The sequence below is a fragment of the Chanos chanos genome, chromosome 6, assembly GCF_902362185.1.
Source record: "Chanos chanos chromosome 6, fChaCha1.1, whole genome shotgun sequence".
NCBI lineage: Eukaryota > Metazoa > Chordata > Actinopteri > Gonorynchiformes > Chanidae > Chanos > Chanos chanos.
The window spans coordinates 43,220,446-43,364,624 of NC_044500.1; the positions used below are offsets into that span (position 1 = coordinate 43,220,446).

General features: G+C 41.7%; 2 protein-coding genes across 2 annotated transcripts; one reads left to right on the forward strand and one right to left on the reverse strand.

Annotated features, from left to right (window-relative positions):
* Positions 1-13,101: 13,101 nt before the first annotated feature.
* On the forward strand, positions 13,102-18,708 carry camkvb (CaM kinase-like vesicle-associated b). Its single transcript, XM_030777339.1, has 10 exons — positions 13,102-13,196; positions 13,610-13,741; positions 14,846-14,920; positions 15,415-15,553; positions 15,932-16,052; positions 17,226-17,301; positions 17,438-17,574; positions 17,825-17,903; positions 18,078-18,165; positions 18,334-18,708. Exons 1-10 carry the CDS (start codon positions 13,102-13,104, stop codon positions 18,706-18,708), a joined length of 1,317 nt encoding a protein of 438 aa, XP_030633199.1.
* A 9,008-nt stretch (positions 18,709-27,716) lies between these two features.
* Positions 27,717-87,080, reverse strand: sema3fb (sema domain, immunoglobulin domain (Ig), short basic domain, secreted, (semaphorin) 3Fb). The gene is made up of 19 exons (XM_030778745.1): positions 86,761-87,080; positions 84,028-84,181; positions 49,646-49,806; positions 49,186-49,248; positions 48,323-48,442; positions 46,327-46,416; positions 44,520-44,613; positions 42,500-42,619; positions 42,074-42,213; positions 40,305-40,419; positions 34,411-34,480; positions 33,001-33,145; positions 32,471-32,693; positions 31,253-31,341; positions 31,098-31,139; positions 30,312-30,469; positions 29,911-29,978; positions 29,457-29,590; positions 27,717-28,365 (listed from the first exon to the last, which is right to left on the reverse strand). The coding sequence occupies exons 2-19, from the start codon at positions 84,137-84,139 to the stop codon at positions 27,937-27,939; spliced, it is 2,373 nt and encodes a 790-aa protein (XP_030634605.1). The 5' UTR covers positions 84,140-84,181; positions 86,761-87,080; the 3' UTR covers positions 27,717-27,936.
* Positions 87,081-144,179: the final 57,099 nt, after the last annotated feature.

Here is a 144,179-nt window from a genome sequence, read left to right on the forward strand (position 1 = left end):
AGTTGAGCAACAGTTATGCTTTCCTGTTCTATATTCCTGACAGAAATGTACGTTCAGTACCGTGATAGAAACAAGGTCAGTTGTTTTTCACTATATTTCGTGAAGCCAGTTTTCATCAGTGTAGTACTCTCAACAGAAATCTGCTAATGCTGGTTCCTCTCAGTCTCTGACCAATGCAAAGCAAGAGGAGAGACAGCAGCACCCCAGTAAGTACTGCTGTCCTGCCGTGTCCATCCACTGCCTCATAAAAGAGAGAAAGAAAAAAAAAAGAACAGGAAAAAAAAAAAAAGAACCACAGCCCCTTAATGAACCTCTACTCACTGCCCAGGCCTCTAGCTAGCATACAGGGAGAGAGCAGTGATCTCCACAATTGAAAGAGAAATTCAAATGAAAGCTACAAGGCAAGTCTTTCAAGATTAAACTGTGGAAATGGACCAGATGGCCCTTTGATTTCTTTTGAGGGAGAAAGGCTAACAAACCCTTAATTACATTCATATCCTGTGATGAAAAGAACCCTACAAGACAGCACTTAAAAATGAGCCAAGCCAACAGGGGGCGCTATGGGTAACCGCCTGATGCCCCCCCCCCCCCCCCCCCCCCCATATCTGTAGCCACAGCAAGAAACAACCTGAAATACCATGTGGTTTGTATTTCTATTTTGTTTGTTCGTTCAGAGACATTACAAATGCGGCAATCATCCTCCCTTTGCTTTCAAAGATATGACAATTATGACAATTTTAAAAAAAATCCAAGCTGAGAGAATGCAGCTGATCCCTCAGGTGTAGCTGTGTTGTCTCTGTTTAAGCAAATGGCAGCAGCTGTGCCATGGTTGTGGGTGTTTAAGCTCTGTGTAATGTGCTTGCAGTACAAAGTGTCACTTGAGCAGGTGAAGCCAACGCATTTGCCGTTATCATACATGCTGTTTTCCGTAGACATTTTTTTTTTTAATGGTTTAAATTCTTGCCATGAAGGCTATGTGACAAACATTGCTCTACCACACAGAGTTCATGGTTGATTTAAACATCAGTCGTGGGTATTAAGTCTCTCTCTCTCTTTCTCTCTCTCTCTCTCTCTCTCTCTCTCTCTCTCTCTCTCTCTCTTTCAGAAGTGTGTGTCATTAAATAACAGATTCAACTTTCCAGCTTGAGCTCAATAGAGGGATAATATGAAAGGCTTGTTCTATCTCTCTAGAGGGTGCAGAGCTGCTTCTAACAGCCGAGCTTTATGCTACACAGGAAAATGGAGGTTGAGGACAGCCTTCACTCATCAAGGCAATGCATGCTGTGTAGTTAGGAAGATTGTTTGAAAGCCGAAGAGTTTTATGTAGCCTGCTCCCTCAGTAAGCACGTAAATAAAATCCACCAAGTTTGGTACAGACTCTTCGTTCTCCGATAATTAGCTGATATCCAAACCATTCAGCAAGCAAAGCTGATACAGTTCTGTTATCTGGCCTATTTAACATTCTACTCCATGTTCCTCATTACACAAATGCCTCTTCATGTCGCATTTTTTATAATGAAAATGATATTATACTAATGATATGATTTCAAGCTGCCTGACTAGTTCTGCTCAATCAACTAGAATGTATTATAAGAGCGCAATGAGTCGGGGAACTGGAGGAACAATTAGGCCTGAGTAATTTTTGAACAGTCATTGATTCATTATTTCATAGATTTTTGTTCCATTAACCCACTTTGTTCCTCTCCTTTGCAAAATCTCTGTACAAAGTAAAGAGAGAAAATGCCATCTGAACTGGGAATGAATTTGGACTTCCATTTCACAGTGACGCCTTTCACAGCATAGCTCTCAATTGGGGGGGGGGGGGGGGGGGGGGGCGTGCAGAACGTGACAGTGGTTTTATTTTATGGTTTTAGCCAGTTATGATTGTTAGTTATTAAGTGCTTTATACATGTTTATGAACAAAGTTGTCATACGCTCAATATGTTAATGACACGTTTCAAATTATGTGGGATTCTTCTATTTTGACTCTGTGCTCTGTATTAGTATACACTACAACACAGGAAGACACCAATATGCCCAGTTAAGGACACACCCAAACAGCTCAAACACCCCAGCTGAGACAGAGTGGTCTTCCCGTCTTGTCCTATTCAGATATCACGTAAGACATTCATCTAGATAATGCATAAGCTCTTGTCAATACATCTTTCTCTATTGATATACCTCTGCATTATTCATCATTATTATACATAAAGGCACTGCATTATACATAAAGGCACTGAAAATAAGCTACAGTAGAGATATGCACATGGAGCTGCTCTGCATCCAGGGCTGGGCTGAACAGACAGTAGTTGTTGATGGAGGTAAATGAAATCAGGGGTTACTGGAAGGACTTTGAGTTAATTCAATGGCAGCGCTGGTGTGGTTATATATCCGTGCAAAGCTACAATGTGCCAGCTAAATGACAACACTTCTGTTTGTTGAGATTCACACTCTCGACCAGCTAAGAGAGAGAGAGGCTCTCTCGTTTAACACTCTCCCCAATCTCTTTTAATGTGAAACGATGGCACGCTTCCAAAAGTTTAGAAGCGTCCGCTGCTTAAAAAAACAAACAAATAAACCACCACAGTAAAAAGGGAGTCCAATTTTGAAAAAAGAAAAAAGAAAGATGTCAGTTCAGTCATCTTGAGGACAGAAACATTCTCTTAGTCTTGGATACAGTTTGAGCAAAGTCAAAAAGGGTTTGCAGTAGGCTACCTTCACACGTTAAGTTGATGTAACCTCTTTATATGTGTATGCATGTATGTATGTATCTATGTATGTATATGCATGCATGTATGTATTTACTTATTTCATAGATTATGAAACCCTGTATGACCCTAATCATATTTAGAAAGCAGTTGATTTGATTTCTTTTTCTTTTTTTTTAATCATGAAAGGAAGGAGCGATGACGTCCCACTGGAATTAGATTCCTACCATTTCTGTGGTGCAGCAATCCACTTTCAGTTATTAACATATTTTTGTATGTATTATCATCACTCCATCTCTCTCTCCAGCTCACAGATGAGCCTGGTTAGATTTACTGCCTGCAATTTCAGTTTTTTTTCTTCTCTCTCTCTCTCTCTCTCTCTCTCTCTCTCTCTCTTTCAATTCCACAGTCAGCACTTTGATGGGCCTTCAATTAGCCGAAGCTTTACATTAAAACTGAGCTCGCTGTTATTTATCTGTGGCGAGAGCTTAAAATATGTTGTGTAATGTCAATTTTATGTGAGGCAATTAAAGTGTGTGTAGCTGAAACAGCATAGAAGAAGAGGAATCTAATGAGATTAGAGGTGCATGTGCCTCTTTACACAACAGGACAGAAAGACAGCGGCAAACAGCGCAGCCAAACAATCCTCATCTCTATAAACAACAGACATATTTATGATGCCCATCTCTGGACATGTCTTCTGTAGTCGCTAAAAACTGCTTACATCACTCAAACCCTAGGAGACTGATTTAACCGTCCTGCCAGTTGAAATTGTTGTGAAGTTGAACAGAAAAAAAATAATAGCTTTTCCTTTTTATTGTAATAGGTGGGTAGCTTAGAACCGCAAAAAACAAAAACAAACAAACAAACGAAAACAAAAACAAAACTGCACAGCACAGAACATTTGTAAGGTAATCTCAGTTGTTCGTACCTGCTGCAGAACTTTCCTCACTCCGACCATGATTGGCCAAATGTTAGAAAAGGCAAGATGCTGGAAAATAACGTGATTTACACACAGTTAAAGAGAAAGCCAAGAAATGACATACTTGAAGCGAAAACTTCTCAAAGTGCTTCTGTTTTTCCTTGATTTCCTTTCTAGGGAAAAAAACAAAACAAGAAAACCAAATATAAAAGACATACTGGATGAATAGACTTAGAACATGAAGTGAAAATGAAGCAAACCTGCCTTCCGCCCCCCCCCCCCCCCAGGGTTCAGGTGAATGTACCGAGGAGAGTTCAGCCCCTATTTTTGGAATGATCTCAAACGTGGAAGAGGTTCATTTACGGTTTGTAAGGCAGCCTGGTCTTGCTTGGGAACCTCTGTCTTTCTGGGATGTCTCTATCCTAAATAATGTTGTGTGATCTCTCCTTCATGTGGAATCTGAGCGTGTTTAGAAAGGTCATTAAGCATGCTCAACACGCTATGAGGTCGCATAGAAAATGAACCACTCATTCTGTTCCCCATCCATGCTGTTTCTTTACTCTGCTAGACCACTGAGCTCATGTGTTTAAGTGAAATCTATATGCATTAAACACTCTATGAGTACACACACACACACACACACACAAACAGACATACTTAATTTTGAGTTTTCTGTGCCACATCTGCCTTGAGACAGTAAGGTGGGGAAACTAGCTCACTTAGGCAAAACTAGCACACATAACTATCTCCCCCTAAGCTCACAGGAGATTAAAAAAGCAAAGCAGTGCACCTCATCTGGCATGCTGTAAAACTGCAGCACACTGAACAAGTTTGTGTACCAGAGTTACTGGCACAGCAGTAGAAGATCGCGTCGAGAGATCAGAAAACACAGTGTGTTCTAGTTTGACAGTTTACATACGCAAGAAGTCGCATTAAGAGTCAATATATGCAAAACCATCTGAACAAAGGCACATGATGTTGAGTTGAGACCTCAAATACGTGTTAATTTTCAACAGATTTGGAGTAGAGTAGGTACACAGCTGTATGCTGCAGCTGCGTAATTGTCAGTTTGGAAACTGTAGCACTGTTAATCCAGGCTTACAGGAGTAAACAACAAAATTAGACACATAAAAATTCATGTCTGTGCTCAGGCTAGAGCTGATGTAACACGTAAATTCATGTTCACGATTGGATCGGCGCAGCGTTTTTAGACGACTTTTTTTTTTTTCCCCCAACTGCGACGCTGGTCCAGTGACCTGAACCTTAATGAGATAGTTAGTGTTCATTGGACTGATCTGAGTGAGAGAGGAAGGGGATGGGAAGAACGATAGGGTTCCAGTCTAAACGCACACAGAACAGAGCAGAGAATCCGCTGCCACAGGTCTTTAGTTCTCACTGTTACACAACCTTCTCTCGCATATGCAATGTGAATAGTAAGATTAACGCAGCTCAGAATGACAGAGGCTTGAAGGCAGTAGCGACGCGACTCTTGAAGCTGTCTGACAAAGGAAAAAAAAGAAAAGAAACCCCCCCCCCCCAGATATCTGATGAAGTTTAGTGTTTGAAAGACACTTCACACCGTCTTCCCTAACGACGGCGTTGTTGTTTATAAATGGGCAAGTATGAAATCTTCATTCTAAATATTAAAAAAAAAAAAAATCAAATTCCGAGGTGCACCTGCCGCTTGTTTCTTTTCTTTTTTTTTTCCTCTTTGGAAAAAGAAAACAGCAGAAGACGAGGTGTGCAGAAGAGAGAGCCAGAGAGGAGCGCTGTTGAAGAGAGAGAGAGAGAGAGAGAGAGAGAGAGGAGCGCTGTTGAAGAGAGAGAGAGAGAGAGATGGGGGGGGGGGTAAGAGATGGAAGAAGCTCAGCTCTGCAGAATATAGGGAATGACTGACGACAAAAGTAAAGCTGTAATGGCGAAACCCTGAGAGGCAGCAGATCCAAAGTGCTGGCGGGCTCGGCGGAGCAGAGGAGCTGTCAGAAGGCACTGCCATACAGAAATAATTGATAGAGAAGACTTCTTATCCACCCCCCCCCCCCCCACCCTCCTCCCCACTCATTATCTCCTATTCTGTCTCTGTGTCCCCTATCATATATATATGTACACGCACAGCTAGAGCACAAGACACTACCTCTCTCTCTTTCTCTCTCTCTCTCTCTCGCTTGCTTGCTCTCTCTCTCTCTCTCTCTCTCTCTCTTTCTCTCTTTCTCTCTTTCTCTGTCTCTCTCACTCGCTCTCTCTCACTCTCTCTCTCTCACACGTGCTCTCGCTCTCTCTTTCTCTCTCTTGCTCTCTCTCTGTCTCTCTCTCTCTATGTCTCTCTCAGCTCGGAAATGACTCAGAGTTGTATATTAGCATACGAATCATTAAATGTCTTAACTTTGATGCTGGACTGATACACTCAGTGCCCAAGCTCAGGGAAAGTGGGCGGTACATTATATGTAATCACAAGCAGATAAGTGCTATGAATGAACTGCGAATGAAAATGTCGAAGAGGCTGAGATGATAAGAGAGTTACAAACTAAAAAAAATTGTAATAATAAGGGAGGTCTCTAGAGGTTCCTGAGGAGTTGCAGTAAATAAAATGTTAAGGAGTCAAACACGCCAGCACGCCAGACTGTGGGAAGAGTAGTGATAATGTTGTGATAGAGACTAGCGTTAGAAGCCGGGGACGCGTGGAAGGCGACCCATCGGACCCCAGTCTCTGTGAGGGTTTAACAGCATTCACTGAAGTTCACTCCCTTCTGATAGTGAATCCAGAGAAACAGTCTGAGAAGGCACCAGTGGTAGTGTCACGAAGGCAGCCTGCTCCTCTGTGTAAATAGCGTTTGAGTGCTGAGGCAAGGCGGCTGGGTCTCAAATGATCTCTGACACGGGCTGTCTGAGGAGTAAATGAGTGATGTAATGTATTCATCACGCACTCCAAATGAAGCGGCAGATTCCAACAGATGGCAGAGGGTGCAGAGTCCGTTACTGTAGGAGAGGGGGGTGGTTGGGTGAGAGGGTGGGTGGGTGCTTAGTGATGGTGGTGAGAGGTGGTGTGGGGAGGGTGGGGGGGGAGCCGGGAAGGGGAGGGAGGAAGGGGCACCGCTGCCGTTACAATCCAGAGAACTGAGCATCCGAGTCAGCCGGGGAGCAAAACGCCGCAGGATAGAGAGATTTTCAGAAAACGAGCCGCAAACTCGAGGTCCCGTGGAGACACAAGTGCTGAGCATGAATAATGAATCCTGCCGTGCAGCTACACTTGTTTCTTTTCTTTGTCTGTTTTCTAATCATCCTTTACTCTCTCTCATGATTGACATGTTGCATGCTCCCCGCTCGCTCGCCATGTTTATTCCCAACACGAGACGGCGATACTCCCACAACCCCCCCCCCACTGCCCGGCCCTGCCCGTTTCAGTGTTGGTTAGTTGCTTCTGTTTTCAGCTCAGATTTCTCCATGGTGCGCAAATGTTGAGACAGCGATTCTGATAACTGATTCTAATTAGTATTCAGAGGGTGTGTGTGTGTGTCCCCGCCCCCCCAAGATAACTTTTTTTTTTTTCTTCGAAGCCCATTTGGGAAGCGGAAAGTTGGGTATGGAGTGTTCTCGGTCGCGCAGTTCTTTTGAGGATCTTCTAATGAAGGAATGATGATGCTGCTGAATGTTCTTCTAACCCACTGTATTCTCCAGGAAGAATTTCTGAAGTTTTCAAGAGAGTAAATCTGGTGTTGCGTAGCGTATGATGTCTTTTTTTTTTCTTTTTTTTTTTTTTTTTATTGCATCTTGAGATTTTGCTTTGATCTGATAACGCTTAGGGTTGAATTAGTTCAAAGTGCATCAGAACCACAGATTGTTCTCTGTATTTTAACGATGTTCCTGTTGGGAGATTATTGTGGATCAGTGTTGTCTTCTCAGTGTTGTCTTGTCAATGTCTTTTCATTAAGAATCCACTCCATTTTGTTCTCCATTAGTGTAATCAGTATATATGTCTCTTATTAGCAAATTCTTTTCAGTAGAAATTACAGGACGGCGTTTGTGACAGGTTATTATTCGGAAAGCTCATTTTGTGCTTTGGGAAAAAGCAGAGTCATCATTCCATGCAGTACATTTACATTTTGTAAACTATCAACATGTTGTTTTTCTGCTGCCGGTGTCCGAAAAGTAAGCGCTGTTCATCTGCATTACCCTGGCCCATAAAATATGCTTTTTAGGTTGACACTAATAGAAGTTTTTACTGTTGCATATCTTGGCAGAACTTTCATTAGCATTTTTATGTGTGCCACATATCTTCATCCTCTAGCAGAAATACTGTTATTCTCTTTTAAATGTTCACAGGAAACTCAAATCAGATTTTGGTTCAGTAGAACTGCAATCACTGCCAAATGAGTCATTCAGATGCTGCTGAGATTCTCAGTTTGTGCGTGTGTGTCCGTGTTTGTACTTGTGTGTGTGTGTGTACTTGTGTGTGTGTGTGTGTGTGTGTGTGTGTGTGTGTGTGTGCGTGTGTGTGTGCGCGTGTGTGTACGTGTGTGTGTGTGCTTGCGAGTGTGTGTGTGTGTGTGTGTGTGTGTGTGTGTGTGTGTGTGTGTGTGTGTTTGTGTGAGGTATGTATCTGCGGGCTTTTGTGCATACATAAATCTATTAACATGACAAGATAGAGAAAGATAACAAAGCTAATACTACCCTCCACCCTGCTTGCCTTTTCTGTTTGCCATAACTCAGGAGTGTGGTAGACTGCAGATAATCCTGTTAGTGACTGACTACACATCTATATACCCAGTTTCCAAGCCCCCAGTCAACATCTCAACTGATAATTCATAACGGAGCATAAACAGTCTTTCCATTTGATTACTCCTGTACTCTGACAACCTTTCCACAGTAATGCTGCTCACTGTGCTGTCTGCCACTCTTTCTCTGCATGGTTATATAAACCTCAGTCCAATGGTTTATAGAGGACATTTATATACACCCAGTCTCACAACAGAGAGAATGTGCAAATGCTAAAAATTTCCTTTCTTTCTTTCTTTCTTTCTTTCTTTCTTTCTTTCTTTCTTTAATTGACTGTTTAGTATAATTATCATTGCATTTGGGGCGAAAGTGGGAGGACAAACAAACATGGCATTTTAATTCAGGCATCAGGAATATGCTAAAAAACATTAAAAGGTTCATCACTAAAATAATGCCTTCGGGGGTCTGTTTTTAGCTGGTGTCTTGCCTAGAAAACTTAGCAGCTGTGTTAGCTTTTAATTCTGTCACGGTTGCCGGGAAAAGCCTTTGTCTGTGCCCACACCGGGTTGTGACAGCAGAGACATTTAACTCCCACTGAGGGCCTGGTGTTGACTCTGAGCTCCGCCCCCCCCCCCCCCCTCCCCCCCGAGTCATGGCCTTGTCTCCACACACCCCATCATCCAACCTTTAACACCAGCTGCCTGCGTTGAGAACAGGCGGGCGAAGATATAGCTCAGGTCTCTCTGAACATGGACACTTCCGTGTGGAGAACTTATTTCTGTTCGGCCTTGCCTTCTGACTCTTTAGAGGATCATCGCCACAGCTTTTGGGGTTATTTAGCTGCTCGATGAAACAAATTAGAGCAAATATAAATATTAAATGGATTTTCATATCATCTTGTGTTAAAGAACCTTCAAAAACAGTTAGAAACGTGACAAGTTCTTCTCGAAGTACAAAACAAATTGCGCATCAGCGTAGATTTAGATGGTATTGAAGAGGCAAAAATTAGGATAACTGGTAACCAATAACTGGCATGAACTACCATTTACAGTAAATGAGTTGGATGGATGCATCTTAATTGTTTGTCTGTTTGTTTTTTGAATGCCCATAGGCACAAATATAAAGCCAGACAGTTAAACAGTGCAACTTTGTACAGTTGGTGTTTATCACGACAGCGTAGTGTAAGTTCATCTGCAGGTCACACTAGAACCTGTACAACACAGCCCAGATTCACTTGTCTGAGAAACAGGTATGCTGATTACACACAGCAGTGGTTCTGAGGCAAAGGCTCTTGTGAAAGGTCCATTTGGTTTCTTTCATACTGTTGCACTGGCATCTCTTAATACTTTTTTTTTTTTTTTCGCGCCAGGTCTTTGATTTCCTTTGGTAGAGCTCAGGGCTTCTATGTTATTTTACAATGAAATTTATTTTGGTATATTTGATATTTACTACAATACAAAATGTCACAGTCTGTTGCAGATAGGGGAAAATGGAGGGGGGGGGAGTGGGGGGGGGTGGGGGGTATTAAATCACAGGAGTTGCCATTGGTGGAATAAATGCCGCAAGAAGTCTAAGCATCTGACATTATAGCTCTTACTTCTCATAACTCACACCGTAGACCAGTACCGTAGTCTTCCTATTTCTGTACCGTGACCTTATCATAAACAGTCAACTCCAGTGGAGCCTGATATCCCAATGCTTCTGTACACAGGAACATGCCTAAAGGGTCACCGGGGACAAAAAGGCGGGAATGTCAGAGTTGTTTACCTCATAATGGAACGACCTGTCTCACAACACAGTCTTTACTTAAGAAGCTTGATTTTTGTATTTCTCAAATCTCAGGATTTTGTGTGCTTGTGTGGACGGTCAGGACAGCTACCAAGGTTCTTACCTCTGCCGTATAAATACAGTCGTTTTTTTTTTTTTTTTTTAATCACTCTGACAGTTCACAACTCTTATCAGCTCAGGAACTAATCCCAGCCCCCCCTCCCCCAACAATGTGTCCTGCTTCTAAAAGCCTCATCTGGATTCATGAATCATTTTGTTTAAATCCCAGCTTTAATCTGACACATGAGTTTTCTGAGCGGCTCATCGATTTGCGGTAGCTGAGGCAAAATCTAATTTGCTCATTATTGCGCCTCCTTTTTTTTTTTTTTTTTTTTTTTAACTGCAGACCCCTGACTCTTTGTTTTGATCCATTTTTGTAAGGAATATTTTTCAGAAACAGGTGGCAGATAATTATCGGTGACATAAAAAGATCAGATTTACTGGCTCGCAGAGGTTACTGACAGAACTGTAAAACATCTCAGACGATCGATTGGCTCTTCCCAGTAGAAGTCTGGGGTGTGAACAATTTCGCTTTACTTATGCTGATGTTCCCCACCAGTGTTAAATGAGTTAATAACCTGTGGTAGTAACCTAACGCCGAATGCCTGTGGGCTTAACACAGGACCATAGTATATCCGTAATGCTTTCCTGAAATAGAGGTTTCTATGAATATTTATGAGTGGAACAGGCCTGTAGGTACTTATTACATTTATTCTCTCTTAATGCTTTTTGGTTTCAAATTACAGTGCATTTAACATTTTCCTATGTTAGGCACAGACAGGCACTCATACACACAAGCTGGAGTCAGGTGTAGCATGTATTTGGCTTGCTGGCCTTATCATAATCATAAATAGCATAAATGCAATCACCTGTGAGCATTCAGTGTTGAATCGCGAATATAGTTGCTCAGAAGCCTTAACCTCTCTTCCAATTTAATTCTTGCGCAATGACATACTATTATTATTATGTATTATTTCTCTGCATGTGGTAGATCTACATATTTATTCTTGATCTGTTTGTTTAATGGTCTTGCCTGACAGCTCTTCTTTCATTAAAGTACTCTTACTGCACAAGTTATTCATTCGCTCTTTTTTTATTTATTTTTCTCCCTTAGTGCAGCATAGCTCAGCAGAGCTGCAGAATTTATAAGTTAGAGAGAGAGAGAGAGAGAGAACAGGGAGAGAGAGAGAAAGAGAGAGAGAGAGAGAGAGAGAGAGAGTGAGCAGGGAGAGTTAGCTGCTGAGCAGAGCGCAGTCTCTCAAGCAAACAAACAAACAAACAAACAAAAAATAAAGGTAACTTGTTTTCTGCAGGAGCTGATGCTGTGTTTCTATCGTTATCTTAATCTGCTATGTGCTGCAGTGAACAGAAGCACACACATGGTATCAGTGCACACAGTCAGACAGCAGTGACAGATGAAATCAGATGTGCAGCACGGTTCCCCATGATGATTGCTCTCCTTCTCTCCTTCTTTTAGATCTTTCATTCCTTTTCCTTCTCTTTTTTTTCACCTTCGCTTTTTTATTATTGACTGGTCTTACCTGACAGAAGATTCTGTATATATAGATTTGCCTTTTTTTTCCAAAAGGTGAAAAGAACATTTCCCTTATATACCTCTTCCTACATTCAGTCAGAATCTTCGACTCTACCCATAGATCCACTCCAAAAGACTGCTGTGATTACAGAACCTGAATATATACATTTTTACCACCTTTTTTTTCTGTCAGTTCCCTATTTCAAGCAGGTAGTGTGTATAAAATGTAGTTCTACGCATAACCAGCAAACTTGTAATAAATTGTACAATAACATGTTAGTTAGTCTCTAAGAGGCCTCGGTGTGTAATAGCCTGAACCCAGTTTGAACCCATAAGTTTCAGTATTGCCTAAACTCCATTAGAATAAATGTCAAGTAGCACTTTAATCTCTGCTAGAACCATTTTAAGAATCTGCTCATCTGGAAAAAAAAAAAAAAGTCACAGTATCTCCATCCAACAAAACACATTTTGATCTGAGAGTTTGCTGAGCTGATTTGGTAGACGCTCTAAATTTGGCATTGCACTTTATGAAAAGTCTCTACCTATGCACGCTGTCAACACAAATAAAAAACAATGGGTCGTTTTCTAATTATATCAGTCATAAAGACTAAATCTTTCTCGCAATAAAGCGTACGAGAGTGCTGTCTAATGTCTGTGAGTGCCAGGGGAAAGAGAGAGAGAGAGAGAGAGAGGGAGAGAGAGAGGGAGAGAGAGAGGATGGAGGAAGTACAGTGATTAGGTCTGTAAGTGTGTTAAAGCCCATAAAGTACTTTAATTTGTCTTTGTTTCCCAGGGTGATTTTCTCATAATCACTCACTCTCCTGCCTCTGCTTTGAAATGCCTCACTTGTTGTCAGTGGAACCAGTGGTGTTGAAGAAGATTACATTAGTGTTCTTTCTGTGTTGTTCCTCCTCTGAGCTCTGAGTCACTCCTCTAGCACAGACCTCATGGAGGGACCCTGGTGCTTCAAGTCAAATAAACCATTGCAACACACACCTCCAGTTATTTAAGTAAATTAGCTTTGGCTGAGAGTTGATTTCCCCTTCTGTCTCATATACCATTAGGAAGCCATGGAAGTTGTTCAGTTGGCAAGCCAAGAGTGATATAAAGTCCCTCTGTACAGCAAAACAATATACCTTAAGGCTTTCTAAGTTACCAGTGTATCTGCCTTCACATGAACAGTTCTACAGCAGAATACACAACGGGTATCCGTGGATAACAATCGATTGGTGTTTTGAGACAGGGTTTGTAATAAAATGAGATGATTGGCTTTGTTGTATGTCTCCTGTATATATGGATGTAATGGGAGGCTGCAGGCTGTATAAGGAGGAAGGGGCTATGACAGAATGAGAAAGTGGAAGTAATGATGGATTATGTGTTACAGGGCAGGCAAGGCCATGCCGTTCGGCTGTTTAACGCTTGGGGAGAAGAAGGACTATAACAGTCCTACAGAAGTGACAGACAAATATGACCTGGGACAGATTGTTAAGTCGTGAGTACACTGGTGTTATTTTCTATGTACACCGCAATATTACGCACCAAAGACAAGGTTCAGTATGCTTTTGAGAGACTTTTTGAAAGGCAGTCTTTGTCAGAAAGCATTCAATTCCAAGTTATGAATGGAATCTCTGTTTTATGTTGTTGTTGTTGTTTTGTTTTGGTTTTATGGAGGGGTTTTTGTTTGTTTTGGGTTTTTTTTTTTTTAAAGAAGCTCAATGTGCATATATTCTGCAACCACATTCAGAAAAAAATTGATCAAACTATCATTACAAATTTTCTCATTATCATTATTTTCTTGCGAATCTGTAAATGATTAAACGTCCTCAAGTGATATGGAAACTGTATTTGCACATATATTTATATAATGGTTTTCTGTGGGTTTCTTTTCTCTTTTTTTCTCACCAGGGAGGAGTTCTGTGAGATTTTCAGGGCCAAGGACAAGAATACATTGAAAATGTTCACTTGTAAAAAGTTCCTGAAAAAAGATGGAAGAAAAGTCCGGAAGGCTGCCAAGAATGAGATTCTCATTTTGAAGATGTAAAGCCCGCATTGATATGAATTTTCAGCAGAGATGAATGCGTTGTCGAAATATGACAATGACAACTTTATACTTCCTGAGTTTTAGATAACAAAAGCTATTGAAAAGAAGAAGTTATAAAAAAAAAGATAAAGAAATGTATAATTTTTTATTTTCATTGTAATTTTTGGTCTTTCATCTCACCACCCCTTCCCAGAGATAGATATTACTGAACAGACGTCAGTGAGAGAGAAGAGCAGAGAACAACAAATGTGACTGCCATGTTTTTAATGAAAAAGTAAAACAGCCTCATTCTACTGAATCACTGCCCTGAGAAGGCTTTCTTCGAATCAGGCTTATTTCTTGGATTTTTTTTTTTCTTTTTTTATCTCTTTGGCTTTGTGTTTACTCTACCTTCAAAGCCTTGCTTTCCTGAAAGCCCAGTCAGTAGCATAACCTGAGTGTTCTCAGCTCACTTCTCAGAGGAGGCACAGAACACTTAAATCAAAGCCTCTATGAAGGAAGGCACCGGAATGACTTTGTAGCTGGTGTTCGGTTTCAGATAATATCTCCATCTTTTCAAAAGCCGTAAACTATGACTCATAGTCTCCCTTTTTTCTGGATCCTGTGGATTACAAAATAATCTTTAGCTGATTATGGAGCAGTAGGCAACAGTTTTGGCAGTGGGAGGAAACCATTACCTTAACCCAACTGGAGAGGGAACTGTTAACATAGTTCCCTGCAGTACTTTTGAGTGCTGGCACAGTGGTCACGGGAACCGATTTCTGAGTCACTGTCCATTTGATACAGTAAATCAGTCTTTGTATGAACGGACTTTCCTTGATACGCATTTCCATTGCAGTCATAATATCTGCAGTTAGCCTACAGTAAATAAGGCTTTTAAGGCTGAACCTAGCCTTTCCTCATTGTCATTTAAATATTCCCTAGGCTGCAAGCAACTGATCATGCCATATTGTTCAATATCTATGTGTTTCACAGTCCTACTTACAAAAGGATCTGTTGAAACTCATTTGCAGGAATAAATTGCCCAGTGTATTGTGTTTTCATCCATATCTGATCTTAATCTTAATGTCTGTGCTGTCCTGTTCTCCTGCTTTTTTCAGGGTTAAGCATCCCAACATTCTTCAGCTGGTTGATGTCTACGAGACCAGGAAAGAATACTATCTCTTTCTTGAACTGTAAGTTCTGATTTGAGGGGCAGTCTGTGTTTTTGTACATTCTGTCTGTGGAATGTATACTGTGGGGACACGGAGTGTTGTAGCCTGCAGCTTAGTGGATATGAAAGCTGAGCCATTCTCTGTTTTATTTCCCCAAGCAGGTACTTCTCATCTTAGTCAGCTCTTATTGGTTTGTGGTTGTGAAAATTAGCATTTATGTGTTTCTCTATCAAATTTCTCTTTCTTTGCAAGGGCACCAATTTGGTCTCTCTAGTACCTGAGTAATCAAACTGACTGTATCTCAAGAAAGCAGTGTCTCTTAACACTCTGAAGTAACCACATTATTTCCTCCAGACTGAGTCAGTGATTTTAATCCAGTCTGATGTGACGTTTTCATCACTCCTCATGTGTTTGATCTATTCTTTATAAGAGACAGACGCATATACCTATAGCTACAATTCATTTTCTTATTGTCTTTGTGATAATGGAGGCTGAATGTGTTTTGTGATCTGTAGTGCTACAGGAAGAGAAGTGTTTGACTGGATCCTAGATCAGGGCTATTACTCAGAGAGGGACACCAGCAACGTCATCCGCCAGGTGATGGAGGCAGTGGCATACCTGCATTCTATGCATATAGTACACAGGAACCTGAAGGTAAAGACATATTACTAACCCTGCTTGTCAGGATTGTTGTGTGTCCTTAAAAGCCAGTTCTTTTCCTGTGAGTTTAAACATCATAAAGATACATGACATATTTGGAGTTAGTTTTGGAGAAGTTAACTTTAGAGAACACAAAAGAAAAGAGAAACCTTTTTCACGACAGAAACCGTTAATGGTGGTAGATACTGCTATTTGACACTGCTGAGCCTGAAGAAATTGAACTGTCATCTCTAAAGTACTTTTTATTGTATTTGTTTACTGTTTTTTTTTTTGCTTGGGAATAAGAGACAGGATTACTGTTTTTTTTTTTTTTCTATGTGTGCGGCCTTCAAGGGTTTGGTTCATAAAACTGACATTCCCCTGCCTTTTCAGCTGGAGAACCTGGTGTACTATAATCGCCTGAAACACTCTAAAATAGTCATTAGCGATTTCCACCTGGCGAAGCTGGAGAACGGACTCATCAAAGAGCCGTGCGGAACCCCGGAGTACCTGGGTAAGAGGACGAATAAGATTCCCTTCTCAAAGTATCTGCAGGCTTTATGCCCGGAGAAAGAAACTACAGAGAGCTGTGGAAATGAGCTTAGCTGAAATGTCAAGAGATTGATATTGGTTCTGTATTAGAGGCTCGTTATGGGTGTATTTGGTTGTACTTGTCATTTTGTGGGAAAACACACACACGCACTATCTTTTCTTGAAACAAAGTCTTTCAAAAGGTATTTCAGGAGGCATAGAGTCTATGAAAAAAAAATGTTCCTTTTAATTCAACTACAGCTCTTAAAGTACGAGAGGTGAGGAGCAAATATTCAAGCCAATAGGCTTCTTTCGCTCCTAAACCATTTTAATGCATTCATGCCTTGAAAAGCTTCAGCCTCAAACATCTAAATGTGACCTAATTTGCAATTTTTCCAAGTTTATGTGACACAAATATGGGGTGTTTAGAACAGAGTAGTCCTCATAAAGCCACATGGAGTCACATTTTGTCAGTAACAATTGGTGCCCCATTTGAGTGAGAACAATCAAATATGAAGTATTCCATTTTTAACAGAGCAGCTAGTCTACACTATAAATCACTCATGGAAATGAAAATTGAAGGTCCATATCAGTGGTTTCCATGATGGGTTGGGATACTTGACTCTCCAGGCAGAGAATGCATCTTCCTATTGTTCATTTGGGTGTGCAGGCAATTTTATGACACCATTAGTTCACAATGATATTGGGCATGGATTATTTTTTGGGCTTAATATATAAAATAAAATAAGTAAAATAAACACTGAAAAGACAAACATGAGACTTAGGTAACAATATGGAATAGCCCCCAGTGTTGGTTTAAACCATAGACATCAGAAAATCAGTCCTGACTAGATATTAGATTCAGGATGTCTGAGAGAGAAGTGAGATACACTTGAAACTTGAAATTTGTTTAGGTCGCATGCATATTGTATTTCGTCTGAATAGATCTATTTGTTTTCACATCGTCTGAAGTTCTTGCCCCAGTTCTGGCTGTCTACATAAAACGCTGACTTTATCAGTTCAAGTACAGTTGAGATGTTTTGTCTTTTGATTGGGGCTGTAGAGGGATTTGAAAGAAGACAGGTGCAGCATTCTTTGGGAGATTTCGACTAATGGCTCAACCAGTGTTGATTTTTTTTGTGTGTCATCTCTGTAGCTCCAGAGGTGGTTGGGAGACAGAGATACGGCCGACCCGTGGACTGCTGGGCCATAGGGGTCATTATGTATATACTGTAAGTGTAAAAAGTAAATAAATTACTGCAGCATCATTTCTCCTACCACCACACATCTCTACAAAACATGAATTATGTTGCAAATTGGTTATGTGTCATAATGGTCGCTTATTATCTGATGCTCCGCTTCTCATAGGCTTTCAGGAAACCCACCATTCTATGATGAAACTGATGACGATGACTATGAAAATCATGACAAGAACTTGTTCAGAAAGATCTTAGCAGGAGATTATGAGTTTGATTCTCCATACTGGGATGACATCTCTGATTCAGGTACTGAATATTCTGATAAAAAAAAACAGCTTAGCTTGAAACAAAGCAAAGCAAAGCAAAACAAAACAAAACACAACACAAAAGGCATTTATAATGATGTCCTTTGATCCAACTTTTTGTTGTCCCTTGTAGCTCTATGATTATCTCTAATATCATTTTCCTATTTAACTGACTTCAGGCACAGATCTGAAGATGTGAAGAGTTAGATGTGTTAATGAAGACCTGGTCTTTTTGTTTTCTTGGGTTTTAGCAAAAAGCCTGGTCGCACGTCTAATGGAGGTTGATCAGGACCAAAGGATTACCGCACAGGAGGCTATTAACCACGAATGGTACTGACACTGAATATATATGTATATATATATATATATATATATATATATATATATATATATATATATATATGCTGTTTATGTTGCATAGCGTACGAATGACCTCGGGAGATATCTTCATTTTTCAGGCCACAGCTTCAAGGTTGCTCTTAAATCTTTTCATCTCTCTTCCAGGATATCAGGAAATGCAGCCTCAGACAAAAACATAAAAGATGGTGTGTGTGCCCAGATAGAGAAGAACTTTGCCAAAGCTAAATGGAAGGTAATTTCTTTCTGAAACATTGCAGTCTGTCCTTTCATCGTTCTCATCCCTTTCTTTCTTCTTCTCCTTTTTCCGCTCCTGAGTCTCTGCTGGAAACATTCGATCTACTGATCACTGTACATAGACCTCGCTTCTCTCGGTGACGTTTGAATTACTGTCGCCCTACAGAAAGCGGTGCGGGTCACAACCATCATGAAGAGGCTCAGAGCACCAGAGCAGAGCAATCCGGCAGCGGCCGCAGCAGCACCAGCAGCTTCTGCAGAAACAACCGGCCCCGCAACGGGTGCCCAGGAAGCACCCCAGGCCCCAGCCGACGCCCCCACAGCCCCGGCCAACGGCGAGGGTAACCCCTCCTCGACAGAGCCCGCCGTAGCGGAGACGCGGTCCGCTGAGCCGGGCGAAGCCGCGGCCGCCTCCCAGCCGGGAGAACCTGACCAGCCCAGACAAGCTCCCGAGGAGGCAGACCCCACATCGCGGTGTAACGGAGAGGCTCCAGCGCCCCTACCGTCGGCCGCAGACACCGGAGACGAGCAGAACGGCTAAACTCTCTCTCTCTCTGCTGTATCCCCCCCTCCCCACCCCCCACCCCCCCGCTGAACCCTGCACATTGTACATTAGCAGCTGGCATGGTGACACAGAATCTGCTTAGCTCTCACTTGCAGCATTAAAATCATCTCACGAAGCTGAGCCTCCCATCTTTCCTGAGCTAATGGTTACCTTGACTACCTGTTGCACAGCCCTCTGAAACCACATTTGTTGTGAGGGATCATGAGGGTTTTGTGAGTCTTATAAGTTATAAATATAAACTTGGAATAGGTTTCCCCATACTGTGCGTTTAAAAAAAAAAAAAACAGATAAGAATCAGTTAAACTAACCAATCCGAACCATGACAAAGCCAAGTTTGGGAACTTTAATAGAGTCCTGCATTTGATTTGTAGGATCAGTTGTAAAATGGCAGACTGTAAAGTAATGAACACCTTGGCTTATGTCCACATTGTTTGACTCTTCATTCACTAATGATCTTTTGGTTTGAGGATCTGATTGTTGATCTGACTCCTAATGTGCTAGTAATGTGAGAATCCAAGCCAAGTGCGGTCGATTTGAGACCTCCAACATCTGGTTACTATGACATGTCTCAGGAAAGAATGATATGGCTCTTGTAAGTGTAAAGTTTCTGTAAATACTGACCTCTGTAGATTAGAAGTAGCCAAAAAAAAAAAAAAAAAGAAAGAAAGAGAGAAAAAACAGCACGCTTTCTGAAATTTGCTGTTTATTTTACATTTTGTGTCCAAGCATCTGGTGGATAAACGTTGGCCTTACAGCTATGAGCGTTCTCTGTCTCAGTCAGCTGTAAGTTCATACCGGAATGTTCCTAAATACTACATCTCATTTGTAAGTATTCTGTGGTTTATATGGAAACCAGTCATATTGGCCACCAACCTGAGCCTTATCTACTACCTATTGTCATCTTCAGCTTCTATAGGCATTGAATGGATAGATGGATGGATGGATGGATGGATGGACAGATGAATGGATAGGCATTTTCTTTGTAATGGTAACCGAATGAAATAAGGCGGTCCATCCCGAAAGTGACTTTGTTTTGATCTGCACAGTAGCTGAAGATATATAAAAGCGTTGACTTGCGTGAACAGTTCCTTTGCATAATGTATTATAAAATATCTGAGTAGATTTTTTTCTTTCTTTTTTTTTTTTTTTCTCAGAAAAGTAAGGGGTTTGTAAGTAGTTGAAGTAATATACGAGATCAGTTTGAAAATGTGTAGCTGTACACTGGAAAATAAGAAATTCAATTTGTCAGTGCCGCCGCTCGGGTTGGCATAACGGTTTCGGCATAAGATTCTTTTTTCAGTCGACCAAGAGAACGGAGGGATTATTTATGACATTTCATTTTGAACATGATGTATCTTTACAGATCAAGGGTGTCTAAACCCATTTAGAGATAAACTTTTATTTGTACTCACTTCAACTTTAATGTACTGTAATGTAATATTGTAATTTTGTGTTGTAATTCATGTAGTTAACCTCCTGAGAAACACTTGTTCTTTTTTGCAATTTAGCGACACATCTCCATGCATTTTAGCATGAATTAAAACACCATGTAGAGGTCTAATTATCTTGGTTTTTTTTCCAGTTGTCGGCCCCCTTGTGAAATGAGTGCTAATGTGGAAACACGGAAGTTAATTGTTGTCACCATAACCTGAGCAATATTCAACCTACTGCAAATACTGTGATGTTTCTTACCATTGATTTCTAGTACCCTGTTAGTACCTGAGAGTGACTCCGTGGACTCATGACCGGTGTTCTCTCTCTTCACGCAGTCGGTTAAAGATTAGTTTAATAAATAACAGGTAAAAAAAATGGTCCAAGAATGTCAAAAAGAGTTCAAGCGTACAACCCTGCGTAACAATTCTAACTTGTGTGCCCTCTCAAAAAATCAGCTTCGAGACAATAGCGCAACAGTCAACGTTTAAGAGGTAGATTTGTTATGTAGTGACATGGTGTCCTTATAACCTTATGCGGTTTCAATTAAAACCCGTCATGGCTTTTATATTGAGTGTATCCTGTGTTATTGATTTATTTACTGCTCCTTGGTCTAACAAACTTCCACCTGACATCCGTGGCTGTCCATACTGTTTCTTTGTTTGACTAAAACTTTCAAATTCTTTACCTAGATATGACATGATACGTCTCTGTATGTTTTTTTTTTTCCTTTGTTCTTTTTTTCTTTTTTTTTTTTTTTGCTTTGACTTGTAGATCTTCACTTAAAGTAAGAAGGAGAGAAAAAAAGAGAAAGTAATATAATTTATGTTGGTCCTAGAACTTCGATTTTTACAGTATTCATGTACACTTAGACCGCAACAAAATACTGTGTTACAATTCAAAGCAATGCTTTTTTAGTGCATATACCATAGCATTTGGTATTAGCCGTCTATTCCTTTCTTCATGCACTTTCTAATGTATTTCTAGCTGTAGTTGTATGTGGGGCCTGTGGGCACATGAAGGTCCTGTCTCTCATGTTTAATCTCTGTATTTCTTGACTGAATTTTATGAATTTGATGGTAATAAAGATAAAGTCACAAATGGCCATCACGTGCGTTTTCTTCACTTTTTTTTTCCTTTTTTTTTCATTCATGGGGATAAAGAAATTGGCTCATGGTCTACAGGTATGCTGGGAGAGCTTGGCTTTGAGTGAGTCTATCTAAGCAACAAGCCTGAGGCTAGATGGACATGGATGGACAAGCTTGGTCAGAGTGGAGCATTATGCCTTCCAACCATCTGTATTCAGCTGCGAATGTCCTCTCTGGCCCAAAAGAATGGCGCTGCATCTCTCTTTCTCTCTCTCTCTCTCGCTCTCTCTATCTATCTATCATCTCCTTCTCTTTCTCTCTCTCTCTCTCTCTCTCTCTCTCTCACTCTCTCTCTCTCTCTCTCTTTCTCTCTCTCTTTGATTCTTTCTCTCTTTCTCTTTCTCTCACTCTGAGTGACACATAATGAGATAATTAAGCACCAAGCCTGAGGTTGAAAATGGCAGCACCACATCCACAGCCTCCCTCTCAGTCCAGGCAAACTAAATGAAACAGCGCTGATCACAGGCTGTCCACAGAGGTCATATAAGGCAGGGGCCACAGACCCGAGGCTGTGAGCAGTGAATAGGAAGTTGACCATAATCTTAGTCTTAAATGGTCCAGAATGACAATACACTGTATTAACATAACAGAGCAATGGAAGACCCTTGGATTTACTGTGTTGACAAAGATGAACATTTTACTTTTCGCTGATGTATGGAAAGACAAGCAGAATGATGAGAAGTAGTGAATGATTTTTGCTAGATGTTGGATCTCTTCATTGCTTTAGTTTATTAGACATAAAAAGAAAAAAAATGCCAAGCTAATAAAATATAACATTTAAGACACAGACTTGATGAGACAAGACAGATAAATGTGCTTTCAGGTTAGGTCAAATAAAAATACTTACAAACTGTAAAACATGTTTTTTTTTTTGTTCTGTATGATGGATTTGCCAGTCCTCAAAGGACACGGAGCATAAAGTTGATCAATGAGTTCAGCTCACCAAATTGACATATCGGTAGCTGTGAAGGAAAAAGATACATCACACACACACATACACACACACACACACACACACACACACATACACACACACGCACACTCATGCGCATGCACGTGCACGCATGCACACACATACACACACACATACACACACACACACACACACACACACACAAACAAACAGACATCAATCTCTCTCCTCACTTTACATAATTCTTTTAAGTGATGTTCACACTGAAGCAGATTTTCACTGTAGCAGTTGAATGCAGCACCTTTTCACTGCTGTGAAATTGAAATTCTCCAGAGAATTCAATTACATGACTAATATAATTAAACATAATTTGCTGGTTTATGAATTAAATTAACTAATTCAAATTTCCCCCAAATGTTCATTATTCATTTTTGTTCATTGTTTAACATATATACATTCTAACCTGTCTCATAATATTGTACCTCGATAATGAATTCTTGAAATGTATTTTGTTTTTATTGGTGCATAATTATTGCATAAACATTATGTTTCACTATATTTATGATTTCAACTGCATGGGGATATGCTATATAAGTGACATTATGACAAAGGCTTTTACTGTAAAGTGCTTTATGAGAAAGGTATATATTGCCCTCTGCTGTTTTATATGGTTTACTGCAGTTTGATATTGAGTCTCTGGTAACATGGTCAGAGAGTCAAAACTGACTCTAATTGAGAGAGAGCGAGAGAGAGAGAGAGAGAGAGAGAGAGAGAGAGAGAGAGAGACGGGGGGGGGGGGGGGGGGGGTCAAAGAAAGAAAGAAAGAAAGAAAATGAAGCATATGGGTAGACTGATCTTTTGTAAATGCCTGTTCCTCGTAATCAGAACAATGTATTGTTTACATGTATAGCATATGAGTCAACTGAGTTGTGTGTCTCACTGTATGCATCTAAGAATGCAATGACAGAGTGTAACTGAATGGATGATATGATTGTATCAGTGTTTTACATTCAAAGGGGATCTCTACCAGCCACACAACAATGCTCTGTTTTCAGCAGATGCCAAAGTATTGCTTTTCATACATCCCTTCTCTTCTTCCCCCATAGTATCATTTCAGCCTCTCTCTCTGTCTCTTTGTTTCGTGCTTGTGTTGAACAAAGGAAGACAAAAGAGACAGTCAGTACTTGCTGGTTATTTACTGTCTTCATTTGAATCTCAGATCTGGCCCGTTGATAGATGGAATAAATGCTCTCTGTTGTAATGTGACAGGAATTATATCAAACCACATTAGCGGCTGCCGCTTCCATACCTTCTCTATCTTGAAGATAAAGTCGTGTGACCATTTGTGGGAGTCTTTTCATGAGCAAGAAGAGACAGAATAAAAATAAAAGACTAAACCGTGTGACCGAGTTTTATCACTGTCTGGGGATAAGTCTGTCATCAGTCCATCAGCGACCGGTGCTGACGTAATCTTGGAGCGGTTTTGTTCACCTCCTCTGACATTCAGCACATTCTGATGAATCCGGGAGATAAACCCGGTGGTGGGCAGTCGTCCTGGCACTGCTGCGACCGGGCATCAGCGCTGGCATTCATCTATCCCTGCGGAGGGCGGGAGAGGGCATCTCTATTACTGGCTGTCGACGTGTTATTGTGAATACGTTCAAATTTGAGGTTTTGTGTCGAACATAGGGGCCCGGCAACACCCACTCTGTCTCAGCTAATGACTCCAGAGTTTCCTGTGATCCCTCAGATAAGAGGAGGTCCAGAACAGAGCTTCGTCTATGGGACAGGAGTTGGGGGGACAAAAGAGGACTGTGAGGTCCAAGCAGACAGGGTAATGAGGCTTGGTCCTAACCAAATGAACTCGGTGCCTGCTTGTCCTTAATCAAAGCCCCATGCTGGGATGAGCTGAGTAATACCCTTTACAAGGACAGGGCTTCAGCTCACTCATTGCGTCAGAGAACTGACTCTACATTGGCACAGCAAAGTGGTGCAGGTTACTGACTTGAAGTGAAATGTATTAGATGATCAATCAATTGGGGGAACAAATTGCATCCAATTTCAGCATGTCAAGTCAAATTAATGATTAAATGTCAGAGATGAAGTCTGGACTTGATGTTTTCATGATAGTAAATGTGCAGACGAAATGCATTGTCTTGGTCTATTAATAGCAGTATATTTGTTTCAAGAGCATCTGTAGCATACCTAGGAACAGATAAATATTCAAATGACTGAGCCCTATTCCAGTAGGTTTCAAAAGCTCCCTTACCTTGTGCCCTTTCTTACTAAAGTTACAATAGTTCTAAAAGGACTGTGTCTATTGAAGCATTACCTAAATAATCACATGAACGCCTTACACAACCTTCATAAAATCTAATTAAGGGAGGAAGGTCACAAGGAAGGTGAGTTTTAAAGAGAATTCTGACACGCCCCAGTATTCAAATGCTTCAGAGGTTTATTTGACCCTGGTCTATCCTCCATGAGGGACGTACAGAGACACACCTGTAGGTCTCAGCAGGGGCCTAAGACCAAAACTGATCCAAATGAGATGAGCCAATTATTCAAACCAATAATCCCTCTCTTACTGTTCTTAACACCTGGTCAGGGAGTGCTGACGACAACGCGAGACGCCTATCCATTCACCTCCTCCATCTCTGAACCTCTCTCCCTTTCTCTCTCCTCCTCTCTCTCTCCTCCTGACCTAGATCAGGGAAGGAGAATGTGACTCATATTCCAGCCCCCGTTACAGGACAATGTGGTCTAGTGCTTTATGAGGTGTGAAAATCTTCAAAAATCGAATTCACTTTAAACTGACCAGACTCATTCCCCCGCAGTCCTGTAATCAGTTTACCTGAGTCCATACACATTATATTATTAGAGGAGAGTGTTTGGTAGATGTGACTTTATTACTTTTTCCACACACTCTCATTTATATCCTTCTCTAGTCTGTTCCACAACAACAGCAGAAGGTTACGTGCAATGGAATTTTCTGACACAAAAGCCTTGTCTGTTTTCAGTCTTCTGGGGTGTTGCTTTTTTCTTTCTCTCTCTCTCTCATAATATCATGCAGCAGCATAGCAGAACTTGTTTGATTTTCCCCTGTCCACATTTTTAAACAGAGAAACCAAAAAACTCATGTGACCGAATTCGTTTAGACATCTTTCTCCATGTGTGTGTGCGTGTTTGTGAGTAAGAGAGAGAGAGAGAGAGAGAGAAAGAAAGAGAGAGAGAGAGAGAGAGAGAGAGAAAGGAAATGACAACTGTATCTCCTGATAAACAATAACTAAATGATTGGATTAACTCAACTGACCAAACAGAGTTACTTTCCCAGGTCTAGAAAAAACAGCTCGAAGCTTTTAAATATTGAGGTTACGCATTTTCAAAACTCTGCAAGCAAACTTCTAAGGATATTAGCCAAAAAAGGTAAGGCTACAAAAAGACGAAACAGTCAAAATAAACACATCATTCAATTTTTATAAAATATAGAGCTTTAATTTATTAGTCAGCAACAACAATGGAGGGGTGAAAGGGGAAAGAAATTCATTTACATGAGTCATTACATTAACACCACCTGTGCATTTAGTCTCAATAAACTGTTGACAAACAATAAACAAAAACACACAAAAATTCTAAGGACACATTTTAAAAATACCAATAAATTGTACAACAATTGCATTTTTTTTCCCTATAAGACACTGTCTAAAACCATAGGACTGAAAGAGGGCCAGTCAAATAGTCCCCTCTGGAAAAGGAAGAAAAGCTAGTACTGTAAGAGGGTACAGAAAAGAGTTCATCATTCAAGGACAAATTGTTGTCCTCCTCCATTTTAGAGCTCTTAGTTGCGTTGAGACAGGTTCCGGAACTTTCCCTCGACACTCATCAAACAATAAAGCATTTGAATAGAAGAAAAAAAAAAACTCACAAAAAAATAACAAACAAAATAATAAAAAAAAAAATTATATCAACATACCCTTTTTTCGTTTCATAATTACAGTACAAATACACCGTCATGCACACGATGAAAAGCCAGCTTCCCAATACTTTGCTTAGTGTTAAACCTCTGATAAAATGCTCTGTTGTGTATAAACGATGATTTAAACATGAAGGTAAAACAGTCATAATGAATGGCTGAAACGAGAAATGCTATCTCTTTGCAGTAAACTACGCTGATTCATAGATTCGTATCTGTGCTGTGTAGGCGTCTGATCATTCCGAGCTAGATTGTGCTTTCATTTGACAAAGTGGAATTAAAAATGGAAAGAAAACAATGATAAAGGAGAAGAATAAGTTTACAGTAAGAGTATGAATCTGAAGATTTGATCTATGGCATATCACTCATGTATCAGGTCATCTCAAGGCTACAGTCATCAAAGCCCATTAAACGCCAATACGTTAAAACCATTCCATAGCCAAATTCATGTTCAAACACCACTGTGACATCAATACCATTTTTAAACAGCGGAATATTTACAAAAAAAAATATTACAAATGCATAGTAACAGAAAAATACTGAATCAATATACCAGTGTTAAAACTAATCCATAATGGTAGACACACTTTGGGTATACATTTGGTAATTAATTGTAAAATAATGAGTTCAATTTTCCTTTTATAAGTATTTATAGTAGTATGTATAAGTACAAAGCAGCATAACTGCTATTCCGATTTGTTTCAATCATTCTTACCATACTACAGTATGGCCACCTTCATAAGTATATGTTTCTTTGTATAAAATAATGTTGAGAAGCCTGAAGACTGTGCAATGCTACACTCAACCTACATTTCCTAGCCTCAAGTGTAGCATTTCGTTTCCAAGGAAACATTGCACTGACCCACACCCTCTCTCCTGGATGTCTATACCACGCGAGCACTGTGGAAGATTTTATTGCAGTCGATTTTGGAAGATACTCAAAAATACAACACAAATCCAGAGGGTGACAATATGACTGAAAGTTTCAGTTTAAAAAAAAAAAGAAAAAAAAAAAAGAAAAAAAAAAGAAAGCAAAAAAGAAAAGAAAATCAACTCAGACCACAGGGCAAGCATGACAGCAGTGTTATAATGGATGACATCAGAATGCACTTGGCTATAGAATGGTATTGCAGAGTGTCTCCTGCCCACTGGAGTCAAATCTCCCACAACATATAGACATTTATAAGTTTATGAGTCCTCGGGGAATAGAATATGAGGATTAGGACAGAGTGATAACATAACAAGTTCCTCAGCCCTTCTCCCTGTTCATTGCGACCCTTCTCATTCCAGTTTTTGTACATCATCTACTGAGTTGATGTCAACGCACACTTTTCTTGAGACTGTTGTCGATGTCTGACGATGGATATTGAAGATTTTCGTAATGACAATAAAAATAATATAACAATAATATTTGCCCATTAGGTACCTATACACAAAGAGCATTCTTTTTTTTTCTATTTAAGTACAAAGAAATCCACAGAATGATACTATATACAACCTACAATAAATACTGTGTATCAGATCAATTTACTTGTTAAAAGGGACATCTGTTTGCTTATTTATTTGTTTTTTTTTTTAATTCTTTTTTTTTTTTTGCTTCTGAAGTTCTGTTTAGCGCACTGGAAGTTGACCATGTTGATTTTTTCTTTTTTTTTTTCATTTTTATCTTTTTTTTCTCCTCTTTTGAGTCTTTCCCGTGTTCCCTGGGATGCTGTCAGGGTACTGAGGATTCACTGAACTCCTCATGTCTCAACCTCCTCTGTTTCCCCGTCGTGATGCCGACGGTTCCGTGGTTTCTTTTGCTCCTTCAGTTCCTTCAGGTCTTTAGCCTTGATGTTCCCCAGCAGTGGGTCCCCTAGCTGCCAGTAGTCTTGGCAGTATTGATTGATGAGACCCATCTCTGGTTGGCTGAGGATGGTCAAGAGGTCTTTGTATTGGCCAGCACTGGGTGTCCAAGCGCTGGACTGCAGCTGAGAGTTTGCAGGTCTTCCCGTCTCCACCAGGACGTTGTTCACGGCTTGGCTGGAGAGCACCACTAACTGCAGCTTGACCAGAATGTGTTTGAAGTTCTTCTCAGTGGCCGTGCAGACATATACACCGGAATCTGAGGTCTGCAGAGAGCGGAGCAGCAAACCCTGGTCGGTCTTCAGTACACGGCCATCAGAGCGCACCTGAGAGAGAGAGAGAGAGACAGAGAGAGAGAGAGACAGAGAGAGAGAGAGAGAGAGAGAGAGAGAGAGAGAGGTTGAAAATCCCATCAGCCTGTGTCAAGTTGTTGGTCTCAGTTACAAATCCAATATCTTTGTCCCCACTAGTACACCGTGTATAGGCCAGTGGAATTGGTTTGGTTTGTACTCTGCCTGTCTTGGAAGTCACTTTGGATAAAAGCATCTGATGAATGAATGAATGTAAATGTACATGTAGCACACTGTGTAAAGACCAGTGAGACTAGTACACTGTGTAAAGCCCAATAAGACTAGTACACTCTGTAAAGGCCAATGAGACTAGTACACTCTGTAAAGACCAATGAGATTAGTACACTCTGTAAAAGCCAATAAGAGGCAAGTGGAGACAGTCTGGACCTGTCAGACAAAAGACCAGAACAGGCGAGCCAAGTCCTACTGACGAGTTTCACCGTGGGCAGTATAAAAGGTCTGAGATGAATATCAAAAAACGAGCTATTATTTCCAGAAATTTCTGGCCCTGCCCATGCGTGCATTCAGTCTGCTTCCACTCCATAACTGTCTATCAGTGCAGTTCATAGCTTCCTGCCTAATATGACTAATAACCCGACAGTGATTATGTTACCGCTGAAATCCATTTAAACGAAGAGTGTTTGCGAAATCGCTCCATTGTTTTATATCCCTTTACACGTCCTCAGGGTTCATTGGTGCTGACAGGTTTTATGTTCTGGGTGTGTAACACAAGCGCTTGTATTCGAAGTGAGATATGCAACCTGGAATGTACCACGCTGAACAGAAAATCCAATAAAACGATAATAAAACAGAAGAGTCTTCCTTGAGGGTGACAAATGACAGTAGCTAGTCGTTAGGCACACAGCTCTTCATATTTGTTTTACATATTAATGAACGCAAACAGGATAACAATTTTTTTTTTTTCAAAAGCCTGAAGACAAATTGCTCTTCTCATCTGACAACGACTATCTGAGAGGAAAACATCCAAACACATACCAATGGCTGAAGAACAACGAAGCGAAAAAAGATGCGAGTGTTTTTCTCCTTTTGGCGCTCTGTGCTCTTACCTCCCGCCTCCTGTCACTGTTGTCCCTGTGTAGGTGCCATTTGATTGACGCGTGAGGAGACCTGGCCTGACACTCCAGAAACGTGCTGCTGCTCTCCACCCCATATTGCACTGTCTCCAGCGTGTTCTTATTGGCTGTAGAACAGGCAAGAGACAAGCAAAAAATCACTCCAAAGACGCCTCTTAAATTGCTTTCCATTTGTATCCCCAAGGAGGCAAAGGCTGCACATTTTTGCTCTGACACAGCAATAAAACACCTAATTATACTGTAAACATTAGCTTGCGTGAGCTAAGTGATTATGCAATCTAATGAACTGGGAGCCAGAGATGAGAAAACAATTTGCAGTTCTTTGTGTCCCAACAGAGGAAGTTTGGAAAGCCTTTTTAAAACTAATCTGAAACATGAAAGAAGAGCAGGAAGCTCTTTTACGGGTGTCTTCTTCAACGAGACATACCATTGGAGTTGTAACCTCTGCATTGACGAATTGGGTTCCCATACTTCACGTCCTGTCTTCTGCTTCGTCTAAAAGGCAATGAGCGTCGCCAAAAGGAATAATTTATCGTCAGTGGTCTAAAGGCATACTGCAGCTAAAAACAACTCAGGCAACACAAAATACATTTTGCAAACTTGCAAAGTCAAAATAACAAGCACATTTTTTGATGTACTTTCTTTTTAACAACACTGGATACACACAATACAGATCAGTACGTGTTGTGTTTCTAGCACATGCTTACAGAGACATTAAACTTAGAGAACGGAGCGTATTGGATCCTTGTGGTCTTAGAGCGCGTTGGACCCGTTTGAAAAACGGTGTGCAGCGAACGTTTACGAGAACAGAGCTTGCTGGAGCTTTACCTCTTCTGAGAGGCCGAGTAGCGTGAACAGGACTTGCCATCCCAGGCACAGTAGGGGTCTCTAGCCAGGCAGCAGTCAGCGCACGCCTCCCCATAAACATCGCAACGGTGCAAGGCCAGATGGGTGACGCCCACCGCCGACGCGACATACAACTGTTGCTGTAAAACAGAGAGAAATCTTTATGCCCTTCCTCGTCTCCCTCCATTTATTTGCAGCTGTCAATCGTAACTAGCTCAGCACGCAGGCTAAACTATACCGTGGATTCCGGAAATCGACAGATATGGGAGTATGTGCTGGCATCTATATGCTAACATCAACTAAATTTCAATTGCATTTACAGATTATATTGTTTGCTAAAAGACCGCTGTGAAGCTCAAGGCTTCCCTGGGCCAGGACACTTTTTACACCTCTCTTTCAAAGATCAGCTGCTTTGAATCAATCATTTTGGCAGAGTCTGTGAAATCTGATCGGTGTCCTTACATGATGTCATGTCATTTCTGAAGCCAACTATTTTAATCACAGCGAGAGACAACACTGAAAAAAAAACTTTTATGCTTTTTCCATATTCTTCTTCATATTGTCATTCCCACAATAAAAGTGAAAATGATTTATAGAGGGGAAAAAAGTGGACAGATAACAGTTATACATGAAGCACATGTTGTCAATGAATTTATATATAAAGGTCCCAAACGTGATTCTATTCACTTTTTTTGGCTCTGAATTTTACTGAAGACACTAGGGCTTGTGAAACGTTCTATAAAGAAGAGCGAATATCGTATTCTTTACCCGCTTGGATGAAATCTTCATCGTGGTAATGGGAGTCGGGACCTGAGACACGAAAGGAAAAACCGTGTCAAATGTGAAAAACTGTGTCCTGACAGACAAAGCTATTAAAAGTGAGTCAGCAGAAGGAGCAGTTGAAAGAGGGACTGTGAGTTTACCTTAAACACCTCGACCTCCTCCAGGACCAGCTCCTCCGTTTGCAAGTCATCTCTGGGTAGGACTATAACTTTCTGAACGGTTCCTTTATCTGTGGGTCACAAGATTAACAACCAGTTGTCATAAGTATGGTGAAAGACCATTATTTTTTTTTCTCTTCCTTTTTTTAAACAGCCTCCTAGTGTTTCTCCATGATAAGCTTACAACTGCTCCACGGATTTGAACACATTTAACTTTCTAGTCTAGAGCACCGACCGTTGTTTCTTTACAACTTTGTCCTTTGTCCTTATCTCTTCATGGTGTTGTGCGTACTGAACTCATTTTTGGCTCTACACCTCAAAATGCCTTCCCCTCCAAAAAAAAAAAACAAAAAAAACCCCTCAAATGTTGATATTTCCAGAAGCCTGCCCCTGAAGAAAAGCACGTTTGATTTTGGTTTCTAATGCATTCCTAAGCAAGCATTCTTCGAGATTTATAATGGCTGGAGTAATACCTCCAACCTAAGTACTGAATACACCCGTATGACAGGAGCTGAAAGAGAAAACATTCCTTTGCCTTCTGGGGCATGGCACAGTTGCCCAAAAATCCATTAGTCTTTTTTTCTTTTTTTTTTAACAAATTTGGAGCATAACAAAGGAGGGCCATGAGGAAAGCAATGTGCAGCACGTTGACTTTGTTTTTTTTGCAACAGGATGATGTCATAAGAGTTTTTTAAGCTTCAGGAAAAGAAAAATGAGGGAGTTCTGTAACATTAGCTCTGAGATTAGGTTCGATGGATCCTCAAACTGTAGCTACTTTGCCCTTGAGGTACAGTGTTCAAAGCTTTTATCAAGATGAAAAATGCAAAGAAAACTTTTTTTCTTTTTGGACTGGACATTCTTTTCAACAAAATGGGTCAGAGGCATTGCATCTGATAAATGTTTTGGAGTTACAGTAGATTTGAATGGACTGGAAGCGCCTGGGGAAAAACAGGGCAGAGAGGCTTGTGTCTTTAGTGAGGTCAGGGAAAACTCAGATACTTTTTACTGTCAAAACTGGAATTGGCCATGCATGACTTACTCTGCTGAGCTACAAGCAAGGAACCAGGATTTCAGAAACTTTTGTGATAAATCCTTTGAAATCCTACCAAAATATGGGGTCTCTGTGTATAAAGCACATTGCTGATCCCAAACAGGTCTCAGTTAACAATGAAAGAAAAGAGCAAGATGATAAAAGCTCACCTGTCCCCAAGAAGAGCACCTCATAGTTGCCGTCGGCTGCGGTGACCTGGTCCACGGTGATGGTGGTGAACTCGTAGTCTACGTTGGTCCTTACCACCAAGGGGCGCTTGTGCACTGGATACACGGCATTATACATGGTGGGGTGATTACGCATGAAGTTGATAACCTCATCTGGGTAGTCCTTGGTGGACTTCATGTTGGGAGTGAAAGTTCCTCCAGGACACTGTAAAACCACAATGAGTTTTAGGCACAGAGAAACCCCAACACCTTTACGAGATGTAGCAATAATGTCTGAAAAAGCACTCAAGTGCTCCAAAGCATCAGAACTTGAGAAACCACCTTCCAGAGCAGATTTTAGCACTCTTGTTCATAAGATACAATACGGGAGTGTTTGAGTGTTTAATATGTCTTAATATGTCTCTTGTGAAGGCAGATGGTTTGTATTTGGGGTCTAAGTCTGTTCCAAGTTTGTGTCATGCCAGCTTGGCCAAGTATCCACACAGGCAGGGTCACGAAAGGGTGAGACTCACCGTTCCCGGTCGTGGGTAGGGGATTTTGCCAGTATAGGCCACCCACTGGTAGTTGGGCCCCTCCTTGTGGGCAAAAGGTCCATTGAATACCATTCGGATGTCCGCCATGGAGTAGACACAAACCGCTGAACCTTTGAAAACAGACCTATAGAGAGAGAGAGAGAGGAAAGAGAATAATTTTAGTGAACCACTTAAAGGTGCAGTTCATTCTTCTTTGACATTTGGCTCTTTGTAAGACTCACTGCCGTGTAAAGAAATTACTGACACAATTCTTCTATTTCAGTAGACCAGTATTCACCAGTGTTTTAGTATTTACACTTTGAAATCCATTAAATGTTTGAATGTGCGATTTCTGTGGCTTGATATTGCCAAAATAACTCCATATGCTGTCTGAGAGACCAACAGCAAAAGATCGTGCTGTTTCCTGCATCCTTTGAGAACAACTGAAAACAGTCCCAACCAGGTGACTAATCAAAGGGAAAAACCTTGCACTTGATACATCTTTGTGTTTCTCAACTCTTAGCCATTAAACAAGCAACAATTATTCAATACAAAAGATTCAGAAATTTTATTGGCAGGGTAGATTTACTGAATGCATGTTAGGTCATTGATCGAAAAAAAAGAAAAATTACTGCCACATGCCCAGGTAACTGTTAGATACTAAGCCCATGTTAAAAACTTCTCCTAAAGGAGGGAATCCAACCAGATAGAAGTTACAATTTTCCGACAGCTGTGTTAATCAAAATAATTTCTGAAACATTTATGTGCCATGATTAGTAGCTTGTTTGTAATGGCATAAAGCTGAGGGACCGCTGCCGCTAATCATCCGCGGACTGCTTAGCCAAGAGTCGAGGGAGCTAAAGGGAGTGGCATGAGATGAGTTCAACCCTTTTTCACATTCGTAGATCCCACATACACCAACCAGGCTTCTTCATCTTGTCCAACCTGTCAGGATGGAGTTCTTATCGAATCTTGCTTGTGGAATCATGGGTGTATACTGAGCTATTCGTCAGCTCTTTTGCCTTTATTCCTGCGTATTTCTCACAGGAGGAGCAATGGTACAACTTCCTCACGCTAGCGTGGTTTCTATGGGCTGTTAAGGGTACTTAGAGTTGGCAATCAATCAAAAGTTTCCTAGAGGAAAACCAGATTGCTACTCTTGAGGAAACAACACGCCCCTCTTCTGTTCAAGGCAGCAGACTTCCTCTTTTATGCTTTGTAGCCTACTGTACACAGGACACACACCGCACACACAGAGAAATCCAGTGGACAGACATACGGAATCACGGATGGATGTTTTAACACTATCCCCCAGCAAAAACAGTCTACTGTGTGTACAGATGGCGAAAGATGTTTCCTGATGGAGGGAGGCCCTTTCTAACTAGTCCGGAAAACAGGTCACCCACTTACCCCGAGACGGAGAAGACCCCATAGATGACAGGGTTCTTGGTGTCCTGTGTCGGCTGTATGTACACATCTCCTGTGGAACAAAACACAGAATAACACGACAGTGAGCGGAGCTCAGGCTGAAAAAACAGAACATCCCGGGAACACACGCGGCTCAATACCAATATTTGCTGGACTTGAATCAATCAAACTTTCTGAAGCTCTTCTTTTGAGAGAACATATGGAGAAAATACAGCTCTCAAGTGACTAAAAAGGGGTCTTTTTGGAAGTTTCATATCAGCATTGAAAGCCCAGAAGATAGCGAGGCAGGACAGGAATGAATACATAAGAGAAATGACATGTTCATTTGTCTTTTTTTTTTTTCTTTATCTTTTGAACATTCCTCTCTTCTTGTCACAGTACAAGTAAAGGTCAGAAGGGCTTTGTGTGTTTAACAAAGAGAGCGTGAGACCAGAATTTGGTCTGATCAGCAGAAGATTGAGGGTCAGATCCAGGATGAAAAAAGGAGATGAGCAGGGCCTCTTCCTGTTTTTGGAGTCTCTACTCACGGAAAAGCGGAGGTGTAAACCAGTTCAACCCAATACTGAAGAACAGGAAGCCTTCTGCCTGTTCAACAGTGCCCACAGGAAGAACTGTACGGCACTTGGAGCAGCACGATTGTGAAATCGTATTTATGAATCATGTCATGAGTCAAAAAAAAAAAGCTGCTTCCATTCAAACCACACTTATCAAAACCAGACTCTTCCAGATACCACAACAAGCAGCAGAGAGAATTGCTGACAATTGTGTCAATTCCAGCGAAGAATGACAGGCTCCACCACCAGTTCAAGGCAATGAAAGCCAAAGACAAACATGAAAACACAACAAAAAAAAAACATGATGTTGACTGTGGTTACAGCCTAAGAGAAAGAGATTACACACGGGCTGATGGCAACCGAACCAATGTATTTGAAAGAAGCCCGTCGGCTACAGTAAAACAGTCTCCAACACAGTGGTTAAATGCATGATAAATGCCAACTCTGTCTCTCCCAGGTTTGAAACGAGGTAGAAATAGGACGGAGTTATTCACACTTCTCATTTCCCCCTAGGGCTGCTACAGCATGCCCCCCCCCCGCCCCCCGCCCCCCCGGACTACCACAGGCACATTTTGAGGACCCCTGGTTGCTACTGGACGCCATTTAACCTGTCAGAGGAAGATTAAATTAGAGTTGACTGTATTGCAGTGACAGGGGTGGGGGTAGACTGTACTGTATCCTGTAAATGTTTTCCACGCTTCTTTTCGTGTTCAGGTGATTATTTGGATTATTAAGGGGAACCAAAAGTGAAATGGAGCCAAATTACACATTACCCATGAAACAGAGGCCCCGTTTTCTTACAAAAAAAGGAGAAAAACAAGTACCTTTTGAAAAGATGTACCGTAATAGGAAATAAAGTTTCAGCGCCTTATAAAATGAAGTATGGATGTAATAATTGTGGCTCTAAAATTAAAAAAAAGAAAAAAAAGAAAGAAAGAAACTCCAAACATGCTCCATAAAGTAATGAAAAACTGACATGTGTCAAATAAAATAGAGGAAATAAGTTTTTTTGCCTCATAAAATGCATGTTTCCTGTGTTTAAATGAAGCCATAGAGTGGTGGAGCACAGATTCTGAGAGCCGCCAGCAAAAACGCCTGCGATGAGGCTGTAGAATGCGGAGATAAGATTGACAGATGAGGTGAACATAGTCTATCAACATAATGGGGACTGCAGGGAGTGTGTGAGGGAGTGTGTGTAGGCATGAACCAGGTGCCAGTCAAGACTTCTCTGGGGACAGTTTGTGGTCATGATCTTGCTTCTAGAGCTGAGGATAACGAGGAGCCTGGCATATGGTTCTTATTCGTCCTTAATGACCCCCTTTACACACACAGACACGCGCGCGCGCACGCACACACACACACACACACACGTACACACAGTCACTTCGGGGCACAGAGTCACTAAGGGGCACACACTCGTTTGGACATGCAAATACACACACACACACACACACACACACACACACACACATTCCAGAGAGAGAAATAGTCATGGATTTCTGCAGACACAGAATGAGTGACTACGACTCGCTAGATCTTCCTGAAGAGGTTTAGAGACTACAGCTCTTTCAAATTATAGATTAACGAATCAAACATTTTTTTTAACTTGATTAAAAATCATTCCGGAAAAAAAAACACCCTGAAATGCCAACAGCAGAGGCACACAGCAGTATTTTATATATTTGTGTCAATTATGAGGGTAAAGAGAGAGAAAATTACTGCGATACAAAAAAGCACAGCTCCAGGGGAGGGCTCCACTGAATACTGATGTTAATATGAGTCTTTTAAAGAGCCAGACTTTGGTATTGTCCTTTTCCCCCCATCTACTTTTGTAAAGCAATAAAAGCTCTCGTTTTTTTCGGAAGAATTTATTTTCTGCTGGAGTCCTGCCTGCATTCAAGAGCTCTCTCTATCTGTCTGTCTGTCTGTCTCTTTCTCTCTCTCTATCTCTCTGACACACAAACACATACACACACACACACACACACACATTTTATGTCTGTGCTCAGGTGTTTATAATGAATGTTTCTGAAATTAATTTCTAAATGCTGAGCTGAACCAGATGGTCTCTGAGAATCAGACAGTATCTTCTTCTCATGGTACATGTCCACATTTCTCAGCCACTTTCACAGTTCCACCTGCATTAAAAACAATTTCGCAACATGATAGGAACAGGGGAGTAACCCAACTCTCATCATGTCTTTCAGCGTACCTCAGCTGAGCGACATCACCGTAATGGGAGGGGAATGTGTCTAGGGATGGATTATTGTTTTGTTAGCATGTATAGACTGGCCAGCCGTTTGTTCTGCTCAGCCATGTACATGTGCAGAAGGGTTGCATCTGTGAGAGTGCATTTTCATCTTACTCACAAGCATAAATCTTTAATACACACACACACACACACACACACAGACGTATACATGTTTTCCTCTATATCCTAATGGGAAATTCCCACTAAGTTCTATTATACTGTAACTAAACATTAATAACATAAGTCCTATTCATAATTAAAAGAAAGGTGCCCCGTTTGACTGAGGGACATCTGATTTATATGATGCTTATATGACGCTGATGAATGCTGATAGTACTGATATTCTGTTGAACCTAAACTGGACACATTCACCTAGATTAAATACATACAATTTTCTTTCTCTTGCTCTCTCTCTGGCTTGTCCTATGTGTTCAATATACAAGCACACATATCTGAGCGGTCTTTTGTACACGGCATATACCATATATCGTGTACATGTACATGACATATCAAATGACTGAGGTACAGACATGTCAATGAGTTCTTTGACCTGAATTATTGTGTCATTTGCACTGGGTTTTGTCAGCCTTACAGTTGGATTCTATTGAGTGGACTGTTTTATGGTACCAAAGGTTTTTCCTTTTACACATTACATTGGACATTTTACTCATAAGAGCAGTTTTCTGTGTGTTACTTCATCGTATTGGTTCGAGTCCATCTAGAGGGATAAAAATCCTAACAACTGAAATAAATAGCAGTGTTCTCTCTCTTTGACTGGCACATACTTACATTTTCAATAAACAGTGGGGCATCTGGGTTGAGACTGCCAAATCATTAATATTTTCCAACTGTACAAACTCCCCTGACCTCTTAACATCCTTACCCAGAGGTATGCACGCATAATTCCACTACATAAGGACAACAGCTGTGTGCTGTACATCCTCTGAGACTTGGACAAAGACCTCAAGGGTCCTATTTCCCACTTGACTAAGAGGGTAGAAAAATACCTCCTCTCTGTCTTGGCTTGACTTTCCGGCCGTAGTGGTTCTGCCCAGACCAGCCTAAGCACAAATTAAAAATTTGTTCAACATGACCAAGATGATGGCGAACTGAACACATTCACCAGGGACGTGATGAGATGGACGACTTCTAACAGAAGACGTAAGCTTCCTTTCTAAGAGCTACAGATCATTAACTTTGGCTTCTAAACTTGTATAAACATAACGAAGTCAAGTAATAAAGTGGATGAAAAGATGTGTTAGAAGAAGGAAGATAAAATGATCCTATAAGACAAAGAAGTTGATGTCCTTTTCTACATGTTAAAAAAAAAAAAAAATGCTTTGATAGATCAGCACTCCCAAAAACATCTGCTCCACTGCTGCATTAAACTGAAATGACAGTGCATTCCAATAAAAGCATTTGCGATTCTGCCGATAAAAAGTTTGACAGTATGAATAATACATTCCGTGATGTACGGATACGATATCTGCAGGTTCTCGAGAAATGAGCGATGAGGAAACAGGATGTCAAGAATCGCTGTTAGCTTCCTCCGTGTCTGTCTTTTCTGTGAAACTTTTCTCCTCAAGTTCCATCTGCTGTTAGAACAAGGTTCACCTACTTTACACTACACCAGGCTCAGCTAATGAGGCAAGCTGAGCGGAGACACAGGGCTATAACTGGCTCAGGCCTCTTCCTCTGTTCAAGATCAGTGAGCGACAGACTAATGGAAGAAAGTTCCTCTCCTCTTCATTAGGAAATGTTCACAGTCCAAGTTGCACTATACGCTTTACAGACATATAAAAGAAATACCCTGAGCTGCTCTCCAGATATTGCCAACTCGCCACACCCCGCTGTAGACTTTGTGCTCAGCATACGCGTGTCTGCAGACTCCCCGTTAATAAATGCTGCCATTTGCTAATAAGTACGTGAAATCTATTCGTAATTTCTCCTATGGACAAGAGCGAAAAAACACCTGTAAAAATTAGACAGAGGAGGCAATTCTCTGTCATTGCCATGATCTCATCAGCTCTGGAAATTCAGACCATAGATCGTTTTTTGTTTTTTTGTTTTTTTATGAAGGAAATGACACAAACACACACACATATAGATGGGATAATTTGTAGCAGAAGTGGTTAGAGCAGAGGTTCTGAATGAACATTTGGTACAGTGGGTAGTTCCAAAGTAACAAGCAACTTGATTTAAGACAGGCATACTAGCCATGGACAGAATCTGTACTGTTAACTTGTTTTAGGACAAACGGTTACTCATGTTGGAGACTGTTATACGTCGAGAAAATGTGTCACCTGAAATTTACTTTGTTTTGAGGGTAAAAACAGGTAATTATCAAATCCAGACATGTGTAAGTCACTCGTTTCATTCAGAGTTTACCAACACTAAAATGCTAATGTGAAACAGAGACAGAAAGGAAAAAGGCAAGTGGGGGGGGGGGGGGGAGGTAGTAGCCTCCGCAGGGACAGTAACGGAGCTGACATTCCTGTCCGGTTATCCGATTCCATCTGCTGTTGCTTGTGGTCCCTGCACTTCGAGTATATCTACAACCAGAAGGATTTCACTAACACCTCCAGTCTTTTAGAAAGGAGCCTTTTGTTTCAAACATCTTGAAAGAAAATAACAACTAGGAGAGAGTGTGCGATTCCCATTCCAGCTTGGTGTATGAGCCTCTCGAGAGTTGAGAGTATGGAGCGAAATGGGCGACGAGGCCAGATGGCAGAGAGTTCTTGGGCAGGTGGTGGTATGTGGCTAAGAGTGAGGTCAGACTTTTTGGGAGCCAGAGTAGGTGGTGCAGGCCCAACAAAACATGCCAAGCCAGACCACAGCAACCAGATCCTCCTCCCAGTGGTCAGTCGAATTCACACACTTTTCAAACGATCCCCCTGTTTGGCCTGACGCCAGAATAAACCGAAGCCTTCGAGACCTGCTACTGGCATTTCATCCCTCTTCATCTCAGTTCAACCCTTTGGTGCGAAGAACTGATGAACGGGAGACCGAACAGAAGAAAAGGCAAAGAAGACGAGAAGGAACGTAAGGAAGAAACAGAAAGGGACACTCACGGAGCTCGTCGAAATGCGTCTCGATCCCGTCGGCCCCGGGGACGGAGCAGATGAGCCGAGCCTTCAGGAACGTGCTCCATTTGTTGACGAGGCAGCAGTGGCCTCCGTCATCGTTCTATAAAGGAAACAAACAAAACGACAACAAACAAACAAGAATTCAGTAACACTCCTCGTCTGACCAGAAAATCAAGCTTACGCCGGCACTCGCCTAAACACGAATCGCAATAAAGAAAAGAGGAGGTCTGAGAGGACAGGAAATCTTCAGGAACGGTTAGCTACGAGTGGATGAGATGGTAAACACCGTCCCCTTCCTATTTAGAGTGCTTCCCATCTGCTGTGGCTCAGAGCCAACATTCAGCACGCTGAGACTGAGGGAAACACGGTGGCTGTAATTTAGTGGATCGCTCCTTACCCAACACAAATTCTATTTACAGCAGATATAACTCTGTCACACACAAGGTAACCGGCAGGGGTTATATACCTCAAATATACTGCCGTGGCTAACTGTTTTTCCCCACACGCATTATTCTAATGGCCGTGGATTTCAAATTTGACTCTAAGACACATCTCTCACTGTTGTTTGGTGGGAATGTGAACTCATCATTTTACTGACTGTGCTTCGTGGATTTGAAGGAATCCCAGGCTGTAGTAATTAATTCTTTTTTTTTCTTTTTTTGGGAATAAGAGAATGGCATCCAGATGGATTCAGACGTGAGGAGGAGAGAGCAGCATCTCTGGAGCCCAATACATAAAGAGGGAGAGGGGAGGGAGAGAGGGGAGGGAGAGAGGTGGTGGTGGAAGGGGGGTGCTTTTTGTGTAGGGTCACTGCTTGACCTCCTCACATAAACACAGGGCTGAACGGCTGTAAGTCTGGACCAAGCACACATAAAAACACCCCCACCACCGAAACACACACTCACACACACACAAGCATGTGAATGTGCAAGGATATGCGAACACATACACACACACACACACACACACACACACACACACACACTCACACAGAGATACAAACAGTTCTGTGAAGATGAATACTTACAATTTCTTAAGCATGAACACAAACAAACACACACAAACACACACACACAAGAGGCATGAACTGAAATACTCACACACATACACACGCAAACAGACACACACACAGACACACACACACACCGCATATACAAACACACACACAAGCAGGCCCCACTAGATAAACAGAGCTCTCTGAGTGAGAGTAAACTAAACTCAATAACTAATTGCACAATCACTGTATTTAGTCCGGGGAGACTGAGCTATTTGCCTGTTTATTTGTTTTCACTGATCCACTACATTTGCTATCGTGAGTAGAGATCAACCAAAAACTCTCATTAAAGAATCCAAGGGTAAACCCTACAATATGTCAGCATTATAGCAAAAAGTCTGGTTTTGGCAACCTGATTCACAACTTGCTTTCACATATCCTTCTGTACACCACAAGCTTCCTTCTATTTTAGCACTGCTGGACAGGTCAAAGGTCACGGGGTTAGGTCCCCGACGTACAGAGAGGTGCATTGTACACAGGAGGGTTAAATATATGTGGATTCCAGCAGATCAGTGCTAAGCAAACACAAAACCTTCTAACCTGAACCCAACTGTCAGTGTTTCAGCTCTGGCTTCTGGTGTGGTTCAGATTCCTTCTTTTCCCTTTTTTTTTCAGAAAAATAAAAGAGCTATTTGGAGCTAAAATATGTCCTTTTTTTTTTGCCTGACTGTTATTCAAACCACTAAATTCCAGAACTCACCAGACAGATGCGACCAATCCTAGATTGGGATTTAGGACTTTGACCCATCTCTGAGGACTTCTCACGGAAGAAAAAGTAGAGTTTGTCGTCATTTTTCTCGGCACTATCAGGAATGAGGTGAACGTGGATAAATGTAGGGTCTGAGAGAGAGAAAAGGACAAAAGTAAATCATATGTTATACACACAATAATATACAGACCACGGATCAGTTTTCTTGGTATTCTCAGCACTTATCAGACAATGATGTGTATATTATGTATATATATATATACAGAATGATCCATATGGCAAATTGTTCATAGTTCTGTCTTAATTTTATATAAGACTCATGTGGCATTATGATGAGTGCTTCTCCATCCAGTTTTAATCACCACATTCCTAAATGACAAATGTGGGCATCAAGAAAGATGGCATCTGGGCACATACCATTCAACCATCTGGAGTTATACTGGTCTGTTCGCATGGCAGTCTGTTTTCCCAGCGTGCGGAAAATAGCCGAGTCCGTCCCCATAAAATCAATATAGACCCCAGCATACAACTCGCCATCTATTCAGGGAAAAAAAAAAAGACAGGAAGAAGGAGAGAGAGACAGACAGACAGACAGACAGGGAAAGAGAGAGGGAGGGAGGGAGGGAGGGAGAGAGAGAGACAGACAGACAGACAGAGAGAGAGAGAGAGAGAGACAGACAGATAGACAGACAGACAGAGAGAGAGAGAGAGAGAGAGAGAGAGAGAGAAAGATTAATAGGTTAATGCATTCTTTTTAACTCTTTGATATGGTGCCATCCCTCTCCTTGGCATTAAGCTTAGACGATCTCCTTACACTCTCAGATCCTCCTGTTCCAAGCCTGAGCCAGGTGCCCTTCCACATGCTTCAGCTCAACCCATAGTGCATGTCCAACTCACATAGTTAAAGACTAACCTCATAGGGCAGTCTATGTCATTGCTCCTTTAGTCTTTTTAACGTTCTCCTTCACTCTCCTTGACTCTCTTATAAAACACACTCACAAAAATACTTACAAACACATAGCATCTATCAATAAACCAAAAAAAAAAAGGGGTCATCGCTATTGAGTCACTACTTTAAGGTACTGAATCACGTAAGGGCACTGATATCTTATTCAGCCGTTTTACAACGTCACCGCAAACCATAATACATGTTGACTCCACTAATCCCCTTAAGGTTGGAGGTGGCTTCCCAAGCCAGACTGCTTGGCCCGATTTAGAGCTGTGTGTGTGAGTGGAAGGAGGCAGTGGAGCAGGCCAAGCCTCATTAAGCAGTAGGGAGGCTGAAGGGACCCGGTCCAGTTGCTGTCCGCCCGGACACATGAGCAGGTGTCTCAGCATGAAGCTGGCGGCTTTGCAAAGCAGGGGGGGGGGGGGGGGGGGGGAGGAGGGCATTACGAGTGAGAGAGAAAGATGGCGTGGGGTCGGGTGAGGGTGGGGTGACGGAGATGAGAAGGCAGAAAACCGCCCAGCCTACGGTGACTGATTATTTTCTGTTAAAGTCCAGTCATATCAGAAAAGGGTTTTTTTTTTACAGGGACCAGTGGGAAAGGTACAGCTTTTAGGAGACGAAGGGATAAATATGAAACTGTGATACTAACTGAATCTCTTCCCTGCAAGTCATGGTTTAAAGCCTGTGTCGTGTGTTTTTGATTGGTGGAGAGCTCACAAGATGATTGAAAACGGGTAAAACGGAGGGAGTGTTAATATTAGCAGATGCCCAGTTTGTGATTTATGACGAGTGCTTTTCAACCCAAGAGAGATCAGATGAAAATTATTGTAGCAGCAATCACAGGCCTTGACCGCGTCTCACTGATCCAGTGGAAGAAGAAGAACTAGACAAAAAGAGATCTACACTCTTCCTGTGGTGAATCATAAACGCATCAAACGATGTATGATAATGCTGCGACACACAAGGCAAATGCATTACGAAGAGTCATCAACAGGATAATAAAGGAACTTCAATTCTCTGGGTTTTTTTTATGCCTGTGTATCCCATTAAAAGTGGCAAATCCATCATGGAATGGATACTCTGGACAAAAAAAAACTGACCAATTGTAGCAGAATGTCTACATTAATTTCCATTCTAACCGCATGTTGGCAAACTTTCTTATTGTTTCATGAGAAGATGGTAATCAAAATTCCTCTGTGATTCATCCTGTGGGAAAGAAGTGCCGAATGGAGAGGCCATTCTGTCTCTTTGGACCAAAGTTTAGCTGTAAAACATTTTGACAAAGCCAACCATAACTAAGTGGCCATTAAAGTGGCGTTCCCGGGGGGGAAAGGGAACCATTTTTAGAAGTTGGACACAAGAGGGAACAAGTGCAAGGGGCATTAACTGAAATGTCTTCAATAGTTACTGGACACTCCATGGAGACTTGACTGACTCTTTTTTGGTCCACTCTCAGTTCAAAACGTGACCAAATGAGATAGTACTTACTGATCAAAGCAGAGACGCTGTTCAGCTTGGGGTCATAGGAGCATTTTCCTTTCCCAGAGTCCTCTCTGCCTGGTTCCAAATGGAATATATATTCCTGAAATGGACATGCATGAGAAATATGAATTCGTCAATTCTCCATATCCCTCTGTCGTGATATCGGATTAGTCAAGGTGTTTTTTTTTTTCCCCTCAGGTCTGGATTCTTTGACATTTTTAAGACATTTTGGGTGGTTGAGGTATTCAACGAATTCTTCTCACAGAGACTGAAACAAGCACGGATAACTTCTGTTATTCCAATGAAAACATGCAATTCGTGTGAGTAAACGAAAAGGTTAGTGTTTGTTCTCATATATCAACCATCTCTCAACCAATCATCTCTCGGCTTTGCCCTGCTGCTGCTGCTGCTGCTGACACCTATAATCCATCCCAGTGAAAACAACAGTGCCCTAGAAGATGGATGATTGATGCTCAATGCATGTTTGGCATCCCAGAGGCTCTGCAATGAAAGGTGATTGACAGGTATTTGGACTCTGGAGTTGGAAGGACACACTGACATGTGCTGACACACCCTGAAGCTTCACCTAGGAGCAGAGCAGTTCCAAAACCTTTTTTCGCTCTTTGGACTGAAAGACTGCACAGAAGACATCCCTGTTCATATCCATCATCAAAGGCATAAAAGAGAGTGAGGAACCTGCCAAAGGATTTCTAGGCAAGTTCGTCTATGCAGCGGGCACACAGATTCACTCTCGCCTCTGATTAAAGTCAGCTATGCTCACAAATCTAAACGTGTTGGCAGTTCCCTCAACAAATTGTCAGGTGTTGAGGTGCAAAATGTCGAAAGCACTGCTTTTTTCCCAGTCTCCCAAAATGTATACCTTACTACTGAAACCATTTGACCTAGGGGATGGTCTAGCCATTAAAGGGTTAAGTGTTCCTTCCTGCGATGCGAAGCGAAGCATCTGAGTTATGCACAACTATGTGGGTCTATTATTTCTTTTGGTTTCTTCAGTGGAACACAGGCTGCTGCTGTTTGCTCTGGATCAACAGGGCAGCGGTGGGAGCAAGTCAAACAAAGACTGGGTGAACTCGCAGGGTGGCTTAGATTGAATTCCAACAGCAGGGGCAAAGCCAAGGGGGCGGGTTTATTTCGGAGGAAGGTGTAAGTGACAGTAAGACACACTGTGGGTCAGGTATTTACCCTGTGACACAGAGAAAACTGTACAAAGATGTAAACAAAGAAAGCTCTGGTTTATATGTTCACTGACACCTATCCATTGACCTTGGTTCCTGACTGGTATGAGAGAGTTCCCTGATGCCTGAGCATATAAAGCAAGCAATTAGTCTGTCTGTCACAACCTTTCAAAACACTCTCATGCAACAAAAAGAAAAAAAAAAAAACCAGACAAACAAAGATGGCACAGATCTGACACAGACAAAAAACAAAACAAAAAAAACATAGTCAAGACAGCATTAAAATGGGTCAAAAGAACAAAAGCAACAACTGGTTGAGTGTAATATGAATCAGAACAGAACTGAACAAGTGGCTGAAATGAGGCATGCTGAAATGTGAGGTGACACATGACGAAACAGTTTGTTAATGTCCTTACACACGACAAAGTCCAGGCATCAGGTCGCATGCAACTCTTAACGACGGCGCATCGGTAAAAAGGACAGAGATTAATAGACGACACGCGCTAGTGCCAAACACACACGGTTAGCACTTTGACTGCCCATCCCACCGGGAAGGGCGAGTGGGCTTTTCCGCCCGCGCTCATGACGGGAGGCCTAATCCCGAACCCACATCCCACCTGCATTCCGGTCTCATCAGCAACCATTTCGGGTTCTGCCGCTCGGTTAGCCCTCCCTCTGGTCTGGGGCGTCTGCAGGTGCATGGCCGTCTAAAACAGAGCATAGCGATATTTTCTGGACATTACCCACCTGCGTTGACTAAAAAAAGCTTCAACAAAGAAAAAAAAAAAAAAGAGGGGAAAAATCGACACAAACAACCAACCCCGGTACACAGATGACCTTTGATCCTATTAAATCACCACCTGTGGGCAAGATTAGGTCTTTCCAACTGAGAGGAAATGACAAAACCTTAAGCCACGTCTTAAGTCCTATGTTTGGAATGCAAATGTAGCGTGTTTTGAATAAAAAGAACCTCAAACAGATTAGACTACGATGGACAGAACAGGTTTTGAATGGATTAAGCCCACCAATCCAAGTGCTTGGAGGAACGTGAGTTCCTGCAGATGTCAATCAGAGTGTAAACGAAACCGTTAAAGTGTAAACCCAACCCATCGCATCCATCTCATCTGTGGTAGGTTATTTAACCAGATGGCTGAAGCAGCGGTAATGTTATCACAGTATTCCGCAGTCGGATCACCGAAGCCTTGGACGGCGCGGCCCATACATTTCACCCCCACGCCGGCCCGCCAAGAGCCAACAGTCTGAGTCAATACGTCTGTTACAACCACATGTGTTCTTTCAATTTTCGGTGCTCGATGTGTCTAAATGCATGGCTGCACAAAAGAACAGAGCCAACAATTATGACCCATTGAAATGAATGGCCCGTACATCTGGATATCTTTTGGCCTGCAGAGGTCCGCTCGACAAAGGGAGCGCCCCAAGCTGTCTGTCTCTTTCTCTTCGGGTATGTGTGCATATGTAAGTATGTCTGGCACAGTGCGAACCGATTCTTACTGCGTCGAAGCACAAAAGCGCATGGCTTGGAGGAGCACTTTTGGCTGCTCCACTGCTGAACCTGGTTTCCTGTCTAGAAAAGCAGTAGGTTGAAAGTATATGATTTCAACTCTCTCTGTTGTCATACTTAACTTCACTGAGGCAGAAGACACTCAGGAGACATGCCAGACCTGTCCGTTTTAAAATACATGGAGAAATAAGAGGTACTTCGTAAATACAAATCCACATCTCTCTATACAAAGCTCCATGAGGACTTACAATGTTTCTCTTGCTTTCTCTAATGAGGGGTCACGTAGCAAATTACCCCATTTCTCAAACGCTGAAGTCAGAGGACACCTGCAAAGGGAATATCTATTGAAAGGTGAGTAGGACTACTTGGCCTGAATGTTATGTGTGTGTGTGTGTTATTCAGACACCTTTCTTGCTAATGACCAAGTTGACTCACTCTACAGCGTACTACAGAGTCATCAGAGAACCCTTATGTTAAGCTGGCTCTTGGAGAGGAAGGGGGAGAAAAGATTCTCACCCTACGACATTTTTATTAATTCGATTTTAAAAGCCCCTTGACTGTCATTCCAGAACAAGTGTTGTATTTAAAGAAAAGGGGACGACTGGCGTTGGTAAGTCGGGGTGCTAAAGAAAAAAAAAAAAAAAAAAAAAAACCTAGAACGCCCATCAAGTGATGCCTGGCTCGGGCCAGGAAATTCAAGAGCCCTAATTAAAGAGTGAGACTAAACAGGCAGGAGAGTAATGGAGCGCTGGGGACGGCAGCTGTGTGTAAGCTCTAACGCTAGCCTGGGGCGCTCCTGCATACGGGAGGGGGGGGGAGGCGGACAGAGGGAGGGAGGGAGGGGGGGAGGGAATGGTTGAATGAGGGAGCAACAGAGGGAGGGAAGTGAAAGAACATGTCTGACGATGGAGGTAAACTTGTTCGTTACAGACGTTCTCGAACTCGTGACAAGCGTTCAGGCACGGATGATGAAGGTGGAGCGGTGCATACTAGAGGGAGAGGAACACCTGTGCCCCTGAGGTAGATTTCAGTAAAGCTCATCACGTTTTAATGATACAGGTCTCATAAGAGGATTCAGAGAACAGATTTACCATAGGTTTGCGTCCTCGGTTGACATAGGTACACACGGGGTTGTAAGCTCCTGTTCCACAGACGTACAGGTGAGTCCTGTTCCAAGGTTCAATCAGACGGATAAAATTTCCGCACTCTCCCTAACACAACAGAAATGGAAAATAAAGTGTTATTAGCTCAGCAACTTTGCAGCTAAGTTGAAACTCAATATATATATAACATATCTAAGTTGTTTTTTTTTTTTAAATCAGTGCGGAGATCTTAAAAGTGAGAGATTCTAAAGAGTACACTGTCCTGATCTTAACTGTGTATTAATAATGCGTGCATCATTCATATACAATCAAGGGCATAATCTGTCTCTCTCTCTCTCTCTCTCTTGCACACACACACGCGCGCATACACACACACTGATGGAGAACTAATCAAACCTGATTTGTGAGAGAATGTGGCGTCTGAACAAAGTGTTAGGGCTCAAACAGATTTTACCGCTGAAGGGCCCTGATGCAGACTGTCACGCTTTCATTAGCGCAAGGCAACTTGAACTGAACTTGTGTGTGTGTGTGTGTGTGTGTGTTTGTTTTTTTCCGATCCAGTGCATTCATAATAGCACTATAACACTAAAACCACCTGCAGATAATTTGTCTGTGGGGCTGTATGACTCTCCAAGCACTAGTAGACATTAAATACAAGTTCACTCCTGCTCCACGATGCCTCTTGCCTTGAAAAGGATTGAATGATTCCTCTACGTTTTGGATGAGATACAAGTGCAAATATTTTGTGACCAAAAAAAAAAAAAAAAAAAAACAAACAAAAAAAAAGTATGGATTATCACTTGATTTAATATGCCAGAATATGAAGTGCAAGCGGTCTCAGATATACTTACGTTGGTGTCCTTGCCACTTAAAACACACTCGGTTTTCCTCTGCTGGGAAACAGGCCAGTGAATCTGGAGGAGGGTAGAGAAATATCACTCAACTACAACAATAACACCTTACATCGCAAAAGCTCTGTTCTCCCTCAGCTGGTTTTACGTGTCCAGGAACAAACTAGTCAAAAAAGCATCTACCCCGAGTTTTCACAGGGCCTCCTGGACTCATCAAGAACCAGGGTTTGTTTCCATAGACCCTTTTCCGCATCACTGAGAACTGACAGAAACAAGAGGTGAGCTAATCAGGAAGGCTAACACCACGCAGGGAGATAGCATATACAACCACCACCACACCACCCCCCCCCCCCACCCCCCCTCACCCCCCCACGAGGGCTGTGAGAGGTTGACACAGGGGCTCTCTCGCCCCGCCCTGAGGAACAAAGGCCGCGGTGAGAACGACGGGGGAAACTCTTACGATGAGCGGTTCCCTGTTGATGTCGTGAAGGTCCAGGGAGAGGATGTAGTCCTTGCTCCCGACGTACATGCGATCGTGGTCCTCATCCATACGCAGGATGCGGTAGTCCGACGTGTTGAGAAGAAAGGAGAAGTGGTGGGCTGTACCGGTGGATTTTAGCTCTGTGGGGAGAGAAACGAAAGAAACGTGTGAGAAACTGAAAAAAAAAAAAAAAATTCACACGGTTTTTACTGTCACAATGAAACGCGCTTCGTAAGCATTAAAACCGCGGCACCGAATTCAGCGCTCTATGATACGAGCAAAATAACATAAACATGTCATTCAGGAATAACATTCAGTACATGCTCTAACCAGCCTGAGAATTGTTTTTTTTTTAAAAAAGTGTGCATATAATTACAAAACGTATATAATAAAAGTCTGTTGTGTTGTTAAAACCATAAATTATGTCAGTGAAATATGTAATTATATGCTGTTGCACTAAAGATATCATATTATCTGTCTGTCTTATATGAATTATACTAAATGAGGCCCCGCGCAGCTACATGTCCTCCTCTGTTACGTGGTCTGATCTGAGAATTGTCAACACATTTTGAAATCCAAATCCTAGTGATGCGCATCAGAGACACCAGCACTGATCTGGGTTCAGAAGTTAATCTGATCTGTTGGCTCACTGACTTTGCCTTTCATCACTGCCTTTGGCCAAAACGACGTGTGCGCTTCATCTTAGGGGACATAAAGGACTGGCTTTTCTGTCATCTACAGGTCCATGTGTTTGTGTGTGTGTGTGTGTGTGCGCGTGTGTGTGCGTGCCTGTGTGTTTTTGTGGCTACCCCGCAGAAGGCTAACCACTCTTTCAAGAGAAACATGAGCCCTCCCGAAGCCTCTCAGAAGACAGAGAAGCATGTTTGATGCTGTCCTCTCTGGTTCAGCGCACATGCACAAACTAAACCATGTGGTTTGACAGTCAGGCTCGTCCAAAGAAAAGCTCAAACACACCAAAGACAAACACTTAACATGATTACACAGGGCAGTGCGCATACCACTCCACGGACAGCAGTTTCATTCATTACCGCCTCATGTGGCTCTTTCTTCAGAAAACCAAAGCACCACAAAACAAATACGAACTAAACGCTGCCTGTCGGGCTATTTTCATCAGTGTGGCTTAAGCCATTGTAATGTTTTCCTGCGGTTACAACGTAAAATATTACTCTATTTATCCTAAAATTAGAAAGCATCTTGCTATGTCATGACTGCAGCAAATTTGAATAAATCTGAAGAAGGAGGTACCGACAGGGAAACGAGGATTAAAAGGCTGAGAATAACTTTGCCGGGAAAAAAGAAAAGAAAAGAAAGAAAAGAAAGCTTTACGGTAAAAATAGAACATTCATACACAACAAGGCATTTTAAAAAAAGATTAATAGGTCTCAGTGGATTATAAATAATCTTGGTTCGTACAAAACCAGGTCCTGGACAAATGACACAACTTTGGCTGTTAAGGTCCACTTCTGAAAACGCTCTGCATGTACGTATTGATACAGTTTCACCCGAATGGCACAGATTAAGAAAGACACATTTTAAACATGTAGCTATGCTGGTTGCAGATTTGTGTTATAACACAGTAGTCTCTAATAATATCAATCTTTTTTTGCCATACAGGATCTCTGTTTAACTCTGGGATACGCCAGCGTGCACCAGTTAATGTCGTTAACGTTGCAGTATTTGTACAGTTTCATTTAATAATGGCGCGGGCGAGGGTCGTGTTTATAGGTCACTCTGGCGATAGACAGCTGTCAGGAGACTCTGTGTGTAAAAAGCGCACCATGCGCCTGTGGCTGTGAGATTATTTATGTTTGAGAACCAAGCTGAATGATGTGTCCCTCCACTCCCACCACTGCACTCTGTGTCTTTCACTCGAGACGGACAGCAAAAGGAACGGGACATCTCCAAATGTGCACACGCAAGGCAAAGAGAAAGTCAGAGAGAGAGAGAGACAATAATGGGAAGAGTGAGACAGGGAGAGAGACACACAGAGACAGAAGGAGGGACAGAGAGAGAGAGAGAGAGAGAGAGAGAGAGAGAAAGAGAGGGAGTGAAAGAGAGAGAGAGAGAGAGAGAGAGAGAGAGAGTGAGGGAGCAAGAGAGTGAAAGAGAGAGAGAGAGAGAGAGAGAGAGAGAGAGAGAGAGAGAGAGAGAGAGAGGATGAGTCAACTCTGAAGAAGGATAGATTGAGAGAGGGAGGAGAGAGAACCATGAATTCCACAGGCCAGTTCAAGCCCTCTCCATACGTATCTGTCAACATCCCCTCAACATCTGTTTGTTTTAAGAGGTACTTTGCATGGCCATCTGTTAGGTAAGACTGTAGCCTGCAAGCAGCAGCACAACAATGAGAGCTCAGAGCAGGTTTAGCTTAGCGATGAGCAGACATAGAGCAGTATGGCCTAGGACTGACCCACAGGGTCATAAGACCTCCAGAACATGAAAGACTACGGACCATGGTGTAACTGTCACTCTCTTCTCTTAAGTACACTATCAGTTCTGTTCACGGAAAACAGGGTGGTTAATAAACTATGGTAACAGTGGGAGGAACACTCAAGGTAGTAAGAGATAATAAAAAAAAGACACTCATGTTTTTGCATATTCTTGTGGAATTTTTTACCTATTCAAAAGCAAAGGCCTTTTTTTTCTTTTTAAACTTTCTTTTCATCCAAACGTTTCTCAACAACATCCATCCCTCAGGTTCTCTCAACCCCATAAAATAACCAAACTTCATTCAAGATCATGTTCCAATTCTTGTCATACAACACTGTACCTCAGTTTAAGACTGTACCTCAGTTTAAGACAGAATACCTGAGAGCCAAGGACCGTGTCTGCTTTTTCTTTGCAATATGTGTCAGACCTTGTGTCAGAAAATCTTACTCCATCTGCCATGCTTCAGGAGCAGAGCAGGAAGTTCCCCTCAAGTTTCTTCTGCCTCAACTAATGTTCTGGTATGATTTTCACCAATGCGTTACTAAGGGGATGCACTGAATATTTCTGTACCATCGCTGTGGGCATTAGTTTTGGGGCTTTGCTCTAAGCTCACAGTAAACTGTAAGCTTATTGTAAAAGAAGGGCAGTTACATCAGAAAAATGGAACTTCCTGCTGTCTGATCTGGGTTAAGTACACACGAGAAGAGTGGAAATCTGGAGCAGGGAGCATGAAAGCATATCAACTTTTGAAAATGATCCCCGACTAGTCTACTGCTCTCTTTAGACAAGCGCATGGTACACTGTGTCCATATAAAATGTTGATACAACTTTTCTAATGGAGGCTCAGTAACACAAAATCCTTAGGTAAGGCCACCTGTGGAAACATGCCCGGAGAACACTGGAGAGTCCATTTGGGCTAACAATGAGTTACGGACAAAAAGAGAGCCAAAACTGTGCTTCGTGCACCCTTAAGACGGATAGTGGCTTTGACGTGATTCATCAAGGCTGCGCCATTTGGCAAGCGGGGCTGAAAACTGAGAACCGAAGGTGGGCTAAGCGTGGGCAGAGAGCCATGCGTTTTATTCGTACCATCAATAACAGCTTCTCTGATGATGTTAGATAGCAATCTGCACTGCACATTTCAGCTGCACCGAACCGTTCCGCGAGAATGTTCCCACACTAAATACCCAGTATCACAAGTAACACAAAACTTGGAAGACTCAATGATAGGGGTGTTTCGGAACACAAAGGGGAACGGATTTGAGACTTAACACCACCGAGCGCCCTATCTAACGCCCAACAAACGAACAGCACTGGTGACATTCACCCCCCTCCCTTCCCGCTGCTCCCCAAAGATGGAACAGTGGAAAGGCAAGTCAATTAGAGCCAGCTAAACTTTTAAAGTGCACCATTAGTGGGTGTCGTTTTAACTTCGTACTGGGAGGTCCACTCCGTTGGATACAGAGAACTGCTTTGTTTCAGAAATTTTGTTACACCTCCCTGAGGAATGGTAATGGCTATACTACAGAGCAACATGGAACTTGATGTTGCTAACAAGGGAAACCTGAAGCTCCCCTCCCTCTCTCTCCAGGCAGTGTGGCAAAGAAAGAGAGAGAGAGAGAGAGAGAGAGAAAAGGACACGGCAATCAGTACTGAATCTCAAGAGTCATGCAACAGCCCACTGCGACAGTCCTGTTCACTCTCTTCAGTCCACCGCACGGAAACAAAGCCTAGCTTCAGAGCGATACCATATTCATGACCTATGACAGGGAAATGGCCCCTCAGGCCAAAGAGGGACTGTTCGTGATGGACGCTGGGACAAGTGCAAGTCCCCAGAACATTAAGGCCACGAACGACCAAGCAGAACAGGCTTAGGTTCCAGTCCACATATAATGTAAATGTTCCCATTAAGAGATTGCGGGTCATATGTGGGCCATATAGAGATCATAGAGATCAGAACGATCTGAGTGACAGCATCAAAACAAAAAAATCTATGATTCATACCATCACAATGAATATTACTATCTTCAGCTGATGAGCCTTTGACTTTTACATTGTCATTGATTTAGCTGCCCCTCCCATCCACAGCAACTTGTAATTATTACCATCTATTATAGGACAGACACCTTTACAGTAACTGTGGGGTGAAGGGTATTGTTTTAAGGGACATTAACAGTGAGCTGCTGTACTTGAACTCTGAGCCTTCTGGTTACTAGGCCAGTTGTCTTACCGCTATGCTGCTACTTGTCTTGGGCCTGCTGGATCAAACGTATAGGCTAACAGAAAGCTAGCCTTATTCTGAACATATCAGAAAGGAAACACCACTGGCAATCCACAGTGTTCTAGTGTAATATCTGCTGGTTGCTCCTCAGGTATAAGGTATTGTGCTTTGAGGGTTGTCAGCGAGTTTTTAACTCTTGTGCTGTGGCCAAATTGCCATCGCAGGTGCAAGGGCGAAAAAGCCAGAGGTCATAAATGACACTGGCAAATGTGTGCTGCATTAGTTACACTTCACACATGGTCAGATCCATGAAGCAAGTGCTCTTGCATGTTGTTAGGGAACATAAAATAAAAGGGTGGGAGAAGTAACAGGTGTGCGTGTGCATGTGTGTGTGTGTGTGTGTGTGTGTGTGTGCGTGTGCGTGTGTGTGTGTGCCGCACGCACTCTTGTGCATGCATGCGCATCTTTGTAAGTGTGGAGGTCACTTACATTGCAGGTCAAAGAAGCACTGGTTTCTATGAGATGACCATAATCATTAATAAAATGGGAAGAAGTTTCAGTTGAGGCAAGAAATCAAAATGAGGTCAGCAAAGCCTTACAGAGAACACTGAGTAGAGACAGTGCTTTCTTAGCTCCCCTCGTCTCCAAATGGCAATATCTGGCCTCTGTCTTTGCTTTTGCTTCTCCTATCACCATGCAACTTTTAACATATCTCTCAGACTTCTATAGCTCTTAAAGGATTCACCTGAAGACAAGGCCAGAAAAAAAGAGTGTTTCTATTTGTGCACATGAAAATCATTCTCTCTCTGGATTTTAGACGATTATACGTTGTGTACTTTCCTGAGAAGTGCTTTGATAAAAGTAAGATGCCATTTAAACAGTTTATGTTTTTTATAAACATAATACCTGGCCAGTTTCAGCTGTATTGATTACCTCCATGTCGGTGTTGCCATGGATGCATGGAAATGACAGCTGCAGCAGTGGAAATATTACCACATCCTTGATTAGTTCAGAGTACAGCACGGGTTTCTGATCACTTCTGTTTTCCTGGCAAATCCTCTTTTCACGTGACAAAAATGCTATTGGATAATGGAAACTGTCTAAGGGTGTGTTCAACGTAAGAGAGCAAAAATAAAGTTTGCACGCTGGCACGGAACATCTAGGGCTCGCATTAGCTATGTGAGCCTGTTCCGCCCTGTTGCATATTTCTGAGTTTTAAATTTGACAAATTAAAAGTGCAGTGTCTGCCAAGCACAACGGAGCATGTTCCTACAAGCAAAAACCCTGCTGTAACCCCACAGACGACCCACAGGCAGGGAAGTGCTGAGACGTTTGTGAGAGAGATAGTGGCTAAAGATTAGCATGACACATACAGGTAGCATGACAGTCACGTATCTGTACCGCTACTAAACACATACCTCAGAGAAGCTCTTATAATTATCCATTAAAAAAAAAAAAAAAAACACATACAATTCTTTTTGTTAAGGCAATACGTCTAAGTCACGTTTAAGAGTGCCTAAGTGGAAAGTATATATTTGGCCACATGTAACAGATTATAACAGATATTCCTTGCTTGCAAAAGGTGCATAAAAGAAGTCCTGAGGCTTTTTCCAGCTCCTCGGGAGTGAGGTGTCTTGGTTCACACACTCCACCAGGCAGAGTGCTAATTAGAAACGTTAAGAAGGGGGCAGGTGAGACAGCACACACATATATAGCTGAAAAAAGGCAGAACACTATTGAGCTGCCAATTCCACAAAAAGACTCACATACAGGTCACACATAACTGCAAGTACCCTTTAATTTATAGAGCACTAACACCATCAGACATGCTTTGGGATGCAGCAAGCGGAGAATAAGCAGAGTAAATGTTGGAAATTCTGCCTTTTTTTTTTTTTATGAGCCTCGGTAATGTGTTGAGTCAAAGAGGCAGCTGTGCTGTGGGTTTAAGAGCTTTGTCAAGTGCCCAGTACAATGTGCAGGTTTTATAGATATAGTTTTGGTGCTTTTTTTTCTCATTTCCTTGCCAGAGGTTGGCAGTCTCCATAGCAAATTATAATTTAAAGGTGATTTTCTGTGCCAGGGATAAGATGAACTTGGATTTGCTCCTCTGACAAGGATTGAAAAGCATGTCATTTAACACTTTACAGGGTTTTTTTTTTTTTTTTTTCTCTCGCCAAAGTTTCAAACTGTAGCAGAACAACCTGACGAGGCATATTTCTGTTATGCATGGCAGCTCTGTATTTCTTTAATCTCTCACACGGCAAGCTTTAACAAGTTTCTTGGAGATGTTATCTTTTCAGATCTTTCTCAATGTCACTGACAATTGTTTCTCACCAAATTAGTGACTCACTGAATTAAATATGAGTTGTTAAAGTCACATAAAGGATAAAACTGGATTATGACATTACAGGCAGGGTGAAACCGTGCACAATTCCATTTGATGTTTAGCAACTCAGAACGTGAATTTAATGAATATGTGGATGCATGAACTGTCTACGCACGCAATGCTTCCGCTGACCATCAAAAGACGTTGCTCTCTCTTTTCCCTTGCAAAAAAAAAAAAAAAAAAAGCTCTGTGTTTATGATCTGACTGAAGCACAGAATATGCTAAACCTATGCTGTATATAACACATAAGACCTACAAGATGACATGGCAAGAATCCAGGAGCCTGCATGTCAAGGTATGGTTGTTGTCCTAAATGTTCTGTCAACTTTCTCACACCAACTTCCTGTAGGAAGGAGATAAGGACCAGATGGAGAGCTTGGAACTGATAAGTCTGACAGGTGGATGTTGAAGAACGAGAGGAGACAAAAAAGAGTGGTAGAGAGAGAGAGAGAGAGAGAGAGAGAGAGAGAGAGAGAAAGAGAGATGTTTGTGTTTGTCCTTGAAGCTCTCGGCTGATGAATCTGATTCCACCCTCCTGCTGAAGGATTTTCTGTGTGTTGCAAGTGCAGATGTTGCACCTGATCTATATCTAGTTCACATGAGGTATGTGAGAACATAGACTCCATATTTACACTCAAGAAGGAATTTTGATGTTTTTGTTGCTGTTGTTGTTGTTTTTTGTTTTAAATCGGCTTGAAAATCTGCCAAACAGAGCGGTGCGTGGTAGAAAGTAAAGTTCCTGTGCTTTCTGTCACACATTAACAGAAATCGTTTCCATTTTTTTTTTTTTTTTGCAGACCCCAGAGATCAAAGCGGTATAGAGAAATGACACAATAGCACTGGAATGTCTGAGTGATTGCAAAAGATTAAAGTAGCAAATAAGAAGAGCTGTCACCACGGGGGGAAAAGGATCCTATTTCTCGTTTAACCAGGAAGATCTCGAGTCTTAATCATCTCTGATGGATAACTGATTTTGTTCTGGGTTAGAACTGATCATACTTTTGAGATTAAAAAAGAAGATCGAACAGTAATACAAAATCATGGGAACAAAAGTTGAGGTTTTACAGAAGTACTTTGTAAGCCTAGGTTTGTAAGCCTATGTATTTTTTTTTTTCCACGGTCATGGTTCTCTTACACACAATGCGTGCTGGTTCCCAGTGGAAAAGAATAACTTCTATAAATAAAGGTACGACAGTTTCTGCCGCTAGTTAAGCTGCTTATTTGGGAGAAAGGTGTGGGTTTAGTCTTTTAAAAGTTTAACCTTGGTTCATACTGACGGAGCGCGATCTGAACCATACAGCCATGTAGTTTCCCACACAAGCATGTAAGATATATTATAGAGACAAATCTATGTTTCAGCAGCTGTCTGGATGGGCTGTCTCAACAGTTCATACCTGCTTTGCAAACTCAAACCCCATTCAGCAGTAGAGGTCCCTTCATCATAATGTTTATGAACCATGGACGACGTGTCCATGAGATACTCAACAGGGATTAGTTTGAAGTCATATTTCTTCATCCTCAGTCATCGTCAAGCACCTTCAAGTACTACAAGGAGATGTTATCTGCTCAGTCCTGTGTAGGTATTCTCATCACCTTGTTTTAATTCCCCTCCAGTGAGCTCATTTATACAGAAAGCAGGCGTGACACACCCCTGCTACAGCTTGCCTTAACCCACAGGCCAAATGGAATGCGTGTTACGAGTGAGTGTGTGTGTGTGTGCATGTGTGCGTGCGTGCGTGTGTGTGTGTGTGTGTGTGTGCGTGAACATCTGCGACCAGGCCTGCTTTTTGTGCCAGTAAGGTTATGGAGTGTCTTCTGTCAGATGTGGCTCCAGATCTCTGGCATCCGCATTCCTGATGCTGTCTGTGACAGTTGCCTGCTGGCGACCATGGCCTCCTCGTTATCATGGCTTCCACCCTTGCCCCAAGGGCTCACCAAGTCTATAATTAGCATACAGTCAGCACTCTAGCCCTCTTCTTCGCTAATGGCACCAATTAGTATTCAGTGTCAGCTCCGATGGGCCCTCATGCAGAAAGATAGTCTTATCGCTCGGCCTCTGGCTCAAGCCAGCCTCTCCCTGGCCCTGCCATGGCCAGCGTGTTGACTGACAGATTGAACAAGAGAAGAGGCAGGCCCCTGACTCAAACAAGAGGGATAACTACAGAGAAAGCCACCCTCCCTGGTAGAACATGGCGAAGACTGACATGACTTCTCCTCCTCAGGGGGAGAGAGGGAGTACTGCTGTAGAGCGAAGATGTAAAGACCTGTAGACATGGCATGGCAGATCTAGATGGAGAGGGGGTGTTGAGGGGTGGGGGGGGGGGGGGGGGGGTGCTGTTGTCTGACAGAGTGATGCTTTAACTGTCAGTGTGGTTCGTTTTTTCACTCGTATCTGAAAGGAAGGACTTTGTGAAACCTGAGGGAGGGTGACATGGAGAGCTGGGGAGAGTTGGGCCCCAGGGAGGCCCATCTAATCAGAAACATCTGCAAAAACACGGCTGTGCATCACTAGAGGCATGTTTTATTAACGGGATCTCTCCCTCTCTCTCTCTCTCTCTCTCTCTCTCTCTCTCTCGCTCTCTCTCCATTTCTCTCTCTCTCTCCCACTCTCTCTCAGAATGAAAAATACTTCGTCTTGTCACTGCAGTGACCCTGAGAGTATGGAGTCTGCATTGAATCAGGGGCGTACTGGGTCAAGTCCTGCCACCCAGGTTATTATCCAATTTCAGCATCGTATTCAGAGAACAGACACCAGTGCACAGAGATTAGATTTGAGGAGTTCAATACGGAATCGTAAGTTGTCAGAGATGACAATGAAAATATAGCTCTCACAGCCTCTCACACCCACATAAACACACATAAGAACGCAGGCAAACAAACAAACAAGCGCACATGCGCATGTGCGGGCGTGCACACACACACACACACACACACACACACACATAAACAACCCATTACAAAAACGAGAGCACATCAGGCACGGCGGTGACAGAGGTGAAAGGTCACACGCAGCAGCGAAGGCTCTTCTTGCTCCAATTTAATCTGGGATTAGCCTGAGGTCAGGGTTATCTCCCTAGCCTGAGCAGAATCTGGAAACAGGGATTGCCAGAGGTAAAGTGGCATTACTGCTAGCCTGGACAGAATCACAATGAGGACCTTCTTCTTTCAGTCTGGAGGATGCGCAAGACATGGACAGGACAGAGGGAGGGGAGGGAAGGAGGGAAGGGGGAAGAGAGAGAGAGAGAGAGAGAGAGAAAGAGAGAGAGAAAGAGAGAGAACAGCTCACAAACAGCTCCTGTTCAGCAGAGGGTTGTACCATTATAATATAATACACTAGCTGAAGTCATTCATCACTAGCTGTCTGCAGCTACATCAGTGCACACGATTTATATCTGTACTCACACATAAGTAGAACATTCTGTGCCAACCATTCAAATGATACATACACTCAATGAAAACAAAAAGTATTTCATTCTAAACAGATGACATGCAGTACAGAACACATGTTTTGTTTTGTTTTTTTTCTAACAGAGGTACATCATTATCAAAGACTATCAATATTATCACACAAAAAAGTAAGACGACACTAACACTTACTGAACAGATGGATAGCCTTATTACCCTAAACCAATCTGTTTAGCCTAAATATTACAAATGTAATCCCTCAGCCCTGGAAGTCCATGTCTTTCTCTCTTTGTTTACAGCCCCAGCAGGGCTGCCTGGAACCTGGGTCTACAGGGTGCAAAGGTATGTGGTTCATGCTGGAAGTGAAGGGGGGAGAAGCAAACTTAGTTTTTGTACCAGACTGGGTGAGGATGAATTGATCATGCCTCCAGGTGTGTTGTTCATTCATGGTGAGGATAGCTCTGGCACAAGGTGAAAGGAGGTGTAAAGTGAGAGTGAGTGAAAGTGTCATCACAACGCAGCTTCACAAAGTCCAGCTGATGAAAACAAAGATGAGAATGACCCCCCCCTGACAAAGTGAAGTGTGCAAACATAAATGACAGGTTAACCTTATCCTTACAGTGCAGGAGATCTGCTGTAGCATTAAAGTTGTAAAAATTACGAATTACTCACGGCCACTTAATAGTTTCAGTTTGTTTTTGTTTAAGTGATGGATATATATATATATATGATGAGATCACTGCTGAGGTATTCACCCTGGACCCCTATTTGAGTAAGAACAAGGCAGCTCCTCAATGTAGATTTTAAAATTACCGCATTCAAATCAAGCAACTTTAAAAAAAAAAAAAAAAAGTTCTACAGAGCTATTCAGAACTACCACTGAGTTATCAAAGCACATTTCATCACAAGCGCTCTGAAATTAAATTAAAAGAACTGATTAAAGCAACTTCTTCTCTATAGATTCTTAATTCAAAAGGACTGAGCTGTCCTCCATCGCAATCACAAAACGACTGGCCGCATTTCAAAAGCTTTTCTTCCTCTCACAGCAATCAATTAGAACTGTATGAAAAGGCCAGATAGTTTGAAAAGAACAAATGTTGAAGTTCCCGTGAAAAAAAAAAAAAAATATTATTAAAAATAAACTTAGCGGTAGCATTGGGGTTAGGGTTAGCTGAACTGGCTGAGCTTTGAGTTTATGAGAAAAAAAGAGGGAAAATAACACTAAAACATCACATAACATCCAACACTTTGTTTTTATTTTGGGTGTAAGGTGCTTTAATAGCTTGACTTCTTATTTTTTCATGCTGAACAAAAAAAAAATGTTCCAGGAGAACATTTTGAAAAGAGTTCCATAGGTCAGCTTCTCTGGTAGAAAACACCACATGGAGCTAGCCAGGCATAGAATTGACACTGCTCAGGAAAGAGGATGTTTGATTGCTTGTTCTGTACTTTAAAAAGTATCTCAAGGAACTAATGGACTTGGTAGACCGGGAAGATAAGGCTAATGAATCATCAGAACAATTAAACAATATGTTCCATAAATAAACACTCCGGCTAAACAAAGGATTAGGAAGCGAGGGTCACAGGAGGTTGGAGGTTGGAACTTAGCTGGAAGTTATCTTTACAAAGACATGGTGAGCTCTCAGGATCGCTGACCTTAGGGCAGAGGATACGTTCCTCTCAGCTGTATCCTGAGACATGTCTTAAGACGATTTACAACACCCAGGGACAAGGGGACGACACCACCAGTCGACCTGAGATGGTGGGAAATGGCTCCGTATTCTCCTTGCGTGGGCTCCAGAATGCAGAGTGTTATCTCCAAGGCATGCTGGGTGTCTCTGTATGGACGGAGTGGGCGTCCAAATGTTGTTGTCCCACTTCCTCTTAGGGGAAGAATGCGGACTGTGACGGACCATTGTCAGCACGTTCTTCCTAAGAGTTCTCTCCTGCTGTTGCTTTGCAGGGCGGCCTGCTGCGGAGGCCTTTCAGAGCCATTTCTGAGCCCGTTCTCCTGAACGACAGGAGACCCGGTGACAATTCGAAGGCCTTTGTTGGAATCTTTCTGAATGTGGCGATGGGGCATCCTTCTCTACCTCATCTATTCACACCATCTGCCCACTCACAGATAACGCAGGTCTTCCTCCGTTCCACCAGGACCTATTGGAATGGGGTTGCAAGGGTGAGGAGGAAACGCAAGCCTGGTGCTGCACGGACTATTCCGATGTTACACGGGCAGATGCCCCCTTTCCCAGGCCAGAGGGGAAGGAAGTGGGATTACGTTTAGGCGGCGGTTTTCCCACGCTTGTGTCAACAGGGTCATGCACTTTGCCTCATCGTTTTCTTTCTCTTTTCAGAGAGCGCTCATCTGAAATAAAGGCGATTAGCTGCTAACAAACAGTGCGCCGTTCTATTTTTTTTTTTTTTTTTTTTTTGTCTGCCGCCGGCTTCTCGGGCCCCCTTCACCACGGCCTGGTTCAAAAGCGCCCCACATCCCTGACACATGCTCTCATGGGAATGGAAAACTAGGGATTTAACCCTTATGGCACCAGCATTGTCCCCGGAATAAATGAGCTTTCTTAGGGGTAGAGATAGGGAGGCAAAAGTCAGGCAGTGCACCAGGTTCCTGTCCGTAAGCCTGTTTAGATTGTGGCAGTTTTAAAAAGCCTTCCAGGTTCCTGAGGCTTAACCTCTTTAAGAGCATGTATGAGTTAATGAGCTTTCGTAGGACACTCAAGCTCCATCTGCTGAAAAATGTTTTCAGCCTGACAGCCTCATGCTGTCTTCCACCTGTTTACACCTGTATCATCTACAACCACAGGACACCTGTATCATCTACAACCACAGGACATCTACAGGCATCTAATACTGAGAGTACAGCACCTATCAGGTCATATCCATTAAAAGCAAGAGGGTCGTATTTTAATTATCTTTAAACGTACCTCTAAAGGCAGACTGTGGAGAAAAGACACACCAAAGAGCCAAAGCGGGTTTGATGAATATTGTTTGTGATGTTTAGATGTACAGAGCTCAGAGTTCACGCCGACTTGTGTGCATTTGCAACGTCAAACTTTTTCCCACCCAGAATCCTTAAAAGCATCCTGAGTCAGTATTAAAGCACTATCCTTCCAAGAGGAGGAGGAGGAGGGGGGAGGGTTAGTGATAAGGGGGGGGGGGGGGGGGGGGGTAGAATCAGGGATCCAGGGTCAGAGAGTTTCACCAAGCCGATTTAACTGTTCCCTCTTTGCAGGCCGGGTAATCTCCTCCAGCAAACATGACGACGACAAAGAGAAAGAGAGAGAGAGAGGGAGAGAGGCCGACCAAGGAAGATGGAAAGTCCTTGAAGCTTACAACAAGTCTGTCTCTGATTCCCGCTCACAGACAAGTCACCACCCACGTTCCTCCGTGTCCCCCAACGGCGCCAAGCAAGCCCGGACGGCTTTATATAAACCACCCCGACAGGGCCGTGCAGTCAGGCACCGAAACGATGATATGACAAGCCAAGAGATGACTGAATTCCTTCCAGCCCAGTAGCCTAATTATAGTCATACTCCTGTTAAACAGTCTTTGTTTAATGGGCAGGAGATAGACCTCAGATGCCACGTCTTGAAAATGGCAATTCAACAAGTGCAATTTGGTGTGTGAGTGCAAATAAAGCGAGTGTGCAATCAGTGTTGTGTGGTGTGCAATTAACACATGATTTACTGTCAACTCCTTCAGAGCTTAAAGAAACAGAGCTACGGGCTTGTGTGAAAAAAAAGCACCGTATATTCTGTATATTAGCCCAATGCAGTTATGTTGAATGATGTAACGTTATGGAATGTGTCATCAGGAACATGCACAATATAGTATCATACAGGGAGCCACTGAGAAGTCACAGAAAGAAATTCAGAACATTATGGAGGATGGAGAAGAGTAGCAAAGACGATGAGTTTTTAAAACAGAACTATAAAACGGCAACGAGGCAAGCACTACGACGTACGAAACGGCGATTTTTTTCTCACTCTTTTTTCTTTTTTTTCCTTCCCCCAGAGTTTGTATGATGTTTGTTTTGGCTGGACTAGAGACCGTTCTGGAGGCCCCAGAGAGTGTTTGAGGGCTCCTCTGGCACCAGTTCACTCCTCTGGCTCATCCCTACACGCAGTATCCCGGCCCTTATCTCGTCCAGAACCCCCCCCCCCACCCCCCCCAAAAAAAATCGCTGCAATCTGTTTTATTAATAATATAAGCAGGACACAGCAGTGCGTGAGCATATCATAAATCAGCTGAATCAGGCTCATTACCATTTTCAAACAGAAGACATTATAGTCCAGTAAACGCAATTTTAGATTCGGACTGAATTGAAAGTGACTTGATTTTGACTCACATCGGTCAACGGAGCCAAGAAAGCACCAATAAATGTGTTTTTCACTGAAGAAGTAGAAACAAGCAATGTTTGTTTGCTTTGTAAAAACTCTCCCCGCTATTTTTCCGTCCATCATTCTCTCAATTACTATTTAGAGCCTAACAATGTTTGCTTTAGATAATATACAAATATGACCGATAACATCCACAAACATTTTATCTTAACTATAATAGTGCTTTCATGTTACTATTTTTGTTCCATACAATATAGCTGGACAAGGGTATATCTAGGTTAATAATCAGGTCAATGGCAGAGTGTAACACAATTTTTCAGACAGCAAATATGAACCGCAGAAGTCATATTTCAAATTTGGCCTCCCTTCTGTGTTTTGGGGGAGTCATTCAGTGGGTTTAAATGTGTATCTGATAGATGGTTTGACTGAGACAGCTCTGTCATTCTAATCAATCAGGAGTGTGCCCTACGGGCACGGCCGGCCTTGCACGACTCACTGACCTTCATTATTTCGGTAGGCAGAGACAAAAAAACTCGAGGCTACCATTGATTGGCAGCAGTGCCACGCCATTCCACCTTCATTTTAAGTGCTCCATTTTTAACAATGATCAATACCGACCCAAAGCCGGCAGAACGCCCAGCGAAGTGGATCCGTTTCAATGACACCGAGCCACAAGTGCTAGGAATGCCTTCACACTATTACTGCCACATCTCTTACGCACAAAGCAATTATTCTTTCGGCGCAAGACAAATGGTAGTTGGGGGGGAAGAAATAATAAGGCAGCTGCCGGTGTGGAAATGGAACACAAACATAGCAACTCTCTGGAAATAGTCACCTTGTTCTTACTCGTCAGACTCTCCTTGACTTTTGTTGTTTCCCCCTCCACACCCTCCCTCTTGACAGAAAGCAAAATCCAATTCACAGGAGACAGGGACTCTACGCTGTGGAGTTATCCTAATGACGCTCTTGTAGGCAGACGGCGGACCCAAGAGACGTGGGGGGGGGGGGGGGGGGTGTCAGAGGCCAACCAAGCAGCAGCTATCAGCCACCACCAGTACCCACCACTATACCGTCTCACTAACTCCCTCATCTACATCATCTGCCACAGACTGTGCAAATTTCATCTTCTACTACGCTACAACCAGACGGAGATAGAATAATACCATACAGAGCACACAACACAATAGTATTAAAATATGCATTACAAATACGAAACAAATGCAGAGACAAGTAAAGAAGAGTTAACAATGACGGTAAAAAGTCGTGAAATTAGGTTGACACATTGCAATACATTGAATACGTGGGTTTAGTGATTAAAGATTAGAGGCTAGCTGTTTTCCAGATTGCTTCAAGGTACAAAGACAAAAGCAACCATATGAAAAAAGTAGCTGATATTGCTAATCTGATGGTGGAAAAAAAGACACAGCCATTTTCCAGCATTCAGTCCCTAAGGGATGGAATGGTGCCAGAAACCGCTCTGTGCTATGAAACAGAAAATGTGTTTGCCGATGTCCAGTCTTTTAACACGATAGAAACCCCCCTCAAAGCAGTCCAACAATCGATAAACTCCTTCCATTAGGACTAGGGCAAACACTCATGAATCCTCTGATCAGCTCCATGTATTTAGGGGCAGAGCCCAGGAAAAAAACAAAAAAAGAGAAGAAGACCAGTCCTAACAGCTGTTTTTTTTAAGCTATCATTTCACAGCAATATAATATTCTTTTGTCCTGAACCAGTACACAAGGCTTGTGATAGTACCTCCTGTCCGTACAGAGCATTCCTGAGTTAAACCTCACAACGGTGAAAAATATACTCACGAGAGTACACCTTATTAAACTAATTCAGTGCTGTTTCTTCTCGGGGTGTAAAGTTCAAATATTAAGCTTTCATTTTTCCCAGAGATCATATTTGGCAGGGAATGTGCTCTGAATCCATACACAATCCTACTTTGTTTTCGTACAAAAGAGATCTGACCGCAGGATGTGGTTTTGGGAGATTCTTGGGTTGCCTGTGCCCATTACAACAAGCCATAACCATCACGTGGCATATGGGTACATCAATCAGGCTCTTTTAATAACGTGTCATAGATCGGAGCTCCTCTGGCTTTGCCTGGATTATGAGTTTGTATGGGAGAATATACAGTTTTCTCGAATCTCTCTTTCCCAGTGCACTTAGAGTTCAGCTGTACTATGTTAAGGAAAACACTCAAGGGGTGAGAAGGGAGAAACCCCATCCATCTCTTTAAGAACCACCCCTAGATTAGAAGGGTTTTCATATCCATTCCATCATTCTAGCTCATTCCATAGGCTCTCTCTCTCTCTCTCTCCTTCTGCCTTTTATCATCTCAATCCCAAAGCTGGTATCTTCTGCATCTGCCAGCCTTCGTTTTTTTTTTTTTTTTTTCTTTCTCTTTGCAAGCATAGAGTAGCCTCGGTTTGACCTCAAACATGATCAAAATCACAAAGGAGACCTTTACACACCCACAGAGTGTTTCACGCAGGGCTAATTTATAACTGTGGGACAGGCTTGTCAGCGGAGAACAGCGGGGCGCTCAGAGAAGAGGCAGACAGTAGGCAGAGGAAGCGTGAAATAAAGAGAGCAAACAGCAAAGTGTATAACAATACAGTTCCTGTAGAGGAGCCAACCCTCTTTAAAGCTGCTTTCAACCCGCCAAAGCGAAAGAAAAGGATACCAATCAACAGAAAACCTCAAAAGTCTACACTTAGCAAAATTTCCAAGAAATAGGTGATCATTTTTAGAACCCCTTCGTATGTAATGCTGAACTGTAAAACTAGCTGTCAACTAGGGTATCACAGGAAAGTAAGATTTGAAGACATTAAACACCAGTGGACACATCGTTGCAGGAGAGCAACAGGTAGAGTCTGCTAAACATATAGAAACCCATTGGTGATTTCACTGGGCTCCTTTTAAATCCCCTGGCACATTCCAAGGGGTAAAAAGCTTTTCTAATTGAATCAAACTCTTTTGACCGCAGTTGTCCAGAAGCCGTGACTGACATTAATCCCAAGTGCACCACAGGGGTCAGGACAAGGGCAGGCCTAGAAGGTTCTAAGGAAAGCTTATCCTCTGACATGGGCGAGACTGTCTTTCACCTCCATAAAAATGTATCTCTTCTAAAATGGACTGAATCGCACCAAAAAAGACCCCCCCCCCCCCAAACCCCCCCCCCCAAAAACGCAGGATTGAACACCACATGGAACAACAATCCCAACTTCTTTCAGTACTTTGTTGTACTAATCCTTTCACAGAAATCCATCCCTTTCAGCTCCACACATGAATCTTTTAGCAACACTGTGTACTTTGTGTATTTCAGGTGAAAGACATAAAACAAAATCCCTCTGAATTATATACTGATTCCATTGTCCATTAGAACAGCTGTTACCAGACTCTCCACTCAAATGATCAAAATCCCTGTCACTCTCCCCACAAGGCCTGGGGTTAAAAGCTCATGCTTTTGGAGTTGTCTGAGAAAAAAAAACAAAAAAAACAACTCCACACAGGGTCAGACAGAGCGATAGATTACTTTCTTTCAAACCTTTAATCTTCTGTATTCCTGCCCAACCATTTGGTCCCACCCCTCATAAAATCTAAGTGTAAAAAGCTGTCAAAGCTCACTCCCATCATGTTTGATTGACAGGCAGGACATCCTAAACTCTAACCTTGTGGTCCACCTCTTGCCCCCAGCAGTTGGCTTTGCAGTGGGAAGTGTTACAAGCACAGACTTGGAAAAGTGACACTTTTTTACTTCGATATATGATCGCCAGCCAAAAAACGTTGACAGTCGGTTGCCAATCTGCTCTCCATTTATTGGAGGCTATAACTTCCATGTTTTTCAGTTCACTCTTTAATTTTCAGCATAAACTCAGCGATATTTTGTTTTAAAAATACAACAAACAAAGTTGTATGATTTAAAAAAAAGAAAAAAAAAAGTTAGGCTTTATCAATTGCATCACAATAACTTTTCGATTCCGGAAAGGAGAAAAGTGGCGTACTGTAAAAATACCGCGTGTAAAAATGCTTTTGAAATAACCCGCAACAACGCATTCTTGATTTGGGGGAAAATTAAGCTTTCCTCTTTACTGCTAGAGATAACATCTCCCTCTATCTAGGTCTCCAGTCATGGCTTGACAAGATCAAGTTGAGAGGAAACTCCCTCTTTCTCACACTCTTTTGTGGGCTTTAAAGTTTCAACAATTAACCAGAAAATGGGCATAACACCCTCTATTGAGTGTGTCCCCTTGTTGGGAGGAGGAGATTAATGGATCCCCCTAAACTGAGCCAAACAGAACAAAAACCTGTGCCACTCAGTAAGGAATTAATATGGCATGTTATCGTTGGCGCCATTCACACACTGAAATACTGATACTCTAAGAAAACTCATATATATCACTCCCATTGGACACACTCCGGAGCCCCAGCAATTACGACATGTTACTGCTCACGTGGTATGATTTTACACAATGTTTAATAAAGCCATCGGGAAGAAATTAGATACTTGTTTTGCATTGCCCTGTGTGCAAACGTATTTTGAAGGTGCCACAAAAAAAAAAAAAAATGAGCGCATTTACATTCCAAATAAATACCTGTATGTGAACGTCTTAAAATCCACTCTCTTTTATCTAAGTATCGACTATTCCATCTACAAGAACGGCATGCAATCTTGACTGATGGTTTCATGTAAAACCCTTGGCCACTTCCACTTTAAGCATTCATATCTTGATTTTGAGGAAGCTTCTCGAACACAACAATCTGGGTAATATGTTAATCTGATTTGGGCTGGGGCCACAGATATGCTTTGTTGGCTGTTTGTTTAGTTTCTCTCGCCAGCGTTTCCTCTATAATTCCACCAGATACAGCCCACAGCTGTGAGGGAGAGGTAGCCTTCTGTGAATTGCCTGGCCCATAGCCCACCCCCATGATGTTTCAGAGAAAGTAAAAAAAAAAAAGGAAGAAAGAAAGAAAAAAAGAAAGAAAAAAGAATTAATTGCTTTGGCAATTAAAAAAAAGGCAAGTCGAAACCGAGCTTGCCCGAAAACTTGTCACGAGGACGAGTCAGAGCTGCTGCTTCAGGCAGAGAGAGCTACCTGAGAAAACAGAAAACTCTATGGAAAATCTTCACTCACATTCAAATCAAGCTCAGCAGAAAAAAAAAACCCCAGAAATATCTGAGGACTTCAATGTATGTTACCACAGTATGTCAAAAGCTGACATATTGTTTGACCTAGAAGATTCATGGTGTGCATACCCTACAGAAGTTGTGTAAGTACTGTGATTGATTGTGACTGAGTCTTACTTGGAAGTGAAATGAGAAACCTCTTAGGCAAGGACAGGTAGAGTCATTTACACACGTGTCATATATGTTTCCATGTGGAAACGTTTTAAGAAAAATACAGTCCACCTAAGCACAATCCTTCTGAGTATACGTGACAAAAAAAAGACAAATGAATGAAACATTTAAGAACTATGCTGAAAGCTAGAACTCCTGCAGTCTTAACATTGGTTAAAAATAGGTTTGGAGAGAGAATTTGGATTAGCCATCCGTTTTAGATCATAAAGCAATTTAAATGTATTTTTGGTGAAAATTAAAATAAATGTATTAAAAGTGAACAGATCACTCACAAATTATTCAAAGGTACCAATGATGCCACTCCAGCCTTGCACACACACACACAGACACATACACACACACACACACACATACACACAGGCTCATAATCTGGGTGGAAAGGGTATCAGTCTTCAACATCTTGTTCATCAGATTATAGGGCAAAGTGTTTCATTAAACGGGATTACTTGGTAATTCTATATGCCATGAATTTACTGTCGCAGTAATGCGAATGCCAGACTTCCAGGACTCTGCAGGACACTGAACTCATTCTGACTCGTTTTGGCTGCATCTATGAACAGTGGGTGATCTTAAACCCACTGATAACTCAAATGTTGACGTGTTGTATTCAGTGGAGAATTTCATATCAGGTTACAAAGAGAAGTCCTCTTGAACGTTTAACTGCTGTATCTACGGCTACCTCTCTATCCCGGCTGTAGAAGAGCAGAGAATAGGAGGTCTTGTATAATTGAGTTAGATACTCAGTGATATTTGAGATTAACAAGAAAAGCAAATGGCCGGTCAGATGTTTTTGATAACGACAAAAGTTCATGATGTGAACAATTTTGGGAATAATTGAACTTTTCTCAAACAAGGTTTTTTGAACGTTATCCCTCACTTTGAATGACTGCAGCTTGTTGCTGAAAAGCAGTAATCTTATTTGGAAAGAGAGCAGTGCATCGGCGTAAGCTGAAGCTGCAATAAAAATAGAACCCCAACTGTGAAAAATCTGTCAAAAAAAGAGCGCAGTCCAAAGCAAGCTCTCAGACTCTAAGCATTTCTATGACACTTTGAACCCATGCAATAATATATCTACCTTCAGAGGGACGGACAGATGCAAGGGGGGGGGGGGGGGGGGCGTTGGAAAAAAAATTGGTTCTGTTCTAAAAATGTGCCAACACATAACAGGCAGTTAAATTGCTTTCATGTATGGGCCAATTCTTAAAGCTCATATTTATTGAGAGGTCAAACCTGAATCATTTCTCAAAGATGGGTTTAATAATCATTATCTGTACTGTCAGAGATATAAAAAAAAAAAATAATGTGCCCTCATTATTTTCTCAGAGATTCCAGGTTTTACCAAATATTTCAACCAAGTGCAGGTCATTGCATAGGCCATTTAAAAAAAAACAAAAAAACACTTTTATTCATGTTCCCATGTACATTGAGCCTGGCAAATTAGTTTTCCAGCAACCTGCTGTTTCTTTAATGGTCATTACAAAAACACTGAAGACCTTGGCTTTGGCAGGCCTGTCTTAGGACTGTATTTTTCTCTCTTTTTTACCCGACGAAATAATCATAAATCATAGAAAATGGCGCTATAATAAAGTCATTTTGTAGTCGTTTTGGAGACTCTAGACTAGACTCCAGACCAGATCCTGCCAGTCTGTTAATTCATAATCATTTGTTAGTTTTTCCAGGCTTTATGTAGGGTTTCCCTGGCAGTGCAAAGTGGAATATGACCTACAGTGTGCTGGTACAGCCTAGCCACTGGACTGTCCTTGTCTGAGGAAATCTAACAAGTGCCGCACTGTTTATAGTTGTGCTCCACCTCACACTGTGAGTTCTGAGTAGCACTGATTAACAAAGACAGTGGGAGCAAGACAGGGGAGAATTTCATTTAAATTAAAGAGACATGTCTTAACACACAAGCCGAAGAGAGTTTTAAACAAAGTCACTTTCCATCTACTGCAGTACCTCTACTGCACAGCTGCAGTCTTACAGAGACGTCACGCTTTTGTGCTTGGGTAACAAAACACAAGTGAATATTAACAAAATCCATCGTTATATTTGGTGAAAAAAAAGAGTGTGTTGCACAACCAGGTTATTAAATAATAATAATATAAAAAATACACACTAGTACCAGTGTACGGCAAGAGAGGAAATATGACATATTGTGAATTAAAGCAGTCAGTATACAGTGTAGCTTGGCCAACATACACAACTGAACATAATGTACTGGCACACATCCCAGAGTCATCTTGTGTTTCCTATTTCTGATTAATATAGAAAAACTGATGACTTTTGTTTTCCCATTAACATTATGGAATGCTTTGTTTTAACCTATGGAATGGATGGATGGATGAATAAATGAATGAATGAAGGAATGAATGAATAAATACATAAATATGAAAAACTGACATGCTATATGATTTACTCCTGTGATACAATAACACGAATACTTTAGACAACTGTGATATACACAGCGAATGCGCACATTCTGCATAAGGGTGGTCTTGTGCCTAGAGCCTGGTTGAGGGATTTAAAAGAGTTAAATCCACCGTGTGTTTCATCCCCTGGAGTGTGATTAAAACCGCTGCATCTTCCCTCTCCGCCGTTTACCTCTGCGCCACTAATTAGTTCCGATCAATTACAGGTATTCAGCGCTGCTTTAGCATTTAAGAAAAAAAAAAAGAAAAAAAGAAATGAGGTGCTTATTTGCTGCTGCTCTTTTTGGCCTCTGTTAAATATTCCCTCGAGGACAGTTCTACTAGCTCAGCATCATCTCTGTTGAGTGGACCAAATTAAAAAGCTATTCTTCTCACAGGCTTCACGACCCCGCTGCTGAACGGGCGGGGTTTCGCCCCGACCGCGTCAGCCCATTCAAACACGGACGGAAAACACTAGAAAACAGATTTAAGCTGCGTGCAGTCGTTAAAAAAGCCGCTGTAATAATATGTAATTGAAGGAATTATTGAAGTTTTCTCTCAGAAAGGCAAAGACAATAAACTTTAAGACGAGAGGCGATGATACCATCCAAAGACAACTTGACTAGAGTAAGGCATCATTAACATACTGGCACAGACAGAGGCTATGCTTAACGCTGGTGATGACTTATAAATGAGTCTTTGCCTGATTACACACCAGCAAGACTATACTCGTGAGAGGTGACAGCATGGGCACTAAGTTCGAGAACATGAGTAAGACCTTTAAAAAAAAAAAAAAGCATAATTCATAGTGTGGCGTTCTCCCTCTTTCTCTGCTTCGTTTTGTCTCTGCGCCTCCTCGTAACTCAGCAACATGACACATCTTCTTAGACTCTCTCTGACTCTCACCTCTGAGAGGTGAGAACAAACCTTAATTTTAAGAACCGTAACAAGGTCCGTTATTTAGCATAATTCAGTTTCTTTCCGTTTCTGATCGGTTATTTTCTGACCACCCCTCGCTTCTCTTTTTTTCCTCATTTTCCTGTTCTCCAGATTTATGTGTTTCTCAGACTGCTGTCAAAAAGAAAAAAAAAAAAGAAAAAGAGTGAGATAAAGTCTAAACATGTCAAAACAGAGTCAGTGGAGAGATCTATGACTGAAGCTCAGGACTCAGAATGGAGGTTCAGGAAACCTGATCTCCAGTGTAGCCCCAGCCTGGGCCTGCAGACCCTCCCTCAGCACTGACACACAGCCCTCAGAGCGTGTAATCACACACTAACCTCTGCCTCTCTCCATCTACACTCCTACTCTCTCATTCTATCTCTTTCTCTATCGCCTTCTCTCCTCCTCTCCTTTTTGTATGTGCTTGAGTGTGTGTGTGTGTGTGTGTGTGTTTGTGTGTGCATGCGTGTGTGTGTGTGTGTGAGTGTGTCTTTTCTCTTGCGCTCTCTTGTACTCAGTGCACGTTTGTCTTCCCACAGAAAGGAAATGCAAAAAAGGCTGTTCTGATACTCTGGGAAACGCGACGGGGTGTCCAGAGGGGGGGGGGATTAAATACCATCCCCGAGATCCACACAGTAAAGTGGCAATAAAGTATTCATTAACCCCCATTCAAAGGCTAAGCGGGGAAACAAGCCATTGAGTTAAGAAGTTAAACAAGAACTTTATGTAGTAAAAGCCTCGGGCCTAACATATTAACAACACAAAAGGAATCTTTGGATGGGCCGCTGTTTCCAGTTGCACCTTGCTCAGGGGCAAACACAGTCACCATGAAAGAACGGGCACAGAGGGTCACCCTACCTTTCTATTTTACCTCTCTTTGATCCCATGAGAGAGAGAGAGAGAGAGAGAGAGAGAGAGAGAGAGAGAGAGGGAGAAAGAGAGAGATTCACCCCTCATTGTTCGGTTTATGTCTTCATCGATTTGTGGCTTTTGGTCCTTGACAGACGGTTCTATCTCCATTTTGAATTATCATGTAAACACATTTGGTGACACTGCAGTGTTTTTCAGTTGTGTAATGACAGTCTGATCTTCATTATCGCAAAACAAAGTAGAAGGACAAGAGTAAGGAAGGAATGAAAAGGAAGAAAAAAGAAAATTGGAAAAACAAAAAAGAGTGTGCTTTTTCACACCTCCAGAATGTGAATAAACGCATCACAGTGTTATAGCGGAGCCAACCAATCTATTTTACTTTTATCACTTTTTACAAACATCAGTGTTTAATAAAGACGGTTTCAGTTTCCTTCCCGAAGTCATCAACGGCACGCGATGTAAAAGTTTCGCGGCGTCGAGATGGCCGTCGCTCAGTTTCGAGTGAGCGTAAACAGGCTCTTCTGCAGGGCTTCCTGCAACGAGCTGCATTTCTCCATCCACAGGCCTCATTCATCACGTACATTCAAAAGTGCTCTCCGCTCTTTACGCCCTGCGGGGCACGGTTCAGCAGCCGAAGGTTAAAATATGTGTGCGCCGCACAGAGAAAAAAATCTGTGGGATGCTGTTTGAGCTATTCATTGACTAAAAAAAAAAAGAAAAAAAAAAAAAAAGGCCCTGATGCCAGCTTCACGCCCACCCCCAGATCTCCCAGAATGTGAATGAACTTTTCTGAATGGGAGGCAAACCCACACAAACGCCCATCTCACTTCAGAGGCCTTCATCAGAGCGTGAGTGAGTGGACAACACTGACGACACCAACAAAAACAACAACAACAACAACAACAACAAGGAGAATGCAAGCTTCAGAATCTCTGAACCCACCAACCCCCCTTCCCCCCACCCCCGCCTCCAAAACACCCACCCACCCACCCAACACACACACACACATATACAGACACACCTCCTCCACCCCCCCTCCACCCCCACCCCCCAGTTTAAAAAAGAGGAGGCTTCCACCCAAGAGTATTTGAAAAGATGAGCCAGAAACAAAAAAAAACAGTTGGGGGGGGGGGGGGGGGGGGGGGGGTAAGAAGGGTTCTGGCAGGGCTTCAGTGAACGGGGGATAAGTGCCCCATCTCCTCCCATTACAATGACCACCTACTCCACAAACATGCAAGTGGCAGCAATGTCACGGAAGGAAAAATCAGCATTTCAAAACCCCACACATAAAGGCATCAAAGCCCACACAGTGAATTGATGCACCAAGAGCCTCTCTACTGCTCCCTCAGCATACTCTGTGTGTCCTCCTCAGTCTTGGGTATCGGAGAACGATCACCGCCAACCGCTTGAAGAGGAGGTAAGAAAGGTTGTGACAGAAGAAAAAAAAAAAAAATAAAGAACAGAGGGAAAGAGTGGGAGGAATGCTGATGCCGTTTAAAGCTGTGTGTGTGTGTGTGTGTGTGTGTAAAGAACTGGACGAGACATCTTAAAGAATTGATTGTCTTGCTGAAACCTCTAGCTTTTCGACTATCTCTGCATTTCTTCTCAATGAAACCGAAGATGCTCCACAACCCACATGGTAGGATCATCATTATAACAGAGTCTGAAAACCAAAATGGTAAAATACGTTGGATGGATTTGTCACTATACAACTCTTCCTCTTCACACACACACACACACATACACACACACACACAAAATCTCAAACTGATTAGATCACAATAAATGAATGTAAACGTAGCCGCTTACTGTTGAGAGCCAAGATCCTATCCACACGTATGTCTGTCACACATACCAGTTATGCATTGTAATGAAGCAGGGATGACGGACAGACGTCTGATTAATGATAGTTGGCATATTGAATAGAGGACGAGATTGCCCTTGACCTCATTAACCAGGGGTCAAACACTTTTGCATGACCCCTCTGCAGAACTCCCACACGATCAGCCCCATTCAGAAAACATTTTAACACAAGTAAACTGGTGCGCATTCAAATTCCAAAACTATTGTCTGTTTTCATCAGCATAATAAACCTTAGCATATTATTAGAAGAGTACAATTTGTAGACCAGCACTAAAAATCAAATTACATAAAAGACATTTAGTCATTTTCTCTCCTTTTACTCCTGCATGTTCTTTATCTTAAGACTTTTTAGATTATCACTGGGGCATCTGTGTCTTCTATGCCCTGACCAGATTTAGCTTTATCCCAAAAACTTCTTTGCTTATTCACAAATTCAGGAAGGACCGGAGAAGGGACGGAACAACAGAAGCGTTAAGGACATTATTAGATAAACAGTCGTCTGAAGCGCATCCTGGGCTAAAGACACCCCTACCGAGAGAGTCCGTGTCGCTCACCGTCAACGACGACTAATCGGACTGCAGCATGATTACTCCCTCTGAACCGTTCATCTCTCCACAGGAGACGATTATTACTAAAAATACACCAGTTAGATCTGTAACCAGACAACAAACAGGCTTGTCTACATAATGCAATCCTGATTTATGAATTTTATTTTCAGGTCACCAAAGTATTTTCTATGACAATGAAGGCAGAAAAAAGAAGAAGTAAAAGCCATAAAACAGATCTAAGAAGCTGAAAGCCCTTGGGTGTTTATTTTTTTGTTTGTTTGTTTGTTTAACACTGACTGACAGATTAACAGAAGTCAGCTTTAAAAACAGAGAACAAAAAAAAATTAAAAAGTACTATTATTAGATTGAAGACAGAGAGTGACTTAAAACTTTTCTGATTTATATGACTCTTTCCAATATAGCAAAGGGAACAGATGCATCAACATGACTATGAAAGAGATGACTGACAACCCTGGGTCTATCTACACAGGACCACTCTCAGTTTCAATCATAGCTGTGAGCTGACAGACTCTGTAACCAAAACCCTGCGGAAGTGCACAGGTGAAAGTCCGACCGAGGGAGAGTCACCAGAGGAACCCAACATTCCTTTTCCTGTGAGAGCTAAAAGCGTGCACTATAGCTACCCCAGGAATTCCAAACACTCGGTCTCCCTAGCTCTTACAACCGTTCCCATGTCGATTGGCCAGATGAAGGAAGGGGGAGAAGAGAGAGAGAGGAGAAAGCCCTGCACCAGGAAAATAAGCACACACATAGGAGAGAGAGAGAGAGAGAGAGAGATGGAGAGTCTATATTTAGAGAAGACGCTGTCACCTTCAGTATCTGTCCCTTGCATAACTATCATACTGTGAGTAAGGATCCCCATGGAGAATAGAAGAGACTAAAACCAGGCAAGAAATGAAGGGAAAGAGGAGGAAAAAATGAGAGGAGACGGGGTAGAGGGGAGGGAATAGATAGATGGAGAACATGTGTGTATGCCTATGAGTGTGCATCTGTCTCACTGTGACTGTGTGTGTGTGTGTGTGTGTGTGTGTGTGTGTGTGTTGACGCTCGACCCAAGCACCAGAGCACTGCAGCTGGGTGCGGGACAAGACACTCCAGCTTCTCCGAGTCTCCAGATCCGCATCCTTCTCTTTTGTGTCTTGCTTTGACGAAACACACGCGAGAGGCTGTAAATCCTGCTGATTTTCCACATGCTTCTGCGTAGACACTCCCAGTCATCTTGCCAATTCAGAAACGGAGACCACCCAAGACTATTCTATGACAAAGCTCCACTATTCTGACAAAAGCCTAAATGTAAAAATAATAAAAGAAAAACAGAACCAAGGAACATCATCACACCGACTGAGCAAACACTTAAACCTCAAACAGCAGCGATCCCTTGCCCGCGCGCGGTGAACACGTTTCAAAACAAACCATATGGAGGCGAGAAATCAGAACGTGCGGGGTTAGCGGAGAGAGACAGAACCGCCCGGCCCAGACAGGGCGCTGGCTGACACAGATACCGAATGACACTGCAGCAGCTGTGACTTTTCTCTTTGAAAAGCAAAGTGGCAAAAAAAAAAAAAAAACACGGACAAGAGATTACGAGAGAATCCGAGACAGCGTGCGCAGTGCCTCTCACGCCACGTGCAGGTCGGTTAGGTTCATAACCAACTTCTGACACGCTGCTTACTTACAGCAAAGGGTAAAGAGAGGGTAACCTTTGCTTCTCCTAATCCCGTGTCACTAAATACGCAGCACTAGCATAGTATTCCGCATAACTTGGAGCTAATTACTTGAATGTAAGCCCTCTCTGCAGTAGGGGCTGTGTGTGCTCCATGCAATGTGTGGGCTAGCTAATTCTGTCCTGTCCCTTCAAGTCTTGGGGTCATAGCAACTACAGTGGAGGGATTAACTTTAGAAGTCAGGGGCTTCCCTCGGACCGCATAGCTTGCCTTAGCAACGCAAAAAAATTCCAGAATCTCACAATGAGAAAACCACCTACATTACGAAACAGCCTAAAAAAAAAAAAGCCTGCTGAGTAAGGGTCAATATAATGATATATGTGAGAAGGATACTACTAAAATTGTGATTTCCAGTCACGGGTAATTTAAAGCCCAAAACCGCTTCCCTGTGCGATGGATGGAACTGTCCTTACTCCTCCGTTTCTGTTCTATGGTTAGCCACAACGTTGTAAATGGGAACCATTCATGAATTTGCTTTTTTTTTTTTTTTCTTTTCTTTTCTTTTTTTTTTTTTTTATTAAACTAAATACAGTTATGGGGGATGAATTTTCAAATCTGGGTTGGGGCCCCAAGTATAAGGGGTTTTGTCTGATATTACTCATTATCGCCTCTCAACGCAGCATTAGCTAAAAAAAATAGCAAAAAATGTTCATATACGATGTAGTAAGCCAATCAACCCTGAGCCACACATGCTAGCATTAGATACACTGTGTAAAAAAAATTGTTCTGTGGTTAAAAGTGGTTAGGGGCAAGTGAGAGGCAGGCTGTGGTTTCTAGACAGTCAAGGCATTGCAAACAGACATATGCTCACTGAAGACTCTCCAGAGTGCTACGTCCGCACCGACTGCGCTGCATTCAATTGCACCACTTGCACGTACCTTGGCCGACCGTCCATTTCACCCTAATCGTTCCAGACTCAAGCCGAGTATTGGCAAATGTTTTCAGGAGATGAAGGTAATATGATCTGCAGCAGCAGCAGTTAAAAACTGTCATGTTAAATCAGGTCAAAAGAGATGTAATCAACCTCAGGACAATCTCTAACGTTACTCTACGAAGAAGAGAGATATTTAAACACTGTGCTCATTGTGTGAGGGAATGTAATAACCATTTTAAACATTACATTACATCTGAAAGAGTATCACGCGTGGAGATCTTTGGGCAAGATAAAGAGATAAACACACGACGGATGAATAATAAAAGGAAGAGAGTCATTTGTGAGTGTACTACTTAAGTGGTCTGCTTTCTCTCATGCTACTAAATCATCTCCACTGTAGCCGTTCGGGTTTCAAGAAAACACTTTCACACGAAACTGAGGACACGTATCCACTTCAAGGGATCTCACATTCCCGAGTCGAAGAGAGTTAACCCTTTAACGATGTTCCTGACCCTAGGACTGAAAACAGGCAAAGACTAAAACACTGAATAAAAATAGATGCTTTATGTCCCCTGTGCTCAGGTGGGGACAGATGTTAAGTCTGGAGATGGGGTTAGGGCACAACGCCTATGTTCAAAACAATTCTTCATCGAACGTGACCGGTATGGCTGACTGCAAAACATTTGTGACCCATATTCCATCCTCTCCCTCTCTCTCTCTCTCTCTCTGTCTCTCTCTCTCTCTCCCTCTCTCTCTCTCTCTCTCTTTCTCTCTCTCCCTCTCTCTCTCTTCCCCCCTGGTTTGGTCCCTGTATGCCAGTGTGAGGGGAGTAATCTGGTGTGATATCATGGCACACTAAATGGTTTGACCTAAAGCATTCCCACAGCGTTTCCCTAATCCGAACAACTGCATGGTAAAACAGTCATTTCAAATTTCATTAACCACAGCAGGAAACCATGCAACAGATGGACTTCATTCGTGTCTTACCCTTCTTGTGCTGCTGGCGTACTGTGAGGTCAACAGATTATCACACCAAACCACAAAAGTTCCAGTTCAACCAGTTCACATCCTTCAAAGGAATCGGCCGTCTCTTGGTAACCCTCTCACATCCACACAGAATATGAGACAAGGGTAAATAATTTTAGCATCTTAAATATGCTTAACACTGCACCTGCATTTCTGGAGGCAGAAGTGAAAGTAATAATTCTCCAACGTGCTCCTACATTTGACTTTTAAATAGTAGAATTTTAAAGGTCATTCAGTCATTTGGGTCACTGCCCAAGGGTTTGTTTGCTTCCTTTGAGTATTTGCTCTTCTTCCTTATCATAGCTGATAACAGTTAGAGAGAGAGAGAGAGAGAGAGAGAGAGAGAGAGAGGGAGAGAACAGAGCTTGCCGCTCCTGAACCGGAGACTGCTTCTAGGGGGTGAAACTTTGTTAAGATTTCATCATAGCTCCAGTGGGATCCTTCACAAAACACACATATACACACACACACACACACACACACTCACACACACAGAGAGAGAGACAATCACACACACACACAAACACCCTTTGCACAACCATAAAAACACACATACACACAAGCACGTGAAGGTTCGTGTGCAGCTAAGACTTATTTGTTGATTTGAACAGAATTTCACACAGAGCCTGTGGTGAGATACATCCAAGTAAGAAAATAGGCCACAGGGATAGGCAATGTAAGTATGTGAATCAGGAAAATTCAGGATTAAAAAACGTCATTTCACTTTCCCTTAGGAATGATCCTCAGTGCATGCATCATCACAAATGCCTTTTTTTCTTTTTTTTTGCCTTTTTCATTTTCATCAGCATTCCAAACTGTGATAAGCAATAATCTGCAAGCAAAGGCAGATTAATCCATTGTCATTTGAAAATGGGCTTGCACAGTAGCTTACATGACCCAGTCACGTGAAAGTTCTTATTTCATTTTCACAATCCTTTTGCATCTAAGACATAGCTTTGGTCACAAAGCTTGCTACTATACTGTCACTGTGTGTCAGGGTGAAATGAGATCATAACAGAACCTACTGTGGGAATCAAGAGTTAAAGTCAAAATTTAGAGCAGAGAGCAGAGTTGCATAAGGGCACCATAAAATGGTGGCTACAAAGGCAACTTTGACCTTTATTGGCTCTATACTGCTTTGAGGTTCAAACACACTGTCACACATTGCTCAGGTCAGGTAAGATGTCTGGACTTTAAGAACAGTGTTTGGGAAAGGTAGGAGTGGCAGGTCATTCCACCCATGGGATTTGCTGGCGACAGAACCCTTGTGTGATCATCTTCCACAGTTCATAATCAATTCTCCATGCTGGCTCACCTTTCTCTCCTTTTTCTCCAACTGTGACACCACTATGTCACCCAGAAGAGACAGAGCATATTGATTACACACACACACACACACACACATTCTGATATACACACACATTCTGGTATATGCTTACTCTGCTCTGTGTTCAAGTTCAATGCTTCAGTTAAGTCAGCCATGATCAGCCATGATAAACTCTGCGAACAACCTCTTTTGTCTTGAGCGCGGGTCAGTCAGTCATAGTTTTGGAATGCTGGTGTCCAGACATTCTAATTTTGGCATTCAGATATTGTACTTGCTTCGGGGGATCCAGAACGTGTGGATACAATCTAAATTCTATACAGTTCTGGATGATGCTTATCAGCTTTACGCCAATCAAGGCATTGTGTCTGCCTCCGTTTCACCTCCAGACAAAACAAGACTCTGTTAACCTCAGACACAGAGAAAGTTTCCACATCTGCCCTATATTTAGGTGTTCTTGCGCCCCCCTCCCGCATCATAAGAGCTCTTCCCCTGGGGGATGAATTTGATGAAGCGCAAAGTGAGGGGAAGGAAGTTGCAAAGCTCAAAGAACAATTAAGATGTTCTTGATTTATTCTCCAAGTGGGGTAGCGTCTGCTTCAGCTGTAAAGTGAGATCCTCTGGTGTGAGAGGTCAGGTATCGTAACCCTAAGGTACCACTGCTGAGTAAATCCATTTGCAAAGGCATCTGGCCCAGCCTAAACTTTTACCTATATCAGCTTTGTGCAGCCCAGCCAAGATTTTTTTTTTGTTTTTTTTAAATGCGATACACCTTTCTTAAAACGGACTGCGGAAGCACAAACCAAGAAGGCAGTGTGAGATAAAATTGGAGATCAAAGCTTAATTTGCTTGCCAGGATCAGCAGAGTCTGGGTGTAAAAGAATCGACTGATTAGACAAATGGGAATTGATTGTTTAAGATAGAGTCAGAGTGAGTCTGCGTTCAAAGACTGCATTGCTGGGAGACAATTGGACACAAGACCAAATTGACTCAGTGCAAAAAAAAAAAAAAAGAAGAAGAAGCACAAGGATTATAGCATTGATTAAACGCTTTCCAATTAATGAATTTATCCCTTTGAAAATAATGAAGTCTTTCATCAGGCCGTGAGTCTGTAGTTAGTGGGAACTGCAGGTTACGGCATCCTGCTGTCATGTTTTCAAGGTCCTCCCTCAAACAAATTAAAATAGTTAAATATGAAGCTGACAAAAGAAAACACGTGATTCTAGGGCTCTGATGGTGCAGAATCAGTGAAACGCTGTATTGAAAATGATTGGGCATGAGGACAAAAGAGCAAGGGACGAATCAGCGTTTCCCTCTGGGCCTGATTAAGACTAGGTTGTACAGACAATACGCACAAATCTTTAACTCTTTTCTCACATCCATGTGAACAGGCAGAGACAATACCGCTGGCTCCGTCTGTAATTTTATCAAACTCACCACTTCATACTCTCCTAATCAGCACGCCCGCAATATAGTCCAGACTGACTGAATCAGTTCTAAAGTGCATATAAGAACATACAGGCCATTGAAGAGAGAAAATGACCTTTCTTGTGTGTTATAACAAAGGGGGGAAAAAAGCAACCCGGGAGGACTAAATTTAAAATTGTAGAAAAGAATTGTCCACCACATACATGCTCAGTCAAGTGTTAAATCCGCCTTGATTAAAGAGGGGAAAAGCTTTTAATAATGAACTGTGCCAGCCCATGTAATTAAGTCAACTTGCGCTCGCTCTCTCTCCAGCCTGGGAAATGGAAGGCTAAGCAAACAGGGGAATTGCCTGGTCCCTCCGCTCCTTCGGCTAATCGCCGGCCTGATCTCCGAGCAGAGCTAACTCAGAGGATACCGCTCCGCACGGCTGGTCCGGAAAATTTACTCGGCCAAACACCCCAAAACGCCTTCAAAAAAAAAAAACGCCTCATGCTTTCGACCCTCATCAAACCATTCAGAGTGAAAGCATGTTCTAGAACAAGCACCTCGCAGGATGTAGCCATCCAGTCTGCTGCCTCTGTACAATGATAATCCTCTTCTACCTACAGAAACACCTTGGGAATTTTCTCTTAATTAGCTATTTTCATAGTTGATTTGAAAACATAAACAGTGACTTCAATAACAAACGATTATGTACAGTATTCCATTTAATATTTTGCCCTAACATGATCCCTGGTTTAAATGCGTTGTTTTTTCAGCCTTTGTTTGTGTTTTAAATTATTATAACACAGTAGTAGAGCGAAAGCAGCTGGTTAAGACGGCATCGCCAGAATTCCTAAAGAGAAACCCATTAGGACTGCATGACTTGTTTCTCTTCATTTTGTCTGTAGTGAAATTAAAGAAATCTGCCTATGCTGAAACTTCTTCTTCCCAATGTAACTGAAAACATCTATCATGAAATCTAGTCATTCCATTTATTTAATCAGCGAATCAGCCAGAATGACAGAAAACAACCACATGAGGTAATTGTGTTTTATGATTGTGCTCTAAGGCTACTCCCCACAGCCCACACATTAAGAAACTGCAATTCCCAAGATGCAGAAGCAAAAAGCAGGTCAGAAACAGAAGGCATTCAGAGTGTCTCTCTTCTTACCTTTAAAGGAGAGGTAAACTCGTGGGGCAGACTGCGGGTCACTCTCTGACCCCAGGGAAACTGCAAACAGAACCAAAAGAGTTCGGACCGCCCGGAGACCGTCCAACTGCATGGTGTGTCAGCTAACAGTCACAGAGAGATGGTCTCGGAGTTACTGGAACAAAAAGAAAACAAGACTGGTTGCATTCTGCAAGTCTTACAACTTTACACGCTCTTAAATAATTAAAACGCACAAAGCTAGGCTTTGTCAAGCTTTTTAAGATGAAGACTACGTGATATCATAACTGAAGTTTGTTAAAAAAACAACTTTGTATAACAAGCACAAAAGAATGTTTCAGACCACAAAAGAGAGATGCAAATGACTGTGAACATTAAACAATGGAGCTCTAGCCAAAAGATTGAGCAAGAAGCTCTACACATCCATCAGCCCACTCCACACCAAACTCAACTGTTTTTTCTGCACAGAACAGTTTGCATCAAAACACAGAGGCCATGTGATAAACCTTCGTGTTAGCATCAGACTGCATAAACATTTGGGCAGTGGAGAGAATCCAATTATCGCTTTTACAAACAAAATCCATTTCACTAAAATGACATTTCTTCTTACAGCTAATATTTAGCTTCTTTTTTTTTTATTTATCTAATTTATTTTTTTCCAAAGTGAAATTTCTTTTCGAACACTCCATCTCTGAAAACCTCAGTCGATATCTGCCTGCCAAATTTTTTGTCATTATTTTACAAATATTACATTTCTTCCTAAATTTAGGAAAACAGTATTATAATTTCTATAGCTAAAGAAACACACAGACAAAACTTGTGAGTAAAGGGACTCCTTTCAGTGCTACCCACAGACCGAAGATAACATGCCTGTGTGAATTTCGGACTCCCAGTCCTTCCCACTTAAGTCTCCATGGTCATACCCTCTATCTCTGAGAAACATAGAGGGGGCAAGACTGCCACCCACAGTGGTATCTGTGAGAAGACCATCCAGGCAGTTCAGAGGGATAAAGACTTCACCCCCCTCGAAATCCCAGGAAAACTAAGATGTTACTTGGAAAATTCTAAGACTAATGTTCCCATAGTGGGTATGTAGAATCATCATGGAACAGTAAAATAAATGGTGAAATTCTTACATAAACACATTTGTTAATTAACTTGTTGTTATGCTATACAAAGAGCATCCTTGGTGAACATAAAAAAAAATCCAAGTAAGGGGAAAAAACGGAGACCCAGAGAATGAGACAGTCCAAAAAGTGCTGGTTGGTTGGAGAGGATTTATGAGTGAAAGCAGCTGTTCAAACCTCAGCTATTTGCAGGCAATTTGTATAGTGTCCAGCTGTTTACTCAAATGTTGGGCCTTACTCCCTCACACAAGCAAGTGAAATTAAACAAGAAGTATATGAAGACAACCACAGACACATACACACACACACACACACACACAGGCACACACAGAAGCACACACATGCACATGCACATGCACACGCACATACAAACACTATTCACGCATGCACAGATGTACACACACACACACACACTTACACACAACCTTACACACACTGCACGCGCATGCACACACACACACACACACACACACACACAGTAAATTAAGTATACATTTACAATCACTGTGCAATAGACCTTCTGAGACTGTGGGAAGTTTTGCCCAAAATAAGAGCCATAAATGAAGTCCTTAAGGTAGTAAGTGTGTTGGCAATGTGTTCACATTGTCCGAGTATTACTGAATTTGTGCTGAAATAGGCCTAATTATTGCAAAAGTTTCCAGAGTTTGAAAGCCGTAGCGTCTTGTGTAAAGCTTGCCTAGAAGTAGAACATACTACAGCGTGCCCATAAACACATCTTTTTAAGACTTGACTGTTGTCATAAGCTTCTCCGACAAGGTCCTTCACTGCTTGTAAATTCAGCGGGCTTCAGAACTACAACGAGCTCGGCACGTATTACACTTCGTATAAATTGAGTGGATACAAAACACAAATATTTTCCTACACCTTGTAATAATTATTAGGTAATTTAAGATTTTAAAAATTAAATCAACAAATCTGAACTGTGTATTTTATCCATGAATGTTCCGTGTTGTTATTATAGATCATTGTTTTAGTGAGGACGAATTCTGGATTGTTGCCAAAAATGCCTGGCCAACTACAATGCGTGGACGCACCAATAATTTGGCGATTAAGTCTAAACTGCCCGTCGAGGCTCACACATAAAATACAGCCAACTGCAATGACACCTATAGCAAGTATGTAATGTTGTCGTTGCAATAATTACAGCCAATAAATAATACGTTGTCTTACAGAACCTTCAATGAATGAGGTTTTCGTTCTGACTGGTGGAACTATGTCAGAGCGATTTCAACATAACTGAAATAATAACGAAGTCTCAAAATAATTTGAAAAATAAAGCCAAAGTTACACAACAGTTAGAGTTCATTATTCGATTTGAACAAACAATGATCATTAGATATGCATTCAGGACTAACACTAAGATTTTTTTCTAGTGTGACGATACGAAGACGATTGAATAGCCTTCATGGGCATTTATTAAGATATTACTATTATCGCTTCGTTGTAAATGTATTACGCGATTTCTCGTCATGATATTACCATATTGCATTAGAAGTGCATAATGCTGTTTCCTAATTTCTGCACATTCATAGGTTGATGTTATTATAACATCATAATTATACTGTTATTAAAAAAAATCAATGAATACCTGATGGTGAAAGCTCCACTCAAAGAACTCTAGGTTCACTTCCAAAAGTCATCAAAAGAATGAGCAACAGAATCCACTGCAACGGTGCTCCTCGCGCTATAGCTTTCGTATACGTTCCAGGTTTGACTGTAGTTCTTATCTTGCTGAACACCTGAGTGCGGTGTGTTTTCTGTTAACTATTATCGTGTTCATTAGGTTCGGAAGATAGGATCCAGTTGGTGAAATGTCGTGGAGATCAAATGTCCAAAGATGTTCAAAAACTGAAATGACAAGCCTCTTGAAAGCAGCGGAGTATCTCTTGTCTAAAAGTCTTTAAAACACTTGAGACTCCTGGCTGGCGCGCAGTGCATTCAGGCGCCCCTGACTGTCGGAGAAATGCGCTGGCAGGTGGATGCAATGCTCAAATTTGCGTATAGCACACCCACGGGGCGGGAATTCACCTTACACGTCGCCGCCCCCTGTCCTGCGACTCACAAGGTTGATCAACGACGGATTGAGTGATTTTTTCCTATTAGACGACCGTTTCTAGGAGCGACTGACATTTAGAAACGCAAGGAAAAAATATTGTTCCGAAGTATGATGGTTGACATATTTAGTACACACAATGGCTGAAGTTATTACATGTAAACCAGACTTCCTATGGCAGATGTTTTCTTTCGGTTATGTTTGTTTACTCCATAAAACCGCTGAATAGGCGTATCTCGTTAGCACTGCGCGGTACTTCTCCTCTCGGGGGACTTCGGATGCAGTGGAAGTTATTGCTTCGGTCACTTCTCAAATGATCCGTCCAGACTGCAAAGATTCCTAACTTTACTGGCCAAAATTACTTAGTAGCAGCTTTCCAGATACTGAAATTAGTCTTGGAAACTGTAAGGGAGCTGAACATAGAATGGTTTTCCGTGAAAAAAAAAAAGATTTTTTTTTTAAAGTTTTGAAGTTAAGTGAAAATATTCTCTGAACTAAGACCCCCTCAGTTCTTCTGCAACCAGTCTCTCTCTCTCTCTCTCTCTCTCTTTGTCTTTGGTGTCACAGTGAAGCTCTGTTTCCACTGTGAGAGCTGAGAGGATCTTGTTTTGTTCTTAATATTTTGATGTCTTGATGTACAACCCCTCTGAAAAGATGATGCTGGACTGTAACAGAAAGAAACAATTTTAAAACTCCAGAGGAAGAGGTTTTTAAGAGTAATACTAAGTATGAAGGATAAAAACATGTGAAATTATCAGTCAGATGGGTTGATATCCTTTTTTATGTCACTAAATTAAGTTGTTCAAATTTCCAGATCTTTATATTTTCATTTTTATTGAGTCTCACTGGAGTGCTCTCTTCGACAGTGGAGTTTTTGTGAAGACAGAGGTCAAGACAACGCCATTTACTGTTCTTTATCATCTTTTAAGAACAATCAGACAATAATTCCCTAACATAGCCTATCATCTAGTATAGCTGAGGAGCATTGAGAGAACAATAACATGCAACTTCTTACTCTCTCTCTCTCTCCCTCTCTCTCTCTCTCTCTCTCTCTCCCCCTCTCCTTTACATTAAGCAACTTATTTTAAGAGTTTTGATATGAATGACATCTTCATATTTTATCCTCTGAAAGAAGAAGAAGAAAAAAAAAACAATTCTTAGGTTCAGTTAAACTGACAATCTCTGTTCAGATGTTCAGATCTCTGTTACACTCAGCAGGCAAGTCGAAACAAGCTGATCTGACATTTATATGCAAAAGGGGAGAAAAAATTCAGGAACAGTCCAAATCATTAAATTGCATAGACTTTTGAGAAACTGCATTTTACTTGTTGCTAAAACACAAGGATCACAATTCCACACAATTCCCTCATCCTCCCAGTGTTCTTTGCTTTTCTTCTCCTTTTCTACGTTCCTGTCCGGAATATCTTTCTGCACAAATCGCATGTCTTTGCTTTTAATAGTCCGTCTTTATTATTTACATATTATGTCCTCTCGTTGCAGTCCACCATCTGTCACACTGAAGAGAAGAAAGAGAGAGTAACATTGAGCAGATCTTGGCAGTGGAAGACAGTAACCACCGATATGTGCTCTTAACAGTTGACTGTCTTCTTGTCTTCTTGCTGGACCTTTCTACCTGTCTTTTTCTTTTCTCCCTTCCAGTTGCTTTCACTACAACTGGGTCGACTGTCGTGGATCAAAGTAGACTGCACATCAGAGGAGATAAAAATGAAAATTCTGAAACTTAGAATGGTTAGATAGATGACGAAAATAAAGAGAACTCTGAAAACAATAACTCGGTGATCTTCAAAAAAAAAAAAAAAGAAAGAACATTGTAGATTCAAGAGATTCACTTGATTTACTCTTTTGTAAAAAAAAATCCCAGTCAAAGTCCAAGCATCAGAACTACTACAGAAAACTTCAATTCTCTCAAAGTTATAAAATAAGACTATGACTCAAGATTAATTCATTCAGCCTTGTTCCTTAGATTCCCCCCCCACCCCCCACCCCGTCTTGTTGAAATTATACATTTTTTTTTACCGTGAAGTTATTTGAAAGTAACATGTAAGGACTAATAAAATAGGCCTTATTATCTCCAAATGATTTCAAATTGCTGTGTGAGCGTTTACATTTGCCAGGACTCTGTCATTCATTTTCTTTAACCTACATTTTCTGTCACCTCCCTATGTCCGCATTTCTAAAATTACATTACAATCACAAAGCAGCCTGCCAGGGTGTTAGAGCCCTTGGCTGAAGATGGGCCTGAATCAAATCAACAGGAGAATAGAGTCTGCCCTTTTCAACATGCTCTTCTATGAGGCTGTGCCATTCAACTCTCTTCTCTCTCTGTGTCTATTCTGACCTGCAATAAAACTCTATTTTCAAAGGAACTTGGCAGAGGTCAAATGGAAGTGGTCTTTTAATGAAACCAAGCTGACTTCTTTCCTCTGCGGGCAAAGTCTGACAAGTTATCTATTCAGAGAGAGAGAGAGAGAGAAAGAGAGAGAGAGAGAGAGAGAGAGAGAGAGAGCAGAACGCCTTTGCTAGTGGCCAAGCAGGAGCGGACCTTGCGCAGTCGTGTCTACATTCCTCACTCTTTTTTTATTTTGGCAAATAATAACCGTTTTCAATGCCGGGATAAGCTTTACTTTTTGAGCATGTGCGTATGGGTCTAAGCCAGACCAACATCCATTATTTGATTTGTCCATTTACTGTAAGTAATTTCGCAGCGAACGTTGGAACTTTGATATTGCTTGAAAAGTTTTTTCTTTGACTCAGTTGAATAATTTGGTTGGCATATATGAAGACACTGTGTTTACACTTTCTTGACACTCAGCAAATCATCCTACATACCAAAGCCAGAGCCCAGAGCCTGTATTTGAGAAGCATAACCTAATGCTGAGGCTAAATTTTCACTGGTATAGATCAGTTCCCTTCAGGGTTGCAGCTCTCTGTTCCAACATCCTAAACCTTCTGTGTGTGTGTGTGTGTGTGTGTGTGTGTCTGTGTGTGTGTGTGTGTGTGTGTGTGTGTATTTACCTGGCAGTGAAGAGAATCGGTAGATCCACAACCCCTTTAGAGCTGTTGAGCAGAGACAGGCAAATTGGTATGAGGTGAAACGCTGGCGGCAGGATGTCTCACTCTGAGGTTTCAGGCAAGACTTGTTCATCCAAGCCCCGTCTTTTTCTTTATCTGGATAAGGATCGGTGCAGTGCTACATTTGCATTTGGCATTTCTCATACCAACACTGTAAAAACAAGTGTCGTTTTCACCGTTCTTTTGTCCCATGGCTCCATCTCGATTCTATATAGAGTGTCCTGCTTTCAGTCCTGGAGGTCCTTAGGTGCTAATGTAAATGTAAGATATCATATTGACACTGGAGGTCTAAAACTCTTGTTACATCTGCTCTAGTTACATCCTTTTAAGCTCTACTCTTGTAAATAGAGCATCGTTGGCCAAAATGGAGAAAACAGACCTTTCTCACTCATTCTGATAAAGCTAATAAAACATAAGCATGCATTTAAAATGTACAAAAACAAAAACCGTGCAACCTTTGCCCAAGCAGAAATGTTTTGTAATGACCTTGTGATTAAAGAGCAGGATGCATTTTTAAAAGTAGCCTATCGGTCTGTACACACTAAAGAGGTGTTCCTTCTTGAAGGTCAACACTTATTTAATCTGTTCGACACCATTCGTGTGCCCTGAAGTGGTTTAAACATCAAGTCGGGGGGATTCTGAGAGTTCAGTTCATCGAAACTAAACAAAACATTTCCAGCTCTCTCAGCTTTCACACTGAACTGAATCACGCGCTGCAAATGCAATATTCACCCGGTGTAAACTGTGATAAAAAACATTTGAGTTAATCAAACGTCATATCAAAACAACGTCATTACCTATGTCGGCTTTGCCTGAGAGACACTGTGTCACCACTCAGATATTTTTATCAAGAGCTTGAAAACAGTAAAGGAGTATGCACTTCTGGGAAATTGTGTCAATACAGTTTATCCTCAAAATAATTTTATTGTATTTTAAATGCTGTGATTATTAGAAATTTGTCCCTCAAATAAAAATACTGTAGATGAAAGTTGAAAACATCTTCTAGCGCAAGTGCATTTAAATGCGATTGGTCCCATTTGGCATTTGATGTCCTGAAATCTACACAGGAGACTTGGGCCTTTAGATTAAATGACAACAACATTTATTATTAATGATGATGATACAAATGCATGAATACAGAGAGAGAGAGAGAGAGAGAGAGAGAGAAAGAAAGAGAGAGAGAGAGAAAGAGGGAGCGAGAGAGAGACCTTTTGCTTGCTCTACTTCATAGATTGCCTTGTTGGGTTTAATGAGTGTACATGTAGTAATCTTTCAACTTCAATAGAAAAACTTATGCTACGACAAGATATGACATAAAACCCCTTACGACTCTGGTGTGATGATGATAGCCTTTCTCTCATTTGCATTTATATGAGAAAAGTTTATTCTGTAGTTTCTCACCTTGAACACTTACGGGTCTCCAGCAAGTCAGACTTTTTCTTGAGGAAATAACTCAATAACTCTATGGGGAAACTTCAGAAATGCCTTTCTGTGAGATTGGAGGGTTTTGTCACTTTGGCTGCAGATATAAAATGAGCACGCACGCACACACACACACACACACACACACACAGAAACCAGTTTGTACTTTTACTTACTTTGCCAGAAACACCATTTAAACTTTGCAGGATGGCTTTACTGAAGCCCAAAGTTGTCTTATAGTTTGGCTGGTACGTATTCAAAAAGTATTCAAAAATAGCAATAAATGATAGCATTCATAATAAAAAAAAAATCATTACACGAATAACAAACCACTTAACAGTAAGGTATTGGATTTCTCTTTTTTTTTACAAAATCCCCGTCTACCGCTGCCCCGTGCCTCTCCGTCTACCTGAGGTTAGTAGGCTTGAGCAACGGTTTCCTTTGTTGGTTTTGGCACCTGGTTAAAAGCTGTACACCACCCAACTTCCCCCATCCCACAGCCTCTTTCCTCTGCCAGTAAGGTCTCGCCTCTCCCCTGCCAGAACTTCAATGTACTCTAGCCTGGATCTCAAAGTAGGGTTACGGAAATAATTTGGATTTCCGTCCACCTTTCACACATTACAGCAGGAAGGGAAGAGGCATGGCTAGCCACTGTCCACCATCCTACACAAATAAATCTGCACCCAGAGAGGCTTGGAACAGTGCCCTGAGTGTGTGTGCGTGTGTGTGTGTGTGTGTGTGTGTGTGTGCGCATGTGAGTGTGTGAGCGCGCACACATGTCTGTGTATAAACCTCACATGAAACGAGAGACAGTTCAAATTCACTGGTAATTGCACTACATCAATGTTGAAAAATGTCTTATGTAAATATTTTTTAATTGAATAAAAATCACAAACTTACAGCACTTGGCCTGGCAGCGTAGCAGCGCTTTGCTAATTTAATATTCTTCAATCATACTCTGTTTTAGTCAGGAGGGAGCCGCAGGCCCACGCTCCTTGCAACTGCCTCAGCTTCGACTGGGCAGAGAGAGAAAGCGGTGATGAAATGTGAACAAATAAATTTGCACGCTTAAAATCCACACAGTGATTTAATTTAAGGGGAAAGGAATAACCCTGACAAAACGAAACAAACACAGTCCCGTGGCTCAATAAATTGTTCGTTACAGTGTTATTATGATTCATATATGTGTCAGGATTTGATGATATTCCAAGAAACACAGAGTTCATTGTAGGCACTGCCCATTGGAACAAGTCTATGGTCATTCTGTCATACTCTTTTATTTGTAAAATTATGACCCTTATTCATGGATCAAACCAAACACTCCCAGTGGTGCACTGAAGAATCTGTTCACTGGAGAGCTCTGATTTAATAACATAAATTACGTCGTATTCTAATACTTTTCAGTGACCATTTGAAATCATTGATTCTGCTTGTTGATAGTGTTGGAGTAGCTTTGATGTTTATGTTTGAGTAACTTCTCTCAGAATTAAACTCCCTGTGTTGCTGGCATCAGGAGTTGTCTAAGCATATTCTGTTTCATTGCTTAATCCATTAACAATCCATAAGGAAGTTGGAGGTGTAAGCGAAGGTTTTACTGTGCCAGATCAAAACAGTAATGTGGTTAAAAGAATATAAGAACCTGCCATTGTGAACTGCTGTGGGACAAAGACATAACAAAAAATTAAAAGTCTCTGTACACAATACAGTGCCAAGCTAATGTAATAACAATGTTTCTTTGCTGCCTGCAACAGGTAGGAAGAATTGATGGATACCAGCTACAGGTTTCAGGAGATGTCTTGGCAAAGATGCATACATTTTCAGTCTCCAATTTCTTGAATGTCAAATCTATCTGTGCCCTTCAAACAGGGGAAGCAAGTTGGTCTATTATAGATATAGGATGATGTCCTTAAGGTTGCGTGTCACATCACAGGTTTATGAATCCGTACGGTGTTTAAGAGAATTCTTCAAACCTTTCACTCTCTTCTACTCTTAACAGTCAATGGACTGACAGTTCGGAGAGAGAAAGGTCAAACCAAATCCTACATTAATCCTGTTAAACCTCTAAATCTGTCCATGTGCAATTAGCAAACAAGGATCAGGAGGAATCACAGAGCGGAATCTGAAATGCCTATGGTATGGTCCCACTTAAAAGGATTTGAGGGAGAAGGTAAAGTGTGTGTGTGTGTGTGTGTGTGCACGCGCGCGTGCATGTGTGTGTGTGTGTGTGCAGTGTGTGTGTGTGTGTGTGTGTGTGTGTGTGTGTGTGTGTGTCTGTGTGTGTGTGTGCAGTGTGTGTGTGTGTGTGTGTGCAGTGTTCTCTTTGAGAGCACAGATACCCCTGTGCTTTCACCTGCAGTCACATGGCATTGAGAGGAAACACTGAAGGTGTCCGACTGACACACATGTCCTGTCTCAACATGTAGTTAGTTAGCAAAAGGCCACTAAGGGATAAGACCTAACAGGCATTTAGTGAACGAAAGGGCACACAGACAGAAAGAGCGAGAGAGAGAGAGAGAGAGAGAGAGAGAGAGGTATGTGTACATTTAAAAAACAGTTTAGCAGCTGTCTTTCTCTCTGAACAGCAGTGATGAGTATGTGTCTGACAGTCTGCTATGTGAGAACAGGGCCAGGAGTCAAACCCTCCCAGGTGAGTGCCAGCACTATTTCTGCTCTACTGAGGTCCTCACATGCCAATGAGCCTGAGATAGAGATATTAAAACGAACCCGGTCAAATGCGGTTCGTACAGGAACGCTTCACGAGCTGACATCATTTTTAGGTTATGAGGTTATGCGTTTCGATATGTCCTGTGAACTTATCCTTGCCCGTATCTTTTTAATGTTTAAGATGAAGATAAAGGCTCCAGCTGATGTTCCCCAGATGAAGACACAAACGTACAAACACACCAAACACATGCACTGATTAAGGCAGATTGAGAGAGATAAGAGAGAGATAAGACAAGGGGGGAGAGAGAGAGATAGAGAGAGAGAGAGAGAGAGAGAAGGGAGGAGAGAGAAGGATCTAAAGTGGAACAGGTGCTTGTGGTATAGAGGGTATTGGATTAGCATGATGCTATGTGCGTGCCTGCTCCCGACCCTCATCATCTTCTAACAACACACTCTCATCTCTGTCTGACAAACTGGCACGCGACACCATAATTACCCTCTGAGCTGAGCTCCTCTTTCCGTCCCCTTATCGCTCATGTCAATATCCAACTTCTATCATTCTCAATCTACCTTTCATTTGCTTGCCAGCAAGACAAATCCCTCCAATCCACCGTTTCCAGTTGTATTACACAATATGACTGAGAGAGAGCGAGAGAGAGAGAGAGAGAGAGAGAACAAAACTCTGTGAGCGCTCCATTGTGTTGATAGTGTCATTGGCTTGGCACAATCTAATGTTTGGTCACTTCCTGAGGATATAAGAGAGGGAAGGGAAGGAAAGACGGACAATGTCCCGGTGGCGTAAAAAGTCCCAAAAACTCCCTCTCACGCTGCTGTTTCATTAGAAAGCTCAGGCCTTCCGATCTGCCTGCCTATGACCCAAGCCCTATCATGCATATATCCGGACCGCCCAAACAACGTGTGTGCCAGAAATGGAGATCTTGCCAGTCCTCGTAAGGCATAATGACTGGCATTTTCATCACCGCCTGGCGTACTAACCAACAGCAACACTGTTAATACCACATTATCTGCCCTATAATGACAGAACACACATAAGGAAGCGGAAAGTGTAGACAACGCCAATTCTGTTTACTGAACACAACAATCATTTCTATAGAAACAACGCAATGGGCTTGGTAAGGTTCAAAAGAGTAAGTTACTTGTTAAATTGCATAATTAAGCGTAAGTAATTAAAAAATGTTTGAAAAGAACTCGGAACAATGACCTCACTCTTTGAGGCATGAGGCATTCTTCGTATCTGAGGCTGAGAAAATATTGTCGAAACACTTTGGAAGAGGTTCTCATAAAGTAATGGATTTCGGATTCGAGGGGTTGCGGGGGGGGGTGTCACCATGTAGTGATGTCATTACACAAAATCTCTATTTAAAAGCTGTTCAAATGAAGACAAATGGCTATAACGTGGAGACACTAGAGAGGGTTTCGTAATGGATAACTCTGTTGTTACAGATGGGGAGTGGAGAGGAGTGGCCATTTGAACGAGTCTATGGGAACCAGGGCTGGGTGGACATCTCTCAGCGGGTGTACTGGTGACGGTACTGGTGGTAACAAAGCTCTCCTTTTCCGTTGGCTACCACAAATGATGCTTCCCTGCTAACACCCACCCCACCCAGAATAATGTGAAAGCACAAGAGCACAGCACTTAAGGTCACAAGCAGTGAAGTATAAACCAAAAGACAAGAGAGGGAGAAAAAAAAAGAAAAAAGAATCAGGATGGCTTTGTATCGAAACCAAATTCTTACATAGTCAATCCATTCTTAAAATGATCTCATACAAATACATATCAGATTACTCAAGGAGTTTTGTCTTGAAGATTTTTGAATGATCAGTGCATTTGGCCACTGCGGTACTCCTGGAAAAACTGCTTAAAATGTACAAGAGCAACTTCAGTGAATGTCTAATCCTACATCTGTTAATGAGTGCCTGCAGAACAGCTGGTGCGTAATAAATTTTGCCTCTGTCCATTTGTATAAACTGATTTCAGCGCTTGGCTGATATGGAGAATGGACAATACTGGCCCGAGACCGTCTTCGTGTGAGCCAAACCGAAAAACCAGCAGCCATTATTCTTTCCCCCAATGAGGTGTACAAAGATTCTGGCTGGCAAGCTTGTTGTCTTTGGATAGAGCCTATTGCTTTGGGTATTGGACTTGAATCTGAGAATGCATTGGAAATCAGTGAGAGATGTTTTTTAATGAACCTCTGAATCAGTTATTGGAGAACAAGAAGACCTCCTGGTCTTCAGCGATGATAAATCCTTTTACAACAGAAGAGAATCTGAACCGAGCCATTCAAATAAAATGGAGCAGCTTAATTGAACACATAATGAGAAAATATTGACCTGTATTCCAGCCAAGAAATTGCTAAGCAACCAAACTAAATGCAAATGACTATTGTTGTCTGCACAGTGCTGATTTAGAGGATCATACTTTATTGTTTTATATCTGACACAATTGCTCATTTAACACTATTATTCTTTATTGGGACCAAGGTGAATAGAAAACGATGTTTTAGGATCTGGCTGTCTAGGATGTGTGTGATTTGGTATTTCTCAATCTTTTGCAAGCATAGCAACAAGGTTGACCCTCATTCTGTGGTTGTCATGATAACGTCGTGAAGAATCAGTGACTTTATTTAGAGGTCCTATCATATAAATAACTAAGCTAATTAAAAAGGGATATTCAGAAAGACCATGGCACATTGTTCTGCGACGCTCTCACCAAAATTGCTCACGGAAACTCAGGTGGAGTTCGAGGTCAAAGTGCACTAGGGTGGATTCTGACTACCTCACAATGTCCCTTCACGTCCTCAGTAACTTTCATGACGTTCAAACACACCTACAGAAGGCCAGTGGAAATGCCAACTAACCTTTGAAACGGGAAAGGTGAGGTAATGAGATATCACATCCTGGACGTATAGGTTTCCTGACCGGATTGCTGGCACACATCCTGCTGTGTGACTCGGTGACGTCGGTGCTGACATAACAAAAGAGAACATTTTCATAAAAAATCCCCACACCTTGTGATCTAAGTTACCAAAATAACCCGAATCAAAGTTACCAGGGAGGAGACAGAGACATACGGACTCTTACACCCCTTCACCTGTCTCCAAAGTGCTTGTTTCCTCTTTATCAGCTCTTTGAAGTCAAAGAGAGCGGTTGCGATGTGAAAGCTGTCAGAATATAATTAGGCCTACCTCACACTGCCAAGGGGAGAAGAGAAGCCTTGAGAAAACGTTTGAAATTTTTTGTGAGTGAAAGGACATTTAACCAAATTGTGTTTAGGAAAGAAAAGAAGAGGTCTACACAATCAAGAAAGATTCTTGTCCTGTCTGCCATTCTGCTGGAGGCTATTTTATATCTGCAAGTTCAGGCCACCTTATATCTCAGTAAAGAGAACACACTCACTATACAAAAATCTTCTCCAATAGCTTCAGGTTTCCTACTCTTTATACTAAACAGTTCAAATGTTTCCAAATGCAAAAGCCAGTACAGGCATTGCATGTGTGTGTGTGTGTGTGTGTGTGTATGTTTTGGGTTTTTTTTTTTTTTCTGGAGTTTGCAATTATTGTCTCTGTGTCTAAAAACATGTGCAAACTCAAGAAACTTCACAGAGTCCATGATGTCATAGGAGCAGCTCTTGGCTCAAAGTCCATCTCTTTGCTTTCAGTCACAAACACATGAAGTGGTTGCAATTGCCAAGGAATTAGCAAACATAAGCCCTCTGTTTTTAATGCTATTAGGAGTACTCAATACAACTACAATCACCAGCATTCTCCCTCCACTGTGGGCTCGCATGCTAACTGAAGTATATCTGGGGTCTGGGATACATTTAAGAGAGATGAGGAAAGTTTCTCCTGCTGTGTTTCAGTAAATTGCTCGCAAAATATCAAAGGAATATTTGAGAGGATGATATTAAGGAAACTAGAGTTGGCTATTCCATTACAGCCACAAAAAGACACATTTATCTAGAGCAATTGAAGCATCAAAGAACCCAAGTTTGGGCTTGTTTCTGAGTGCAACTGAAAGAACTTTCACATCTTTAAGGCACATTTTTGGTGTCAAACCAGGATGTGTGCTTGTCAAGGAGCTTTGCACTTTGCCAATGAAAAGTTTGAAAGATGCCCAACTTTCAAAATGTTGACAAATCTGATTTGAAAAAAAGAATCCATCAAAATATTGGATCCTAGGGCCATTCTACCTCTTGAGGTGCCATGGTCTCTACAGTTACCTGACATCAATCTTAAAAATCAGGCTTCAGGAGAAGCCTTCATTAACACTTGGGAGAATTAGCTGCTGGTGTTAAACACTGTCAGGCGTCTGTATTGGCACATTGTGTTGGTCTCTGTTTTCTCTGATTTATGGGAAAAATTGGGGAAAAAGACAGGAAATCATCATCATTTGCACCTGTCCCTGACCCTGGTTCTGCCCATTTGATTGATAAATAACTGTTCATGAAAAAACACACAGTGCAAAAAGTGAAAAGAAATAATCATTAGTGTGTTTCTAGTTCCTTAAAAGTATTTGTACTGACACAAAAAATATTTGTAAAAAAAACCCCCCAGAAAACCCCGAATTAAATAAATAAATAAATGATGATGATGATGATGATGATGATACAAGTTTATTTAGAGCCCAATATCACTATTTATAGTCTCAAAGGGCTTTACATGTCTATAAAAAAGTCATATCAAAATTATATTATCCATAACTTAGAGAAAATAGATAAGTCTTTGGTCCAGTTTTAAGAGTATGAAGAGAGCTTGTCTCCCTAATTTCTGTAGGTAAACCATTCCAGAGGAGGGGAGAGCCGTAGGAAAAGGCTGTGTTGCCAGCGGACCTCTTTTTAACTCTTGAGTAATGAGTAATAGTCCAGAATCTTGAGAGCGCAGGGTGCAAGGAGGGTTATAGGGTGTAATTAGGTCAGACAGGTAGGCCGGCATAAAACATCATAAAACACCAAATAAAAACCAAAGATTCAGCTCGTCATTTGACTGAAGACCACTGTCCTCTGCGAAGGGGTTTCTGGAACTTTCCTCAGACATATTAGAAACAGTAAAAGCAACCAAGCCATAAAATCGACTTTTTCCCTGTACCATTGTTCATTTTCACAAGCCTGAGGCAGAAAAGCATTAGAACATATAGATGAGCACAAATCACTCTCCACTTCCAAAACCAAAGCTGTCCCACCAAAATTATAAAATAGTTTCATTGTAACATCAAAGCTTATCTCTGTGTTCTGGATATAGAAACAGGGTCTGGTTAAATGCTTTTGTAATATGGAGGTAATTATATTATAGCAGAGGGAGATGCAGGGCCGTTACACATGTCATGTATGTGCTGATGCCAAGTCATAAATTAGACCACACATGGAATACAACCATCAACACAAGGTTGTCTGGAATTCCTCTCTGATGCATATACAGAATACTAATCTTATGCATGAGTGAGCTCAATTCTGTACTCGTTATTCATTTCAAAGGATGAGAAAAAAAGGAAAAAATAGATAGATAGATAGATAGATAGATAGATAGATAGATAGATAGATAGATAGATAGATAGATAGATAGATAGATAGATAGATAGATAGAGAGTCAGACAGACAGACAGACAGACAGATAGATAGATAGATAGATAGATAGATAGATAGATAGATAGATAGATAGATAGATAGATAGATAGATAGATAGATAGATAGATAGAAGGGTATCACACATTATTCACCTAAGCCATCGCCTGTGAAGTCGGAGAAAACAGAATTGCTGAGCCGCTCATTGCAGAGCAGTTCAGTCATTACCAACATGACTGGCACTCCAGGACTGGCACCATGCCAGTGTGGCCAGCAACAGCCTGGCAACAGTGACGAGCTGTCACACAAGGCTTAGAGCGACAAGCTGGCCTGTCCTTGACACTGTCTGGTATTTGAGCCACATTTAGGTTATGTTTTCTATCATTAACAAGGCTGACACGTTACCTCCACTGCTGATCCTTCAGGTCATATTCATCTACAACTGAAAATGATTTGGCGTCAGGTTTATGTACTTTATCAATAATTGAAGAGTGGAATAACGCTTGTGTTTTTATAATCCCTCCATTCAAATGATTCCCGATTTATAGCATCCACATACGCCTTAGCATGAAGAAATATGACATTTTATGAGGACTTTAATTATATTTTCAACATGTGGTAGTAATAAAACACATATGCACGCATGCATACACGCACGCACTCACACACACACACACGGACACACACACACACACACACACACAGAGAACATTAATATCAACAATATAAAACAGGGCAAGGAACGGTCAAGGATGATAAACCAAGCAGGGGAAAATAAGGACATGTCTCACTCTAAGCTGTAAAGCACTTTAAGATGAAAATTTCTACTTGGATTTGAAGTCAACTATCTGTATTTTTACAAAATCATGAAGGATTGTACAAACTGATAGTGGCAGGTTAGTTGGCTACAATTTAAATCTAACCGTTTGTTTGACTCTTGGCAGGCTGTGGTACACAAGTCAGTAACACAAATATAATGATCACAGTCTTTCCAATTTAATTTTTCTTTTTTTTTAACTATGAAATCTAAAAAAAAAAAAAAAGAAAGGAAAAAGACCTCATTGGTAGAGGTACCGGCTCAACTTTAAAAATAACTGAGATCTCAAGGATGTTCTGAGGTTCAGTGAGGTAAAACAAACAATTTAAAAAAAGAAACCATCACAGTTTTTCACCTTGCCTCTTAAGCCCTGGGTTTTAGAGACCAGCCTGTAAAGGTGTATCTACAGGAAATTACACTCTCCACAGGTAAGTGTCAGTAAATATATGTGGGTCTCTGGCTGTTTCCTCAGAATGTGAAGAGATGAAAGGGGACCTTTTATTGTGTTTGTTGATTGTGTGAAAGGTAAAAAAACACTGGGAATGAGTCTGATCATATATATCTTAAACCCCCGCCATCATAGCCCTTGGCAGTATCGTGCTCCATAAAAGTGTCGTAAGGCTACAATAGATTGAGGCAACCCCAAAAAACTTGGCAGGAGGAGACCCACTGAGATAGGGGAATGGAATGAGACACGAGTGGAGGGAGAGCAAGAGAGAGAGAGAGAGAGAATGAGAGAGAGAGAAAGAGAAAGAGAGAGAGAGAGAGAGAGAGAGAGAGAGAGAGAGAGAGAGAGAGAGAGGGAAACAGAGACAGAGAAGTAATTCTGGGAAGGTTCAGTGAAAGAGGGTCTTACTACCAAGAAAAGAGGAGGTAAATGAATGCAGTCCAGCTGCAGTGAGGGGATTCCCACAGTCCTGAGGGAGCTCACTGTCACAGACCTGGTTTGATAAATACTTATCTGATACTTGTATCTCCTAAACATATCAGTGGTGTGGCATTAGTGAAAAGCAGCAGATGGAAGTCTGGGTAGTAACACAGAACACATTAAAGGCCAGAAAACATAGCCCTGGACAACACCCTGAGATGCAATTATGGGCCTGTACAATGGGATAGCCATGCCTGTTTGGCGTGTACCCCTACCCCTACCCCTCGGACGGGAGGAATGCATCCACAGAGAGTGCATTATTAGACCAAAACACACCCCGTAACCCATACTCCAAATCTTGACACACAACAGGGTAAGAAGCATCGTCTGCCAACACACACTTGTTCCAACACATTATCACATGTGTTTTCCATGTACCGACAGAACAACCAAAGCCTCACGTCTTAAGTACTGGAGACACAACTGACTGATATGTTATTAATAAATCATAACTAATCATGTTTAGTATGTAGATTAGTAAATGGGTGCTTAGTAACTTCATATGATACCAGCTAATACAGTTTACCTAAGTATGCTGGTTACCATTCATGTGCTGACATGATGTTGAAACTAAATGATATAAAAAAGATAAAGATTATAAAATGTAGTGAATAGGTCTGGGTGGTAAAAGGGTTGTCCTGCTCCCATTGTATCCTTGAGTTACCTGTGTCAGCTCTATGGCCAGGTTTTTGTTCTATGTACTCTCTCTCTCTCTCGCTCTCTCTCTTTCTCTCTCTCTCTCTCCCACATTTGCTAGTTAATGATAAAAGTACCCAGAGGCTCTCTGCATGTTAGTGCAGTGAGAATTTTCTCAAACTAGAGTCGCGATTCATCGTACTACATTTACAAAACAATAACCTTTCTCAAACATTGACAAAGCCTGAGCACTCAGCCACACATTCTTCGCAATGACTCCTGACCCCTGCTGACCAGAAAAGTGTGACCCACTAACTCCCTGATTTACATACTAACAGAGCATCTCTCTCTCTCTCTCTCAGACACACACACACATACACACACACACACACACACACACACAGGCAATGACCAGGTGAGATAGACTTGGTATAGTGTGGGTGTGTGTACTTCTACTATTGTTTCATGTTGTTGTTATTAACATATGAAGCACTCAGAGCAGTCAGGGTTGAGAAGTCTATTGAAATGGTAATGTTACCACCAACTGTCCCTTTGGTTATACTGTCACAAAGCTCAGGAAATGAATTTCCCTTGTGAGCCATACTAACAGTGCCTATATTATTTGACTAAGTATCGAGTCATATCCATTACATTCCTAAGGTGCCGACGGTCACAGCTCTGACCAGCTAACTAACATAGAAATGTTCAGAACAGTGACTGAGTGACCCTCCTCCTTAGCGCCCATAGATTTGCAAATAATAAGGAAACGCTCCATTAAGTCTAATTCATGCCAATTACCTCCATGGCTTTTGAAAGAGATTTATCTGTCCAATTATATGTAAATGAGATATAAAAGCATTTTTTCCTTTCTGGAACAGTTCAGCTCTCACTCATCTCTCTATAGTGATATATCTATGTTTTTCTTTGTTTCTTATTGTTCTTTTTGGTGACTGAGGTTAGTGAATCAGTGGTTCAACAAGCAAAAAGCTATAGAGTGAGTAATGGAGTCATGCAGCCAATTAGATGTCTAGTATCTATATAACATTCTCTGCCCCCCCCCCCCCCCCCCAATATTTGCCCCTCACCCTGAACTAGTTGCTCTCACCTTCAGTGAAGTAAGCAGACATGTTATTCCTCACTCTCTTCAACAAGTCGCATTTGCTCTTTGAAAACTTTGTACGAGGCTGCTGATTCTTAGAGCATGCACTGATGCAAGCCAGCGGGGGGCTTAGGATGGGGGGAAAAAAAATAAATAAGAGTGAAATTCTCCACTCTCTTTCCCTCCTGAGAGGAATGGAGCAAAAGGAATAACTGATAAAATGGTAATCCAGAGCAAAAGAAACAGGTCCTCTCTCTCTGCTTCGATTGCACATGCTGGGTAGCTGGGTAGTGAATTATTAAAGAGTAGACTGGTTTGTGTGTGTGTGTGTGTGTGTGTGTGTGCACGCGTGTGTGTGTGTGTGCGCGCACACGCACATGCTTGTCCGTCTCTCTATGTGCCCTTCTGCTCATGTGTGCATTAGAGTAAAAGAAAAAGAAAAGGTCAGACATGGAACAGTAGCTATACGTCCATAAATGAGTTCCAACAGTGAACTGTTGCTATTGAATAATAATAAACTGTGATATTGCATCTATCACACATGACCTGTGTATGTCTGTTATCACATATATATCACGATAAGTTGATATATCAAAGACTCTTAAAGCTGGAACCAGTGTGTCCCTTTAACATTGATGGGGGGGTCCCTCAGACAATATGAGCTGTCTAGTGAGACCGTGTGAGAAAAGCAGCATCCACAGATGGAAGCGAGCCCAGACACACATAGAGGGACTCTTTCATGTGCTGGATTAGAGGCCTGATAACATTTCTAACATTAGTATTAACACCCCCTAGCTTAGCACTACTAATACTGAAGAGTGCATAGCAACCAGGAACACAGCGAAGCACTGATAAGACAGGCCAACCGTAAGCATTGAGCAGAGACCCGACATAGAATAGCATCCTAGCCCGCGATCCAAAAAAACCTGCTGACGGCTGGAATTTCTGGCACCCTCCTAAGTCGTGCGGGCTAAATGGGAGCACGACTTTGTCGTTTTTGATACACGACGTGAACCATGCTAAATAGAAGTTAGTTTTGATTTATAACAGCAGCCAAAGTGGGACACGTGTTCTCTCGAAGGACAACAATTGCCTCAGCACACAGTCTAATCTGGTAACTTGAGACCAGAATGCTCTCTAAAGTGACAAGTGAATTAATGCCATATATCATGAGAAAATATTTACCCCATTTAGTACCTAGAGGAAACTGACAACCAGAAAAATATACATTAGCATGGCTAGCATTCCCCTCTGAAGGTTAAGAACTGCTTCAACCACAGTTATGGCCTACTGATAGATTTGTTTTTAGAATTGTGCATGTATCCTTTTTAAATGAGACAAAATTATTCTCGAATAAGGCATTCTTGATTTGTCATGAAATTGTCGTTAAACTATGAGTCACCATACTTTTAGGGTATGTAGAAATGAACCCTAAGTTCTTCATAAGTTCCTTTTGAAGACATCCAAGGTCTTGTCAAAACAGGACTTACTGACTTCACAATGAGGTCTTGCTGTATCCAGTCCAGTACGAGGTGACTTTGAGAAAGCGTTGACAGTTTTAGTCAAATAAAGATTGGATTTTTGTCAGCACTCTGCCAAATAATAATTCTTTTTTTTTTCTCTCTTTTTTTTTTTACACATGAAAAGGGAATGAAACCATTCCACAGTTCAACAAGAGAAAACAAATTAACATTTCAGGTGTCCAAAAAGCAATAACAACAACATCTCGTTCCAACACTTCACTCAGTTTGGCTCAATGGAGCACCTCATTGGTTTTCCACACTTCAAAGACCGCTTAATGGTTCATAATTTACAGCCTCTCCAGCTAGAGAGGAGCTGTTTTTTTTCTTTCTTTTGTAAAGGGTCATTATTCACTGGCCTGTCATCCCAGCCTGCTGCCTCCCCTGACCAGGAGTGGACATGTCCCAGTGCAATCTGGGAGTCTGTGCAGGCATTTTTGCTAATTGCTGACGTGGATTTTCGCAACAGTAGGAGCAGAAACACAGAGGAGTCATGCATAGGACAGATGCAGACATGATGAAGTTACTCTATTCACCACCATAAAAACTCATCGGACAGATATTCAACAAAGGTCGTGAGGTCATTACTCACTTTGAGGGATGAAAAGGTATGTATGGATATTAGCACTAAAGCGCAATTGTATGAGTAAATTGCTGCTATCTTGAATCTCGATAAAACACTTAAGTTCCATGGCAGGAAGCCTTAAAATGTTGAAATCTTTTGATTTGAGGAGTGTTGTGGTATCATGTGAGGTCAAAAGACAGCACTGACTCAGAACCATGCATTGTCCATTAAAACAAGCTCTGGGATGTAACAATGTCTCTCAGATTTTAAACAAAACCTGACCAAATCCTGTTTCCCCCAAAGACAGATATCATTTCGAATACTCAGGCATCTTTTGACTCAGTCTACGGCAACCTCCATGATAAAAACATCAACTTGATGGGACATTTCACATGCTAACAAGAGAGAAGCAAATGGAAAGGTTAAACTCTATTTGATTAACTTTTCTTTTGGATGGCATTTAACATAAAGCCACGGTTGGAACGTTATGAAAAATTCAACGTTCTTATAACCAACAGATAGTTTAGCTGCTAGGAAGTGAAATGCAGGGTTGTGTGGAAAAGATTCACAGAATGAAATGAGGCTTATAAAAAGGTAGAGTCAACCCAAAGGAACGATATTGGTGTACAAATTGGGGGTTGTAGAGAGGGCCTGCGTTTCATGTTCAAATAACTGTGCTTCAATGAGATGACTTAACGGTCCCTGTCCTGGTATGTGGCGGTGAAAAGCCTCTTCATTTAACCACACCATTATTCAGTATCAATGCGTCTCTCTCTTCCTGCCTATGAGAGCAGTGTTTGGTGTCCCTTTGATGGGAATCCAGGTCTCTGTGTTCCCCTCACAGCTCTTAATCTGCTGTGGCATCTCATCAATATGGTTTGCTTCAGAACAACAGGAGCAGGTGGACCGCTCGGTTCTGGATGGTGAGTGAAGTCCCCTTTCATCCCCGTCCAACCCTGTTTCAAATTTCATAAGATTCTAGTCCACTTCAGGAAAGAGAGAGAGAGAGACAGACAGGCAGACAGAGAGAGGTAGAGAGAGATGATGATGATGATGATGATGACAGACTTCTCCATGTACCTTTCTACTATGGCTAGTATTCATATGGTAGCATGATTCTCTAGCGGAGTTTAAAAAAAATAACAGGATACTATACCTTGAATTTGCCTTTTTAAAAGGTGTCAATACTGTTATGTAATTATTCACGTCTTTTCTCCTCTTTATTCTTCTTTTGCCTTGTAAGAACTGAAACACGATCTATTGGATTGTACTACTGAGTCGGTCGTGAATGAGTGAGAGATAAGCTTAAACATACGCATTATCATAGAACGCTGTGTGTTATTTTGCATATCGCTGGATCTCATTGGGTGTCAGAGTGTGAACTGACCTTTCTACATGCTTTAAGTCTGTTAACAGTGTATTGTACTCTCTGTGGGCGTGTTCACACTGAGACACCAGTTCCAGTTGTTCTGCGCGGCTGTTTCAAAACTCGCTACACTCGTCCGCCATGACATGCTCTTCCCACGGCCCCACCCACCACACAGAGCGCGCTCATTACCGACTTTTGTCAGGACTATTTAAGCCCAGGGGACAGCTGTGGCACTTCACCCAGCCCTCCACTCAGACCTCCGAAGAAACACAACAGGCTCGTAGGCCCTTTCGAAGTTCACCCAGCTACCATAAATAACAGCCGCCGGCAAGGGAAATGAATTTACACCTCCGCTTGTCAATTAGGCCTGAGTTACGTCTATTTATCTAGCTTGTGATTGCCATTTCAACTGGCGACTATGGCGGCGATCAGTTAATCAAGTCTCGACATGCAGCGTAAAGGGTGTAATAATGCACTTGGCTAAATGCATTGCCTAATGCGTTTGAAAGGGCCACTCAGACTAAGCTTAAAATGAGCTTTCTGTCTGAGCACGAGACTGGGTTTTAAACCGTTCAAAGTAAGTTTACGTACGAAAGGGTTCGTGTACTTTTATGTACCAGAGATTTTTTTGTTTTGTTTTGTTTTAACAGTTTCTCTGCAGTCTTGCTCTCTCCTGTCAAATTCTGATCTACAGGCTTCTCAGCCCGAACGGGCTGTGTGGACATTATTACTGGAGCGTCAGCCAGACTCAGTCAGTGGCGTCAAACGACCAGAGAGGATGTCACCTTTGACCTCAGCTTGCGTGTAGAGTGCTTTTAATTAATGAAGTGCTCTTAACAATGGCCTAGAGCTGTCATTCGACTTGTCAGACATATTTCTTATAGTTTAAAGCTTGGCTCTCTGGTTATGAGGTTGAAAGATATGAACCTAAAACATTCAATCTACTATGAGATAAATGACATTGAAGTTTACGACTGAAAGCTGCACAGGTTTGTGCTAATCTGACACAAGGTTTCAGAGCTACAAATAGATAGATAATAAATAAAGGATTATAAATATTATACTTAACCAAAATACCACCAGGAGTTTTATGAAGTACGTTTATGCAAAAGTAAAATGATGTAGGACATATTTTGTGGACAGTGAGGCATTTTGTGTTTTTTTACAGTAAGAAAAAAATTAAATGTGTTTTTAAAGACTTTAACTCAAAACCAGCGGTGAAGAATGTTGAACAGTGTGCCCTGCTGGTCTCCAGTATGAGAGACAGTGTTAGAGACATAAACATCTTCTCTCACCCCCTCTAACCTTTTTTCGCACGCACACACACACACTCTGTAATTACAGAGAATGCAACATACACACCCTGGTCCTGCCCCTGACACTTCAAAGAGACATTCACACATCTAAACCATTCTCTAAAGTTAAAAGAGACACACACACAGCTGTTTGGATGACATGAGGTAAATCCAAGAAAGTAGGGGTCAAATTCTTGAAAAAAACTGACATTATTGTGACGTCTCATCAAAATGAGTTAGAATAACATGATTCGTTTTCACCTCTAATCTGCTAACCTGAGGGAGGCAGGCAAGACAAAAGAGTTGAGCCATTAGCCTGGCTCAGTTTAACTAACTGTTTTGCGCCATTTCTATCAGAGTCGTAAAAACAAGTTTGCAGGACTTCTAGAAAAACAACATTTACTTAGGAGGTGATGAAAGAAAGTGCTATATTCGCTGTGACCCTAAAGAGTGATACTATTGGTGAGCGTAATGAGTTATTTAGACCCTGTTCAGTTTGTAAGCTCGCTACTAAAGGTGCCCCAGTTGGCAAAGATGTCTTTTGTTTACTGGTTACACTGTGGCCAATCCATTTCATGAGCAGCACAGTACTCTAGTCTACTGCTCAACAAACATCGCCGATCCCAAAGAGACACAATGATCGTGTACTTGGCTACTGGTATACCTTGTGTGTGTAGATGGAGTTGGAAAGCTTAAATCTCATGATAGCTTCGTTGGACCACTGGTTGTTTATAAAAACCCCTAACTTGCAACAGATGTGCTCTGCCAAGGTTTTGTATAGGCTACCAAACCATGTTTATTTGACTGAGAAAATGGTCTGTCGGGCCCCTGGGCCTCATGGAGAGTCAAAGTCGTAATAAATTTTTATTTATTAAAGTTTCACTGCCATTAGCTTTCGCAATGAAATTAAGATCTACTTCCGACATACTGCGAGGAAACTTCTAACTCATATAGGGTCTACACAAGCACAAGCATATGCATGTGTAGTGTGCGCACACAGAAACACACACACACACACACACACACACACACACATGCACAAAACAAGGACGATGGCTATTAAAACTGTGCAGTGCTTAATATGGGACATTATAAAACAAGAATTGAAGTAACCAGCAAGTACTTCTTAAAAATGATCTTGATATATTCTTCTTCAAAAAAGTTATGCAACTGCAAATTAAAAAAAAAAAGAAAGAAAAAAGGGAATAAAGGAAAAGAAAAATTATTTCACTGCACCCCGGAAGTCTTTCTTTCTTTTTTTTTTTAATGAACAAAGTGGAAATCCATTGGTGTGATAGTTGAATATTGTCTTTCAATTAAAATGCGCCTTCTTTTGCTGCATTATCAGTTCACCTCTTAACCCAAATAAAATCTCAACATTTATGTAAAAAAAAAACCCAAAAAAAAACACGGCCAGTCTCAGCAAGGTTCAGCGAAGACTTCATCCGAGGGAGGACAGATTAAAGGCTAATCAAGGTGTTCGTTCTGCCGACATCATCTCTTGTCCAGCTCTTTATGTTGGGGAGGAACAGCTGACTTCTCCAATAATCCCATTCACTCACACCATCAGGCTCCATTACAATTTAAGAATCCTCTACAGAAGGAGGAGCACAGTGCTCTCCAGCTATTGGCCAGTTTGGAGCACAGACACACACACACACACACACACACACACACACACTCACTCTGTGTCCCAGTGAGATTTCCAGCATATCTGCACCCCAGACCTTGATTTAAACAAGCAACTTGGCCCAAACATATGAGACACAGTCTGTGCTCCGTTTCCATCCCCGAAGAGAGTCAAAGAGCTCTTCAGTGATATGTCCTCCTAATACTACCACCCACCGCTAGGGCAAAAGCCCTGCTGCATGGCCTGTGGGGATGAAGGCAGAAATATTGGTCATAACCACTACGAGCGCTGAAACACTTATGGGATGCAATTCAAGTTCAGCTTGTTATTAAAGTGTCAACTTCAATTCATGAGACTACACTTAAAATACAATGAGGAAAGAGAGTTATGACCAGAACCCTGAATGAATGCTACAAAAAAATTTTATCAGAGAGAAAACGAACTCATGTCATTCTCTGAGAAAGTCAGAATATGAGGGTAATATATATATATGTGTATATATATATATATATATATATATATATATATATATATATAGACACACACACACACACACACACACACATATATATATATGACAAGGCTATATTCCTTTGTATCACTGCTTTGAGGATAAGTGTCACCTGTAGAGTACTTTCACAGTATCTGTAATATAACAGTCAATGTCTGAAGACTACCTTAATAACAGCGGTAAATTCAGAAGGAAGTCAAAGAAGGAAACACAACACCCTCTAAACTCACCCTAATGGAGTCCAAAAGACATTAACTGAGCCGAAACTGTCTCTTGTAACAGAGTGTAAGCCAAGTTCTCCTAAAGATGACAAATGAACGGGAAATTGGACATGATCGTCACCTGCACAAAACAATCAGTTTCTTGTTGTGTAGATGAGCATTTTATCCATACAAGGCAGTACAAGGATAAATCTAAAAGAACGTGTGTATGAGTGTGTGCGTGTGTAGGTGTGTGTGTGAGAGAGAGAGAGAGAGAGAGAGAGAGAGACAGACAGACAGACAGAAAGCCAGACAGAAAGAGAAGGGGGGAGAGAGAGAGCGAGAGAGAGAAAGATAGAAAGAGAGGGAGAGAGAGAGTGAGAGAGACGGACAGAATGCGTGGGTTGAATTCCCCTCAGTAACTGTCCATAAATTAAAATTTAGGATTTGATATCATCAACCTATTGACCCATGTATGACTCTTGATCTCCAAACATCTAAAAATACAAACACAGAGGAACCTCAGACAGTTCTGGGCCAGGAGACAGCAGTATTAAGGAGGAGCGAGTGCTATGCGGATATAAACACAACTGAACTGACACAAACTTTTAAAGTTCAGATATGAGACAGAGAGTTATACTGCATGACAGTGTTTCAGCATCACTAAACAACGGGTCAACAATCTTCTCCCGCATTCAAATCCCTTCCTGATTCATCTGTACCTCACACTCACTCAGTCTGCCAAAACCTCTCTCTCTCTCTCTCTCTTTGAGCACCCGCGATTTTGGAACCGAAAGATCTCATGCGTCTGTGTGTCATCGCATTCAGGAAGTTTACAAATCGGAACAGAAAAAATGAGTCACTGCTGTGGCAGAAACCTTGTGGAGCCACATCCTCCTTTCCTGGCTTTGCACATCTGCAAGAACCGCGGTATTGATAGTTCCGATGATTTATGGCGAGAGTTAATTTTGGCGCTTGGACCAAGAAAATACAAAGAGGTTCTCTCATATAAATTCTCACAAGCGAAGCCACAGTGATATTGCCAAAGTCTGATATAAAAACACACGTCTCAGGTTGGAAAAACTACCCAACGTTACACAAAACGAACTTTTTAAGTACTTTAACAGCTCTCTCCACCTTAATTTATTTCACTGATTTGGCTTCGGCTGTTAAATTTGCTAAAAGAATAAGATTTGGGAAACAACCAAATATTACTCTAGCTAAACATTTTAAAAGCCTTAATAATGCTCAGCACTTTAATTTATCAAACTGATTGTTTCTCAGATGTGAAATATGTTTAATAACAAACTTTGAAAGTCATTACTGTATTAGTGGATGTTTGTCTGTATTATGATTGTGTAATTTTTAAGTAAATAGCAAGAGGGGTCAAAGGACATGAGAACCATTTGACTGTGCCATGTCATCAGGTGTAATCAGCACCTGGACTGAACTCAGCCAAACCAAAAGGTCCAAAAGAAATACGGACCGATTATGTACTGTCTGAAAACGTACATTGAAAACAGGGACTGGGATGTCGGGACGAATGTGTGAAAAACGAATGATGTGTTTTTCAGGGAAGGAAAGCTGATAAAAAAGAGATAGAGACACAGAAAGAAAGAACAGGCTCGCAGACAGAAATAAAATAGCAAGATAAGAGCGGGAAGTCGGAAAAGGGACACCGCAATGAGAATGATGGGAGACCCCGAGACGCTCCGATAGCTCCTTGTTTTCTCAATCAGAGCCATGAGGAACGAAAAAAAAAAAGAAAGAAAGAAAGAAAAAAAAGAGGCCCCGCTCATATGTCTTCTCTCCTTGCGTTAAAGCAAATTGTTTTACAGAGGTAATTTGATACTACCCGTAAAATACTACATTACAATTACCCTTCCTCTCCGAAGCTGGTTGATAGGGATGCATCTGTAATTTGGCTTTCCAGAAAAATCAGAAACAGATGTGTGAAAATAGGACCATGGTGAAACTATGAGTATGAATCCGATTACGACACAAGGGTAAATGACATCGTAATGCTCCTAAATGGACATTTATATTCTGGAAATTCTAATGCATGAATCAACGATTTGGGCGACACAGTTCTGTGTATGATTGAGACAGACAGTGTGAGAGAGAAACAGACAGAGAGCTGGAGAGAGAGAAAGAGAGAGAGAGAGAGAGAGAGAGAGAGAGAGAGAGAGAGAATGAGTACTCATAAGTAAACACTTTTATTTTATTTTTTTTATTTTTTTTTTTAACCAGCGCCAGGCCAAGATGAGTTCCAGTACGACATTCCAAAAAGATTTCCTGTGTGATGTGACTTTGAAGAGAGTAAAGGGAATTTAGGTAACCTATTTCCACTACACAATGACTATTAATTCAGAATCAGACAGATCCCTCTCTCCTCACGGATTTGCAATCCTAAATCTGGCAACATATGCCTCTTATTTTATACAATGGACTAAACTCTTAAATATGGGATCAGATATCTTCTCTTTTTTTGTCACACACAATAAAATACAATGTTCAGCATGTAATTTCCCAAGCATTTTCCCATCTCTTCTGTTAGTCACTGTAGTTGATTTAGTGCCCAGGTATATTATACATAAGTCTTTATATTCCATATGAACACAATCAAGTTTTTAATTTTCATCATTTAGAAGTAAGAGAGATGGATGAGAGAGAGAAAGAACAGAGAGAGCCAAAGCAAAAAGGGGAAAGAGAGATTTGATGAAAACGTAGTTGCTTGCTTACATTTAATCTCAATAATATTTACTCGTGTTCTGAATTGGAAAAATGTGATTTAATCAATAATTCATATTTCAATTACAAACATATGAGCAGAACAGAGGAAGCAATCAAATAGTGAAATTGGTCCGCATGATTACCTTTCTCTTTTTCTTTTTTTTTTTTTTTCAACCGTGCATTCATCCTGTGCAGAAAACCAGTCACATGAAAAACAAATAGGAAAAAAAGGTTCCTGAGACTCTGAAAACAGAGAGGCAGAAAGTGAGAGACAGACAGACAGAGAGAGAGAGAGAGAGAGAAAGGAGAGAGAGACAGACAGAGAGAGAGAGAGAGAGAGAGAGAGAGAGACAGAGACAGAGAGAGAGATAGAGAGAGAGAGAGAGAGATGCCACTGTGTAAAACCATGTTTGGGAATGAAAGCCTTTGATGTTGGTGTGATAAGTGGTGTAGATGTGGGCTGACAGTCGTGGTCCTCCTATCTGTGGTCCTCCGTCAGCGTGCTGATTGATCTGAAGTCGTCAGTACACTGCAGATCTGCACCTGCCCCAGTCAGGGTCTTGTGCCTACTACCAATCTAATGAGAGCCTTAATCTCTGGCCAGCCTATTTGGTCAGCAGTGCAGAAACATAATTAGTTTGGTGCTGGGCTTGATTGCATGGTGTCACTCACTCCAAATTGGACTCACTGGGAGACTACAGATTTTACTGCCTGGTCTCAGCTCGCTCTCTCTCTCTCTCTCTCTCTCTCTCTCTCTCCTTATCTTCACAGTGTGAGGAGCAGGCAAAACAACAACAAACTGAAGAGAAGATATGCACGAATATTTTCAAATGCTCCGCATGCAACGCTCAGAGCTTTAGACTGGTTGTTTTCAGAGAGGGTAGCGTGGAAAGTGGCCTTGGCTCGAGTTTCATATACAGATGCGATGCCGGGAAAGAGAGGTAGATTACCCCTTGAGGAAATGACAGTATTTCAACACTAACCTTTATCACCACGATTCTGGTTCCAGACGAAAAGTAAGATAAGGACGTAATAAATAAAGCATATGCAATCAAAATACGCTTGACACTAGTATGTCTAAGCTAAATAAGGGTTTTTTTTGTGTGATAAGATATTCTGTCCGTTTGAAAACAAGTGGTAAAAACATTTACTGGACCGCAAGCTACAGCTGCACAGCATTCTCCTGATTCGGTGCCAAAGCTCGTGTTGCTAAGTTGATGTAAATCCTTCTTTATTGCTCTTGATTTTCATGATGGAGTGTCTGAGAAGTTTGTCATTCTGTGAGGCCTTAAATGAAGCCAAGTCGTTTTCATACCAAACAACATGCCCCATTGCCACAACAGGGCAGGAAGAATTTGACTAGTTTTGGACACACTTCATTGCACATCAAATCTATGTCCTTTCTTTCTTTCCTTCTTTCTTTCCTTCTTTCTTTCTTTCCTTCTTTCCTCCCTTCTCATGAAATCAAATGATGTTTGATAACGTAACCATGCCTTACGAGGTTTATTTCAAGCTATGGTCTGGTGAGGTTTCGTTAAATTTGATTGGAAACAATAGTGTAATTGCCCAAAAGGGGGTTGGGAGGCAATGCCAGCACATTGTGTTTGAACATAAAATTTTTATTTCATTTCTCTGTTTCTTTAAAGCAGCTGCATGATGTAAGTGGATATTATTCTTCTGGGTTCCTTTGATCATTTTTTTTAATAGCATGCTCATATTTGATGTCAATCACTTTCTTTTGATATTGGCAGCAAATACTGTTTCTTTTAAAACAGTTTTATCTAAACATGCCACTCCAACTTTGGTGCTACGCCTACCTTTGGCAGAAGATTAGAAAAAAAAAAAAGAGCAATGATCAACATGCAGACATCGCATTTGAAAGGACACATTACAAAAATGAGTTCCAAAAACAATCTTTAAACAGTTTATATCAGAGTGACAGTGTGTACACTGTACACTCTGACTGTGTTGTGTTCAGTACATTCTTACTCATTGACCTCCATGTGTTGATGATGCCGTGATCTGACAGCTATTAAACATTGAGCATCTACAAAGATTCTCATCGCTCCGGCTCAAGCATTCTCTCACTGGCTTGTGGTCCCATGAGCGCTGAACCTATGACCAGGAAGAATGTGCAGGGCGGTGCACAGCTTTTCCCCGAGATAAGTCTCAACAATCCCACGTTCAGACCATCAGCCCATTCCAACAGCTTCCAGGAGGCCCAGAAAACCTGTGAATGACCATCGCCGTCGCTCAAAGCGACCGGCGCAATCCTGCAAACTCTTCCAGGGTCCCGCCAAGATGGAGGACAGCTACATTCTCCAGATATGTATTTCATGTCAGAGCAGGGCTCCTGAGAGAGCATTAAGTGTCATGAGCTAAAATGACACATTATCACCACGAGTAAGCTTTATATTATCAGCATAATGTGTCCTGGACTGCATCCACTTGACTTATCACGGCTGATGCCGGTCCCCGTCCGGGCAGAGAGAGAGAGAGCCTCCCTCGCAGCGGCCAATCATTTAGAAGCCCATAGTGGCTGATTAGGTCATGTGTATGGAGCAAGGGGCCACACACAGTAAGAGTTGGTGTTGGACAGCTGCAGACCCAGGAGGGGGAGCACGTATGGGAATCAAACGGCGGAGCCGGTGCGAAGCTCCAGCCCAGCCAGCTGTGTGTAGTGTCCATCTGTATTACGGCGAGCAGACAAGCTGTGGCCAACTGCCGGCCCGATGATCTCAGCATCCACTGGGAGCTGACACGTTATTTTTACTGGTACGAGAAAATATATAGCATCATACTTGAAACAGTCTCGTGCAGATCTGTCCAAGGTACTGAAGCAAATTAGTGTCAATGTCTATACGTTTTTGGGATTTTTTTTTGTTTCCAATATTTGGTCGAATACAAATTACATGACATGACATAGAAACCTGTTTCAGTCAGAGATGGGGGGGGAAAAAAACTGACTCCAGTATATTTGCGCTTGTACGTACGAAATCATTCAGAACATGGTTATTTAGCTGTATCATTTTTTTTTTTTTCCAAGCTTGTACATGCTTGAGTGTGTTTGTGTTTTTCAATCTCTAGGTTCAGATGGTGCTGCTCCACCTCAGTGTGCGTCTCCTGGGTCACTGCTGTTTACAGCAGCAGCAGGTATGCCATCCTTAATTACCAGCATGTCTGAGGGAGGCACTCAGACAAACTACTCCTCCCTGGTGATAAAGCGCATTAGTCGACCACAGCCTCCTCATCAATTGAGCCTATCTTAATCTCCTAACTAATTTCTTTTAGTCGTCTCTCCTTCAGAACTACCCGCCTCTCTTGAGTTTCTTTCTCTTTTTTCTTTTTTTGGACGTTATCTTTCCACTTCAAAACAAAAGACAGACATTTCTACAACAATGTGTTTTTTTTTTGGAGGGGAGGGAAAGGCGGCTTGTAGCTAAGGGTTGAGCTATCAACTCTCGGTTTGCTTGTTCTCCGCACGGAATACCAAGAGCCTGCTGGGAAGCCCTTTGTTGTCATTTGGAAGTGTATAGGGGTATTTGACTTAGATGTTCCTGATTGCTTGTGGGCTGTGTACACGCCATCTCGGGGTGCTTCGTCCTGGGGAGGTGGGTGGGTGGGGGGTGGGGGGGGGGGGGGGTTCAGGGGGTTTAGTGCTGTTTTGTATGCACAAGCCTGTCTTTCCTATGTTCAGGACACTAAGCAGTAGGTCTGAACAAAGCAGGGAATCTCGTGTACTGAATAGGGAGATTAAGCCAGAAGTAAACGTCCTTTGTTCACTTTCACTGCATGCTTCATTTGTATAAAATTAACTTAATCTGGTGTTTTGAATCTATTTCAACCCCTTCCTGAATCTCTTTTGAATCTGTTTGTATGGCACTAACAGTAACTATATCAACTATTGACACCCTGTATATACTGGTCAAGTCTGTCTCTTGAACCTTCAGCGACTGTTTGCCCTCTCTGCATCCCTCGCTCAGCCATTCTAAACTCAATCTGTGATGTAAGTCGTGGATGGCTCCACAGTTTGGTCTGGGGCTTAGTGAAGAAGCTGGAGAATGTCTGGCTTTGGTGCTTGCGGACAGTGGTAAAGCAGATGCAGGTGAAGCAGCGGCTGTGAGATTGATGTGTGTGACTTTGGCTTACGGCACCGTGGTTATCAGCAGTGTGGGAAAGCGGCGGAATACAGAGTCCTCAGAGAGATCCCATCTCATCTGTCTTTTGTGAAGATTGGTCTAGACCGTTATCTGAACATGGGATAGATGTAATAACCCCCACCAAACGGTGCTACAGAGACTGTCGTCTGGGCGTGACACGCACAGGTCTCTGTCGTCGTACAACGGTGGAGACCATATGTCTGGCAAGCGACTTACACAAGAGCAGGTCTGGATGTGCAAAGCTATTTATATGTTCAGCAAAAATCTAAGTCTAAGGTCCTGCCAATTACTTTCATTTGAGAATCATGTCCTGTTGGATTCTGTGAAATGGAAAAGGAGCAAACACGTACTCCATATACACACAACTAAGGGAAAACCGAAGATGAGCCTTCGTGTGTTGAGAGAGAGATGGCTGACAGTATGAATGAGGGTTTCCTGATATGCTGCATTACGATGTTACATCTATAGGAGATGGTTTTATAATCACTGTTATTTATGGGGTGAATGGAATATAATGCACAGGGACTGTACACTGGGCTTAACCGTGGCCACCGATACTGGATCCTCTTCCTTAACACCCTGTCAAGCTTAGGACCTGACGTACTGCAACCAGTCATCCTAAAAATTTCAGGCTGACAAAGAGCCTCTGATAGGTGGATTTCCAACAAAAGAAAAGAACAGAAAAAGAAAAGAAAAGAAAAGAAAAGAACATATTATTAACTCAAAGTCCTCCATTACATATTGGTCTACTCTTCTTACCAGTGAGTGATGCTTATACGCAAAGCAACTATTCTCGGCCAACACAAAGAAATCAGGCGACAAGACTGGACTGTCGTGTGTCACAGCCTGTCTAGGCTTCACTGGTCAACAACAGATGGAAACAAGCTCCTCAAAAGGCATGTAGTTCTGTCAAGCCACTCTAAAGTCCATTTACGGGGAAACGTTCAAGTCCACCTCCTTGCCCTTTTGTCCGATGACGGGCAGCGGAGATAACCCTGCCCTGATAAATCTACGTGACTGAAACCAGTGGAACATTTTGGCCGTCCTCTGCACGTTGTCTCGAAAGTGATAGCGAAGAAGTATGTTTGCTTGAGATTTCTCTGCATTAATCAGTCTGCTCTGGACAGGTTGTCACTGAGTGTTTGACGTGCTGTTTTACCAAAGTTTACTCAGCAGATAAATTTTAATCAATGTCAAACTAGCTTCAGGCCAAAATAAAATTTGTTTGTTAGGAATTCTTAAAAAAGAAAAGGGAAATAAATTTGATATCTGAAGATTATAGTATTATAGTTAAGTCTTGCAGTCACATATTAATACTTCTATAATGCAGCTGATAATTTGAATGCATTGTCAAACATAGATACAAGTACCTACATACATACTTACATATATACATACACTCATACACACATCCACTCCAATGAGTTAAACAAGAAGCATCTATTTACCACAAGTGGAATTACTTAATGAACGAAAGCTGTACATGCTCATACTTCAGTCCTATTATAAAGTCTTTTTAAAGGAACTATTAAATAGTGCCAGAGATTGGAATGTAAACTACCTTGGAAATGTCTTGGTCTCAGATCTGATTGTAGTTGTAACTGCCCATGATTCAATGCCAACCTTACATAGAAGCACAGACTATGACCTCCATTTCTAATTATGCTTCAAGATGTGGCAGACATTCCAAAGTTCAGAGGTCAGCTCTCAACCTTCACATCATCTTGTCTGTCCAATCAAGAGGGAAGGAAACACACTGTGTTACTATCTGTGTGTAAGTTTCGTAATGAAATCAACATGTTTGGCTCTGTGTGTGAGTAAGTCAGAGTGATACATTAGTAAGCCCAAACAGAACTCCAGGGTAAGGTTGCTTGAGGCATAGGGTGTCTGTGAGGGCGTGAGGAGGGCGGTCCCATGTCGGCTTCCCTTTCTTCTGCGCATTTTCAGCATACCATACCCAGAAAGAGACCGAAGATCCTCTTACAACTTCACGCAGGGCTCCACATCTGGCATCGGCCCATCATTGCCACGGTTACGGCTGCCCCTGTAAAATGAGAGCCGTGGTGACTCGTCTCTAAAAAAGAGAGAGAGAGAGACAGGAGAGAGAGAGAGTGGAAGGAGTGAGAGAGAGAGAGAGAGAGAGAGAGAGAGAGAGAGAGAGAGAGAGATAAAATGAGGGAGACAGAGAGGTGACATGCTATACCGGGTGACCGGAGTAATTTGTTCGGAGAGTATGGGGAGACGCTATGAGGGTTGTGGGCAGAGCTTAAGAAGCTGGAGCAGCCAATCATCTGCGAAGAGATCGAATTTTCTTACAACTTGTTGCCCAATGCTAAATAAACGCTGGCATGTGTGTGGAGAAACTCGACGCTTTGGCTGAAAGGGTCGGCTGCCCTAGGGGTTGTTCTCGCCCCCCATCCCTGCCCCTCTCAATGGCCTTTCTCCATTCATCTCTTCACCACTACGTGCTCAGTCCGGTCACACGGCCTTTTTGTCCCTTCTCACCACCCATCAACGCTGTCCGTCAGAACACTTGCTACATGACGAGTCATCAGTTCACCGCTAACAAGACTTTAACTGGGCCACCCATCGCTAACACAAACTGAGAGCCAAACTAAAAACACGGCCTATGGAACATGCCCTTCCAGTATGACCCCAAAAGCTGACCAGGAACTCGTTCTGAACTGTGATCCGTCTTGCTGATTAGAAATGGAAGTATTGACCCAGACTGTTTCAAGGTTAAAAAGCTTCTCATTTTTCCCCAGATTACCTCTACTGGGTCTTTATGTATTCCTCCGTTCATTATTCCAAGTTCACTGGTTCCCTCATGTTCCACACAATGGATCAATATAGTCCTTCATTCCAAACCCCAGCTCGCTATGATAAGCCTGTAGAACTGACTGGAGCACAAAGTGAATTTATCATCATAGGACCAACCAACTACAATCAATATTCCCCCCACCCCCTACCATGTAAGACTAAAGCTCTGTTTTATAGAGGCCAATAAGGGAGCTCAAACAAGGGGGCAAACAGAACGGGAGAGGGGTACCACTGGACTTAATTAGAGCGAGATGTCGATAATCACTCTGGACTAGATCCAGTGCCAAGATCAACCGTTAATGAGAGACGCTGTAACAACAAGGCTCGTGTCAGATTCTTCATTTGAAAGTACACGGTGGAGCGCCCACTGAGCAAATCTCCAAAAAGATAACATTTATAATTAAATGTGTTTGTTATTCCTGACCTACACTCTTCTGATCTTTTAACACAGGGATAGAGGTGTTCCTAAGGCAACTGTAGTGTTACACGAACATGCTGGACTGCAAATTTAAAAATACTCTATTTTTTTTTCTAATATTAATGACATTAATATTAATATCAGTGTTAATATTAATGTTAAAAAAATAATATTCGCCTCAACATCAACATTAATATTAATGTAAATATTAATATTAACATTAATAAAACAGTGTGGTGGTTTCGCATTACATATGCAACATATAAAAAATAAGAATGCATTACACATTATTTCCAGCTGCAGTGTCAAATGGGACAAAATGACTGTCCTTTACCAGGAACAGACTTACAGCATGTCCTTGCATTGAGTAGCCAACATCTCAGACATTTACAAGTTGACTTGCTGATCAAACGAACTATTATTAGCACTATGAGAAAACAGCCGCAGTGTGCCCAAATCATGTTTGGCACAAAACGGGACAGTTTTAAGACCAAAATAAACTTAAATGTCTCATTCATTTAAACGAGTCCAAAATTAATCACGTTGTACCGACCCAGTCTATTACAGAAAACTTCTTGGCATAAACGATTGTAAACAGAAATTACGTTAAGGCATATATGATGGACAAGACCACCAACACAGAACATGCTTTGATGGGGAGAAAGTTGCCTCACCTAACCCAAGCGGCCAGAGCAAACATGACACACTGCTGAAGGAGACCTGACTGCCCTTACAAAAGTGACCCGTTGTATCCAGTCTATTTTTCCAGACCTGTACTGGGACAGAGAACAGGGATGATGTGGGGGATCGGGGGGGGGGGGGGGGGGGGGGGTTGTGTGGCAGTCTCACATGCAAAGAGCTTTGATGCCACAGTTATAAAGTGAATCTTGGTACAAACAATGCAATGAGACGAGGTAATGAGCTCACAGTTTGTGAATTAACCCAGTAAGAAAAAAAAACAATGAAATTAAATTTAGTGAAGTAACGCAGTTTTAAGGTGGGGTCATTCTGAAGTTGTGAGAGAATACATGATTTAGCAGTGGCTCTTTCTGCCTGCAAAAGGGTTACACAATACATTGTCATGAATCAACTAGATGATATAAGCATTCAGAACAACACCATAACAACAAGAGTTTCAACATAGCGTCAGTTCACAACAACTCATTCCAACAACTAGCAAAATACAAACAAAACACAAGCAATCAATGAATCAAAACCAACGTTTATATTACATTTTATTTAAAGTAAATTGCAATCTTCTTTTCTTACACTAACGGCAGGCAGCTGGCTTAAAAGTTCAGTTAAACATTTAAATGAAATTTTCACACAATTTTTTATGTTCATTACAAAGTCTACGTCTTAATATCTACTCTAACTCTCGTTTTCTCCAAACAACCTCCTTGTGGGTCCGTGGCTATCATGTAGGGGAGAGTAAATATTTACTTTGAACAGCCGGGAACATCTGATGGGGACCTGAATCCAAACAGAGCCTTATGATATCATAAGAGATGCGTGGGTCCAACATGAGCAATCACCAATCACTAAAAAGTCACCCCCAAACAGAGGCTGTGTTGAAATCTCCTCTTGAAGAATCTCTCCCTGATTGTCCCTCAAGAACATTTTCATTTTAGTGCTCGTTTCTTCCAAGAGGGGAAGCAACAGCAGGAACCCAGGAAGCTGTGGATGAATACTGAAATTTATTTAAGAAAATGGTCAAGTTTCAAGTTTTATTGTCATTTACTAGATAACAATGTGGACATCACTATCAGTAATGAAGTTCTTGGGCTCAGGGCCAGCTCAGCTTGCACAATGTAAAGTAAGACTAGGTGCAAAGAATACTATATATTTTGCCAAACTTGCCATGGTGGTTACCTTACTAACCACATGGCATACATGGCAAATTGGTAAAAATGAACTGGACAACTTTTGTTAATATTATCTTAGAGCTTAATAATAGAAGAATGTTCTTTTTATAAGAGAGGTCCCACTGCCGTGAGACAATTTAGCTCTTTAACTTCAGTTTTGGGATTCCCTTCTGGTCCTGTCAGGCCTGTTCTGAGTGTGAGGTTAAGCAGACCATCAGGAGCATAAAACATGGCACTGTAGCCCTGAGGACCATATCCAATTCATACAGCTTCATCCATTAACAGTCTCAGTCCATTTATAGCCCATGCAACATGAAATGTAAAATCACTCAAAAGTAATATTCCATTTACCCTGCACTTCTTCGTTCCAGACATAGTCAGTTCTCCGAAATTCTGGGTTCTGAACTCTTGTGATGAGCGACGATCCAAACTTTCCACAGTCACTCTCAAGGCTGGATGACGTGTCCGGTGTCTTTTTAATGGTTGCCATGGATTCAGGGTGGCCCTATTAAAAGAAAAAAAAAAAGAAAAGAAAAGAAAGAAAGAAACTTTCGCCATAAACAAAGTTCAGTGGAAGATTTCTTATGTGACCTGTCAAACCAATGGGCATAAAAGTGGAAAGTGAACTGGTGAAGAAGTCAAAGTTTTTGCAGACCTCTGCAAAAATACATTCTACTGAACCAGTATACTGTAAAGCTACACTGTGACATGACCTATATAGAAACAGCTATATAAACAAAACCGAATAGAACTGAATCAGAAAATGCCAGTCTGTAATTATACCAGGAAGGGTTACCAAAATGCCTTAATGTCTAATTGTCCCTTTAACTTTGACTAAGGCATTGTACCTTCAGCAGTTTAATATTCCCTGTTAACACATATAGGAGACTAAGCTATATCTCATTGCAAATTTGCTTACTCAGTAATTTATGGAATATCTAAAACTAAACTGCTAAATGGCAAAACCACCTATTTGAGCATGTGTGACTGATTTTGAATATCATATTTTAATGTGCGCCAGATGTCTGTGTTGGAAAGTGATTATCATAGCAGATTTGGAAATATTTACATCTTCCCACACGTGTCTTTGAGCATTGGTGTGCACTTTAGGTTCCCAGAAACACAGCGATACTGCTGCAGTGTGGCATAACTGCAGGCAAATTCATGTTCAACAGGTGTGAAAGAATGAATAGAGGAGTCAAATGCTGCTCAAGCTTCTCACGGAAGCCTCTGTCATGTGTGTAATATCGCTATGGGAACTCTGGGGAGAGACCACAGCCTTGCTATGTTCCTTTTTCTGTCTTAAGGGAGCACAGGGAACCCAAACTGCCACCAGACTGAGCATCGGCCTGCATGTCAGACAACAACACCGCCCCTCGAACCCAGCATAAGCACATCCTCTATAAAAACATCAATTGGACACAGTTCAGTGCAGAAAGAGGCCAAGAGTATGTGTTAGACCGTCACCTGTCTTTTGGGAGTGGTTAGCACTTCCTACCTTCTACCTCCTACCCTAAATCCTGTTCTTTCTTCAGCTCAGACCAGCTGTGACCATCCTCTGTATTCAGCTGTTTATGCTGTTCGGCACCTGTCCCATCTCCAGAATTGGATTGTCAGCGTACATTAGAGTGTCAGCGACAGCTAACTTGCATATATCACAGCGTAGGCAGCAGGAGACAAGCAAAGCTCTACTTTAATGGCCATACACTGGTACTGTCAACACCCTGTCCCATTTGTTCCCTCAAACAAGTGCATCTTTGTACCTGATGAGACTGTTGTTCCAACGTCTTTCTCAGATTTGGAGGGTAACGGCTCTGGGGTTGTTCTCTGAGGCCATCGTATCAGACAGGATGTGTCTCGACATTTTAAAACACTTTGCAACTGTTAGCCGAGCATTTTAGATATTAGAGAAAACAAAAATCTCAAACTGAACAAGAGGGAAATATTTTGAAACTGGGCCAAAGCGCTTTGAGGTACAAGCGCCAAAAGAATGGACTGATTAGAGACGAGAGAGAAACACAATGTTTTAAGAGCTTTAGGACTGAGTAAAGTATTATGATGAAAACTGCATGTAATCTGTATGTAGTTTTTCCACAAACGACAATTAAAATTGTAATTACACAGTACTTACATTGCAATTACAACTACGTAGCACGTAATTGCCAATGGGAAGTGATTTTTGTCGGAGAGAGTCCCGTGCAACAACATACACTAGGTATCAAATCATACTTACCTGTGTAATTATCATAGAAATTAAAAGGCATCAGCGATACTTGTTATGAAATTTGACTTGGTCTTGTTGTGTTTTTCTCCATGGTGATCTCAAAAAACAACAGCATGTAAGTGCAGGAACATCTCCTTGAGTCATTAATCTGTCAACGCTGCCATGACATCATCAGTCATTTTTAGGACACTGTTTTTCCCGCCTCTCTCTGCACGCCGCCACGAAACCCTAACAACGTTTCTACTGATAATCTGCCAGCGTGTAAAACCATAAGGGGTGCACAGGGGTCAGGAGCACCTCAGGAGATGTGCTGCAATACAGAAATGGCATAATGAGTTACACAAACACTTTATACAAGAGCTACGTCCATACGAAGAGAGAGTTAGCGCCGGGGTAGGGCAGAGAGAGCACGATGTATCTCACAAGTTTGAGTGTGAGTAACAAGAGGTGATTGTGAGACTTGTGGGACTGTGAAACCACGTGGAATGCCTCGCTGGGGCATCGTGGGGATTGAGGGAAAGGAGAGACTGTTCTAAAAGCTGCTGTGATGAAAACAAATGATTTTTGTCTTTGATAAATTTGAGAAGCGAGCCAGTTGTCTGAATTTAAAGATGGAGCCTTGTGTAAACTTGGGCTCTAAATAAAGGATACACAGTGTGAACTAGACAGCTGTTCTTACTGCTCTTCCCTCTGAAATGAATATGTCAACATGGAGCAATTTTCACTTATATCATAAGCAAACTCTAATTCCAGAATATTCCACTCAGCCTACAACAGACAGGAGAAGGCACGTGGTTGAGGAAGGAGAGCAGCTAACAGGGCAGAGTGATGAAATACTGTTATTCTTCTGTAAACCAAGACCAGACACCTGCTAAAGACATTTATATCTCTCAGAGATTAACCATTCGCCATTATACGTAATCCAAGCAGTTACCTCACTTCTGTAAACACAGCTATCTTCTTCCCCTTTCAAAGTCTCAGTGTGGTTCAGACAAAGTCCAGTGCACACATTTATTAACTGTACTAAGAGTCAATTATACTGTAAAAACAGCACTGGCATTGACACATATTTTAGATTTAGCTGTGTGTTGTGATGTCAGTGTATGTGTGTGTGTGTGTGAGAGGGAGAGATGCTTTTCAGTAGTCATAATCAACACTAACGTCTGTCAGCCTCGTTGATGGATAGGTCACACCGGGCCACCACACACACATCCTGTCAGAGTAATATACGAGACCAAGATGAGCAACACGAGACATGGTGAGACTAAAAAACTTGACCACTTTAATGACCAATTCAACTCAGGTTACGAATGACGAGGGGGAGGCCTCATGGTTTCGGGGCCTCCCACCTTCACTCCTGGACAATACACCATAAAAACCCCGACACGACCTGCCGGCTAATGTTTCTTTCCCACGGTTGCTTGGAGGCTGGCCCCTTACGCCAACAGCGTATTTAAAAAAAAAAAAAAAAAGAAGGAAGAAGAAGAAGTGGAAGAAAAAAAAATAAAGCAGCATGTGTAGGGGTCTGTCAAGTAGTAAGATGGGGTACCTCGTTGCAGCCTTCGTCATAAATTATGGCTGAGAGAGAAAGCAGTATGCCCTTTAAACTGCTGCTCCAGCCATGGTTTTTACTAGCTGGGCTGGTGCGACTCCGCTCTGATTGAGCCATAATGAACGCTTCGTCGTCACACTTAATGGCCCAGGTAAGGAGGGGGAAGCACTTTATCTTTATTGGGTAGCAGGAAAGTGTTAAGTTGCACTACCGTTATAAAAACCGCTTAATGACTAAACGCACGCAGTTCATGTCGCTACTAGTTTACCTGTATATGATAGAGTAATTAAAACATACATCAGAATGGTCGTTTAACACTCATGTAGGGTATTTTTCACATACAAAACAGATTTCTTTCTCTTTTGTCCTATGAAAATATCAGCTGTAAATAATATGGATTTCTTCTTCCAAAATATTATATACATATATATATATATATAAAGCATTATTTAAACTGTTGCAGTAGGTTTTCCTCAAGAACCAAAGCAATAAAGCATGACATATTGCCTGACCATATTGAGCAGGCAGTCATGTAGTACAGACAACCATTAATTATTTAATGAACTGTTCTACAGAAATGGACAGAGTATGCTGATTTTGCATGTTAAACAGCTAAGTGTCTTGTGCATGCAGCATTGTTGGCCAACACAGGCTAAACAGTTACAGCTAGGTGGAACCTATATTGTTCCCAAGTCCCATAAAAGCCACACAAGCAAAGCAAATGTCCTTTACATAGAGAATCATATTACGTCTCGCAATGAAACCAGTCTCCCTGTGCATTAACCAATTTCATATGTTTACTCTCCTCAGGAACCATGAAAAGGCTGAAACATGGTCTAACTCGTTTAATGAGATCCAACCAGACTCCATCTCCTCACCACTCGGACGACATGCAGAAATGTGTTCAGAGTATCACAGAATGTTATTTTTGTTTTAGAAATGTTTGTAGTGGAAAACATAAATGATAAATACTGTTATGAAAAGTTCAGTTCCTGTTTCCAGCTGTGAGTGGATGTTTGAATGAGGGGGAAAGTCAAGCATTGTAACTAAATGTTTGTTTTTGGCTCAGCAGGGGAGAGAGACCACTGATCAAACTCTGAATCAGCCAGAAACTCTGCGTGAGGTAGGAGCGTGTATAACAACCTGAAAATTAAGACAGCCCGTTGAATATTTGTTTAACCTGACGCATTAGTGTACACTCATAACCGAATGAAATGAAGTGACTATGTTATAGAAATAATATCAGATCATTTTTCAAAAGAAAGTGTCCTGCATATGGTACATTTCAGTTTGTGTGTGTGTGTGTGTGTGTGTGTGCGCGTGTGTGTGTGTGTGTGCGCGTGTGCGCGCGTGTGTGTGTGTGTGCGCGTGTGTGTGTGCGTGCGCGTGTACGCGTGCCCAAATTACATATTCCCAAGCAGTCTTGAAAGTGTCAGTGTTGAGTCAGTGAAGCCAGAGAATTTGTCAACAGTGCGGTTCATGCTTGTCCTGGCAGTCTGCTGTGGGCAGCGCACAGAGGGCTTTTCAGTGTCATGTGTCACACCGACAGAAGAAATGCGCTCAGTGATGGACACCAGACAATCCTCTCCACTGAAACAGAGCTAAACCACATCACTCAAAATCATTTCAATGACCCACAGCTCACATTCAACCACAGCTTATACCCAGGAACTGAACTCCTCTGTAAAGAGTGGAGCTATTTTAGTAGGTTAAATGTTATTGATCTTATAATGATGAACCTGCACGGTAAAGATCAGTGCGTTAGGTGGGGGGGGTTAGAGGCGGTCTAAACCCACCTTGATTGGATACCTTTTGGTGATTTCATTTCCTTTGTGGAGTACACCCTTTTCCTCCCCTGCCTCCTCTTCTCAGGGTTGGAGAGTTCTGACGGGGCCCAGGTCTGACAGGGCCCAGGTCTGACAGGGCGGTAAGGCCTGTACCCCACACTCAACTCAATCACAGACAGGCATTGATCTTAATACTGCCCTGTTCTCTCTCGCTGCCAAATGAGTGCAGACAGATGAAAGATCCCTTTTTTTTTTTCTTTTTTTTTTTTTTTGGGGTGTATTGTCTGCTAAGCCAGGTAGGAACTGACTGTCATGGGAAGGCAACAAACTTTAAACCTTCAAAAGGAAATGAAGGCGTGCCGAGTCAGGAGAAAGAAAGAAAGAAAGAAAGAAAGAAAGAAAGAAAGAAAGAGAAGATTGCCAGGGCAAAAAGAACTGAAGTTGAGGGGGAAAAAAAGTAAACAAGAGAGACGATAGCCGGTAGATTCTCATCTCACGTCCACTGACCTCCGCGTCCATTTTCTCTTCACGGGAAACTCTGCTGGGACTTTTTTTTCTTCCCCCTCATCTGAGACTGTTCGACAGGAACCGTTCCCTTTAGTTTGGGAACTGGAGCACAACGACTGAGAATGGCAGGGAGTAAATGTCCACAGTGACAGGTAAGTAATCTAACACAAGGACACAATATTACCCTGACTAAGCAGATCTCGCACCTCTAAACTGCCAGCGTAGAGTTTCCCTCCTCTCTCAGCCCCATAGTGTTTGAGCTATGACCCTTACATGTCAGCGTATCACAATGTCCTACTTGGGAATTTTTAGCCTTGTGTTGGCCCCGACTTCCTGTAAGAAGAGTATATTTTGTACCGATTTTATCGCTGGAAGAAACTGATATTTTGTTCTCTCCTACACAAAGACGTTCTCTCTCTACCCTGCCGTCCATCTCTCTCTCTCTCTCTCTCTCTCTCTCTCTCTCTCTCTCTGTGTTCTTGACAGAATGTGAGAGGTGAGGCTGAATGCCCACGCTTGTTGCGAATGGACAGAAAGAGGCTTTGTGCACCTCAGTGAGTGCGTTCAGCTCAGACCTGTGACAGATGTACAGGTGGGTTTGATGAAGTGGGACATTTGACCTGGAAGATACCCTTGTACCCCTAACCAACCCTTTTTTCTTTCTTTCTTTCTTTCTTTCTTTCTTTCTTTCTTTCTTTCTTTCTCTCTCTCTCTCTCTCTCTCTCTTTCTGCAGGGCTATCATTAGAATTACTTCCACTGTTCTGAAAGTGTTGATGACACTGACTTTGCACAAGCCCACTCTCTCATCATTCAGAACCTTTGCCAACAGCAGGGGCAACAGAGCAGAAAATGAGCAGCCTGATTGATTTGCAGAGGGAGGAGGAGGGGAGCATGTCACTCCATGCTCTGGGACTCATCCATCCATACCCTACGACTGACAACGTATCTCTCCAGAATCTCTCTCTCTCTCTCTCTCTCTCTCTCACACACACACACACACACAACATAAAAAGATGACAGTGAACGCTGCTTTAGCACCTTCATAGCACCTTCATAACACCTAAGTACAAATATAATTTTCATATACTCTGCAAAAAGTCAAAGAATATTAGTTTTCTTCTTGGATATCTGCCAGCATCTTAGGAGTCTAGAGTTAGCAGACGCTCCGTGTAGAATCATGGGTCTTGTTTCTTTTCTGTAATGACCCTGAAGTGAGTGTCACCCTGGCAAGCCCCCCGACATGACCCTGTAGCCTGGAGGAAGTGTGGACGAGACCCCCAGCTGATCTGGATCTCTTTAGTCTCCCCATGATTTCACTGCAGTGTCTCCTCCAAGCCAGACACCTCTGGCTCTTCACAAAATTTGGTTTCTCAGTGCAAGGGAGAAAAAAAAAAGAAAAGAAAAGAAGAAAACAACAACCTTTGCCTTCTCTGCTTGAAGACAGACCCTCTCATGAGTTATTGATGAAAAGCTCCGCCCGAACGGAGTATAGATTTTCTCTGATCCCTTTGAAGTCTATCAGAATCACTTGTTTTTTAGAGACCCATCAGTGCTTGAAGTAAAAAAAAAAAAAATAATAATAATAAAAAAGATGAAAAATAAATTCTCTTAGGGGTTTCCATGGAGATCAGAAATGTGTGTACTACTGCTTCTGCAAGAGAGACACATGCCTCATAACCACAACAGGCAATCTCAGTGAGTGAGAGAGAGAGAGAGAATGTTTCTCCTGCTTTTCTAGTGTGAAAGAATCATACATAAAATGATCAAACCAGATTGTATACTCTGATCTGGTGGATTTGACAGTCTGCTGACCATTTGCCCAAACCAATCTTTCTGAGGGAACAACAAAAACCATGGGATTTTTTTTTCTCTCTTTCTGAAGCTGATTGGCACTAGAAAGTCTACTGGGTCAATCACTCTTCCATGACAGTAGGGTGGGAATAACATAGACTTCAGGTCTTTGATGATTTGGAAGACATACAGTAAGGATCACGTGGTTTTTGCACGAACATGAAGAGATTAAGAGAAAAAAAAAACAGTAAAACATTTTCATCTTCTCTTATTCATCATTCCGGAATCGCCGCTCGGCCGCTCCCAGAGCATCTCCGTCGGCCGACCGGGACGTATGGTAAAAAAATTCTCGGAGCAGTCCATACCTGTGCAGTCACAGGAAAACCGTGTTGTGGATTTGTCAGCCGTGACACAGTAGGCTAATTAAGCTGGAAGTTTCCTTCCATTACCATATGCTTCCCGACCACTTAACCCTAACCACAGGACCACAAGCCCTGCAGCTCAGTGCATCAGCTGATTCGAAAGCCGTGCCCGAGTCATAACCTCATCCGCACCGTACACATGGAACACGAGCGTGGTTTACAGAATGAGGTTTTGGCTTAAGCAACAGAGGCCGAAATACAGACGAGCTGATGCAAAATTCATTTTGCTTGCGGGACAGACAGCAAAAGTCAAGGACTGTAAATAAACTATTGAGTCGAGAATGAAAGATCCTATCGCTCAGCGTATCGGGCCACTGTACACGGACAATTAAAGCCTGGCTAGAAGCCGTCGGTTTGAATATCTTATCCATAATAGATACCATACTTTTGGCCTGGCAACTGGAATACAACGATTAGAGTATCTCTTCTACCGAGGAGGTCACATTTGGCATGGCTGTTCACCATAGGTTACGTCAACATTGTTGAGTAATCTTCAGCTGGACCACAGCCATGCTTCCATCCCTGAAGAACAAAAACCAACGGAGGAGTTGACGGAGTTGTGTTTTTGTCATTTAGAGTTCTGAAACATCCGTAGTGAGAGGTCCATAAGTGTACACACGTGCCGAACCAACCCGGGCCCAAGGGGCCACATCTGCGACCCACATGTGAATTTGGGCAGGGCAAATTCGATCCAGGGAGCTGAGCCTGCGTTTTGGGCGGTTATGCTTGAGAGCGTCTGTGGTTGATGTGCGTTACCATATGTGACAACTCTACATTTTCTGGACTCTCGGAGTTATGAACCATTGACAAGGGGTCTTTTTTAGGAGACAAGCAATGTTTTATTGATCAGTCCAGAGTCAGCTAACTCCTGACTGCATAGATTTAACGTTGACGAGCTTTGTGACTGGACTTACTCAAGGAATGGAGGTTCTAAACGTGAGCGCTTTGTACGCGTTTGTGCTGGTTTGCGTACACGTTGATGCGCTGTGATGGAGAGACTTTGTCTAATGCCAGACGTATTCCAACCATTAGACCTGAGAGAAGGAGACTTTCTGCTGGCATTGCCACGTTTACTTCAAAAACGTTCAGTCTAACCCTGAACGTTCACAGTAGCCCGTGCGGGAAAAGTGTCTCCATCAGTTTGATATTTCGGAAAAGAAATATTTTGAGAAATAAAAAAATGTTCTAAACTTCACCTCGAGAACTGAGAACACCTTAATAAACTTGGCTGTGTTTGTGCATTGAAAGATTTTCTATGTAATGCAGAGTGTTGTCATGCAGACTCATCAATCACCGGTTTAAAGACGAATGATGGCATATACAATGGTGACCATCTGCCTCATCTGGAAATAAAAAGGGAGAAAAAAAATTAATTTACTTCTCCCCTTTCGACTGTTATTCGGCCTGGTGTGCTGACATATTTACAGCCATTCTGGAATGCTACAGTATTTTGAAGTGTTCCAGGAACTGCTGAGAGACCCTTTTTTTTTTTACATACACAGTGGGACATCCTTGTACACGCTGGAAGTGTTCAGTCTGCAGCCAGTGCAAACTTGGCTCACCGTTTGGCTCATCTGCTAACTCTGCTCCATGTTACACTAAAATTGAAAAGAAAAAAAAAAACAAAAACAAGTGTGACAGTTGATTTCAATGTGGGCAGAACAGTAACAAACAACCTCATGGCAGAGTCTCACAAAGGTACAGTAGGCTTATCTGCTACCATCATAATTGGACATATACAAAGGCACTTATGATGTCATAAAGGAACATTGTGACAACGTGATGAGGGTCCTTATAGTCTTTAAAGAGTTGATATCATCGTCCTCCACATTTACCCGCCCCCTCAAAAAAAAACCAAAAAAAAAAACAAGCAGCCTTTGAATTTGTTCTTCTTTCCCAAAATTATGACGGACTCGTTCAAAGCAACAGTCTATGCTGGTCTTTTCTGCTTTTTCTATCAGTAACTCTTCATAGCTTTGATGAAGCAATGTGATGACAAAGCCGGCTATTGCATGGTGGCGTAATGAATTTGGATGACCTGCCGGAGGCCTCGTCTGTTAGCGACCACGGCAATGAGAACATTGCTTTGTGCTGAGAATTAACAAGCCTTCAAAACCAAGCAATAATTAGTACCGAGAGTACACCCAGCCTCTCTCTCTCGCTCTCTCGCTCTCTCTCCCACTGTCCCTCTCCTCCACAAAGTTAGCTTTCAGTGCATGACAAGAAGCCTGTTGAAATTTAATTCACCCATCCAACTTTCACTTGAGTTTGGAGGCGAATTGATTTTTTTTTCCCTTCCCAGTCTGGAACCTTGCCACAGACCATTTGAATGGCAAGGAATTTGTTCCACTCATGAGGCTACCAGGAGGCTACAGTACTAGTAGTAGTTGCATTTTACAGGGACGTCGGCAGACATAAGGATTTAGATAACAAAACTATACCATTGTTACTGAACATTCACCCCATTGCCCCCGCTGCTCTGGAGTCATCCGAGGTGACGGACAGCTTCAAGTTCAAAAACCGATCTAACTTTAGCCTCGACACATAAAACGAACCATCTCAGAAGTAGTGCCAGGAATGGCTGCGTTGTTTGCCAATATCCTGAGGAATTTCTCTGACTATTCCTCACAGAGAAAGACAAGAATTTTTGATATTTTTATGATCTCCTCTGTTTAGATTGCAGTGGCAGAGCGACAGAGAAAGGAAGCTAGAGAAGGCAAGGAATGTACCAGTACTGTCTCAGACATGTATTCACTGGGGGGTTTCTGCACTGCACCACAGCTAGTGTGAACATGCAGGGTACAGTCAGACAAGAGAGAGAGAGAGAGAGACTGGTGTGCTGAGGGATCTAAAAGCCTTCTTCTTTTTTTTTTCCTGAAAGATTCTTCAGAGGAGGCTGGGCACTTTCACTCTAAATTAGTGTCTGCAGGTATCTGTGGATTCCATCCCCAGATCCCCAGAGAACAGAGCCTGAAGGCTAAAACCAAAAAAAGATAGATGGACATTTGTGAGTGGCCTTCATTTACAACTGTGGCATTACATAGTGGAGACAATGAATGGAGACAACTGGTTGAACACCCAGTGGAGCACCAGTTCTGCTGAGCTAGACACTTTTTGTGTCCGGTGTCTCTTTAAGTAGACACTGTCTAACTCTTTAGTGAGGCGACTAATATCTCAAAAATATATCTTTTTTTTTTTCATTTTTTCTCAAGAGAAGGAACAAGAAAGCGTAGTCATTACACATGTGAAACTAAAGAAAAGAAAAAAAAATCGTGTAGCATAGAAAAAAAAAAAAGACTTTCACTACAGTCAAAATAATTTGGATGATTCTGTGTTAGTATGAAAAGAGGAAATTTCAAAACAACTGCTTTTAATTTAATGTTTTAAGCAGGAATTTGAACCTAAAAATCGCTTGATTTGCAAATAAATTAATGAATATAAATAAATGTAGTCTCGAAACATAAACTATCTTGCCCCACATTTTAGTAGTTTACATTTTGGCTTTACATTGACAGCTAGTGTACAGACCATGGCTAAATAGACCCGACAAAAGGAAACAGTTGATTTAAGTGGGTCTCTCTCTCTCTCTCTCTCTCTCTCTCTCTCTCTCTCTCTCTGTGTGTGTGTGTGTGTGTGTGTGTACATGCATACCATAAGATCTCTTTACGAGCTCAGCTTAGTCATGCTTGGCACCAGTTCCTATGAAGGAGAGAAATCCAATCCCTTGCTGTTCCAAATTTGAGTCTTAATAAAGGAAAATTGCACTGGTCCTCCAGGAACAGAACTTCTGAAAAAGGATCCTGCACAATGCACAACTGTACTGAGTAATCACAGGTTACCAGGGACAAACAAAGGGATATTTTATATATCTATGGTTACAACTACATCCATATGGTACTGTCTTGGTAATGCATTCTGTTCGGATATACGGACCTGTCTCTTTGTGGCACTCGGTGGACTTCCTCTCTGGTCTACAGGAATATTCATAGCTTTCCAATCATTTGTTTATTACATTCATCTCTCCGATAAGGGCATGTCCATAGTAAAAACAGTACTGGACAAAGTAAAACCAAATGTTCCCCTAAAAATGATATGAAACCTCTACAATTTCAATATAAATGTCAGCCTCACTAGTCTGCTAAAAGATAATACACAATTCAAAGACTGCATGTGTTCTAATGCCGCTTGACAAAATATTCAAACCTGGCATAGCCGAAGTATTTAAAGAGCGACGGACCACAATGTGGGACGGAACGAGAATTCTCGTAAAAAAGGTCAGAGCCAACTGTAAACAAATCATGAAACTTTAACACAGTGAGAAGCCGGGTCGTGATTGGCTACAGGTTCACGGCGTATGACCCCTCAGAAGCGTGTAACGCATACTGTGTAAACAAAAGGAAGAGACAGACGTGCCTTGTAGTGTCAGGGGACACGACTGCGGGTTCACCAGAGCGAAAATCTGTCAGAAGAAATCACAGCCTCCTGAGCAAACCTCGGCGGAATGCTTGGTCAACTCCCACTCCTCTCAAGGAAGATGATTTGAGCTGATCTGGAAGATGTCCAACATTGTACAAAACTGATAAATGAGAAAGTTAATTTAACGTGCTCTTCACGGGTCATGGGAATAGGAAACATATATCATTGTCCTAAAATGCCATGCTGCGTACATACACAGTAAAACTGAACAAAAGTCCTGAATTAAACGTTAAGGTGGGCTTTAGTCAATTTGAACCACTGGTTTATGGTATTTGCTTATGCCAAAGTCGGTCCACTTCTTTTCAAAAAGGTTTTAATTACCTAGCATATCTGTATTACTGAGCATGTTGGTTTAAATAATTTGATGACCAGAGACCTATTTAGGCTAACTGTCAATCAATTTTCTCTCAGCCAAATACTGAATGTTGAACCTACTTTTGGCCTTACCTGTCACTAACAGGAATTAGCTATCCATTTCCATAATCTATCTGTGTATTTATGCAGCTGCCCTGAGAGATCATATTTTTTTTTGTTGGTTTTTTTTTTTTGGTTGGTTTTTTTTTTCAAAAGGCTACATTGGTTCTCTTCTGAAGAGTATTTCCAACTTATGTTACCCATCAGACATTGTCACAGAAGTCTGATATCGACTGCATTAGCTGTTAATTCACATTATTGCTAACTAGCTGACTCTTTGCTAATTGTGTGTGAATTTGTCTCTGTATTACACAGAATTCAGTTATTTCGTTCTTTTCAAAATGTTCTCTATATTAAGTTTTTGACTATAGCACAATGCTGAAAGGGTTCAAAGCAGATCATGTTGTAGAACCAAGTCACATTTCGAAGGCCGGAGTCAAAACCAGACTGCCTGTGGGATTTGATGTGATGAAATTATACTAGTGACATTATGACAAGCCAGTGGAAATTTCACATCAAAGAACCTGGAGTACAACTCAAAGCAGAAGACTGCGTCATATGGTTCTTTTCAGAAATCAGACATCACCCTATCGTTATGGGGCTCCTGTCCTCCTTGGAGATAATGTTGTTCGAGCTGACTTTGGACAACAAAACAGAAAATTGTTGTAAATTCAGACTCAGATTTGAAATAAGTCAGAAACATTTACTTCATGGAGTTAAGGGCAATGAGTTTGTTTAATGTTTTCCAGAATAGTTAAATGAGATTTTAAAAGATGCAGTAAATGATACATATCTAACCAGGGAATCAAACTACATTTGAGTATATGACAGTGGCAGCATTGCAGACCTTAAATAAGAAACTGAAGAAGAAGTCACAGAAGAGTAATGTGGGAAGAAAATTGTGTGCATGAACTTCTTACTGTGAAGTAACAAAGCTTTCATTTAACATGGATATAATTTTAAATTGGCAAGTTCACCCAAATGAGCTCAAGTTGGGCCAAGACACAACATGATGGAACATTGTAAATTAAAATGTTCAATTCTGAATCATGTATTTTTGGAGGCTTTTGATTTTCTTCATTGTAAGATGTAATTGTAGAGCATGAATCACCAAATGAGAAGTAGATAATTGCTCAGGAATTGAAAAGAGACGGCGTAACTCATCCAAGCTGACAACAATCCCTTCATTTTCACATCACATAATGAAAATGGAAAAGGAGCTATTTTATTCTCTTTCTGGATCAGTATACCTTGCCATTGTTTTTTTTCTAGGCAGTCTATTGAAGGGAACCGATGATATCAAACCTCAGAAAAGCCACACATGGAGTGCAGTCTTGCAGACATGAGTGGGTGGGCTTCCACGAAAAGCTTCATATCTCAAACAGTGGCATGATTTTCATTGACGACGTTGTAAGCAGGGAGTGACGTGCCAAACGCAGTGTGTTATTGAGACTGTCGGGATTCGCACATCACTGCGGAAGACGCGATCAGGTTACACTTTTTTTGTGATTTATAGAGTAACAGCTGCCATGCAGGCCCTATGCGAACTCGCTCTCACACAAAGAGAGGGCACATCCCGTAACATTTTTAGGTGCTAACAAATTATTTGACGCCATCATCAAATGAAGAGGTCTGTACGGACAAGACACGGAGATCCAACCAAAAAATCCCACGAGCAAGGTTCAGATCACAGAAAATATAATATGCAGAATTGTGAAAGATCACCTACACTCATTACATCTACTGTGAATGAAACTAATATCCCTCTTCAGATACTGAATGTAGAACTTCAAAGACTTGTGCAGCTGAGTTATTTATTGCAGTTTTGATTGATATGCAAAGTCTAGCCAGCATCACCTGCACTGAGACCAAAGCCTTTCAGCCTTTCAGATAAAAATACAGAAAGGGGGAGAGGCAAGAATTCAGTTGCTGGCCTTTCAGTAGAATAGTCTTTTGCAATGCTGTGTACGTGTGAAAGTACAGTCCTCAGAGAGTCGCAAGTCTGGAGACCAATAATGCTTTGACTTTACATAATCACCAGCTGAGCATTTCCTATAGCATAGACAAGGTAATGTGAAAAGTTATGTCACATAAATTGTTGAATGTGTGGAGACCCATGCACATGCATGTGACAGCTGCAGGTGATGAACTGGCTGTATTTTACACAGTATGTAAGCAGTAGAAACATTTTTAAGTGCGGGAGATAGAGAACAGATTCATATGTATGGCTGTTTCAATCATGGAATTGCAATGTTTATATTCATGATTTTTCTAGGAAATTGATCTGATATGTAGCAAGGGCAGTATCTCAATAGAACAAGTGTGGAAATTATCATCTTAAAATAAGCAACAGGAACGATACTGGAATGATTTCTACATCTCTTGACCATCCTACAGTAATTAGGCTTGGACTGCTAAGCAGGGTGCTGTTGATAGGCTGATGTGTATTCTGCAATATTTTTTGTTTATAATGTTTGTTTTCATCATTGTTACATATTCAAAGTAGAGTTTACTTTCCTAATCCACCGTGGAGTCTCATGAAAACAATGTGGTGGGTCCTGACATGAGTCCCAACACATCAGATATTCTTTGGGAGGATTTCACAGTGTTAAAAAACCCCATTGCACAACCATTGCATAAGCTGCTTCTAGTACCTACGAGCCATGAACCGTTATGGAACAACACAGTAAAGGAGCTTGTGTTTTCATAGCAAAACAAATCTTAAAAAAAAAATTATGAAAATAAGCTGGCCCTAACAGCCTGTTCTAACGTCCACCCGCAACGCTCACATCACATTCCAGCTCCCCCTATACCAGAGGGACAGCCAGTGAAGGGCAAGCAACTGCAACACTTAGCATTCAGAACACATCAGTCAACCCCTTGGGTCCACTTACCCTCACTGTTGCCCAGGTCCAGTTACATTCCCCCCTCTACTGAGGCCTACAAGGAAGTGGAGGCTATTGTTATCCAGGTTCTTCACAGACTTGCAGACTAACCGGCCTCTAAAGACCAACCTCTTCCAATCTTCTCGTTTCCATTACTCATCCTACTGACAGGTCTGCCTCCCTCTCAGGGTGGATGGACCTGAGATCCTGGGCCTGACCCCAGGGTAATTTATTGTTGGAAATGTTGTGAGGGCACGTGGCTGTCAGCGTTGTTTATGTGGTAACTGCAGACAAGGCCAAAGGGGTCCGAGCCAACACTTATAGGGCGACAAAGCCCTGTGTGACACCAAACAAGCCAGACTATTTTTCCAAAGGAGAGGGCTCTGTAAACTCTGGTGTTTTTTTTGGTCCTCGTTAAGGTAATATGGGGGCAAGAGAAAAGAGAGATATATCCATTCCAAGAAAGTTCGTCATTGTACGGCAATGTTGCTGACACTAATTGGCTTTAGAGCTGCAGGGAAGCAGATTTTAAAGTTGAACTGCAGTCTTGAGGGTTTCAAAGGCATAGGTCTGATGATCAAAACATGTAGGAGTAGACAGAAAATGACAGTTGAATGAAACAACCAAACACTTTAAATATATGTGATTCATTACTCTGACTAAGGCAAAAGGCTCTCCAGTGGTGAAGTTGGAGTACATTGCTGATTCCCACCATGTTCTGTTATGCAAGGTCCTATCTCATGCACAGGGAGTACAATTGTTGTTCACTGCTCCAGGAGCTTTTGGAGGATATTTGAGAGTAACATTTCTTTTCTGACACCACTATCCCAGAGCAGACAGTAACTGGCCCCTCTGCAGAGATCCGTTCCAATGTGTAGCAGCTAGCAGACCGCTGCTATAAATGCAAAGGGATTCTTGGCATATGCTGGGGCATGATGAAAGGCAAACGAGGCTAGGGTCATAGACTAGATGAAGGACGTCCAGACAGAAAACAGAGGCTGTAGCTCTAGACCAGGAAAATGAACTCCAAAACACACACAGACACACACACATACACACAAAAAAAAACTAATAGCTTGAAAACCAAACCAGTGAAAGTTGTACCAAGGACAGCTTTGGCAAAACTGAAAACCAAAGGACTGATACTCAATCTGATCTAATCCATTCATTTTTCTTTTAATGTCCAAATTTAAGCAACCCTCCCCCTCACAGTTTGCCCTTATAGTAATTTTCATTACCTAAAAATGTCACACTGACAGCAAAAACTAAGGCAGTTCAACGATTAATATCCTACAACTCATGCCAGGTTTGCAAATGGAGCTACGTTAGCAGTTTCCATTAAAGCCCATTCACATTCTACATTTAGATCTCCGAGCCCTATGCCCTGCTGCATCCTTCTGCGCAGGCATAAACAGCACTGATATTTTCATAACCCAGCTACTGTGAGGTAAGCAGCTATTACGGACTGCCAGTGTGGGCCTGATACTACACAGAGATACCTACACTTGACAGCTGCCTCCTGAATGACATCTTTCCTGGACCCCATTCTCGCAACAGCAGGACAGCTCTTAAAATAGAGTGTGATTCCCCATCTGATTCCAGCACCGTGCTCCTCAGCAGCACAGAGCGCCAGCTCGCGTCTGGTAAGGTTTTTGATTTTTTTTTTTTCTTTGGTCTTGCTCTTCAGTAGGAGAGTTAAAACGATGGAGAAGACAGTGATGTCATAAAAAAAAAAACGGTTCTGGAACTTTGGAACGGAATGTTCACAGGCTCCATTGAAATCAACAGAAATGGAGTGCTGCGATGACCTCGTGGACATTCTTATCCGGCACTCGCGCTGAATGCGGCTCACGTAACCAAATACTGCAAGTCATTCCTTTTCAGTGAAAACCTTTGACTCTGAAAACCTTGTCACGGTAACTCAAGGAAAGTTATGAAAATATCAACGGATGAGCTCAGCCAATAGAATGGAGACTTATCAACCAGTTATTCATTCCATCCGTTGATGTATGTGCTGGATTAGAATGCCCTCCTCTTCATTCATTCATGTTTTAAAGCCCATTAAGCCACTGTGATTCAAACATGTCTAAAGAAAAGCTTGTTGTTATGTTAGTAACTTTCCTCTTCCTCTTCACTTTACTAGGTACATACAATAATCTGTCATCGCCATAGTGCACTGTTTTGCCTGTGATGAAAATGGAATCCATTCAGAAGTATTCACAAGGAAATGGGTATTTTGCTTGAGAACACATGAATAAAGATTTAAAAAAAACATAGAATGCAAACCATATAAGAACACAGTGTTTCAATTATTGGGATTGTGTGTGTGTGTGTGTGTGTGTGTGAGAGAGAGAGAGAGAGAGAGAAATAGAGAGAGAGAAAGAGAGACAGTTGCTTGTACAACCCACATGATCTTATTTCCAGTTTCTTCAAGATTCCTCGCCTTTACAAAATATCACAGATTATGGGAGTCAGTGATAAATCAAACATCAGAGCTAAAGTATTGTGGTGGATTACACCGAACTGCTGACCTTTGACCTCTCAGCATGCAGGACAATGTCCATCATTTGATACCAAGATCATGGTACAACCACTTAGTCGCCCCCTGTATGAACAGGTGGTCATGCCAACATCAGGGCGTGCACATACTGCCAGTATACCCCGCGGGCATGGCGCTAACACATTTACAGCTCCCCTGGGCAACGTTTAGGCCGTTGGAGGGGTTCAGGAAAAGCCTGTGGTGACAGGTCACCTTGGCAGAGCATGGCAGCCATTGGGCGACCTGCCAGGTCACATGGTTTGGAATTGCAGACAGACATTTCGAGATACTGCCACCTGTCTCAAGATGCTGGCAGACTGAACAGAGAGACAGGTGTTCTGTAACGAGAGTGGACATTGTTCCCCAAAGAGATTAGCACACATTGACTTAGGCTACTCTGTTTCTACAAAAGTAGAGACTTCTTTAGAGATAGATAGAGGAAAAAGCCAAATGGGGGTCCATTCACTGTATTAAAATCCTCTGTAGAGGTTTCTTTCTATGTTAGTATGGAAATGTCCAATCTACATTTTGTTCAACACTCGGGATTGTATCTTATTATTCGTAGTTCAATGGGCCAAGTTTATTATTCTACAGAAAATCGACTGCTCACGTGAACATAATTTAAGTAGAAGTCCGCCATGTTAGGTTCCGTATTTATGAAAAACTTTTTTTAAAAAACCTGTTAAGTAAGAGAATCATTAAATATTTACAACCATTACATGGACAATTATATTTGTGCAAATATACAAACATGTTATTCTTCCCAATTTTTTTTTTTTTCTGTCAAACATCCAGCTTACAGTGATGATATAGATGTTTTGTCAAACACTTTCTCAGTTCTTCAATGTGAACTTTTGTGAAACTTAAAGGCGATGATTATTTGTGAAAGAAAAAAAAAATCAGAGTTTCTCAAATAGCAGTATGATGATCAAAGCTGCCATCATCAGGATACGTATGAATGTATACCAAGAAAGACGATACGAGAGCAGACCCTGCCTCCCACACAGACCTACATAACCTGAGGCAGAAAACCGAGCACTTTGATTCTTTTGTTCCCACATCAGCTAAATATTTGAAAAGGTCTGGTAATCAATCCATTTCCCCTGGTGTAAGAAGACATACAACATACATCTTTAACATGACAATCAAAAAGATTTCTGACTGTGGTAGAGTTAAAGTGTAACTTGATTAAGAATCTAAAAGATGAGTCATACCACACAGTAGATTTGATCCTGTCACACTGATACGGGGGGGCTCTTATTCTCTGTTTATAGTTACAAGAGCAATGACATGTCTAAAACATGATAGGCTGTTAAACAGCCTAAACCCTGAACACCATCCAAATTGTGCATTTCACCGGAAAATACTATACAACCACAGGGCATCTCTGCTCGTCAGAAAAAGATGTTTTCTTTTTTTCCTTAGAAACACACAAAAAAAAAAATCCCTCTTGGTCTCTCTGGATTAATACAGCCTAACATTTAAACTCCATTCACTGTGAGCATTAGACCAGAAATAACAGTGATGCTTGGAATAAACTGGCTTTCTTCCTTCTTTTTTTGCATTTGTTCACTCTTTCCAAAGCTAGTCAGTTTAAAATAACAGCATTCAATGAATGAGTCACACCGAAGCAAATTCATTCTCATTAGTACCAGCGTCAACTCTGCATCTATAAACTTTGATGCGATTCAGTGAAGCTCTATTGACACGGACTTGTCTGGAGATCGTAGCAAGATGATGAGCACTCTGCCTCCATGAGGTACACACAAAAAGCAGTGGCATCAAAAGACAAACAGCTTTATATAAACTTTCCACCGCAAAAAAAAAAAAAAAAAAAAAAGTTTTCTTTTCATTTTCCCCCCTATCACTGGGAGTGCAAGGCTCTTCTCCAAAAGACAAAGGCATCCGGGTGATTTATCGCTGCACTACTGTCACCCAAGGAGCCTTCAGCGCTTTAGGCGGAGAGCGAGAAAAAAAAAAAAGAGATACAAAGAGCTAATGTATCAAAAAGAAAGAAAGAGAGAAAGAAAGAGAGAGAGAGAGAGAGAGAGAGAGAGAGGGGGGGGAACAGCACTTACATTGGGACTGAGAAGAAGCAGTTGTTATTTCAATGCATGACAGTTCTTTTGTGAAGAGAACTGTAACATTTCTCTTCTGTCAAATCAAATTGCTGGTAATAACCCTCAGATTGCTTAATGGATTGGAGAAAAGTGAGGGCAGGCAGCGTTCGTGTGACAACATCGTGAAGATAAAGTGCGTAGTCTTCAGTTTTAATGTTTACCTGATCCTCAGGAATGCATAATACTAGACCACCTTTTAGATCCGTTAAAAGGAATAAAGGCCAATTGTTCTCAGTAAATATGATCTATATTTCAGTAAATTGTATAAAGATGAATATGTGTCTGGGTGTGTGTGTTTGAGAGAGAGAGTGAGAGAGAGAGAGAGAGAGAGAGAGAGAGAGAGAGAGAAACTATGTAGAGCCCTCTAGAATGTAGTGCATGGAAGACAAACTAATAACCAAGGACAAATCTCATTTAGAATTGACCAAATACACACACTTACTATATGCATATACCTTACCATCAGTTGTAACACATATATTGCTGTGTCACTGTTTTATGAGCATAGACCACATGATTAAGTAATGAACGTTGCTGAAAACTTTAAGAGAAGTGTAATCCGTCGGTACGGTCTCTGGCATTCAATACGTTTCACAGTCCATCGTTAATGCTCACCGGCTAAATCATCCAACACAATACTAGATTTCACCCAATCAGTACAGCAGCTGAACAATGCCGCTATTGAAGGTGTCTATCGAGTTTTCAGACTCTTGGCCAAGCGTCTACATCTGTTCTTTGTTTTCACCTGCGGAGAAATATCCGTGGACTAAATCCAGGTATAAACAGTATGCAGAATACCGAAACTGTTTCGCAATCACAGTAAGCCAAGTCATTGATTGTAGCTTGTGTAAAATCCCAACGTTCGAATGGAGGACAGAGGAACAGTGATTTATGGCATGGATTTCACCAA

Bases quoted from the DNA above. Each gene is read 5' to 3' on its own strand.
- camkvb (XM_030777339.1), top strand. From the start codon at position 13,102: ATGCCGTTCGGCTGTTTAACGCTTGGGGAGAAGAAGGACTATAACAGT. The intron at 13,742-14,845 runs GTAAAGCCCGCA...TGCTTTTTTCAG, and splicing joins GAGATTCTCATTTTGAAGAT to GGTTAAGCATCCCAACATTC. The intron at 17,302-17,437 runs GTAAGTGTAAAA...CGCTTCTCATAG, and splicing joins GGGGTCATTATGTATATACT to GCTTTCAGGAAACCCACCAT.
- sema3fb (XM_030778745.1), bottom strand. From the start codon at position 84,139: ATGCAGTTGGACGGTCTCCGGGCGGTCCGAACTCTTTTGGTTCTGTTT. The intron at 33,146-34,410 runs GTAAGTGGGTGA...CTCTCTCTATAG, and splicing joins GGGGTCTTCTCCGTCTCGGG to GTCTGTTTTCAAAGGTTCAG. The intron at 31,140-31,252 runs GTAAACTCACAG...TTCGTGTCTCAG, and splicing joins AGGAGGTCGAGGTGTTTAAG to GTCCCGACTCCCATTACCAC.